Here is a 101,260-nt window from a genome sequence, read left to right as displayed (position 1 = left end):
GGTTGCCCACCCTCCTCTGGGACAGCTCTGGGTGGGAGCAAGCATTTCATGATATCATGATCATAGTCCTGAATGTGACTTGTCAACCCCACCCTCCCCAGTCCCATTCCTCTTAGATCTGTCTTCTGGAGGCTACTCACTCAGGGTGGGAGCAAAGGGGGCTGATGGGCTATGGTCTTAGTAACCAAGGCAGGCTGCTGGGAGGCCAGGAGCTATCCTTGACCTGCATTGGTGACATTGAAGACATTTTCAATTGGGTCATAGAGCAAGGTCAATCCTGCTTTTATGCCAAAGCCCTTTAGACCCTGGAGGGGCCTCTCTCCTGCTCTCTGCTCCAGGCAGACCCTCTCCCCATCTTTTCAGCCCCCTTTTAATGGTTCCTCCCTAGATAGTCACCTGGCTCCCCCTCTGCTACTTTCCCCAAGGTTTCTGTCATGACTCAGTCACCAAATTCAGTGACCTTTGCTGAATGGTCCAGGCTTGGGACTTTTCCTGCAGGTTTTAACAGTGCTGCCCGCCTGCTCCTGCCCTTCCCCTCCCCTCCCCTCTCTAGACTTCCTTGACTTGGTGCCTTCCAGACTGGTTCCTGATGGTTCTGGGTGTGAGTCACCTGAGCTATTGCTCCTGTCCCCACGGACCTAGAGGCTGAGGGTGCTTGGAAGCAGACAGGTCAGGGCTTGCCATCACCCAGGGACATGGGCGGGGTGGGTGGGGGGGAGGTGGTGTTGGGGAAGTCTCTCAAGGTTGAGCAGGTGGATGACCTGGGGGGTGGGGTTGGCGTGGAAGTGGGTAGCAGCTGCTGATCACCTGTGGCTGCTTCCCCTCTTCTCACTACAGCCAGCCGGGGGATGTTGTCTGTCCCTCCTGCCCAGAGGGCCAACCTCACACCTTCCTCCCAGCAGCCCCCTGGTGGACAGTCCTTCTCTTGAGAGAAGCCAAGCACAAACCGAACAGAAAAGACCTCAGGACCAGGAAAGACCTCAGAACAGAACCGTTTACTTGGGAGGAGGTAGAGTGTGCAGTCAGAGAACTGAGACCCAGAAGGGCCTGGGTTCAAATCCAGCCTCAGACATCTACTACCTGGGTGACCCTGGGCAAATCACTTGACCCTGTTTGCCTCAGTTTCCTCATCAGTAAAATGAGCTGGAGTAGGAAATGGCAAACACTCCAGTATCTTTGCCAAGAGGGGTGGCTAATAGGCATAGTGGATAGAGCTCTGGTCCTGGAGTCAGGAGGACCTGAGTTCAAATGTGACCTGATAATACTTAGCTGTGTGACCTTGGGCAAGTCACCTAACCCCGTTGCCTTGCAAAAACCAAAATAAATAGATAATCTTTGCCAAAAAAAATCCCAAATGATTTGCTCTTAGCAGTTCAGTAATCCAAGACAATTCTAAAGGAGTTGTGATAGAAAATATCATCTACATTCAGAGAAGGAACTATGGAGTCTGAATGAAGAACGAAGCTTACTTTTTTCAATTTTTAAAATTTGTTTTATTATGGGGTTTCCCCCTCTCTCTTTTTTCTCCTTTTTGATTTGATTCATTATTCACAACATAATTAATATGATAGTATTAATTTTAAATAAATATAATTGAAATAAAAATTAATATTAAAAATATTAATACTTTAACATAGTTACATGGGTATAATCTGTATTAGACTGTTTTCTATCGGGGCTGAAGGAAAAAGAAGGGAGAAAAATGTGCAACCTTACTAAAAATGACTGTTGAAAACTATTTTTGTATTTTAATACAAAATACCAACTCTAAATTCCTAGGTCCCTTATCATATTGCCAACTATGCCCAGCTAAGCCTCAATTTAGGATCACTCTCACAATAATTTAATTATTAATTATTAATGTTTAATTAAAATAAAAAAAAAAAGAAAACCCCAAATGGGGTTAAGGGAAATTGGACAGGTGCCACACTAAGTGGGCTCATAGTTAAGGGGAGGAAATAACATGCAAACAGCTTCACACAAACAACCTATATACAGGACAAACAGAGAAATAATCTAATATTAAGGGGACTGCAGAAGGCAGTATTCTAGCTGGGATTCAGTGGAAGGACTTCAAATGCTGAGCAAGGATTTTCTATTTGATCCTGGAGGCAAGAGAGAGCTGGTGGTTTATGGAGTGAGGGAGGTGATGTTGTCAGAGCTGACTTGTAGTTTGATGGAAGATGGATTGGAGGGAGAGGAAGGGAGACCTGACAGGCCAACCCACCAGCAGCTACTGCGATGATGCAGTCATAAGGGTAAAGATGAGGGTGAAGATGGCAGCATCAAAGTAGTTCAGTAGGCCTAGTCCAGAGACGGTTAAATCTGTAGGCCTTGGCAACAGATGGGATGGGGGAGGAGGAGCTGAAGGGAGGAGAGAGGGAGAGAGAGAGAGAGAGAGAGAGAGAGAGAGAGAGAGAGAGAGAGAGAGAGAGAGAGAGAGAGAGAGCAGTTGAAGGTAACGTCTAGGTTGTGAGCCTGAGGGATGCTAAAGGGGTGCCCTTGAAGCCAAAAGAGACATTTGATAATAGTGGAGGGTTTGGGAAAAAGATGGCGAGTTCAGTTTGAGACATGTTGAACTTAAAAAGTCTACTGGACATCCATTTCAAGATTTCTGAAAGGCAATTGGAGATATGCAACTGGAGGTCAGCAAAGGGGTTGGGGCAGGATAGGAAGATTTGAGAATCATCAACATAGAGATGGCCATTAATCCTTAGGGGCTGAGATCACCAAATGAAAGGGTTCAGAGGGAGGGAAGAGGACCCAGGATGGACCTGAGGGACATCTCTGTGAGAAGGCATGATCTAGGGGAGAATCCAGCAAAGGAAATAGAAGGAGCAGCCAGAGAGGTAGGAGAACTAAGAAAGAGAAAGGGCATTCATTAAGAGGTGATGGATTATGTCAAAAATTGCAGTGAACATTGGGAAAAGATCATTGGATCTGGAAACTAAAAGATCATTGATGACTTATAGAGAGACCAAGTCAGAAACCAATTTTAAGAAAGTGAAAGGTGAGAAAGCATAGGCATCAACAGGGCCTTAATAAAGCCCTCTCTTTAAGATGGGGCAAAGGAGACAGTGGCAGAGAGCACCTGAGTGATGGGAGAAGAGGAAGAAGGGATTTTCTGCCAATGGCCTCATATTTTATTTAAGTAAAATATGAGAGTAAGTTCTCAGCTGTGAGAAAAGGGGAGGGGAGGGGGGCCAAGGTAAGTTTGAGAAGGCATGCAAAGAGTGGGAAGGAGAGGGGGAATGGGAATTGATAAGGGAGGCAGAGGAAGATTGCCAAGCATTGATGGTCCAATGAGGATTCTGTCACATATATTTAAGTGCCCCTAGTCAGAGTGGTTGTGTGATTTTCTCCAGTTTTGTTACACCAGTATATGTGAGGGAGTGAGGCAGTGGATGGTGAGAGTGATCCTAAGTTGAGGCTTAGCTGGGCACAGTTGGCAATATGATAAGGGACCCAGGAATTTAGAGTTGGTAAGTAGAGTTGAACTGATTAACCAAGGGGTTGAGATGGGGAGGAGGGAATAGCTGGTGAAGGGGTGATGACCCGGGAGAGAAGTGAGGGGGTGAGAGATTGGAGGTTATACTGCGGACACAAAGAAGTAGAAAGTCAATAGAATATGGCTTTTGGATAAGGGATTTCAGAATTATTGAACATGGAGGTGGTGCTTTTGTGGGCAATGGTATGACCATGTTTGTGTGTGGCTGAGGTGGGGTGGAGGAAGTAGGTCATGGGAAATGAGTAGGTTAAGGAAGTGAGTGGTGAAGGTGTTTGAGATAGGGTCAGTATGGAGGCTGAGCACCCCAAATATGAAGGCAGGAGTTGGAGTGAAAAATTGTGATCCAGGTACTGAACTGGCTGAGAAAGGGGAGTGGCAGTGAGGTGGTGCTCTATCACTGCCCTGGAGGCAGAGTTCAAATATGACCTCAGACACTTACTAGCTGTGTGACCTTGGGTAAGTCATTTAACTCAGATGGCCTCCCCAAAAAGACAGGGGTGTATCCTAGAGGTGTGTGATCAGTACACTCAAAGAGAAAGTTACTGAGGAGTGATGGAGTTAGCAATGGGGGGGGGGGGGCAAGGAGCACAGTTAGCCCTACAAAAGGAGCTGGGGAAGCCATAATACAGGAGTAAGAGGGATTAGAGCTCAGGAGTGGGACAGGAAAAGATTTAAGATGAAAGCAAGTTTAGAGAGGATGAAAAACCAGAATCCTTAGACATGGTTTACAAGAAACATTTGAAGCAGAGAGATGCACATAGGGTAAAGGTAAAAGGCTGGAGCAGAATATATGATGCTTCAGAGAAGTAAAAAAAAAAAAGCAGGGCTAACAATTCTGATCTCAGACAAAGCAAAAGCAAAAATTAATTAAAAAGGACAAGAGAGGAGACATTGTAAAGCTATGGATAACCACTAGACATATTTGGGAAATTACGTGAAATACTCTAAAATATCCATCAACTGGGGAATGATTGAACAAGTTATGGTATATGGAGGTTAGGGAGTACTATTAATCTGTAAGAAATCATGAATGAATGACTGGACTTTAGAGAAGCATGGAAACTTGAATGAACTGATGCTGAGCAAAGGGAGCAGAACCAAGAGAACAGTGTACCCGTCAACAGCAACACTGTGAGATGCTCACCTATAATGGTTGCAGCTCCTCCCAGCAGTTCAGACAGCTAACATCCCTGAGAGGCCGGTTATGGACAATGCCATCCACATCCAGAGATGAAACTAAGGAGTCCAAATGCAGCAAAGCCCACTATTGTTCACTTTTAAAAACTTGTTTTGTTTTTCTTTCTCATGAACTTTTCCCCTCAGTTTTAGTCTTTTTCCCAACATGACTAATAAGGAATATGTTCAACACAATTGTATGTGTACAACTTTTACTAGCTGGTTTGTTGCCATGGGGAGGGAGGAGGGAAAGGAAGATGGGAGAAAAATGTGGAACTCAAAAGCTTGCAAAAGAATGAATGTTGAAAACTCTTTGCATGTAACTGAAAAATAAATAAAAATAGCAAAAATAAAATAAAATAAAATAAAATAAAATAAAATAAAATAAAATAAAATAAAAGCAAGTTTGTTGCCCCTGGAGCATATGTTCCTGTGGGCACAGTGGAAGAAGCTGGTTGGGACTTTGGGTGGATGGGGTTGAAGGGCACAGGAATAAGGAACTGGGTGGTGGGGGATGGGCAGTGGGGTTCAAAATCACCCAGTGGGAGTTTGTTCCTTGCTAAGTGAAAGGCCCCCCGATTGTTGAGCTCAGGAAGGTCTCCACTCCCCTCAGCTGTTTATATTGTAGCTCAGTGGTTAAAGCTGGATTGGGACCCTAGGTTGAAGTTTTGGTTCCATAATACTCTTTGACTCAGTTTCTTCACTTGAAAAAGGAGGGGACTGAACCAAGTGAGCCCCTGAGGTCCCTTGCACTGCCTATGATCCCATTAACAGATGGTGTCAGGCTTCAGATGCCCACAGGAGCCCATTTAGGCAGCTCTTTTCTCGGTGAGAAACTGGTCATTCACCTCCTTTCCATGGCTCCCAGCCAAGCAGACACACAAAGGGGATGCACACACATACACACACAGCTGTTTTCTTCTTTTTTAATCAATCAATGATCAGTTTATCCAACTGGACACCAGGCTTGTGGCCCCAGAGCAGAGGCTATCTGTATCCATTCAGGGAGGTCAGTTCCTGAGTATGAGCCGAGAGCTAAGGACCTCTCCACCCTCAGCAGAGGGTAGCAACCTGCCCAGACACAAGTCTCACAGGGATAAGCAGAATCCCCCCCATTCTTTCCTTCACTGCTGCCTCAGTTTCCCCAACAGCCTCAGCTGGGGAAAGGGAAGAAAGAAAGGAGGATGTATCCTGGGACATTCAATAAATAAGTTAAGACTCTGCACCCCACACACCTCCCATAAGGCCTAGCCCTGGCTCCAATTCCATGGCCCCAAGTGGGAGGGCACAGCTGTGGAAGGAAGTTTCCTCTGCTGCATGACATCTTAACCCCCCAGAGCCACCTCCTTGGAGAACCCCCAGGAAGTAAATAAATAACAACCCACCCTCCAGCTAGGGGTGGGACTTGGGGCCAGGACTACTGGAGCATTTCCTCGCTTCCCCCTCCCTGGGGAGTTAGTAAACAGTCTTGGGTTAGAAGCAGATGGGGTTCCAGTCCTCAGGAGAGGCTTCCAGGAGGGTGAGCCTAGCAGGGAGCCCCTCACGTCTGCTCCATGGCTCCTGCAGGTCCCCCACCCTCCTCCTTTGCTGGTGGCTCCAGGAAGATGGGGGTCACTGATGGTGGCTTCTTCACCCTTAGGGAAGAGAGGAGATAGACAGGACTCAGAGAGGCCTCATAACTGAATCTAGATCCAAGCCATGTGGTAATAAAATTCCCTTCTCCCATCAAGCCTCTGCCTTGAGATAAAGATAGGGAACTCATCATGGCAGGTAGGGCAGGCCATACTGGGGCAACTCCCAAGTCCTGCTGTTAGGGTGCTCTTCTGGAAGTCCCAGACTCCATCTACCTTTGCACCTATCCCTCTGTGCTCCTGGGCCTCTCCTCAACCTAGACCCTCCTCCTGACCCTTCTAATATTTAAGGCAGATACTATGACAACCTGTGCTCCTGACTGATGAACCTTCTCTGGACTGAAGACTCTAAGGTGTCAGGGTATAGGGTCAAGAACTACTCACGAGTACGGGGAGGCCGGGACACCAACCACCAGAAAGTGATTCTTCTTTCGGAAGAGTCTCCATAGGCCCCGGTGGTTGCCTCGGACATCCAGGTCCCAGATGTGCAGGCACTGGAGGGGGGGTGCAGGGAAGGAGGGTAGAGAGAGTTTGGATGAGAGGCTACTGCACCCCTGCCCACATGAACCCTAGCCCTGTCTTCTTCCAGCCTGGGAGGGAATGTCTTAGGAAACTAATCTGGGGGAGACAGGAAGGTCCAAGGGACAGCTGGGGAGGCCACATGAGTGGGCACCTTGGCAAGCTGGGTCCACGTGGTGAAGTCATTGTCCTGTTCCATGCGAATGAAGGCCACATATGTGCGGCCCTCGGTATCTGGCACGAACGAGTCCTCACAAGGATCCTTGCTGTGGTCTAGGACCTCAGCCTCACTGGGGAGCAGAGTGAAGATCAGGGCCGAGTCCTGGCCCCTCCTCCTCCCCCTCCCAGTTCATACCCCCCTTCCCTTCCCACCCCCAAACCCCCAGGGGTCATACCTGAGCAGTCGAAGGACCTCTACCTCATAAGCATCCTTCTTTAGGCTAGAGGGTGGGAGACAACATGGTGAGGGACCACACTGGACTATTTAGAGGATCAGGAGGCTTAGACAAGAGTGAGGGAAAACCCAATTCCCAGGAACAGAAGGATGAACTCCCCCCTCCCCCACCACATCCCAGTCCCCACCTGTCCACATTCCGGAGCTGGACGCTGGGGACGGTATTGAATTTGTGCTTCTTAAAGTAGGCCTCCTGTGGGACAAAGGTCAGGAATAGAATGAACTGTCCCCCACTGGTGGGTTTCCAAGCAACTTTTCCCTTCCCCCTGAAAGAGCCACCTTGGGGACCTTGAGGTAATGGAAGAATCACTGGATGTGTACCCAACTCTACTCAAAGACAGCTGAGAAAGTGAGTAGTGGGGGACAGCCACATTGGATAATGCTTCCCCCATCAGGGGAAGGGGAGATGGAACCAGCCAGCAGAGCTACCTAGGAGGCTAGCAAAGGAGGGAGGATCTTGCTTCCAGCAGGGATCTGGGACAGAGAAGACTTCTTAGAAAGAGCACATTCTATAACTGTTTCTGCTGGTGACAAATCACAATGATGCTTGAGCGGTTTGGTCCCTATCCCAGAGGAAAAGAATTTCTCTCTATTCTCTTGGTTACCAGAGGGAATGGAGAAAGGAAGAATTCCTTGATAAAACAGAAACAGTCTCTCAAATAAAGGGGTCTTATAAAAAGCAGAGGAGGAAGGCAGGCAAGTCCATGTCAGGAGGCCAGAGTCTAGAAGAATGGGACTCAGAGAACACCCAGGGCTGATCAAGAAGGAAGCCTGAGGTTCTTCCTAGAGGGAGGAGGAAGGAAGGGCTTAGACTATCTTGGGAGGAAGCTGCTTCTTGCACTCCAAGGAAGGAGCATTTGGATCAACTAGAAGTGGCCAGGAAGGGTTAGAAGCAGAAGAAACAGGTGTGGGGGGAGGGATTTTAGGAAGGAGGGCAGGGTGATCCTAAACAAGTTCAAGGCTCCTCCCCTCACCCCCTCACCCATAGACCTTAAGGCCTGTGAAAATTTCACTATTCCAGATTCACATGGGAACCATGGAGGACCTAAACCCTCACTACTGCCCACAAAGACTTCCAACTTTATGAACAGCTAGTTGCCCCAAAATATGATGTCTGAGAATGGCATTGGGATTTCTGGGTCACAGCTTAAAGTCCTGAATTTCTGGGTCCTGGCCCAGGGACAGAGTTCACCTACCCAAGGCTAGTAAAAGTAGATCTGTCTGGGTCAAAGATGGTCTCAAAGAGAAGAGGGAGGGGAATGAAAGAGGGAGCATTTCTCAAACTTTTACCATATACTAAGAACCAGGAAACAAATATAGTCATGTACCACACCACCAGATCATCCTGTTTACCCTGCACCTGAACTCTCCTGTGTTCTTTTCAAATTAAAGGTGAGAGCAGAGAAAAATGTGTGGAAGTCAGGGAGCCAAGAAAACAATGTGGGCAATGACAACAGCCACAGAACAATCCTGGCTCCAAAGACACCCTCACCTCATACCTCTCTGCAGAGGCAGAAGGTTCATGGTCACAGGATGTCCATATGTATAGACTTTTTAATGTACAATCATTGCTAAAAGATAGCACAGACAATGAAGAAATATCAATGGCAAATCATCCAAGTTCCTAAAAGTTAAAAGAATTATAGGAAGAAATAGACAGTAAAACTATCCTTGTGGGAAACCTCAACTCTCCCCTCTCAGAATTAAATAAATCTAATCATAAAATAAGATAAATCAAGGAGTTGAAGAAATTAAGGAGAATTTTAGAAAATTCAGACATTATAGACCTTTGGAGAAAACTGAATGGAGATAAAAAAAGGAGCATATCAGTGCCATGAAAATTGATCATGTATTAAAATATTAAAAAACTTCACAATCTATGTGATCAGTTTTGCTGGCTCTTTTTTCTTCCTCTTCTTTAAAAATATTATTTGCTCTATGGGATGGCTCTCTGAGAAGAAGAGGGAAGGAAGTAGGAATACTGAGGGAAAGCTTAATATATATATATATATATATATATATATATATATATATATATATATATATACATATATATGTATATATACATATATATATATATGTTTAGGTTTTTGCAAGGCAAATGGGGTTAAGTAGCTTGCCCAAGGCCACACAGCTAGGTGATTATTAAGTGTCTGAGACCAGATTTGAACCCAGGTACTCCTGACTCCAGGGCTGGTGCTTTATCCACTGCACCACCTAGCCTCCCCGAGATGATATATTTTTAAAAAACAAAGATAAATCTTGTTTTAATTTAAGAAAAAATAAAAAGAAAGGCCGGGTGATCCTTGGAATGCAGTAGCTAGGTGAGGAGTAAGACCCTGAGGTCTGGAGGGTTCAGAAGCAAGGCATAGAGCCAGGTGCTGGGGGAGCAGCAACAGGGCCAATGGACAGCCAGTGCATCCCTTTGCCCATCACAGAGTGGACATCATTCAGCTCTTCCCTGAAAAGGACTATGAAACACTCACTCTTCTTAAGCCTTTTCACCCACAAACTGTAGAAGGCTCTTGTGTAGGACCACTGTCATGGTCAGTCTGCTGAGCAGCCACCAGTGACCCAGGGGCAGCAGTTGCAGCTACTGAGGAGGAAGTGGGGCAGCTGTTTCACCACTAGAGCCACACCCCACCAAGGGTGTATGTGATGAGAGGCCAAGATATTCAGACCAGCTGCTGTTTGAAACATCCTCTGTGAAGGGTAACTGCCTATTGTCCAATGGAGCCCTGATCAGCTGCTATAACTCAAGCCCTGGTTGTGGCTAGTTCATGGTCCCATGGGTAGGATGGGGCAGTCACTGACTCTGCTAGCCACTACCCAACCACCCCTTGTTACATGACAATTGCCCTGGCATCTGTCGTAGCTTCGACCAGCTGCTGAGAAGCACCACAAAGTTTCCTTGGAGGCCCAAGCCATGGATGGCCCTCTGCTGCTGCATTGGCGGCCATTCCCCTCACACCAGGAGCCAGTTTGTTAAGAGGGGAAGGGTGGAAACAGTGGCTCTCCCTACTCCTAATAGATCTGCCAAATCTGGGACTCTATGGAAAAAAGGTTGGCAGAAACAAGGTCCGGCAATTCCTAGGAGACAATCCCAAGAAGAAAGCTAGTGATAAAGCAGTTTTGGATGTCTCTGTACAAACCCAGTTGATTTGAGATGTGTCTTCCAAAAGATGGAAGAAATGTGGGTGGGAGTCCCTGCTCTGGATCTGATCACAGCCAAAAGAAGAAACAAGGGAAAATGAGAGGAAAACCCAGTAGAGTCTGACAAAGGCCTGAGATTGTGGGGGAGATGGTTTAAAAGCATGTCCAGACAAACAAAGATTGTATAAGATCTCACACCCTAAAATTAGCTCAAGAGAGAAGAGGCAAAATGATTGTGCCAAGAAAAGGTAAGAGCTAAGCTGACGGGAGCCTTAGGAAGGTGGGGGGGGGTGGCGGCTAGGTGGCACAGTGGATAAAAGCACTGGCCCTGGAGTCAGGAGTACCTGGGTTCAAATCTGGGCTCAGACACTTAATAATCACCTAGCTGTGTGGCCTTGGGCAAGCCACTTAACCCCATCTGCCTTGCAAAAATAAATAAATAAATAAATAAAAATAAAAATTTAAAGGAAGGCAGAGAGCACTCAATGACCAACTCATTTCTCTATGGAAGCTGGAAGGACAGAAGGTGGAGGACAAATAGAAAACTGAGGCCCAGTTGAGGTCAGGCTTGAATGGGGTGTGGAACCTTCTGTCTGGAAATGACTATTAGGTGAAAAACAAGGCTCAGTAAATCTGTAGAAAAAGAAAAAAGAACTGAATCTCACAGCATGAAAGCCCTCAGGAAGCTCAGGTTGAGGAAGGATGCCAAGGACTTCTTGAATGAGATGGGAAAAAGACTGAAGGCAAGGGATGCCTAACTGGGGTGGGTGGGACAAAAACCATGGAGGGTGGAAGGAAGACAGAGCTGGGGCATGCCCATGTCTCCCCCACACTGAAAACCCTCCCTTGATCCTTCCATCTCTTCGAAAAGGCATCCACCACTGAGTCCTCCTCTTTCTCTCATTTTCCTTTCAGCCCCTAACAAAGAGACAGGTCATCACTGTGCAAGGCCACAGCACTCCCAGCCCAGGTTGACTCGGGGTTGTGAGGACAAGTGCACGTTTCACTCACATGGAAATAGCCATTCATGTTGAGGCCCACGATTCCAAAGTGGTAAGATCGGGAAACATCAGGGATGATGCACTCGCGGCCTCGGCGTTGCTCGGGCATCCGCATCCACATGTCCCAGTCCCAGAGCTGGCAGGGAAAGCACCAAGTCATAACTCATCCTTGCCCCTTCCTAGCACCCAGCCCATCCCTGCCCAGAGAGGTGTTGTAGAGAAACTGAGGTACAGTGAGGAAGCTGAGGCACAATGGGGAAAGCACCAAGGCAGGGGGCATGGCGATAGATGTGGCCATCTGAGTGGCAGGGAAGAGAGCTGGGCAGCAACAGGCTGGAGGACCAGATTACTCAGAGCAGGGAGCTCACCTTCTCTGGTGTAGGCCAGCGTGGCTCTAGTTCATCCTTGTAGAGGGATTTCCTGAGCACCCAGCCCAGGCCGGGCATGGTCTCTACCCGATACAGCAGAGCTGGGTCTTCGGCCGTGTGCTCATAGCCCTGGGGGCCAGGCCAGACTGTCAGTCCCTCCCCAAGATATCAAGTCTTCCCCTGGTGCCCCCTTTTCCCCCCAATCCTCTACCTAGGCTGGGCCCCACCTGATCATTCCAAGCAGAGATACAGTAGACAGACTCATCTTCCTCCAGCAGGTGGATGGACTGACTGAGGAAGCTGTAGGGGATGGAGGGAAGGAGGTCTGAGCCTCAGAGGTTCTGCCCTGTCTCCAGCCTAGCCTCTTTCCCCACCTGAGATGCCCTCATCTGGGAGGCCTGGGCTCTGGGCAGGAGATGGACCAGTATGGCCTAGCCCAGCCCCTAGCTTGGACCAATACAGAAGGGAGAGAGAGGAATGGAGGGCTGGCTGGGCACACTTCCAGGGGGCAGCTCAGGTCCTCTCCTCCCTCCTGGGGCCCAGGAAGCCTTCCTTCCTTGCCCACCACAGCTTGCTCTCCTCCCTCCTAAAGCAGTTGGAACTATGCCCAAGACTTCATCCTGTCCTGGCCCTATCCTAAGGCTCCACGCTAACCTGAGGAGGCAGGTTCCATGCCAGGTCAGTCCATCAGGGCCATGTCCAGAAACCCCTAAGCCCTTACCTGAAGAAATCAACAGCAATGTCCAAGTCTTCTTCAAGAACCACAGCAAACTTTGCCTCCTGAAGACAAGAAAGGAGATGCAATGAGCCATTCCCTTGCCCTACTCACCAGGTGTTAGGGGCCCCATCCTGGCCCCAGGCAACAAGCAGCCCCATTGTCTCTAGTTCCCCAGCACCCTCAGGTCTGATGAACCAGGAATCCAGGGGGATCCTCCCCTCCCTTCCTGGGAACTGCCCATACTCACAGGGTAGAGGTTGAAGGTGGCGGTGAGACTGGCCTTGTAGTGCTGGAGAAAGAGGAAGGGGAGAAGTATATGAGGGAAAACCTGGACTCCTCTACCCCTGCCCCCCACTACACTCCTTTCTCAAGTCATACCTGGGATACTCGGGCATTCTTGATACTGATGGGGGTATGCTGGATCCCCTTCAAACCAAACAGGGCAACCACATCCATGGGCTCCTGGTGGGGGAGAGACCACAGGCACTCTGCTGAGAAGACTTCCCATCCCTGGACCCTTGCCTCTAATCTAACTTCAATCATCCCAGACCCAAGGACTCTAAACTGACAGAAACTGGAGCTCTCCAAAGGGATGGACATCCATTCCTCTGACATCTCCAACCTCCAATACAGCCTCAGGAGCATCTTCCCTCCCTTCTCCCTTGGGTCCCACACAATATCAAGTCTTACTCATTTAACATCCACATTTCCCATTTTCAATAGGAGGTCCCCACACCCACAGACACTTCCTCTCATTAACACTCATTCACACAGCTGCAAAGGATTCCTAATTGAGTCTCCCCTCTCCTCCACCTCCTACCCTGTTCTCTACCCAAAAGTCAAAAATAATCTTCCTATAGCAACCTTCTGCCCAGGTCACTCCTGTACTCAAGAAACTTTGCAGTTCCCTACTGAGAAAAGTTGACTGAAATTAGATTCATTTGGAACCGACTACACCCCTAGGAGTGGTCACAGGGCGGGGGGGGGGGGGGGGGGGTGTTCTATGTCAGTTGAGGTGGATTCTCTAAGGTTGGTGCTGGGCCCTGTGGCTCAATGATCTATCGATGACTTGGTTACAAGTGCAAGGAGCTCTGATCTGATTCTCAAACTTAAAGATGACCCAGGCTGGGAGGGACAGGGGAGATGCTCCAGGCATCAGAATCAGGATCCAAAAGGACCTTAACAGGCTAGAGCACGGGTTCTTAATCTAGGGGTCATGAGCTTTTTAAAAAAAACGCTATTGTGAAAACTATATTCCAATAGAATTGGTTTCCTTTCTAAGGGTATGCAGTTATCTCATGTATTTAACAACATGGATCTGACAATAAGGTCTAGAGGTTTTGCTTCAGACTGCGCACCCCCCCACCCCAGGATCATGGCACCAAACAGGTAGGAACCCGTCACACTCTAGAACATTGCACTGAACTGAACAGGATGAAATTCACTGGGGATAAATGTCAAATCTTATACTTGATTCAAAATAAAAATTAGCTTCATAAGTACAAGGGAAGGCTTAGACAGATAGCCTCTTGTTTTGTTTTTGTGAGGCAATGGGGTTAAGTGACTTGCCCAATGACCCACAGCTAGGTAATTATTAATTGTCTGAGGCTGGATTTGAACTCAGGTCCTCCTGACTCCAGGGCTGGTGCTCTAACCACTGCACCACCTAGCTGCCCCCAGCCTCTGTTTCGAGATGGATCTGGGGGTCTGAGTGGACCAGAAGCTCCCAATGAATCACTTGGGTGATGAGGCTTCCAAGCAAGCAAATGTGGGGCTAATTCCAAATTCCTCTCCTCTTCACAATGTCCCTCTTACTGCCCAGGGCACCACCCTCCTCTTAGTCCTCCAGGGCCTAAACCTTGGTGTCATCCTTGACATTCCCAACATCTCCAATATGCCTCCACTCTGGTGCTAATCAACCTTACAATTGGACCATTGTCCAGCTACTGAGGAGATCTTCCTGCTCTCCCAATCTGGTCCATCCTCCACTCTGCCATCAAAGTGATTTTTCTGAAGCAAAGGGTCGCCTGCCCCCCCCTTAGTAAATTCGAGTAGCTCCCTATGGCCTCTGGGATCAAACAACAATGCCCTTTCCTGAGTCTGGCCACTTATTACTCCCTTCTTCCCAATCAGCAGTCCAGTCAAACTGGCCTTCTCATTATTCCTCATACAAGGTACCCCATCTCCCATCTCGTGGTCTTTGCCCTGTCTGAAATGCCCCTTCCTCTCTGAATCCCTGGTTTCCATGGCTCTGAGCTCTTCCTCCTGCAGGAGCTGCCACTGCCTCCTTCTAAGACAATCTGGCCTCTACATATATGTGCATGCTTGCTGTCTCCCCTGCCTTCCCTGCCTCATGTTCTTTGAGGGTAGGCACTGTGTCGCCAGTGCCAAGCCAAAGGCAGCTGTGGACCTGTCAGCTGTATAGGTGTCTGGGTCCATCTTCTCAGGGGGATGAGGACAATGCAACTCCAGGACCCAGCTCCTGCCTCTCATGAATTCCAGGGCTCTCCAATAGTGCCAGGAGAGAAAATGCCCATTTTATAGACAGAGAACCTGAATCTGAAAGCTGGGATTCTAAGCTTCCACACCTAGCATCTTTCTACAAGGTAAGGAAAGAGGGTTGGACTGTTTCTGGTGCCGGCGACATGGCCAGTCCAGTCTCCAGAAGAGAAGGGGTCAGGGCTGAGCTGCAAGGTCCCAGATGCCTATGGGAAGGACCACTGAAGAGAAGCTATTCTCTTTTACCATTGGGAATATGACTTGTCCAAGGTCACACAGCTAATAAAGAGCAGCCTCTCTGACCAGGACAGGCTGCTGGGGGGGGGGGGCAGGGTGGTGGTGTCAGATAATTGGCTCCACCCTAGGACCTACCTCATAGTAGCCGTCGATGAAGACCGTTATCATGTGGGGGTTCACACCCTGAGCAGAAAGGAGAGACCGCAGCATCCTAGGGGAACCAGGTATATGGGAAGCAGATATCAAGGCTCCACCCAACATATTTCTAGATCACCTGTACTAATAGATAGGCCTGATCCCTCCCAGGATTCACCTGTACAATAATGTGAGCAATCTCCCTCCCTCTAGGCTCCCCTTTATAGACAGGTGGGCCTCATCTCCCTTCCCTAGGCTCATCTATACAGGTAAACGGACTCATCTTCCTAAGGTTTTATTTATATAGGTAAAGTGAGCCATGACCTCACCCTGAGCTGTCTCCCTTCCCTAGGCTTAACCTGTACTGGTAAAGCAGGACATTCCTTCACTCTGCTCTCAAGTATACAGATAGGTGGGCCAATTTCCCTTCCAGGAGTCACCTGTATAGTTAAGGAGAGTCATCGCCTCAATCTGAGCTCAGCTGTATAGGTAGGTAAGTCTAGCTTCTTTCCTAAGACTCACTTGTACAGGCAGCAGGTGAGTCTCATCTCCCTTCCTAGGCTTAACCTATCCAGGTAAGATAGGTCATTCTCTCACTCTGGGCTTAGGTATACAGGTAGGTGGGCCCATTCCCCTCCCAGAATTCACCTATATAGTTAAGAAGGGCCATAACATCACCCTGGGCTTTCCTGTATCAGGGTGAGGTTAATGGTGGACCCATCTCCTTACCCAGGGCTCACCTGTACAGGTAGTTAGGCCGGTTCCCTGCAATGACTGCCACAGGCACATCAGCAACCTTGTTGTTGGGAAGCTGGGGGGTTGGGAGCAAAGAAAGGATAGAATTCGACTCCCACTGAGTCTCTCCTTCCTGAGGGAAAGGCCTCAGGGAGTCTCATGTGAACCTTGGATGTGTCTCAGGTCCTAGGGTGAACTAGTCTTATCTCAGAGGTGAGGGGAAACACAGTTAACACTTTTCGAAAGTCAGAGTATGGTCTAGCAGCTACAATGTAGGACCCGGAGTCTAGAAGACCTGATTTTAAACCCCGACTCTGGCTATGTGACCCCTGACAAGTCACTTTGCCCTTATAGGCCTCAGTTTCCATTTCTGTAAGATGGGCATAATTATAATACCCATAATTCCAAGTCACTGGGCTTCTTGTGACTCTCTAGAACCAATTCCCTACTTCTTCACCCGTGGTCACCATAGCGGACTCTACAAGTATCACACAAAGGGATAGCTAGCCAACACAGAAGTGATGACAGTGCCCAAACCAGGTGGGAGTATGTAGAAACTGGAGAAATCAAGGCGGATCTCCTTGTGAAGAGGCCCCTGGAAGGCTCTGGGGAGGGCCTGGGCAAGAGCAGCCTAGGTTGGGCAGGCATAAACAGGGTGAGATCTGCAGTGTCGAAGGGGAAGTCCACAGCAGGAAGGGCCCAGACCCACACTCAAATCTCCATAGACCCCATGTCTGGCACTTGTTTTCCTCTGGCCTTGTTGGACTTGGTGTGTTTCTCTGGCCCTGGCCTATCTGTGTTCCCCCACTCCACCCCCAACTTCCTCCCTGAACAGCAAGATTTGGTTCAGACTCCATCTCCTGAGATACTCCCCCCAGCCCTTGCTCCTGTCACAAGGCTCAGCCCAGTCCAAATTCTCTGCTCACTCACCGGGTCAGGGTTGAACTCAATGGGGGTGGGGTCCCCACAGCTGCACACGCTCCCATAACCCTCCACTTTGCTGCAGAAGCGCTTTCGACGACGGTTCAGCTCAGTGTCTGCCCAGTGACACTCTGCCTCTGGGAGGGGGTACACAGAAGGGATTTAGCCTGGACCCTCCCCACCTCCTCTTCCCATTCCTCAGGTCAGAGCCTCTCTCTACCTCCAGGTCCCAACCCCCTTCCCAGTCCTACTACCCCTTGGGGTTCATGTCCAAAATGTCGTGGACACGGGTAACGCTCCTGACCCTCAGGCCCCCAACAGCCCTCTAGACAAAATCATTCCCCATCATCCTCTTCCATCTCCTAGGCCCCAGCTTCCAACACCCCACTCTTGGCCCAAGCCCAGCTGGCCCCCTTAGGTCCCACCTTCAGCAGAGCTCAATGGGACATCTGTCTTCAGTAGGATGGGCTCCCCCCAAGAAGACAAAGTAGGTGATTTGGAGTGTTTCTCGCCAAGGACAGCACCTGGTGGGAGCAAGGAATGTGGCCTGGGGCCCAGCTCTTGGACCCAGACATCCTGGACCCTCCTTCCTGGTTGGTCCCCCTACCCCTGGTCCCTTGCCCTGTTTCAGGCCACCCCAATGCTTCTCATAGCCTTAATTGCCCCAGCTCTCAGCTAAGGCCCCAGCTGGTCCTTTGGGTGGGTGGGTGAGGTATAGTAGGAGCTGCTGCCTTACCTCCTTTCCGGCCAACAAAGGCCCAAGTGTCCCGCCAGCCCAGCACTGGCCCTGCTTGGCTGCCCAGGCTTCGAAGGAGGGCCTTGGCGGTATCCTTGAGGTGGAACGAGCCCTCGTCCTAGGGGTCAGATTGGGTCAGCCAGGAATTCCGAACCTTCAGAGTTAACCTGATCCTGACCCCTTCCCTGCTCCCAGCCTAGCAGAGGTCTGGGACCACGAGGACCAAGGGCAGGGTCATCACACTGACCTTGACAGTACAGATGATCACCCGGCCAGGGGCCACCATGTTGAGGAAGAGAACCATGGCCTCATCTTCATGGGGGGAGTAGGTATCAAATACTCGCTTTGCCATCACGTGGCCCTGAGGGATTAGAGGATAAGAGAGTAGAGCACCCAGCTCCAGGGCCTCCCACCCCCCCAGCGGGACCCAGGACTCACCGTGGCCTGGTTGAGAACAATGACATGGATGCCTCTTCCCTGCTCCCGAGCCTCATCTTCCAGGACCTGGGGGTAGAAACCAATGAGAAGAACCAGGCAGAGGTGGCTGAGGCTGAAGGACCTCAGGGGTCATCCAGTCTGCCTTCCTTACTTTACAAAGGGAGAAACTAAGTCCAAAAAGACTGAAGCAAGCTGCATAAGAGTCAGGATCTGAATCCAGTTCTTCTGCCCCCAGGTCTATGCCCTTTATTACTTCACCACCTTGCCGGGCATCACTGTCCTCTGAAGCCAGGGAGCTCCACAAGGACCCTCTGCTGACTAAGCATTAGAAGTATCTAGACAGGGAGTCCTGCTGCTGCTGAATGCCAAGGCCCCAAGGGCCAGTGAAGATGAAGAGCAAGACTTGGCCAGGGTCACACAGCTAAGAAGGAGCAGAGTCACAACTGGAACCCAGACTCTGAGCAGCTGAGCTCACTATCTGCTCCCACCTTGCCTTGGCAGATAAATGTAACAAAAAAAGCAAAGATGGATGCAGAGAAGCGTGAGGTGACTCATTGGGACTGATGCAGAGTGGGTCTGCAGGACCCCTCAAACGTAATCAGGTAAATTGAACACCAGGCGGGGCCAGTTAGGACAGCCAGGCTGGGACAAAGCACCTGCCTCCCCCTTCCCTCCCTTCCAGAGGTGGGGGATCATGGGTGAGGAGCACTACAGATACCACCAGACTTCTCTAAAGTTTGCTTAGCTGGGCCAGACAGTGGGGTTGCTCCCATTTCCCTCCTGAGGGTTCTCAATCTCAGAGACAGCCCCAGGCAGGACACAGTGGCTCAATAGTTCCATCTGTGAAGCCCCCCTCCCCTCTGTGCCCTCTTCTCCAATCTTGCTGCCCCCTTCCCTGGACTACTGCAACAGCCTCCTCATTGTCTGCCAGCTTCTGCTGTCTCCCCCCAACGCTGATCATTTCCATCCTCCCAGCTACCAAAGCAATCTTCTCCCTGGAGAGTCCGTGGCCACCTCACTCTCTTGCTCAAGAAGCTTCTGTGGCTCCCTGCTGCCTGAAGTTCCTGTTGCTGAGATCTCGGCTCCGGACCACCTTCGCAGACCTGGCCCAGTACTACTCTCCCCCTCCAGCCCCCCCCCCCCAAGACTCCAAGTTCCCTCCAAAGAGGCTTCTCGGCTGCCCCCAGATGGGACACTCCACTCCCCTGCCTGGGTCTTTGCCAGGCCACGTTCTATTCCTGGAATAAGCTTCCTTCTCTTCCTTCTGTCTCAGTCCTTGGTAATGACCATAGCACCACCTCTTGTTCAACCTTCCCTCCTTAGAGGAAGAAACTGAGGTTCCCAGCAGGAAAGGCCTTGCTTGGAGTTATGAAGCCAGTGGTCAGAACTGACTCCCAGGCTTTCCTGGGGCTATCTTGTCCTCTTCTTCACTGGGCCTAGGACCTTCTCCCCATCTAGCCCCCCCCAAAGTGCTGCAGGAATGACCCCCTGGCCCTTCATTCCTTGAGGCTACCAGCAGCCCCTGCCACCCAGCCCTCTGGGAAGGTCTGCCCCGAGGCTCCCCTTCCTCCTCCTGCAGCTGCTAACAAGGTGACTTCACTGGTTTTTAGAGGCTTCCTCAACCAGACTGGGGACACCCCCAGGACCCGGCCCTCTTGGACTCCCCAGGACCAGGGTCTGACCTGGATCTATTTCCCAGCAGCCAGGTGACCTTTCTGGGAAGGATCCGCTGGCCCCAGCCTAGGACCTGGAGGGGCACAAGAAGAGACCCCCACTCACCGTGGTGCCATCCACAGCTACGTACACTTTGCTCCGACTGGAGTAAACTTCAACGTCCAGCACCCTGTGGGGGCCGGAGGCGCCCCTCCTGGGGGGCTCCTGGTGCTGCAGGATCTCTTCTAGGGGACGAGACAAGGCTGGTCAGGCCCCTCTGGCCCAGGGCCCCCCATCCCCCCACCCGGCCGTCCCCTCAAACCGTAGTCCTGCTCTGCCTCCAGGTCCTCGCCATCCTCGCCGATCCCTCGCCGCGTGTCCAGGATCAGCTTGATGTTGACCAGGACGGTCACCAGCAGGAACAACACGGCCCCTGTCTGCGGAGAGGGCAGGCGGGGGCTGGCGTGGCCCGTGGGTGCTAGTCTTGCAGGGAGCCCCCCGGGGGCCACACGGAGACCTCCCAAGGTCTGGGGGCCGGGACTGGGCCTGGTAGACAGTCTCCCCCATATGGTTTTCCTGGGGAGCCCCCAGGGGCCGGGCATGGGGAGCCCCGTGAGCACCGGGTCCCCACTGGGCCCGTGTGGGGGCGGCAGCGGGGTCCCGAGGCGGGGGCTGGGGGGGCCCGTGAGGAGGGGGGCTGGGGGCCCCGTGAGGAGGGGGGCCGGGGGGCACGTGGGGGGGGCCCCCGTGAGGAGGGGGGCCGGGGGGCACGTGAGGAGGGGGGCTGGGGGGGGCCGAGGCGGGGGGGCTGGGGGCCCCGGGGCCGGGGCTGGGGGCGGCGGGGCCCCACCTGGCAGAGGCGCCGCAGCAGGCGCTGGTGGCTCAGCCGGTACTTCCAGGCCGGGCAGCGGCCCCGCTTCGCCCGGGCCCCGAAGGGCTTCCCGCCGGCCTGCCGCTCCTCCATGCCCGGCTCCTCACTGGGGCGGCCCGGGGGCCCCTGTCATGGCACCTGGGACACGGGGGGGGGGGCTGGACGGCGGCTGCGGCCGGGCCCCGCGAGCACCCCCGTCGGCGAGGCCCCCCAGTCCCTCCCGCCCCCCAGCGCCGCCCGGCCTCCGCCCCCCGCCCCGCGCACTCACGGCCGTCAGGGGGCGCCGCGGCGCCGCGGGCTCGGGGCCGGCATTAGCGGCGGCAGCGGCGGCCCGGCCCGGGCAGGCGCCTCCTCCATGCCGCCTCTCGGCGCCGCCCCGCCCCGCCCCGGCTCGTCGCTTCCGGTCTCCGCCGGGTCAGAGGGCGGGGGGGCGGGGCCTCGGGGCGGCCGGGCGGGGGAGGAGCCCCGGAGCAGGCCGGGAGGGCGGCGGCGCCGTTGGTCTCCATGGCAACCGAGCGGCCCGGGGGCGGGCCGGAGCTGGGGGCCGAGACTAGAGGGGGCGGGAGAGAAGGGAGCGGGTCCGAGGGGAAGGGCTTAGGAGTGCGGCGCGGCGCATAGAGCCGCGGCCCTGGAGGCGGGAGGACCCGAGTTCAAATGCGGCCTCAGACGCGGCTGTGTGGCCCTGGACGAGTGTCTCCGACTGTAAAATGGCGATCACAAGGTCACCCGGAAGCCGAGCCGCGGGCCCTCAAGCAGGAAGCCCAGAGGCCGGAGGCTCGAACCCGGGCTGCGGGGGTCGGGGCTGCGCAGGGGAGGCCTGAGCCCCGCCCCGCCCGCCGGCAGCCGGGGAGGCGGAGCTTCATCCGGCCCCGCCCCCAGGCTCCGCGGGTTGGGCTGCTGGGGGCGGGGAGGGGCGGGGTTCGTTGAGGCCCCGCCCCGGCCAGCAGCAGTAGCTGGGGGGCGGAGCTTCATCCGGCCCCGCCTCCACCCCGCCCCGCCCGGCAGCAGCTGGGGGCGGAGCTTCATCCGGCCCCGCCCTAGGCTCCGCGGGTTGGGCTGCTGGGGGCGGGGAGGGGCGGGGTTCGCTCAGGCCCCGCCCCGCCCGGCCCGGACGACCCGAGCTGCGCCGCGCGGCCTCCGGGGCCCAGGCAGGGTGGTCGCGGGGCGGCGGGCGGCCCGGCCCCGGGGGCAGGGGCCGGGCAGCGGGGCGTCCTCCCGCCCCCGCATGGAGGGGCCCCCGGAGTGCTGGGCGCCCGACCTGCGGGACGTGGAGGGCAAGGTGGGCCGCAAGACCCCCGCGGGGCTGCTGCGCAGCTGGCGGGGTGACGGAGGCTCCGCGGCCGCGCCGCCCCCTCCCCGGGGGCCGCCCGACGCCCGGGGCCCGGGCCTGGGAGACAAGGTCACGGCGCTCAAGGTGGAGCTGGTAAGCGGCCCCCGCCCCCGCCGGGGTCTCCCCGCGGAGGGGTGAAGGAAAGCGCCGGCCCCCCAGCCCGGGCAGGGTCGGGCTCAGCCCCTCCCCAGGGCCCCCCTTCCCGATCAAAGGTCACAGTGTCGGGGGCCTTGGCCACACCCCGGCCCCCCGCCCCGGGCCGCAGCGCCCACCCCCGACAGGACCTTCCGAGCCGGCCCGAGGGGCCAGCGGGGTGCTGGGGCGCCTCCCGCCGCCTCTTCTCACCCCGCGCCCCCTCCGCAGGCCCCCGCCCCTAGAAGCCCCCCCCCCCGTCTGTCGCACCCCACTCCGGTGCTGGCGGGGCCGGGGGGCTCGGGGGCAGCGGCCCGGGCCTGCTCCGTGACCTTGGACTTGTCCAGCCCTCCCGCCTCAGCCCCCCACTCTGGAGCTGGGGGAGCAGTGAGGTGACGGCTTCTGCTGCCCCCCGGTGGCTGTGGGTGCCCCGGGGGCCGCCTGACCCGATCTGGGGTGAGAGCGGGCAGCGGGCAGCGGGCACAGGCCACCCAGTCTCCTCTCCTCCCCTCCAGCCCATAGACCAGGGGGTCTGCTGCCCAAGGCCAAGGGCAGGAAGACTGGGTTCTCCACGGGGCTTTAATGAAAGCTCTAATCCCCATTTCTATCAAAAAGTTTGTGAAGCACTCCCCCGCTCAGCCCCCTAAGAGCCCGCTTTACAGATGGGCAAACCGAGGCCCAACGGTGGCAGGAATTGTCTGAAATGTGAGGCCTAGAAATGCGTGTCCTAAGCTCTTTCTTCACCATGAACACTTCTTCTTTCAGCTAAAACGGAGGGTTCAGATCCTCCAGAAGAGTACTGTTGGAGGAAGGAGTATGTTCTTTTTTCTCTTTTTTTAAGGAGTATTTTCGCAATTTGAATTTTCTTCTCCCATGAGGAAGCTGCTGGTCGGATGAGGAGTGCAGTGGGAAGCTGTTTCTCCTAGAGCTCTCCTTTAGTTTCTCCTAAAATTCCCAAACTAGCTTTTTAGGGCCCCAGCTGACAGTGAGACCCAGGCATCCTGATGTCCAGTCTCATATAATCATCTCCTTTCCCCTGGGGAATTAGTCTGCTATGCCGTAAACTGTGAAGTGGATGGCAGAGGGCCCACATTTTAATGCCTGCTCTGTCCCTGCCTGGCTGTGGGTATGGGCAGTTCCCCTCTCTCCAGGTCGCAGTTTCCTCCTGGCCAAGGAGCCTGGATGGTTTGACATACCGGCTTGGAGACTTTGTGATTTTGGGGCACTGGCCCTTTAAGGTTCCCTATTTACCTCTCCGAAATCTGTGTGTGGGAAGAGTCTGGCTCTGCCCTTCATGTCTCCATCTGCCAACCCAGCTGTCCCATGCAAGATGGGCTGGCACCGGGTCCTCCTCATGCCAAAGCCCCAGTCTTTTCCTGTCTTCCTGACCACCCCCAGATGAGTATGAGCATTGTTGCCTGAGTGGGCCCATGGTGGGCCGGAGCATTTCTCTCCCTTCCCCTTCCAGCAGTCCTCCCACTCGGGTTGCTGTCGCCTTGGTAACCAGAGCCCCTGGATCTATACTAGCCCAGGCAGCTGGCTGTCCTAGCTCTGCCCCTTCCAAGCTGAGTAACCTTTCCCTCCTCAGGGTCTCAATTTCCTTCTCTGTAAAATGATGGGATCAGCCTAGGTGATTTACAAGGTTCCTCTGAGCTTGGACATTCCAGGCTTCCACATTCTCTGAGAATCCCCAAATGCCTCTGGGTAGCGGATGAGGGAAAAAGAAAGGGGGAAGGCTGGGCGCCCGGAAGCATAGAGTTCCCTGCCTTTTCCTTTGGGGCCCGGACAGTGATGTCACTCTCACTCTCCATCCCCCACATCTATACAGATCATACCTATTCTCTGGTTCAGGTTCCTTCTTCTTGGGGCTGCAGGGGCTGTTGTTTGGTTCTTAGAAATCTATAGGGGCTGTGTTCTTTCTCTAGCAGTTGGGAACAGTGGAAAGGGAGCACTCATCTAATAGATGTGAGTTCAGATCTGACCTCAGGTACTTCCTAGTTGCATGACTCTGGGCAAGTAAGCTTATGTGCCTCAGTTTCCTCATCTGTAAAATGAGCTGGAGAAGGAAACAGCAAACTACTCCAGTATCTGCCAAGAAACCCCCCCAAAACAAGTGTTCTCTTTCACCTCACCTTTTCAGGCAGAACCTTGGCAGCTGGCTGGTCCAGAATTCAAGAAACATGGTTGTTGTAGGATCCCCTGTGGAGACTCAAGTCCAATGAAGTTCAATGAAGTATTGGTTTTTGCTGATTTTTTTTGCAAAGCAAAGTAATCAGAGTTAAGTGACTTGTCCAGGGTCACATAGCTAATAAATATCAAATTTCTGAGCAGGATTTGAACTCGAGTCCTCTTAACTCCAAGGCCAGTATTCTATCCACTGTGCCACTCTGTCCCTACACCAGAATTCCTTTTCTACTGGTCCTGTCAAGACTTGGAAACTCTGGTGAGGGGGAACTCATTTGTGTTCCTTGTCAGCCAGTTCCCCTTTGGGACCAAGGAAGTCCCTTCTAAGCTATCTGAAATCTTGTCAATATTGTCTTCATAGCTTGACCACCCTGGCTGCCCTTGCGAGTCTAGGGTTCCCAAATAGACAGGAAGGACTACTAGAGAAGTTGGTTCAATTGAATTGATCTTGAAACTGCCCTGACAGTCTCAGAGTCATGCCCAAGGCCCTTGGGGCATCACAAAGGTTACTTCTCTGTAGTCATTTCCTCCCCACTTAACCCTTGACAAAACCCTAGTCTTAGGGGTACCAGGAGAATGGTCACATCAAAGCACCTCCTCCTATCCAGCCCGCCTTGGGCATCACCCATCCTGTTGTGAATGACAGACTCTTCTGGGACCTCCTTGAAGCTTCTAACCCACAGGCCATCACTCTCCAGCTCTCCCTCAAAGATGCCCAGGCCCTGGCAGTATCTTCCGCAGGTGTCCAATATTCCTATCGCCCTACCCCTGATGAAACTTGAGGACCTCTCCCCACCTCTGTCCAGAGAGCTGAGATCCCACTCGGAGAACCACAGGCTCCTGGCCTTTGCCCCTCACACATATCCCAATCCTCTTCATGAGGTTATCATGACTTCTGGTGCCCAGGTCCATCTCTATCTTCCTCCCTCTGCCTTTCCCTGGCCACACATCCAACCTTTTTGTTTTTTAAAAATGTTTTTCCCAATTACATGCAAAGATAATTTTCAACATTTATCCTTTTGCAAGCTTTTGAGTTTCATGTTTTTCTACTAACACCTTCCGTCCCTATGGCAGTGAACAATCGGATTTGGTTGTACATGTATCACCATGCTTAACCTATTTCCATATTGGATATGTTGTGAACGAGGGAGTAAAACTAAGGGGGAAACAATCATAAGAAACAAAGGAAAAACATAAAAGAAGTCTTAAAAAGTGAACATAAGATTCTTTGATCTGCATTCAGACTCTGTAGTTTTTTCTCAAGATGTGGATGGCATTTTCCATAGCAGGTCTCTCAGGATTGTCCTTATCATTGAATTGCTGAGAGGAACTACATCCATCATAGCTGATCATCTCCCAATATTACTGTTACTGTATACAATGTTTTCCTGGTTCTACTCACTTCACTCAGCAAGTTCTTGCAAGTCTTTCCAGGTTTTTCTAAAGTCCAGTCACTCAAGATTTCTTACAGAATAATAGTACTCCATAAACTATTGCCCAATTGACAGACATTCCCTCAATTTCCAAGTCTTTGCCATCACAAAAATTGCTGCTGGGGCAGCTAGGTGGTGTAAATGGATAGAACATCTGCCTTGGAGACAGGAGGACCTGAGTTCAAATCTGGCCTTAGACACTTAAAATTGCCTAAGTGTGTGACCTTGGGCAAGTCATTTTACCCCATTGCTTTGCAAAAAAAACAAATAAAAAAATTGCTGCAATAAATATTTTGAACTCCCCACATCCAACCTTTACCTAGTGGATAGATACTAAAGCTTCCCTAGCTTCTCGGATGCACTGGCCTGATGCAGAGTGACCTGTTTTAGCTGCTGATATTGGCATTTGGAGGGTCTGCCAAGAGCAGGATGGGGCACTTCTTTATCCATCCTTTCAAACCAGCATTAGCCATTTGTGTGATATTGTTAGGAGAGCTGTCTTCAAATATATAGAGGGTTGTCCAATGAAACAAAGATCTACTTGACCCTGACTGACCCTAGATCCCATGGAGGAATGTCCCAAGTAGGCCATCTGAGGCAGGATGGTAGGAAGAACTGTCCCAAAGTGACTGATCTCGAGAATTCTCCCATAGTGGTTGCCTTTAGAAGTGGCTTTTGGTGGTGAGCTTCCCTAATGTAGGGGTGCCCAGGAAGAGCCTGGCTGACCACCTATAGGGGCTGATGTTTACATTGGACTCAGTGCCACATGCCTTCTCTCTCTCAGTGGCTGTGCTTCTATGATTAGATTCATGAAATGTCAGGTCGTAGGGAACTAGGACTATCTAGTTGGAGATGAGGAAACTGAGTCTTGGGTTGGGGGGGAGAACGGGGAAGTGACTTGTTCAAAGGTTGCACAACTAGCATATAGCTCAGACCTCTCAACTTGTGATTCTGACTCCAGACCTGCCCTATGGGGTAGCTTTCACTACATTTTTTTTTTTTTTTTTTTGGTTTTTGCAAGGCAATGGGGTTAAGTGATTTATCCAAGGCCACACAGCTAGGTAATAAGTGTCTGAGGTCAAATTTGAACTCAGGTCCTCCTGACTCCAGGACCACTGCACCACCTAGCTGCCTGGACTCAGTCTACAGCCCTCTTCCTCTCTTTCCCTCCCTCTCCAGGCTTACCTGCGAGCCATCGATGTGAAGATCCTGCAGCAGCTTGTCACGGTGAATGAGGGCATTGAGGCGGTCCGCTGGCTGCTGGAGGAACGAGGAGCCTTGGCTAGCCGCTGCAGCAGCCTCACCAGCAGCCAGTACAGCTTGACAGGTGGCAGCCCAGGAGTCTGCTCCCACAGGGGTAGCTGGGAGAGCCTACCGGATCCCACCCCTACCACCACCACAGGTGCAGCAGTGGACCGGCTGGACAGCGTCTCCATCGGCAGCTACCTGGACACCCTGGCCTCGGGGGCTGAGCCTGATGATGAGGGGCTCTCTGAGGCTAGCACCCAGCATCCTTTGCCAGGCATGACCTGGGCAAAGTCTCCTCCCTTAGAGGAGAAGCCCTGGACAGAGGCCTATGTGGCGACAGGGGCCAGATCTGGGCAAAAGGCTCCTGGAGAAGAGGTCTCTGATGATGCCACGTCTGGCCTCGGCTATGGGGCCCACTGGTACTGGGGACAGTGTCAGGATGATGTGACATTCTTGTAGCAGCCCCAGGCCTCTCATCTCCTCCAGTCTCTCCCCTTTCTTTCATCCTCTGAAATAAGGAGACAGCCTGGTCTCAAAGATCCCTTTTAACTTTAAATTTAAATTTAAGATCTGAAGGCTTGAGGAAAAGATTGGAAATTAGACCCCAAGGTGCTCTTCAGGCCAGCTTCCCACCTCCCCAACTCTTCCCTCACAAGAGGTCCTGTCTCCTATGTCCTGTGCCCCCCCTTCATGAAGTCAGCCAGATGGCAGCACTGGCCTAGTGAGGCCCCCTGATTTAGAGGAGGCTGGTGGGATGGGCACCAGAGATGGGTTGATGTTACCCCCCCTTCCACTTGTTGGGGGGAGGGGGGAGGAGGAGGCAGTGTGGAAGCTCCTCTCCATCCTCTGCAAAGTCACCTAGATTGCTGGATGGTGACTCACCCCTTCCCTGCATCAGGGATGGCATCATTGTCTATGGAGGAGGCGGGAGGCCACCTTCCAAACCCATCATCCGGGGCTACCTCTTCCCATTGACTGTAGGACTGGGGCACCTGACTGGGTCAACATCACTTCCTGGTGGTCAGGCTTCTCTTTGTCCCTCCCAAGGAGGGACCGGCCCCTACTTCCCAGAGCTTCCTTTTCTGGAACTTTCTGTCAGTGGGGGTTTCAGTTACTCTTGAGGTTAGAGGGGAACCTTGTGCTGGTGTTCCTCTCTTTGTGCTGATGGTGGGAGAAGGTGCAGGATTCTGTCTCAATGGCTGAGCCTGGCCGAACCCAACCCTCCTCTTCTCCTGCCGCCCTCCTCCCCCTACCCCATATATATGCCAATTCATGACCCTTGGTCTCTGTCCAGAGTCTGTGCCATGGATCTTGAGCCTTAGGGTGGGGGTAGGGAGGGGGAGGTTATCTGAGGAGAGTGGGGTGGGAGAAAGTCTGATAATACTCAGTTTCAATAAAGCCCATTGTTTCCTGAGTCCATTCTGCCCACATGCACCAGCTGACCACTGCCCAGTCTGTCTTCTGTGCGCCTCCAACTCTGTCTCCTTTGTCTTAGCTGCCAAGTTGAAGATTCTTTGCTTTGTCTCAGCCGAGGCTGATGGGGTGTCTTGATCTCTGTGATTCTGGTCCATTTCACACATGTCTCTTTTTTTATTCTCTGATTTGTGTGTGTCTCTGTCTCTGATTTGTGTGTCCATCTGTCTCCGTCTTTATAATGGGTGAGGGATGCAGAGTCCCCTCCTCAGGATAGTAGGGTGTCTGGGAGGGTACTGCAGACTGGAGAAAGAACCTCTGCTAGAGTGACCTGGTAAAAAGTAAATTAAGGCAGGGGGAAGAAGCCAAAGTCGCAGTGCCCAAGGGAGGATGGGAAACCAGTTCTCAAAGACCTAGATCCCCCTCCTCCTTTCCTTTTGTGGTCACAGATGGGGCTAATTCTGAGTAGAGCTGAGCTTGGTGCCCATGCGTAAGGTTGGCACTATGGAAAGGGGGAGTGACCCAGACAAATCAACTTGTCTGCACGATGGTGGGGAGAGAATAAAGGAGACTCCTCTGGCCATTGGGTCCAGTTCAGCTCCTGTAAAGCCCCAACTAGCAAGACCCAGACAAGAGCTTCATCTCATAGCAGAGACATCCTGGTGGCTCAGTGGCTACAGTGCTGCTCCTGGACTCTGTAAGACAAGTTCAAATCCAGCCTCAGACACTAGCTGTGGGACCCTAGGCAAGTCATTTCACTTCAACTGTAAAATGGGCATAAAATTTGCACCTGCTGCCCGGAGCTGTTATGACGATCCAATGAGAAAATAGCTATCGGAAGCATTCAGCGCCGTGTCCGATAAGCCCTAGCTGCCGCTCCTCTCCTGCCTACCTGCCACAGTAGCTCAGGGGAGTTTCCCTTTCCCAGATTTTGAATTCTACCCTCCACATGTCTCAGTCTGGCCACCAGGGGGCAGGCGCCATTTGCTATCTTTTCTGAGAAATAGCTCGGGGTCAGAGACTGGCAGACAGCTTGTGGTATGGGGCCACTCCCCACCCCCCAACAACTGGTCATCTCTCCCGACTCTTCCGCTGCCTGCCTTCCCCTCCTCCTTAAACTGCTCTCCAGTAGAGTCCAGCCTCCACATTTTAGGAAAGCCTTTGTTAAACCCAAGAGTAGCATGAGGCCGGTCAGGATGGTGAGGGACCTGGAGCCCAGGCCATGTGAGAGGAGGGGACTAGGGACATTCCGCCTCAAGGCCCTTCTGGGGACACACCAGATCATCAGCATCTTCCCGAAACTTTGTGGCACTCCAGCTGTGTTCTGAGCTTATAGGGTAGAACAGGAGAATTAGATTTGGGGGCACCTTGTCTGAGAGGGAAAGGAGGAGTTCTGCCTAAACCAGACCTCTGTCCACTCTCATGGAAGAGACAATGTCTTTTGAAATCACACACATACCCTATTTCTGCCACTTTGCACTCATGTGCTCCAATTTTTCCTCCAATATCCCCAGCGTCCCTGAACCTGATAACCATGTCTAAGAACCCTCTTGGGTGAGACCAGGATGGGGAAAGGGAACATGGAGTCCAAGCAGGGGGGAAGGGGCAGCCCTGAGTCTAGGAGCCAGCAGAGAAAAGAGGGACCTTAATCAGGGGGATTTCAGGGACCACTAGAAGCCTGGGAGTAGCATCTGGCTCCTTGGGTCATAGCTCCAGATATTGTTCCCGGGCCTGTCCCCACCCTCGTTCCTGGGCAGCTATGGTTGCTTACCCTTACATGACCCTCCAGCAGCTCTAGGGAAGGAGACCAGTCACTAGGGTCTGGGGAATCTCCCTCTGGGCTCCCTGAAGATCAAGCCCCCAGCATGAGACTGGTTACAATGGGGATCAATGATGGGAAAGATCTAGGGTGAGTGAGGGAAAGAAAGAAAGAGGGAAGGAGGAAAAGAAGTGGGATCTTGGGCTTCTGGATCAAGATATGGAAAGAATCTGAATGTAACTCATCTAACCCTTTATGAGTAAGCTAAGGCCCAGTAATTTGAAGTGACTTGGCCAAGGTCATACAGGCAGCAAGTGTCACAGGGTGTGATAGGTGAGGGACTCTCACCCTGAGCCAGTATGTCTCAGAGCGTATGCTGTGTGTAGCAGTGATTGATCAAGGGGTCCAATCCTTAGGAGCAGGTACAGTGTTCAGCTGTGTCTGATAAGAAATAAAGCCCTAAGGGCGGCTAGGTGGCGCAGTGGATAAAGCACCTGCCTAGGAGTCAGGAGTACCTGGGTTCAAATCCAGCCTCAGACAATAATTACCTAGCTGTGAGGCCTTGGGTAAGCCACTTAACCCCATTTGCCTTGCAAAAAAAAAACAACCCTAAAAAAAAGCAATAGAGCCCAGGGGCAGTCAGGAGGACCTGAGTTCAAATGCGACCTCAGACATATAATAATTACCTAGCTGTATGACTTTGGGCAACTCACTTAATCCCATTCTTTGTAAAAACAAAACAAAAAAGAAGTCCAGCCTCTACCTGAACAGGAATTTCAGTCTCTGTTGAAAGATCTTCATTGAGGGGAACCTATAACCTTTCATCATATTCTTCCATCAAGCTGAAACCTCTCTGTCTAGCCCCCTCATTCCTCCTAGTTCTGCTTTCTAGTAAGAAAAAGCCTAGTCTTTTATCTCCAAGGTAGTTTTTCTAATACAGCTGGCATTCTTCATCATTGCCCCTCTTCTGCAGCTAAACCTGGGGCATCAAACACAAGTAGAAACAGGAGTCACTAAATTGTACATAAGGAAATTACCTTTATATTCTTTTCTATTTTTAATTATTTTCTTAAATATTACTCAATTACTCACCCAATTGGAAGTGTTGTTCAATCTTTCCCTAATTTTTTCCCTTTTTTCAGTCATATACTTCTGTGACAAGGTCCTTTTCACTATCTCTTCATTCCAAATTTAGAATGTATTTCAGCCAGTTCATGCCCACTATGTGCCTCTCTGTTGCTCTTTGAGTGATTCTCAATTTTAGTACTTTGGAGACTGTAGCATTCCATGAATGGATAAATGAATGAATGACTGAAGAGTTTTCACGCTTACTTTGAATAAAGTATAAAGTTCTAATAGCTGAAGATATAAGTAGAAAAGTAGGCCAGGTCCTGTTCTCAGGGTACAGGTAGGGAGGTAAGGGAATTCTTATTCTTTTGGGGAAACAACACAAAAGTTAGATGGAAAGATCCCATGGTCCTTTGGAACAGAGTGACCAAGTAAATGGTCCTAATTTCCCTGGTAAAATCATATCAGTTTCTGTTGTGGAACCATTTGACAGGATCAAGGACACTGAAGATAGGAACTCTCATGTCTGAGTCTGAAGGAGCCAATGTCCACCTAGGTTTCATCTTCACAGGGGTTGCTTCCCAGGAGGGTGGCTGAGGGCATGGGCTGGAAGCAATGATCCTTCCAAGGCTCTTGGGTTTGAAGGTCCTGAGCTATCTCTGAGGGTCTGGGAGAGATGGTGATCACAGTGGTGGTGGGGGTTTGATTTCCTCTCCTTCATGGTGCTTTGCTGCTTCCTCCTTTTTGTATTGACATTGCCATCCATGACTCATAGCCATTAGAAATATAGGCACGAGGTCTCTCAATTCAGGCTCTAAGATTATGTTAGTATTTTTAATTGCTACTGTTAATTTTTGAGTTTCTAGTCCATGAAAATCATCAGGTTTTTTTTTTCAAGTAAACTTTGAGCTATGATTCTCTCATTTATTTGTGAAATTTTTTTTTTTGAACTTTGAATATGGGACTTTACATTAATAGCACCTGGGATGGATCTTCTAGAAAAGATGATCTCAGGTTCAGATATGGTGTCCATATTTACTCAGAACCATAGTTCTTGAGCTCCCAGTGATGCATTTACTCCTCTTTTCTCACCTGACTGTACTACTTTGGGACATCTAGGACTTCTCCCCCATGCCCTATTATTGGGGTAATCTCAACATCCTGGCAAGATTCCATCAGTTACACCCTCTTCCTCTCTGATTAAAGGTGGAACCATGAACTCCCCAAACTTCCTTTAAGGAGGGAACTCCACTCAGATGTCTCCTCTCTTCTCATCTGGTTGTCCTCCCCTAGGACTTCTCTGCCTTCTCTACCATATATCCGCCCCCCCCCCCCCTTAGTACTTCTCTCACCTTTTGCTTTTTTTAAATGTATCTTCCCTTATTAGACTGTAAGGTTTTTTTTTAGATTTTTGCAAGGCAATGGGGTTAAGTGGCTTGCCCAAGGTCACACAGCTAGGTAATTATTAAGTGTCTGAGGTTGGATTTGAACCCAGGTACTCCTGACTCTAAGGCCGGTGCTCTATCCACTGTGCTACCTAGGTGCCCCCAGACTGTAAGTTTCTTGTGAACAGGGACTGTCTTTTTCCCTCAATACCTAGCATAATGCCTGTCACATATTAGGTGCTTATTAAATATTCACTATTTTCTAGCATCTAGAGAACATGTAAGAAATGAAGGGGAAAGAAATAGATTCAGCAACTGATTGGCTAAGTGGAATGAGGAAGAGTGAGGCAATAATTCTGAGGGTCTGAAACTGGGAGATGGAAATGCCCTTGACAAAAACAAGGACAATCAACAAAAGGGTGAGTTTCAGGGGATGGGGAGACATAGTGATTTCTGTTTTCAATACAGTATTGAATTTGAGATCTCTCCAAGCTGTCCAGTATGAACTATTCGATAGGATAGGATGTTGATGATGTGGGACTAGAGCTTAGGAGAAAGACCGAAACTAGGTGCAGTTGGGGGTGGGGAGAGGGTTAGACTTTATGTTAGAAAGACCTAAGTTCAAATCCTGCCTCAGGTACTTCCTAGCTGTGTGAGCCTGGGCAAGTTATCTTCACCTCTATTTCAGTTTTCTCATTTCTAGAAAGAAATTAATGGCAGCACCTACGTCAGAAAATTCACAGAAGATCTAAATAAGATGGCATATTTATATACTTGGTAAACTTTAAAGTGCTCTGTAATTTCTAGCTTTTGTTATACATGGATGGCTTGGTGGTACCATAGTGCATAGATTCATCTTCCTGAGTTGAAATCTGATCTCAGAGTTACTAGCTGTGTGACCCTGGGTAAGTCACTTAACCTTGCTTGCCTTAGTTTTCTGTAAAATGAGATAGAGGAGGAAATGGCAAACCATTCCAGTATTTTTGCCAAGAAAACCCCAAATGGTGTTATAAAAAGTCAGATATAACTGAATGAATAACAATATCATACCTATTTATGAGACATCTGCATAGATTTGATAATTAAACTCATGTATCAGATGAGATAACTAAGAAAAAGAAAATATACAAAAGCACAGGGCCTATGACAGAGCCATGAAGTATATACAGACAGACAGTTGGGATATCATATGAAAGATGATCTAGCAAAAGAGACTTAGAAGGAGTCAGATAGGTAGGACAACCAAGAAAGAATGAAAATTACTATGAAAATTTAGAGAAAAGAAAGAGTTCCTAGGAGAAGAGACTGGTTAAGAATACAAATACAGCAGAGAGGAAAAGAAGGTTGAAGGTTGAGGGAAAAAACAACCATAAGATTTAATAACAATTTACTAATATTATTTAATGATAAGGTATTATTATATAATAAGGTAAAATTATTCAATAATAAGGTATTATTATATAATAAGGTAATATTATTTAATAATAAGGTATTATTGGTGCCCAATAGAGATACGCCAGAGGATATGAACAAACAGTTCTCAAAAGACAAAAATTTCAAATTGTCAAAAACTACAGCAGAAAATACTCCAGAAAGACTGCTCAAATAACTGAGAAATGAAAATCAAAACAGTCTTGAGGTTTCACTTCACATTCAGAAAACTGTGGAAAGATGCCAAAATGATCAGCATTGGAGAAATTGAAATGAGCAGCACAGAAATGCACAGTCAGTAGAGCAATGTGAGGAACATGGGGGTGTTATTGGTCTCCACAGGTTGAAGGATCCCCATGAAATCCACTACCAAGGGGGGAATGGCCCCAGACAATCACAAAACTGGGAGAGTTCTCCTAATCCTATTCCAAAAATGATAAACCCAAGATCAAAGTCAGGGGTGACTTTGCACAATTAGGTCCCACACACCCCCTGGGACAATTGAGGTTCATTAGCATAACATGCCTTGTATGATGGGGGGGATCACATTAGGGGTGTTATAGGATGGGTGAACCTCTTTAACTCAAATTCTTAGAGCCTATGAAAATCTGGGGGGGAGGGGAAAGGGTTTCTAGAGCTATATGGCAACAGATGGCATCGTACCCCGTTGTCCCCACACTGCAAGATCTGAGTAAAGTGTCCGATTCTTCTGCCTCCAGCAGACCTGTTTCTTTTATAGCTACAATTTCGTCCATTCCCTCTACAGAGCAAACTGAATCTATGCAGAGAAAGTTAACTTAAGGGGGCGGCTAGGTGGCGCAGTGGACAAAGCACCTGGAGTCAGGAGGACCTGGGTTCAAATCCGACCTCAGACACTTAATAATGACCTAGCTGTGTGGCCTTGGGCAAGTCACTTAACCCCATTGCCTTGCAAAAACCTAAAAAAAAAAAGTGAAGTAACTTTGACCTAAAGATTCCACTGCTAAGATGGCTGATTGATGCATGGGCCCAGGGCTGGCCTTGGGTTCAAATCCGACCTCAGGTATTTACTAGCTGGGTGACTCTGGGCCAGTCGCTTCACCCTGACCTCTGTCCACGGGTGGTGCGAACTGACAGGCCGGTCCGCTGGCCCAGCCGGCGACTGAGGCCATGGCAAGGCCTCCCTCCTGGCACAAACGCCAGGCTCCTGCTTGGGCCAGCGACCCGCGTCAGTTTCCATCTGCGCCTGCGCATGGCGGCTCCCGCAGCTCCACCCTCCGCCCCGCTCCTACCCGGCGCGCCTTTAGCTCCGCCCCCAGCTCCGCCCCCGGCCGGGGACGCTCGGCGGGGACGCGGCCAATGGGCAGCCGCGCTGAGTGCGCCGCGATCCGATTGGCCGAGCCCGGCGGGGCGGGCTCTCGGGCTCCCGGCGGGTGCTGCGAAGGGTGAGAAGCGGTGGCCGGGGGCTGCGCGGGCGCGGGGGCCGGAAGTGCGGGGCGTGGCGACCCCGGGACCGGAAGCGGGTCTGGAGCGGATCCTGCGCGGGAGCGGGGAGGGGGCGCGAGCGGGAGCGGGCGGGGAGCGGGCCGCGGCTGGGTGAGGGGAGGCGGGGGCTGCGGGAGGGAGCCCCACAGGTCGTGGAGACATCCTGACAGCTGGGTAAACTGAGGCCCGGAGAGGGGAGAGCCCGACGCCCGGCTGGTTAGTGGCGGAGGCAGGATTTGAACCCAGACCCCCCCCCCCACACCACCCACCCCCAGGGCCGGGCAGGACCCTCTTCCCAGCCCATGTGCATTGATTAGCCACCTACTGTATGCCCGCGGGACTCCAATGGAGACAACTTTCGAACACCTTTGTACCTATAGTGCAGGGAGGCACTAAAACTGGGGGGGGGGGGGTAGCCCAGACTGTGTGGACAGTGAGGGGGGTCCAGACTGCGAGCGCCCAAAATGCAGCCTTTCCCTACTTTGGAAGTGGTAGGGCACCCCCGGGCTCACTGAGTAGGGGGTGACATGAGCTGTAGGGAAATCACTGGTGGCAGAATGGAGGTTGGCGTGGATGGGGGAGGAGATGCAAGCCAGGGAGGGCCCCCCGGCCTCTTCCCTGCCCCCCCAGCAGCTATCACACAAGTCCTGGTGGGAGGTGAGGAGGGCTCGTACCAGGGTGGGGGCACTCAGAGGAAAGGAAGGGGCATCAAGAGATGCTGTAGAAGTGAAACGGAGGTGAGAGGAAGTGGAGGACCTGGATGACTCCTAGGTTGTTGGGAGGGATTTGGGGGCAACGATATTCAGGTGTTTGAGATGTCTTCAGGACACCCTGTCTGAGATTCTCAGGAGGCAGCTGGAGATGGGAGACATCGGAGTCATGAGAAAACTTAGGACTGGATAAGTAGACCCTAGAATCCTGTGCATAAATAAGGCAAATGATGGATCACCGAGTGATAGATAGTATAGAGGGAAGAAGCCCCAAGACAGAACTTTGGGGGCCACCCACTGGTAGTCACTGTGACTTGGAAACTCATCCCAGTATTTCCAGAGTCTGGGGTAGAGTGGGTGTGGAAGAGCATTGTATTGTAGTCAGAAAACTGGAGTTCAAGTGTTGCCTTCAAGACTGGTTGATCTTGAGGAAGTCCTTTAGTTGATCAACTAGCAAATATTAAATGTCTTTGATACCAAAATGCCAAGCAGTTTGCATTCTATCAGGTAACCTGTCTAGTTACTGTTTCCTTCTCTGTAAACTAAAGTAGGTCACTTCTGAGGTTTCTTTTAGCTCTGAATAGGTTAATAGTTGGGAGCCCCAATGCCTATTGGTTAAATGTTTGCTATTGGGTTTGCTAATCACTCAGCAGCCAGCTATTCTCATCTACATCTTTCTTTCCACTTCTCTTTGTCTGCTCTTGCCCGAATACACATCTCCTTGGTGGGACGTGCCCCTTGCCAACCACCGTTGTCATCCCTTTTTGTAGGCCCAGCTCTCCTAGCACCTAGACATCTCAAGGCTATCAGATCCATGGGGACCTAAGGGTCCCCCTCACCTGGAGTCAGGATGGTGAGTATTGATCAAGCAGGGGGCTGCTGAGTCTTCCTTGGGGCACCTGGAGTCACCCTGGTGAACTTGGGCAGATGTGCCAGCCCATCACAGACTGCTCTCCTTTTTCTCCTGCAGAGGAGGAGCCTGGCTCCAAGTCAGCTTGCCAAGAGGAAGTCGGAGGGCAGTACCTCGGATGAGGAAGACTGGCACCCAGAGTCGGAGGTAAGACTTGGCTCCTTTATACCACTCTCACATATTATGCCATGGGGACCTATGAACATTAACAGGCTGTGCCCCCTTGTGCTACAGACTCAGAAGATCCAATCATTCTTCCTTTCTGTCTGGTACCTTGTTCAGCCCTGGGTGGACAAAGGAAGCCTGAAGGCGGGCTGTGTCTTCAGGGAGCCCACAATCTAATATGTACAAACCCATATGACTTCTTAGATTGAAGGCCCTGAGATTAAGGAGGAATAAAGACGGCTCCTTGGAGATGGGAGGGAGGAGTTTAACTGAGAGGAAGCTGAGAAAGTGGGGAGGCAGTTGATGGAGCGGGGCATTCCAGGCATGGGCACTGCCAGAGAAAAAATTCCTGGAGTTGGGTGCTAGGAACAATGAGATTTTGTTTCTGAAAAGCCTTGTGGTGAGGTGAAAGAAGAACTGGACTTAAATCTTGGTTCTCAGTTGGTTAGCATTTACTTAGCACCTACTGTTTGCCAGGGAGGGTAAAACCATTCCCTCCTCTTGAGGAACCCTGCCCACTGCACAACAACCACCGCTTGGGTTGACTTGATTCTGGGCAGTTGGAGATTCTAGACCTTCTCCTCTGAAAAGATCCTGGCTCCTCAAGGCCTAGAGCCTTCTCTGGGTTGTGCAGGGAGAGGGGTGGCTTCTGGCACTCAAGAGAGGTGCATTAATGAGAAATCCTATGGGCAAGTATTCTTCCTGTACTTCCAGTGGTGGTGGCAGCCTCTGCAGAACTTCATAAAGGGGATAAACCAATAAAGGACCATGGGTCTGTTGTCTCCTCTTAAATCCAGGAGTCAGAGCCTTTTTGAAGGCTGAGGTCCCAATTAGGGACCTTGTGTTATGGCCATCGGGGATCAAGGCAGCCCTAAAAAGAGAAGTGTCTCCCCCCCCCCCAACCAGTTTAACCACTCAAGGCAGCTGAGTCCCATCGGCTCGAACAAAATGGCTATGTGTAGAGGATGACTAGAATCAAGGCCCTTTGCTCTTATTTTCCTAAATGAAGTCTCGTTCATCTTGATTGATGTCACTGCCCCAGCAGAGTTGACACTGACAGACAGGAAATCCCAGGGCACACCCCAACTCTTGTCCCCCATTCCAGATGGCTCTGACCCTTTGTCACCTTCCTGTCAGAAGCTCCACTTCCCCACTTGCTAGTTATTGAACATCACAATCATTCACTGGGCCCATTTGGGCCTGGATTCTCTCTTCTAGACTCCCAAGAGACGGAAACGGAGCAATGAGGAGAATAACCGGGACTGTTTCTTGTCACCTTTTCGGAAACCCCTGACTCAGCTGACAAATAGACCACAGTGCCTGGACAGTAACCAACATGTAAGCCCCCTCATTTGGGGAAGGAGAAGGAACAGGAGGATCTTGGTTATGGTTTTACTTGATTTTTCTGTGGTATGAGTGTGTATGGAGAGAGAGAGAGAGAGAGAGAGAGAGAGAATGTATGTGTGTGTGTATGCTTACATGCATACTATTGTTGTGGGATGGTTGTGGGGGTGTAGAGTGTATGATATAGCCTCCAGATATCCCAAACAGAAGTGTCTCTTTCAGGGTTAAGACAAAATGTTCAAATGAATGGCTGCTCATGTGCCTTAGTGATCCTGTTACAGGCCCCTGACTTTTGTCTAGCAGCCTGGCTGGCAGCTGGCAGGATCTAACATTGACTGGCATTTTCATGAGACTTGTGGCCCGTCATGGCTTTTGAGCCCTGGGGACTTGGCCTTCTCTGCTTTGACTCTGTGAAAAGGACAGCAAGCAAGACTGGAGATGCACATGGGGCATGTCAGGGTTAGATGGTATGTTCAGGTTCTCCATTGGGAGCTGGAGGAATGCTGATCTGGCTCCCACATAGCTTGATACAGCATCAAGCCTGAGAGAGGGGCTCTGTGGGAGTCCCAGAGCCACAAGAGCTGCACCTCCAGGACCCAGAGCTACTCCTTCATCCATCTCCATCTTCCATCTTTCCCAAAGCTATCCCCCTCATTAGTCCTAGCACCATGCCCTCCTTTTCTCCTGTTACTGTGCTGCTGAAGAAGGAAGAGTGTTGTTCTCCAGTTTCCCCTGGACACTCCTGCTATATGATGTGCCCTGAACTCCTCCCTGATCAATTCGCAATTGCGTTTCCCCCTCAGCAGTTCCAGCCCTTCTCCTGTTGTCATGGCTCAAGTATGATCAAACCCTCTTGGTCAGCCGACCTCCTCCCACTTGCCCCTCCCCATCCTTGATCCTCATCTTCCATGGAGCATCTCTAGGCAGATGGTTTCTACTCCTGGTTCTCATTCTTTTGATTGCCCGTGTTCCTGTCCTAGAAATTGCCTTGGATACTTCCCTCTCCCTTACTATCCCTCCAGAACCAAACTCTTCTTGTGTCTTCTCCTCAAACCATTCCCTTCTCTCCTACCATGATGATCCTACCTCAACCCCTCCTCTTGGGCCTCTCTCTGGCCCATCTTTCCTTTCTGCAGGCTGATCATGTCACCTCTCCTTTCAAGGCCCTCAGTCAGAGCTTGCCATCCTAGGTTAGGTGTATTCCCAAGGGGCACAGGAAAGATTAGGAAATAATTCTTTTATCTCACTGAAATCAATCTGTTTCTTTTGTGCATAGGTATGGTAAACTGAAGGGTTTTCTTCCTCTCACTGAACAGAGAGGAAGTTGGGGGGGGGAGTACTGAGAACCAAAGAGGGTTGGGATCCCCTGCCTTAAGATCAAGTGCAGGGGCAGCTAGGTGGCACAGTGGGTAGAACACCAGCCCTGGAGACAGAAGGACCTAAGTTCAAAACTCACCTCAGACCATTAATAATTACCTAGTTGTAGGACCTTGGGCAAGTCTTTTAGCCCTACTGCCTTGCATAACCAAAAAAATGAAACAAGACCAAATGCAAATTTCTGCTTGGTGTGTAAATCCCTTCTCTTTCTAGGCTGATGCTCCAGCCAGACTGACCTCTGCTGATATTCTCAGCACAGGACATCCTCTTTCCCACCTCTTTGCTTTTGCCTAGACTATTCCTCTTGCCTAGAATAATCTCCCTTTTCATTTTTGCCTTTTGGGATTCCTGCCTCCCTTTGAAACTCATCTCCTTTCTCCAGTCTCACCCTGGCAACTACATTTATTGTGTTTCCTCATCTGTAAATGCAGAACGTAGGCCTCTTCAGGGCAGGGTCTGCTTCACTCTTGCACCAAATGCACCTTGCTTGCATCGTTTACTGATGGCTTGCTGCTGGTGCTCAGGATCCCCAGTGGGACACCAAAGGCCTTCAGCACTGCCTGCCCCTCCCAGGTTGGTGAATTTGGGGATTAGGCCTTTTAAGAGCACCTAGAAGTGATAGAGGGCTCCAAATCTCTGTTGGGATGGGGGTGTAGGACAGGGGAGCCCCCTTCCCAGGCCTTGGCAGGCCTGCAGTCAGGAAAGTGAATATGCAGCTTCTGAACCAGAAGCGGGAACTGGGAATCCGGTGGTGACCAGACTGCAAGACTCTGCCCCCCCCAATTGCTATTCATACATAATCTTAGCAATCATGTTAATTTCCAGAGCCACGCTTCACGGCCCCCCCACTATGCTGCCATCTCTTTAGCGAAATATATTCATGACTTTGCAGCAACCGTTTAAAATGCATTAGCTTACTAGAAATTCATGAAAATCATTGCCTGTCTGCGGAAAGGAGGGCTGCAGTACAATGGCAGGAATTCCTCTGTGACATGGCTCACTTTGCTGTTCCTGAACTTCCCTCTAGCAGAGAGGAAGGTTTCCCCCCTATTACCACTCCCGACCATACTTCATTCTCCTTAAAAATCTCTCTCAGGGCTTCTGCTCCCCATTCTCCCATTACTGTCTGGCTTACAGGGCTCCGCTTCATTGAATATTGTAATTACCCCGGGGGGTCAGGGTGGGCCCAGAGCCAAGCACTCATTTGGAGCTGCTGCTCCTGGAGAGGCTCCGCCTAGTCCCAGTGAAAAATCTGTGTCTTGGGGCTAAAGGTAGTAATTGATGTGCCGAAGTCTGGCCCATCAGGAATGGAGTACTTTTAGATGGGGAGCCAGCAGGGGAATCCGTGTTAAACCAGCCATGCATGCTGTTTAAGAAGGTTTATGGGCCAACCCCTGCCTGGCTTGCTCTTCCCTCAGAGGGTCCTTGACTGGGAGCTGAGAACTTGGTGTGGGGGACAAGGGTGGGGTTTGAAGATGTGCCTTTCTCTTCCCAAACTACTGTTGTTCCCCTCTCCTGCAAATGGAGCAGGACGAGATGTCAGACAAAGACACATTCTATTTCCATTGTACACATGGGAAAAATGTGGCCTTGATCTTCATGGCTTTGGGTTTGGGTAGAGCCTTGAGGAATTGTGGAGGCAGGGTAGAGCTACAAGCTCTGAAATTGGATGAAATCATGCAGCCTGGGAAGGCACACTGTGGAAGTGAGCACTGAGGCCCAGCCCTTCTGAGGCCATATCAGATTATAGAGTCCAGCTTCTGTAGAGGTCCTCTACAGGAGGTTGACAATGGATGATTGCCCATTTCTTGCAGAAGAAGTTGGAGGTGTTGATGGATGGTTTCCTGCAGAAAAGTTTGGGTGTCTGATGGACAATGCCCATCTCATCCTGAAGAGGTTGGAAGTACTGATGAATGGTGCCCATTTCCTGCAAAAAAGGAAAGGCTGAGTGTACCAATGGATGGTACCCATCTTCTGCAGGAGAGGAAGAAGTGTCTGATGGACAGTGATCATCCAAAAGAGGTTGGGATGCTGATGAATGGTGATCATCTGCAGAAGAAGTTGGGATGCTGATGGACAGTTCTCATATCTTACAGAAGAAATTGGGGTGCTGATGGTCAGTTTTTCATCATCTGTAGAAGTTGGGTACTGATGGATGGTGTTCATCTCTTGCAGAAGAGGTTGGGGTGCTGATGGACAGTTCTCATCTCTGGCAGAAGAGGTCAGAGGTGCCAGTGGATGGTTCCTATCTCCTGCAGGAAAGGTCAGAGATGCCAGTGAATAGTGCCCATATCCTGCAGAAGAGATCAGGGTATTGATGGATGGTGCTCATCTCCTGCAGAAGAAGTTGGAGTGCTGATGGACGGTGCCCATTTCTTGTAGAAGAGGTTTCAACCAGGGTTGTGCCAGTTCAGGAATTCCTCAAGTATCTACTGGTGTGAGAGTCTGTGTAAAGGGCAGGCAACTCTTGTTACTTCCGGGTCCCAGGGCTGTGCTTTTGTAATCTCTTGAGAGGTGATGCCATCCAGATGTGGCTTGGAAAAGGGGACCCAGTTCAGCAGGATTGACTACCTCCCAGGAAAGAGCAGAGGCAAAGAAAAGCTGGCCTGGGCTCTGTGATGGCCCTCGTGCCGCCTGGGGGTCCTGGGCACATCACCTCCCCTCTATCAGAGGAGAGGACTGAGGTCACTTCTACTGTCACTTCTAGAGGGATACAGGGACAGTGACTGATAAGTCGAAGCAACCTCTGGAACATCCAGTTACTTGGTTGAGTATTATAAATAGGAACATGAGCTAGTGTTTACATGGCACTTCGTTGTTGTTGTTGTTGTTGTTTGTCCTTCTTGAAGAAGCCCGGGACATCAGGGAGCTGATGCCGTGATATGCAAGTGAGCTGGATTTAAGAGGGAAGGGCTGTGCTAAGTCATCAGCCTCACTCTCTCCTTTGGAGCTATCTGGGTCCAGTGGCCAGAAAAAGGAAGATGATGATTGTCCTTCATTCTTGAAGAAAACCAATGACATCAGGGAGATGATACCATGGCATGCAGGTGAAGTGGATTTGAGTGAGGTGGGGGCTATGCTAAGTCCCCAGCCTCACTTTCTCCTCTGGAACCATCTGGATCCTGTGATCAGATATGGATCAAGACAACTGGAGATGGCCCTGGATGACCTGGCCCTTTAAGGTTTTGCCAAATGTTTAACAAATCTCTCTTTCAAACTTTCAGCAACCCTTCGAGGGAGGTGTTGATATCTCCATTTTACAGATGAGGCAGACAGCGGTAAGGTGACTTGCCTAGGGTCATACTGCAAGTAAATGTCTGAGACTAATTGTGAGCTCAGGTTTTCCTGACTCCAAACTTCTTCCCCCCCTCCCCTGTCCCTTGCACCATCTAGCTGAAATATGTAATGCACTTGTCTACCTTTTCCTGATGTGCTTGGAAGGCAGTGGCTCTGGTCAAATGTGCCTGACCTTATGCCCTTCCCTGCCCCCTTTTAGGAGATAGTTGTGACCGACTGCTCACATGTTGTCCGCTCCTCTTCCCCTTTCAGGAGGCGTTTATTCGGAGTATCTTGTCGAAGCCCTTCAAAGTCCCGATCCCCAACTACCAAGGTAAACTAGAGAGTGTGTCGTGTGTGTGGTGTCCTCCATGTGTGGCTATCACAGACACAGAGGTGTGGGGACTCTGCCTTCATGGGAGGGTTTTAGTAAGGCTGCTCACTGGTGGTGCAGCTGCCTTTACATGTGCATCCCCCAGCTTCTATCTATGCTCTAATCTGCTGGGAGCTTTACTCCCTCCTCCCCATTGAAGGCAAGATTTTGTAGGAAAGGGCTTGGGCTCACAAAGACCTGGGTTCAGATCCTGCCCCAGATACTTGCTAACCATGTGACCCTAGGCAGATGGTAGTGTTGGCATGGGAGAACAATGGGACCATCCTCCTGTGGCCCTTGGGTTTGTCCTCTCCCACTCTGGGGTACATCCCTAACTCAGACCTCATTTTGTTGCCACATTTTGTGGTAACAGGAGGCAGGAAATGGAGGAGGACCAGTCAATGGACAATGGCAGACTGAGGTATGATAGGGGCTGTGGGAGCATGCTCCTGTTAGAAGATGGTGAATACTGAGAGTAACTTGGGAAGGGAAACCTTGGGAAACCAGAAAAAGGGAGATGTTTATTGTCCTTCATTCTTGAAGAAAACCAATGACATCAGGGAGATGATGCCATGACATGCAGGTGAGCTGAATATGAGTGAGGTGGGAAAACACCAAGAACATAAATACAAGCATCATGAAAGCATAGCTAATCCCTACTGTTTGTGCTGACCAGGGAGGTCACACACTTCTTCTCTCTGTTGAGTGGTTGGGACTGTGGCTGCTGAATGTTGCATACACTTTAGGTCTTATGTGGATTTGTTGGTTATAATTATTAAAAGGAACAAGGACAACTTGATGAGGGGAAGGGTGTGTGCAAAATTGCAGAAGTAACTGATCCTAAAGCAAAAGGCACCCATGAAATGTTGAAGGAGAGTGCTGGCCCTGAAGCCTGTGAGAAGTCCCTAAAAGGTGACTATGATCTGTGATTGCTTGCAGGTCCTTTGGGCCTCCGGGCCTTGGGCATCAAGCGGGTGGGGTTCCGTCATGCCCTTCATGACCCATTGGAGGAAGGAGCCCTGGTTCTTTATGAGCCACCACCTCTGAGTGCCCATGACCAGCTGAAGCTTGACCGGTGAGTGACCAGGTGGAGTGGGGTGCGGGTGGGGAGGGGGAGGGGAGGAGCTCATGGCCAGAGTCATGGTATGGGTTGACCATACAGAGGAGGCCAGGGCATTGATGCTTGAGGTCTTTGGGTGACTTCAGGGTTTTCCTGTTCCAGGATCTGTCAATTCCTTTTCTGTCATCTTAGTCAATGACTGGCTTAAGAGCTGATCCAGAACCCTCCTTGGGGGTCTTATGCCCACTCCAGTGTGTGCTGTCCTTGACTGGACTGCAGGGTCTTTGTGTTGATACTTCATTGCTGACTGGGAGCTCCAGCAGTGTGGGGACCACAACCTCCCTCTGCTTTCCCCCAGCACTCAGCTCAGCCCACTGCTCTGTATGGAATAGGCAGAGACAGAATCAGGGGATGAATGATCTGGGTGGTGCCCAGGACTTGGGAGGACTTCTCTCCAGAGGCACCCCTGAGGGATCTTTGGGTTTGGTTCTGGGCAGCATATTTCAGAAATTCCATTGATGAGTTGGAGGGTGTCCAGAGGAGTTCCGGCTGCATGAGGATCACTGAGGGAACTGGGGATAGTTAGCCTTGGAGATAAGAAGGGGTGTGTCTGGAGGCCCATGCCTGTTTCTGCAGGTGTCAGGAAGGGCTTGGCTATGGAGGAGGACTCAGATTTGACCTCTGGTTGTCCTGACTCCAGGCCAGCTGTCCTACCCACTGGACCACCTAGTGGCCAAGTGGCATCAGCTCATCTAAATCCTAAGGTTTCTCTGAAGCCATCCCCTTCCTCATTTGTTACAGCACATTCATAGATCATCGTTGTTCAGTCATTTGAAGGGCAGCCCCTCAGTTTTTAACCTTTTGACTACCATGAAAAGAGCTACTGTCAATATTTTTATGCATTTGGATCCTTTTCCTCTTTAATCTTTTTGGGCCTAGATGATATCCATTAAACACTTTCCACAACAACTGGACCACTTTCCACTTTCCAGCAGTGTGTCAGTGTGCCTGTTTGCCCATAGGCCCTCCAGCATTTTCCTTGTCTGTCCTCTTAGCCAACCTAATGGATGAGAGATGGTACCTCTGAGTTGCTTTAATGTGTATTTCTATAAATATTAGTGATTTAGAGCATTTTTTTTCACATGGTCATGTATAGCTTGGATTTTAAGAAAGCTTTGTTAGAGATAGGGTATTAGATGATGCCAGTGTCAAGTACAGAAGAGAAAGTATTAATTGGGCTTAGGTGGGGAGACCTGACATGGATAAGGAGGAGAGAACCAAGAATTTTATTTTTTATTTTTTCAATATTTTATTTTTTCGAATACATGTTATGAAAGTTTTTTCAACTTTCATCCATATGTATATGTATATTTTTCAGTTACAAAATTTCCTTCCACCCTTCCTTCTGACCCCCTCTCCCCTCAGCAGCGAACAGTCAGGTTAATATTGTCCATACACATTTGTGTTAAACATGTTTACAGATTAGTCATTTTCAGTATGAGGAATTAGGATTAAGGGAAAGAAGTACATAAGAGATGATTTTTAAAAAGCAAATGAATGTAGGGGCGGCTAGGTGGGGCAGTGGGAGTCAAGACTACCGGAGTTAAAATCCAGCCTCAGACACTTAATAATTACCTAGCTGTGTGGCCTTGGGCAAGCCACTTAACCCCATTGCCTTGCAAAAACCTAAAAAAAAATAAAAGCAAATATAGTGTTCATCAGATTCTGAATGGTTTTTTTTGTTTTTTGTTTTTTGTTTTTCTTTCTCTGGATGGGAATAGCATTGTCCATAGCTGATCTTCTAAGGTTATCCTAGCTCTCTGAACTGCTTAGAGGATCTTCATCCACCAAGGTTGATTAACACTCAATGATATTAATGTGTAGAATGTTCTTTTGGTTCTGCTCCCTTCACTCAGCATCAGATCCTGTAATTCATTCCATGCTTCTTTGGAGTCTGACCATTCATGGTTTCTTATAGAACAGTAGTATTCCAGGGCAGCTAGGTGGCCCAGTGGATAGAGCACCAGCCCTGGAGTCAGGAGAATCTGAGTTCAAATTCCACCTCAGACAATAATAGCCTAGCAGTTGTGTTTGTGTGTGTGTGTGTGTGTGTGTGTGTGTGTGTGACCTTGGGCAAGTCAATAAATCCCAGCACCTTAAATAAAATTAAAAGAACAATAGCATTCCATAATATTTATGTGCCATAACTTGTCCAACCACTCCCCAGTTGGTGGACACCCCTTCAGTTTCCAATTTTTTGCCACTACAAAAAGAACTGCAATGAATATTTTGGAACATGTGGGACTTTTCCAGGTTTTTTTATGATTTCTTCTGGATTTAGGCCTAGTATTGGAATTGCTGACTCAAAGGGTATGATCAGTTTTGTTGCTCTTTGGGCATAGTTCCATGTTGCTCTCCAGAATGGGAGAGTCAGGAGTTTTAGTGAGAGAAAGATTTTTCCTTGTTAGAAGGGTATTTGAAAACACAGGTATGTATTAAGGAAGGAGGAGATGAAGGGTGCTGATCATTTGAAAACAATGCCAGGAGACCACACCAAGAACAGGTTTTAGCAGAGTCATATAGAGAGTGTGTTTTAGGTGAGATGTGGCCAGGGGCTGACTGATCCCAGTCCATGGAGCCCTGGAGTCAAATTGAGAGAAGCCTTGATCACTGGGTCATGTCATCTGAAGTTTATTCTGCCTTATAGGCAGCAACCAAAAGCTTACTTAGTATTCAAGCAAGGGAGTGATGGTGGTCAGAGCCTGTCTGAGGGAAATGAATTTGCCAGCAGTGGGATCAACGACTAAGGGAGGTGGGAGGGAGGCTTTGGGGAAGCAGTGAAGGTCTTTAGCTCTGCGAGGGCATGGGAGGAAAGGGGAAAAATGAAAGGAAAGGGATGTGGGGGTATGGACAGTGGTGTGAGCTTGATCCCCCTTGTCTCCTGCAGAGGTAGTCACTGGGGAGGTTGACGGGTGCTGGGAAGAGGCAGTGGGTGGGTTAACATCAGAGCTTGTAAGTCTGCTCAATTTTCTGATACAACCTGTCATATGGTAGTGACCAGCCTTCCTCCATCCTGTGTGAGGGGACCTTGGATAGGCCATGGTCAGTGACCAGGGTATCAAGCAGCCTTGCTTGGGGCCGCTGGAGCAGCACCCATAAAAATTCATAGAGGCTCATGGCCCTGGTTGATTCTTTTCCTTCATTACTGAAGAAGACCCAAATGACATCACTGTGTTTGAAACAAATTATGATGTGTCTTACTTTGGCTGATAAGATTAATACCAATCGTAATGCTCTGCCACAGGTTGGGCACAAATAGTCCTTGTGATCATCTGGGGTGCTTACTTTAAACCTATTTCACCTTCGTTTTGAGCTGCTTCAATTCTGCCTTCCACATAGAGTTCAGAATGGCCCTACTCACATTCTCACTCTGTATTTCCTTTGACCTGTTTTCTCAGGGAGAAGCTCCCTGTCCATGTGGTGGTCGATCCCATTCTCAGTAAGATCTTACGGCCCCATCAGAGAGAGGTGAGTAAGGGGAGGCTGCCTGGGCCCAGGAGTGGTGCCAGGGAGGCTTGCTGGGATGCTTGGGGGGTGATGTCCCCATTGCAGTATTGTTTCTGGGCCCTGGCTCTCACTTTGAGCAGTCCTGGGACAGGGTGCCCTTCTTCTTCCTCAGGGTGTCAAGTTTCTCTGGGAATGTGTGACCAGCCGGCGCATCCCTGGCAGCCATGGCTGCATCATGGCGGATGAGATGGGCCTGGGCAAGACTCTGCAGTGCATCACGCTGATGTGGACGCTCTTGCGCCAAAGTCCCGAGGGCAAGCCTGAAATTGACAAGGTCGTGGTGGTCTCCCCCTCCAGTCTGGTCAGGAACTGGTCCAATGAAGTGCACAAGTGGCTGGGGGGCCGGGTCCAGCCCCTCGCCATTGATGGGGGCTCCAAGGAGGAGATCGACCAGAAATTGGGTACTGACTAAACACCTTCACAGCTTTCCACATATGCTCTTTGGCTGAATTTCCCATCCCTCTTGTTTGCAAAGTGGGGATAGCTGCATTGAAGGTGGGGAAGACAGTACATGGGAAATGGAAAGAAATTCTAGAAACAACATTCTCATCCTTAACGATCTTTAGATTAAACAGTTTGACATGAGGACAATGAATCTCCATGAATCTTCTAGAATTCATGATATGCTCATCCTCTAATTAATCTCTCTCTCACTCTCTCTTTTCCTTTTCCTCTCCTCTACCCCCAACTCCTACCCCCAGCCAGCTTTATGAACCAGCGGGGCTCCAGGGTCCCATCTCCCATCCTCATCATCTCCTATGAAACATTCCGCCTCCATGCTGAAGCTTTGCAGCGAGGAAGTGTGGGGCTGGTGATCTGTGATGAGGTAGGCAACTCTTCTGGGTGGTAGTGAACTTTCTAAGACATCAGCAAACTAGGGTCTAGGGCCAGGGATACCCTCAAAGAATTTTGGGAGATAGGGGCGGCTAGGTGGTGTAGTGGATAGAGCACCGGCCCTGGAGTCAGGAGTGTCTGGGTTCAAATCTGGTCTCAGACACTTAGTAATTACCTAGCTGTGTGGCCTTGGGCAAGCCACTTAACCCTGACCCTGTTTGCCTTGCAAAAACCTAAAAAAAAAACCCAAACAAAAAAAAAGAATTTTGGGAGAAGATGAGGGACAGAGTAGGAAAGTTCATTCTTAAGTAGACATGGCCATGCCTAAGGGACATCAGTTTGAGAGCTAGGTGGTTTGGAGGCAGGTGATGAGAGATATCGAGATGACAACTGGTTGGATCTGATCTCTAACCTGGGGGTGGCAGAAGCCAAAGCAGGCCAGACAGACAGAAATTTAATTTCAAAGGGAGAAAAATGATGACTCCCATTCCTAAGAAGGAGGGCTTAATGCTACTAAGGCCAGGACCTATATACGTGAAAGAGGTTGGCCTACAGCACAATCATTCTTTGATCTTGAGATAGTTCTCATGGTTAGTATTTCTTGAGAAAATATAGTCATTGTCTCAAGTCTTGGGGGATCATGGCCAACTTGTGGGGTGCAGATCCTGAGTTCTGTGATGGCAACAGGAGTGCAGTATCTTTCAGTGACAAGAAATAGGGATTGTGAACATGGGAAATAAGGGGTCGAGCAATATGTTTTTTTGTTATTTTTTTTTAGTTTTTTTTTTGCAAGGCAGTGGGGTTAAGTGGCTTGCACAAGGCTACACAACTAGGTAGTTGTTATTAAGTGTCTGAGGCTGGATTTGAACCCAGGTACTCCCTGACTCCAGGACTGATGCTCTATCCACTGTGCCACCTAGCTGCCCCCTCAAGCAATATGTTTTGCCAGAGGTTGAGTGCAAAGGATTATTGTTATGCCAAGTTCGGTTATGCCAAGCCTACCTGCTGCATCTTAGCTCTGGAAAGCAGGGTATCTCCACAATATTTTGATAAAGATGACTCCTGCCCAGGTTTGAACCTGGGTGATGGGGAAAATAGTGTCTTTGGAAGACTGGAGGATTGCAGAGAAAGCTGATAATACCTGCTTTGGATATCTATGTGCCAGCTGGGCAATGTGGGGATGGATTTGGGAGGCATTTGAGAGGTCAATGTGTAGATCTGGGAGTCTTCCTCAGAGCTGAGACTTGAATCCACAGGAGCTAAGGAGTCCCACCTTGGTGAGGAGAGGGCAGGGTAACACAGCTCCTGAAGACGGAACTGTGTCCATCTTGGTTTTCCTTCAGGCCCTGAAAAGCAGATTCATAAGAGACCCTGGCATGGGTCATTATCCTCCATTGTTTAGAATGTTTTTTCCCCTCAGTAAAAATCCTACCAGAATAACTTAGCAACTCCACTTTTCCAGTCTCATTCTCCCCAGACCTGGGATTTCTCTGTTTGCTCAACAATCTTGAAGGTGCAGGGGAGGAACCAGATTGAATTTGGTGGGGGGGGGGGGGTTAATGGGAGGTTCTTGAGGCAGTTATTGATTCCAGGGCTCCCTTCCGATTGTCTCACTGAGCTTGTGGACTTCTTGGGTCCTCCACTCTAATTTTCTATTGAATTAAAACTTCTCCCATCTCATGAAGCTGGGTTTTTTTTAAGACCCAATATAAGACTTTCCATTTGCCCCATTCCTTGTTTTTTCTTGGATCTGGCCCAGGTTGAGAGTCATCCACTTGTTTTTCAGGGCCACAGACTCAAGAACTCAGAGAACCAGACTTACCAGGCCCTGAACAGCTTAAACACCAGTCGGCGAGTGCTTATCTCAGGGACCCCGATTCAGAATGACCTGCTGGAGTACTTCAGTTTGGTGCATTTTGTGAATTCTGGCATCCTAGGTAAGAGACTTGAGCCCTCCCCTAGTTCCCAGCCAGCTCTTTGGTCCTTTCTGCCCCCCTCTAGGGACACCTTTGGCTTGGGTGGTGCCCCCCATCTTGCACTCAACTTGGGAGCAGATGGCTGGATTTTCATGGGCTTTGTCTCGAGGGCCTGGGCTATCACCATTGTCTTGGGCTCTCTGTGGCTGTTTCATCTCAGAGGAAGGCTGGCCGCCTCTAACTTGCTGGGTCCTAGGCCCCTGGGCTGACCTTGAAGCAGGAGGGGGATAGTGGCCTTCCCATAGTTGTGAAACCTGACCAGTTCACTGTGTGTTAGAAAGAAATGGCCTCAGAGGAGCTGAACTTGAATCCTGACCTGTAAAATGAGGGGTTGGGCAAGCTCTTGGGCTTCCGCTAGTCCTCTGGGCCTAAGACAAGGAAGGACACAAGTAAATTCCCAAAGGGTCATGGTGCTGTTTCAATGGGGTCCCAGAACTTGTGGCTGCTCTTCATGGGTCTCCTGGACTGTGCACTGATGGTGGGGAGGGAGGAAGGGGCTGGGGTCTTGGCCAGTCCCATCTGTCTATCTTCTCAGAAGCCTGGGGTGAGGTACTTGTCTAGAAGTCCCCTCGGGGTCGCTAGCCTACTGGGTTCATCCCACTCTCCCGTCATCAGGGACAGCCCAGGAATTCAAAAAGCACTTTGAGCTGCCGATTTTAAAGGGCAGAGACGCTGATGCGAATGAAGAGGCCAGGCAGAAGGGAGAGGAGCGCCTCCGTGAGCTCGTCAGCATCGTGAACAGGTAATGCCCCTGGGCCTGTCCCAGAAGGAGCCTCCACTTTGGAATGCTGAGACCTTCCCCACCCAGGCACACTCTCTTTCCTGGCCATATGTTTCCCCAGAGAAGTGGAGATTTTAGCTAGGTGACCCAGTGGATAGAGCACTGGTCTAAGAGTCAGGAGGACAGGAGTTCAAATTCAGCCTCAGACACTTGACTTACTAGCTGTGTGACCTTGGGCAAGTCACTTAATCCTGATTGCTTCGCATCCAGGACCATTTCCGGTCATCCTGATTCATATCTGGACCACTGGGCCCAGATGGTTCTGCAGGAGAAAGTGAGGCTGATGACTTAGAACAATGCCCCTCACTCAAATCCAGGTCACCTGTTTGTCATGGCACCTCTCTGATGTCATGGTCTTCAAAAATGAAAGACCACCATTCCCTCCCTGTCTGGAGGAAGCTGTTCTGGGTCTTTAACAAAGTGGTATAGTGGGGGTGTTTGGGGTGTTCAGGGAGGACCAGACCTTTTGCTATGAGGACTGCTGTCCATCTTTAGTGTCCACCTGGCACCCAATGCTTACCTGTGGCTCTAAGAAGCTATAGCTTGTGCAGCAGCCACCCCCTGATAAACCATCGTGGTGGACAGGCTAAGCCAGGTGAATTAAGGAGGTGTCCCCAAGCATGTGAAGAAAGGACCCCCCCCCCCCCCCCCCCGAATGGACAGATAACCACTTGGCCCAGGAAGGCAGCTATAGCAGGCTCTGTGGAGCACTGTGGAGTGGGGTTAGACCCCAAAGACTGGGTCCTGGGCCATTGCCAGTCTTTTGGACCTTTATCCTGGACTCTGAATGAATAACAGTGTTCTGTCTCAGGCCTCCTTGAAGGATGACCAGGGCAGTGGGAAGAAGGGTGGGTCTCATCTGCATCCTGCCTCTTCTCTGAATAAAATCGGAGGCCTGGGCCTTGGTTTTCTCCTCTGTGTCTCAACTGGCCTTGGATGGCTCTTCCAGCTCCAGGTCTGTGAGACCCATGAGGCCTCCCCTCACCCTGGTGGCATTAGGTTAGAGTTTTCATTGCAAACAGTCCAGGTCAGTGGCTCCTTTTTGGGCAACAGTGATGGCAATGCTTCCCACTAGAACTGTCTTAAGAACCTTGAAGGGAGGTGCCTTTTGGACCTGGGCATAGCAGGAGTAGATGCCCCTTGAGGGCTGGGCTGAGCCATGGCGCCATCCTCCCTGGGGAAGAGATGCTCCTAGAGCTGTCTGGGCCCTGACCCCTCCAGCCCCTACTGCCTTCACTGCCAAAGCACCATCTCAAGCTGGCCAGGCCCCCTCATTTTACAAGGAAGGAAACTGAGGCTCAGTCCACAGGATTTATTGAGTGTCTGCTACGTGCCAGACCAAACAGTCCCGGTCCAGTCTAGTGGGGAGACAACATGGAACTACCTGGTTGTGTCCAGGTGCATGCCTCAGAGGGCTAATCTCAGAGAGGAGTTACTGGAGCTCTAATGGGGCAGCTCCCCGGCCTGCAGATGAGGTTTTGGGGGAGCTTAGTTGGGGAGTGGGGGGAAGTGAGTAGTGCACTGAATCTCATATTGGGCCCCGCCTCAGTGACCTCAGAGCCTTGGGCTGTGATCTCTCTGAGCTTCTGCTTCCTCATGTATAAGCTGGGGAGATCAAGAACAGTCTCATCATCACCTCTGAGGCTGTAGGGAAGTCCTCCCCACCCTGCCTTTCTCTGAAGCTCCTGATGGCTTCACTGTAGGTGTCTGATCCGGAGAACCTCGGACATCCTCTCCAAGTACCTGCCTGTGAAGATTGAGCAGGTGGTCTGCTGCAGGTAAGCTACAAGTCAGGCCCCCAGTCCAGGCCTGCCCTTCTAGGGGGCTCCCTGAGAAGCTGCTGGGCCAGAATACTGACCATGGTGGACTGGGTGCCATCCTTGGCCTCTGCTCTCCATCCCATGGCCCAAGACTATCTCAGGGTCTAAACAGACACAAGGCTCAATGGGTGTGAGCAGTTCTCATACTGTGCTTCATCAGGACATCTTGGTGGCCCCTCCCGCTTGCCAACCCTGGTGTCAGGCCCATGGGCAAGAAAGTCCTCAACTGTCCCTGTTCGTTTGGGCTAGGCTGTCTTGGGGGGGGACCAGGACCCCACTTGGGGCCCTCCCCCACTGCAGGCTCTTGTGGACCTCAGGCTGACGCCACTGCAGACAGAGCTGTACAAGCGATTTCTCCAACAAGCCAAGCCTGTGGAGGAGCTGAGAGCGGGCAAGATGAGTGTGTCATCCTTATCCTCCATCACGTCCCTGAAGAAGCTGTGTAACCGTGAGTGGGCCTTCCTCCAGCTGCCCTTGCCTCTCTCCTACATTCCTGGGTCCTCGTGCTCACCCCCTATATCCACCTCCTCTCTGTCTACTATAACCCTTGACAAAGGCACCCCCAGTGAGGCAACCATATGACTCAAGGTCCCTTGAGGCAAGCAGGTAGGGCGGTGGTGGAGGTGAAGCCAAAGGGCTTGTGGAATGCCTGCCTTGTGCCAGCTCTGTGCTCAGACACTAGGGATGAGCCTATTTGGGGGCCACCCCCTACAAAGGGGATACTGAAAGCTCCTCATTCAGCCCCAGCATTTGTTCCTGGGCTCCTGGCCCGTGTCCTCCATTGCCTTTCCGGCATCTCAGACTGGATGGGGGGGACCCTGCCCTCAGCTTGTCCTTCCCTGAAGCCCTCCCCTCTGCTGGAGTCCACTGGCAGCCCACCAGCCTCCAGGCTCCCAAATCCTCCCCCATCAGAGTCAGATCACAGCTCTGGCTCCCATCACCTCCAGCCTCCGAGCTTCCTCTCCTCCAGACCATCCTGCACACAGCTGCCAGGTCTGACCATGGCCTTCCCCTGCCCCCTACTCAGTCAAAAAGTGCTCTTGGAGGAACTTCTGTATTGGGGAGACAAATTTGATCCACAGAAATTCCCTCTGGTGGTGCCAGCTAGGGTCTGGGCATTCTGATAGAGCTGGCACCTTCCTGTTAGACCTTCTCGAGGGGGCAGGGGGCTGTGCCTGGGGGCACCAGCTGAGGGGGTCGATTCCAAACCCTGAAATGGGGTCTGGCCTTTCAGACCCGGGTCTGATCTATGAGAAGTGTGTGGAGGAGGAAGAAGGCTTTGCAGGAGCCCTCGACTTGTTTCCCCCCGGCTACAGCTGCAAGTCAGTGGAGCCTCAGCTCTCAGGTAAGTGCTGCCCTTGTCCCATCCTCCTGGGGAGCCTGAGGAGGCAGGGAGGCCTGGCCTGGCCTGCTGAGCAGGAAACGAAGAGGGCTGAGGCCTGGAAACCATGTGGAGCCTAGATGGGGCGGCAGCTGGGCAGAGTCCCTGAGGATTCTGGGGACCTGGGTTCAATTTCCAGCTGTTCTCTGTATGGCCTTCCTCCGTTACATTGCCCTTGGAGTTCAGGTCCTTTTCTGTAAAATGGGAGGCTGGAGAGGATGACTTAGAGAAGGCTCAGCCAGCTCTGAGTCCAAGCCTATTTCTTGGCCTCCTCGGCCTTGCTTTTTTGTGAAAGCTTCTGAGTTTCTGAGTGAAAAGTCCCTGGATTTTGTAATGCTCATGTGGCATGAACCAAGGTCCCAGCAGAGCGGAGGCTGGTGCAGGCCCAGAGCCAAGGTGGAGGAGGACAGGATGGAGGTTGACTCTGGAGATTGCCCCAGGAGCTCGGAGCGGGGGTGAAGGGGTCCCTGAAGCAGCTCCTTCTGTGGGCAGCTGGTCTGAAGGTCCCCGACACACGACTGTGGCCTGACCCCTCTGGTTCAGACCTCCCTCCTCTCACACTGCTCTCCCAACCCCCATTCTCTCCCTCTCCAACTCAGCCTCTGCTTAGGCCCTTCAGCACAGCTCTGCCTCTACCAGCCCCCCAGAGCTCCTCTTCTGGATCAACTACAAGGTCCCCAGTTTAGCATCCAAGGCCCTTCCCAGCCTCCTTACAGCCTCTTCCCTCTCTGCCCCCTTGGCTTCTCCTGGAGGGAGGCCTGTCTTTTCCACTGTGGTTTCTTGAATGCAGTTATTTGGTAACCTTGGGTCTGGGGGCTGGGCTCCTCCACTCTGGGATTTGGCTGTGCTGGTGCCTTTGCAAGGTTCCCCCAGTTTGGGTCTTTCCCCAGGGAAGATGCTGGTCTTGGACTATATTCTGGCAGTGACACGAAGGACCAGCAGTGACAAGGTTGTCCTGGTGTCCAACTACACGCAGACTCTGGACCTGTTTGAGAAGCTTTGCCGGCTCAGGAGGTGTGTCCTGGAGCCCCGCTGGGCCCGACCTGTCCCGGGGGCCAAGCCTCATCCTAGTCAGCCTGGGTTGGGCACCTCCGACTTCTGGTCCTTCTGCTGGGCAGAGCCTGCTAGTGGCTGTCTCATAGAACCTGTGACTGGACAGAGTAACATCCCTGTGGTCCCCTTTTGCCTTGAGCTGGGCAGAGGGTCAGGGTCCTGTGATGCAAGGGCTCTGGGACCCTTCCCTGTCGGTGGTCAGGTGGGGTCTTGTGACTGGCCTGGAGCCAGGGCTGGAATCTCAGGACCTTGTGGATGTCAGAATCAGTGTCCAAGCCAAGAGGAACGTGTTATTCCATCTCCTTCCAGCCTCCCAAATTTAGGCCTGACTGTGTGAGCACGTTCCACCAGCATTTTGCTTGCTCTGTGCCTGCTTCAGAGGCTTCAGAACAGCCTTCATTTCCAATCTTCATCAGTGGCTGTTCCTATGGCCCCTCCCTGACATTACCACCCTCCTCTCCTTTGTTTTCCTTGTGTCCTCCCAGTGAAGAAATTGGGACCAGTGTTTGTTGTGACCTGGGAGAGCTGGGATTGTTTACACCCTTCCAGCATATGGGAAGGAACTGTCCACTACAACATGATCCCCACCTCACCCCCATGGGATTACTGCCGGGGAGAGCTTGCCAGCCCTGGGCCAAGACTCTGGCTTGGGCTGACCTTTGTCCTTTCCCCTGCCCTTGGCACAGGTATCTCTATGTCCGGCTCGATGGCACCATGTCCATCAAGAAACGAGCCAAGGTCGTGGAGCGATTCAACAACCCCTCGGTGAGTGGGCAGGCCAGGCCCCCGGTCAGATAAGGGTGGGGATGGGGGGTTGTGCTGCTTCCCCAGCAGGGTGCTAGAAGGGAGGACAGATGTATTCACTGGAGGCTCCTGAGCATGGAACCTAGGCTCAGGGACTGAGACATCTCGGGCCAGGCCCAGTCCCAATAATTCCAGGCTGGGGCCACCCTGAGAGGCCAGGACCGGGGTCATCTTGTGACTTTGTTAACAAGGCTGCAGGTGGTCTCCCCAGCTACTGGAACCTCTCCTCTAATCCCCTGGTCAGAAAAGGATGAAAACACTTGAGAAAAGGGAGGTGGGGGGCATGCACTGTCTTCCAAAGGGATGTCAAGGGGCAAGAGAAATTATACATGTTCTCCCTGTGAGGTTTTAGAGCACTGTTTTGTGAGGTAATGAGCTCCAGGTACTAAGGAGACTAGATGGGGTTCCTTCAAGCCAGGGTTTGGCATGAGCCCTTCCTGCCAGACTCAGTGGGGCCAAGACTACTGTGTTGGTTCTTCTGTGCCTTGGTCCTTTGGGGTGGGGGGCTTGCAGGCTGTCAGTACCCCTGCCTCCAGGCCTCTCTCCTCCTGTCTCTCCCAGAGTCCAGACTTCATCTTCATGCTGAGTAGCAAGGCTGGCGGCTGTGGTCTTAACCTTATTGGGGCCAACAGGCTTGTCATGTTTGACCCCGACTGGAATCCTGCTAATGATGAGCAGGCCATGGCCCGTGTATGGCGTGATGGCCAGAAGAAGACCTGCTACATCTACCGCTTACTCTCGGTAAGTTCTGCCTGGCCTTCAAGGCCTCGGTCCTAAAATGGGAAGAGCTCTGAGCTAGGAGTCTAGAGACCCCTTGGGTCAGTGTCTTCTTCCTCGGTGCCATCTATCATATTCTTTGCTGCTGACCTGTGGAGGTCACCCTTCAGCCTCCTGCTGCCCTGTGGCCCAGTCAGATGAGACCCCCACACGGGTGGGGATGGATGATAAGGCTGGACCTGGACTGGGGTCAGTCCTCCAGACTGAAGCTGATCCCCTGGTCCCCTCTCCTCCCAGGCTGGGACAATTGAGGAAAAGATCTTTCAGCGGCAGACTCACAAGAAGGCTCTGAGCAGTTGTGTGGTGGATGAAGAGCAGGATGTGGAGCGTCACTTCTCCCTGGGGGAGCTGCGGGAGCTGTTCACCCTCAATGAGGCGACTCCCAGTGACACCCATGACAAGTAAGGAGGAGAGGGGAGAGCCTACTGCCTCCTGGGCAGCAAGGTCAGAGTATGGAGTGGGCACACCCCCAGCTGGGCCTGAGCAGCAGGGATGTACTCCTGGGGGGTTCTCCATAGTTTGCCATAGGCCTGGACTCAGATCCAGGGTATCGTGAGCTTAGGGGCCAGAGCCCAGTTGGTTGCATTGTCTGCAGATTGCGCTGTCGCCGGTGCGTGAATGGGCGCCAGGTCCGGCCACCTGCTGAGGGCTCCGACTGCACCTCTGACTTAGCCCAGTGGCACCACAATGCAGACAAGAGGGGGCTCCCAGACGCCGTGTTGCTGGCAGCCTGGGATGCTGCTGTCACCTTTGCCTTCTATCAGCGCTCTCATGAGGAACAGCGTGGGGTCCTTTGAGGCCTGAGATTGGGCCTGGGCCAGACTGGCCTGGATTGGGGCTGGGTGGAGTGTGGGGAGATTGGGCCAGGCAGCTGGGGCTGAGGCCAGGGCCAAGCAGGGCCAGGCCATGGTCTGGGCAGAACTGTGCATGCTGCCCCAGGAGCCAGAGCTGCCCAGCCTGGACCACATTAAGTTAGAGAGATGCAGAATAGATTTTTTTTATTTTTAAAAATGTAAAAAAGGCACAGAGGAATAATAAAGGCGTTAAAAACTCTCTGGTGGCAGTCAAGAGCATGATGTGGGCTTTGGGTGGATCCAGGTCAGTCAGGTAGAGGGGAGGAAGGGGGTTTTGGGGGCTCCTTCTGCCCTTGATCCCTGAGGGCCTCTAGCCCTGAGTGCAGCAGGGCCAGCTGCAGCCCATCAGTTCAGGTGAGATGGGGAGCCAAGACCTGCCTGCTTTCTCTTTTCCTGCTGAGCACGAGGTCAATCTCCCGGGCCAGAACTTGGGCCTCTGGTGTCATACTCTACCCCATGAGCTCCGGTGTGAACAGGGTTGGAAGAAAGCAGTGCCAGAATCCTCCGGATCTCAGCCCAGGATAAAGGTCTTTGTAGCCCAGGAAGGCCCATCACATCATACTAACATAGTCGGCAAAGGCCTGGGAGGAATCCCATGTGTCACTGACCACACTGAATGTGGTCCGCAGCCGGTCGATGGCCTCCTGAGCCATGCTGGGGTCCTGGTCCAGCCAGTTCTGGAAGAGGCAGAGGTGGCCGAAAGTCCCGCGGCTTGGGTGACTCTGCTCCAGCTGCTTGGCAAATTCGAGAAGTCCATCTGGTTTGATGCAGTTGGAACTGGGATGGGAGAGAGGCCTGGAGTCAGGAAAGGGAGCCCTGAAGGAGGGGAAGGTGGGGCCTCCCCCCTCCCCCAACCATGTACCTGATGTCTAGCTGGCAGAGGGAGGAGGAGGAGTCGCTGGAGAAGATCTCAGCCAGGGCCACAAGGCCTGAGCTCCCTGCAGAAGAAGAAAGGTCAGGTCTCCCAGGAGGCTGAGCCGCCCGACCCTTCTCGGGTCAGCCCTGGCCAGCCCCCTGCCACTCACCAAGGCGGTTCCCTGGCAGCCGGAAGCTCTTCAGAGTAGAATTGCTCTTCATGGCTGTGACCAGCTTGGGCAGGAAGTGGGTCCGGCGCTTCTCCAGCAGGCGGCAGAAGGACAGGGTGAGCTCTGTGGGAGGCCCAGAAGGGAATTAGGGTAAGCCTGCTCCCAGGCCACAAATTGGCAGCTAGACAGGCCATCAGAGAGGCCAGGATCCAATCCACTCCTTTTCCAGATGGGTAAACTGAGTTAGGTGACTTGCCCACAGTCACACAGCCATAGGAAGCACTGGAGGTGGGATTTGAGCCCACAGCTTCTTGACTGGAGGCCCTATTCCCAGTTCTCACTCACCTCGGAGGGTGGGATCCTGGAGCAGCAAGAGCACCTCCTTCTGGCAGTCTGCAAGGTTCATGTCGTGAAAGCTCAGCTTCTGCAGGGTGGGGTTGCATTCTGGGGGTGGAAGGAAAGGGCAGGCAGCTCATGGGGCTGAGTGGGGTGACCCCCCCCCCAGGCCTCTCCACCCCTGCCTGTTCCCTCCCCCATACCTCGCAGCGTCTGGAGCACCAGCCCCAGCTCCTTGGGAGAGGTGAAGGTGGCACTGTCCAGGGCTAGCTGCTGCAAGGCAGGCGACGCCTCTAGGACACGACACAGACACTTGCTGGCCTGCGGCCTTCGCGGAAAGGCCAACTCCAGCTGCTGCAGGCAGTTCTCTGCCAGAGAGAGGAGGGGTGCCAGGCTGCTGTCATCTGCCTTGACTGTGGCCCAGGACCTCCTCACATGTATGATGTGCCCCCCCCATGGTCATGAAGCATGGGCCCTGCATAGTAGGGCAGAAATGATCACTGCATTGAGGCTGCTCCCCAGCCCCTGCCCCCTCACCACTGTCTCAGTTTTCTTATCTGCCAGGGGTCTTGCATGGACAGTCTTTGGGGTCCCATGAAGATCTCACTGTTTATCAAGGACTTGCCAGGCGCACCCAGCAGAGGACACAATGCCTCACCTTCCTTGTCCCAGGCAGCAGGGGTGCCCAGGGCCAGAGGCTCCCCCCATTCCACAGCCCTCTCACCTGGAATGTCCTCGTGCTCTGTCCCAGGACGAGAGGTCCCAGGAGTTCTGGGGCTGTCGTCCGGGCTCAGATGGTCAATCCGGATGGCCAGGGTATGCAGCCTGGGCAGGACCCTCAGGGTGCTGTGGGCCAGCTCCAGCACAGAGAGAGGGGAGAAGAGGTCAGTGAAGTGCAGGGAGCGGAGGCAGCATTCGGCCTGGGCTGAGAGGGATTGCAGCCCCTCCAGCAGGTGGAAGATATTGGAGCCCAACCCTGCAGTGGAAGGAAGCAAGTGTCAAGTAAGCAGCTCCCATGTGGGGTCAGGCCACATAGGACTTGACAAAGATCACCTTATTTAATCCTCTCAACCATCCTAGAAGTAGATCCTGTTATCACCAAGGCAGTGAAGTGATTTTCTCAGGGTCACTCGGCTCATTCCAGGCCCAAAGCTCTGGCTACTGCCCCACTAAGTTGCCCTAGAGAGAGGATTATAGTGCAGCCGGGCAGGGGTCCCCACAGGGTTTCTCTCCAGGTCCCTAGGGCTGCTATTTCCAGATCATTCCCCTTCACTCCCCCACCTGCAGCCTGATAAGCACAAATAAACAACTCAATTTATCTAGCACTTGGAAGTTTACCAAGTACTCTGCTCCAAACAGCCCTGTGAGGCAGGTGGTGCAATTGCCCCCATTGTACAGGTGAGGAAGCTTGAGACTCAGATCTTCCCAAAGTCCACATTCTGAAAGCTCCTCCCTCCAGATCCACAGAATAACCCCAAGAAGCTTTGCAGCCCTGCTTGAGCCCTTCCCAGGACCTCTCTCCAGATCAGTAAGTCACTGGCCCCCCAGCTCCCTGGGGGTCAGCATCCCCTCCCTCCTTCCTCAGTGATGCTGTGTGTCTGGGTTTTACCCACCCCAAGCAGAATGCAAACTCCCTGAAGACCGAGAAGTTTTTTCTTGTGGAGTTTTTTTTTTTTATGGGGGGGTATGCCCAAAGCCTATAGTGTTCTGTCCTCCTCTAGCCAGTTTGGAGAACCCCACACAAGAACCACAGGAACCTCCAAAGCTTTCCTGGCCTGCAGCTGGGTGCATGCAGGGAGACCATGAGGACCCACTGGAAGCTGGACCCTGGGAAGACTGGTACAAAATTCAGGCAACCTGGGAAACTTGCATTCTAGCAGGGGGAGGGGGCTGGCAGGTAGCCGTGACAGCTACCGGCCAGAAGTCCTAAGGTCTGAGCAGGAGGACGTGTTTGCCAAGGGGCTGCTGCCTGTGCATGAAGGGTAGGCCTACATTCCTACAAGAGAAGGGAAGGGCCTTGAGGAATGCCTCTCCCCACCCAGGGACTCAAGGACAATGAACAAAAGGGATGGAGGATGGGGCAGAGAAGCAGAGGCAGCTCAGCTCCCCAGCCAAAGTGTAGGGCTGAGATCATTAGACCAAGGGTGAACAAGAAAATCCAAGAATTAGTCACAAATCACCTTTCTCTGGGTCGGCAGTGGAAGGCCAGCCTATGGACTCCAGGGTCAGAGTCTGGCCAGAGTGGGCATCCAGTGTGTAAAAACTGAACAGGGGGAAACTTGAGTGGCTATAGGAACAGGGACCAACTGGTGGCTGTTGTATTTGCTCCTCAGTTCCAGGTCCAGACTCTAAGTGGACTGAGGGAGAAGGAGAGTGTCCCAGGGTGAGGAGGGGTCCTGGGCCATGCTAGGACCTGAGCTAGAAGCAAGTTCAGTAGCTGACTGGCCAGGGGCCTCCCAGCCTGCAGCTCAGACCCAGTGACCTGGCAGGGCTTTCTAATCAGCTGTAAGTGGTTGAATCCACCCAGGTCTAGTGGAAGTTCCAACGAGGGACAAGCCCACAGGAGGATGAGGATGAGGGGGAGGATGTGACTCGACTCCTAAAGTGACCACTGTTCTGAGAGCTCCCCAGCTTGAGCCAACCCTGAGACCCTGGAGCAATGGGAGACTCAGAATCCCAAGAAAGAAGTAGCAGAACGGTCTGGGGGGCAGAGCCCAGGCCAGACATGAGGAACAGGGTGAAGAGGGACTGTATATCACGTCTCACTCATCAAGGGATGAGATCCACAACCTGTATGGGGCTTTGGATGGGCAAATCTTAGTCCAAAGGCACCAAACAGGTAGTGGGGTCAGCCCTGGCCAGTCTCATTCATTTTCACAAACATTCATTAATCATCTATTGTGACCAGTAGCCATCATGTCAGGGGTCGTGTGGACTATTTGGTCAGTCATCCAGACCCCGACTGGGTGACCCTGCCTAGATCCCTTCAGCTCTCAGGTTCCTGGCAATCCAGTGAGGCTGTAAGTTTCAGATAAGGTGCAAATATGATTACTTAGTGGGGGGGGGGTGTCTCTTCCCTCAAAGTTCCCTAAGGTAGTGAAATAACAAGACAAGGAGGGGCTTGTTCTCAGGAACTCCTCCTGCTGGGAACTACAACCTGGACACAGATCAGCTTTATTTCCAGAGGTAGTGTGAAGGGGATTCTCCTTGAACCAAGAGAAGAAAACAAGTTTGCTTCTGAGAGGCAGCCTAGCCTGGTGCAGTTGGCAGCTCTGACACTCCTTCCCCTCCCCCACCACTTTCTTTCTCCAAGGAGGATGACTATCTGCTTCTCCCCCTCTCTAGCCTCAGGGCCACAGCCAGGGGAAAGTCAGCCCACTCAGGACCTGGAGGGAGTGGGGAAGGCAGGAGGTCAGAGCTGGTCCCCCAGCAGGTCCCAGAATCTGGCAGAAACAAGGTCTGAGGGACGGCTAGGTGGCACAGTGGACAGAGCACTGGTCCTGGAGTCAGGAGGACCTGAGTTCAAATATTGCCTCAGACACTTAATATAATTACCTAGTTGTGTGACCCTGGGCAAGTCACAATCCCACTGTCCCACAAAAAAAAAAGAAAGAAAGAAAAGAAGGTCCAGATCTGCATGTAGGGGATGTGGAGACTTGGGTCTAAGGAGGAGGCGCTTTGAGACCAAACAGGATGGAGTGGGTCACCTGGGGCTGACCCTAACCTCATCTGACCAAGTGTTCCTCTTCCTCACTGACTGGGGGTGGGGGTGGGGGAATGGGACAGGAGCCAAACTCTGGCCCTGGCCCTGTCATCCAACAACTCTTTCTGACCTGACTGTGAGCAAGTAAAGACAGGAAGGGGGATCCCAGGGAAAGAACTGGGTATTCCTGGGACCTGGGGAATGTGGGGGTCCTCAGTGTCCTTTCTGCCTGAGTTTGTGCCTGGGATGGGAACTGCCACGAGCGCTCTCTAGAGCACAGGCCGCTGGAGGACACCTTACCATTATAGGAGAGGGTGAGCTTCTCCAAGGACACCCAGGAGCGCAGCAGGTGGCAAAGGACAAGCGTTGACTCTGTGGACAGTGGGATGGTGAACAGCTCCAGAGTTGAGATGCTGCGGAACTGCCGGGCACCTTCTAGAAAAGAAAGGTTCCTGTAGTGGGGATGCCATATGCTGGAGGCCAGGCGGCTCTGCCTCTTCTCTTCTGGCTCCTCCTTTTCACTGGCAATGAGGAAGACAAAGTCAAAGAGGTCATCCGGCTCTGCACTGGGCCCTTGCCAGGGAGCGGGACAGGGACTTTCTCTGGTGGGAGATGCCTGAGGCTGCAGGGTCGAGCTGGCTGGTGTCTCTGGGTCCGAGGACGGGGCAGGACTACTCTCAGGGCCGGCTTCGGCCTCCAGCGTATGGCTCTCCTGCACAAGCATGGCCTGTTCTTGAGCCTCCCTGGCCTCAGTCTCCCACCGTGTGGTCATCAGGGCAGCCGCTGACCGCTCTGTGGTGTCCCGGCATGGCCAGCCAGGTCCGAGCAGGAAAGAAGGCTCACTGCGGACTGGGGCTCGCACTGGAGCTGGCATTGAGGCTTCCGCCCCACACAGACGGCAAATCCCATCACATGGGGCTGGCTGCCAGAGCCCCGCACTCATGGTGAGAATGAGGATGAACAGAGCAGTCTCGGGCACAGGCCAGGAATACATGGACACCTGCCGGATGACACCATGGTGAATGAGCCGGTGCAGCAGCTTCCGCAGACCACGGTGAGCCGCGCCATCTGAGAAGAGCAGATGCCGGAACTTGAGTGTATGCAGGGAGCCGGCCAAGGTGTCCAGCGCCTTGCGCTGCACCTCGGCCACCAGCTCCTCCACACCGTGCAGAGCATTACAGAGCGTGAGCTGGGTGACATAGGGTGCGCTGTGCTCCAGGGCCGAGAAGCGGCTGTCCTGGAGGCGCCAGTCACATGTTGGGTCTAGGGTCCCTCGCAGCACATGACAGAAGAAGGTCTCCATGAACTTGGAGCGCCAACAAGAAACATTCTAGAATCAGAGAAGAGACAGGCCGGTGAGGCCAAGCTCCTGGAGCCCGGGCTGTGCTAGTCACCTCCAGTCTGCCCATCCAGCCTGGGGCCTGTCTCTTCCATCCCACTCCCGGTTTCCAGGGTTGTGCACCCCAGTGACGTCCTAGGCCCTAGCCCTGGTCTGGACCCAGCTTTGAACCCTAGTCTAACATATGCTTTCTGGATGACCTGGGCCAGGGACCTCACTTCCTTGAGCCTTGGTTTCTTCATCTGTAAAATGAAGAAAACTACTTCAATACTGTCCCTAGGCACAGGATTTTTTGAGTTACTTTCACTGTCATCATCCCGTCCTTGGACTCTGCTGGTCTGTACAGTGGCTGTCAGTTAAAGGCCTTCCTCTGCCCAGATCAGCCCAAGCCCAGGAGTCCATCCTGATGCCATGAAGCAATGCCAACCTGAAGGGTTTGGAGTCGTTTGTCCTGGCCAGGGACTCCAGCAAGCTTCATCTTCCAGCCTGAACCTGCATTCTAAAAGATACCGTGGGCCCCTCAGGTCTTTCCTGGCCCCACCAAGTTCCCAGCCCTTTGAGCAGATGATTTGTGCAGGGGTGTATGAGGCCGGCATACCTTTGGGCATTGCCCCAGCAGGGCTGCTTTGCTCTCTCAGGGATGACTCCATCAGTGCCCAGGCCTGCAGCAAAAGTGTGTGGAGGAGGGGGTCTGTGCTCCCCCAGAAACTGCTTTTTGGATGCTTCCCTGCCCTGCCCTTGGCTGTCTCTTTCCCTTAACCACTGAATGAGTCGAGGGGCCCTGGCAGCCAGGCTCTGTACCACAGGAGGGGCTGGTGGAAGAGCCTCCCCTCACCTCAGAACGGGGTGGCCTTGTCCTCATCACCTCGTCCCAGAGCTGCTGCCAGATGGCCTGGGTGGAAAGGCCTGTGGGGAGCAGAAATGCAGCCTGTCATTCCTAGGGGCTCCTTGGGCTCAGGACAAGCAGTGACCCCTGTCATCCAGGGCTACTCTCTGCCCACCCCACAGCCCTGCTGTGATCTCCTGGGATACCTAGGCCTGCCCCATCTGAATCAGGCACCACCCAGGGGCAAACCCAGCCTCTGGATTCAGGCTGACGGGGACGACTCACCTTTCTTCTGGGCTACTTGCTCAGCCCTCTCCAGGTAATAGATATTGAGCAGAGGTAAGATGCCTTGAAGGATGGGAGCTGGAAGAGCTGGGGAAAAAACAGACAAAATGCTGGGCTTGGTGGCAGGGAGATGGAGATGAGGGAGGGGGGTCCTCCACACACTGTTTCCATAGTTGCCCTTTGGCCAGCAGTCACCTCTGTCCTAAGGAAGCACCTTCAGCAGCGTCAAAGGGAGATGCTGGGCCAGAGGCCCTGGCCCCTCTGAGGTGCTGCCAGAAAGAGACTCTGCTGAGCCCAGCCTCATCTGTGCCAGCATTTGGAGCACCTTCTGTGGGCCAGACCCTGCTGGTGCCAGGGACAGTGAGGCCAAAAGGAAAAGGGGCCTCAGCCTCAGCTCTCAAGGTGCTGCTCCTATGACACATAAACAGATGAGCCAAAACAGCCTTTCTGCTTTTTCTGAGCCTGGAATGTCCCAACTCTCAGAATTTCTGGTTTTCTTTAAAACTCAGCTCTAACCCACCTCCTCTATGAGGTCTCCCCGATCCTGCCAGTCCCAGATCCCCTCCTCCCCAAGACTGTTATGAAGAATTAGGGAAGAGCGCATCCAGAAGACGGGGAGCAGCAATGTCACAGGCCGCAGGCAGGTCAAGAAGGATGGGGAGGAGATCCTCGATTTTCAGATTTGTCACTTCATTAGTGACTTTGAGTGTTGAAGGAAGAAAACAGAAAGAAGACTGAAAGGAAAGAGTGAAAAGCAGTTGAGGATGATGGAGAGATACAGTGAGTGGGGATGGAAAAAAAGGAGTAGGGAAGTAGTCAGTAGACAGGGAGAGAGGGGATTAAAGAGGAGACAATCTGCTGGAGGAGATGGCCTCTTGTGCATGTGGGCTCGTCTTGGCCAGGAGAAGGGCCTAATTTATACCCCAAGGGCGATAAGATTGTGCCTACCCTTTGATCTGGCAACACCACTACTGGGTCTGTATACTGATGAGACCATGAAAAAGGGTATAAACCCCCCACTTACAAAAAGATTCATAGCAGCTTTGTCTGTGGTGACAAAGAACTGGAAATCGAGATGTCCATCAACTGGGGAATGGCTGAACAGTGGGATGTGGAATACTCTAGCTTTATTGGAAACCAAGAGGGATGGGATTTCAGAGAAGCCTGTATTAACTGATATTGAGTGAGATGAGCAGAACCAGAAGAACACTGTACACCTTAGTAGTAACATGGGGCGAGGATCCACTTTGATGGACATGCTCATTCCATCAGTGCAATAATCAGGGATAATTTTAGGGGATCTTTCATAAAAAAAATACCATCTGTAAGAGCTGTGGAGTTTAAACAAAGACCAGAGATTATTATCTTTAGTTTTCAAAAAAGTTGTCTCATGTACTATGTAATTTTGTTATCTCTAATATTTTCTTTCTTCCTTAAGGATATTTTTTTTTCCCCACGCATAGCATGGAAACAACAAATGTAAAGACTATCAGATTGCCTTCTGTTGGGGGGAGTGGAGAGGGAGGAAAAAAAATTGTAAAATTCAAAATCTTCCCAAAAGAGATTAGTAGAAACTACTATTATGTTATAATTGAAAAAGAAATATTTATATTTTAAAAGAAAAAGCCTTAATCTCTGAGATAGTAGTGAAGGAAGAATAGAAAGTGCCAGAAAGCATTTGAGGGGCCTAAGAAAAAGAGTGGGGGAAAATATGTCAAGGCTCTCAGGAGGATGAGGGGAAGGGGGAGTGCCAAAGGAGCTTGAGGAGGAATGATTGGGTTTGGAAGAGCTGCTGGGCAGCGGGGGAGAGGGAGTGATTAGGGACGTGTGAAAAGTTTGCTGAGCAGCCGTGAGGCTCAGCTGGGGTTCCAGAACAAGACTGTGCTGGGCCTAGTCACTTCAGTTTAATGATTTTCTCCAGCTTTGTGAAAAAAAAAACAAACCCCAAAACCATGTGAGCTGCAATAAAGGCAATGGATGGTGGGAATAACAGGTTTAGGATCTCCAAAAGAATAAAGGAGCAAGGAAGGAACCCAAAAGGCCGCTGAAGCGCCAAGGGGTCAGGAGAGGGCCAGGAGGCAAGCGCAACCAGTGCCAGGGGGTGGTTTGAGGAGGGCACGGTGAGGACAAGGCGCAGGGCTTGGCACGGGGGCACCGAGCGCGGCGCAGTCACACCCGCCTGGGGACACCCAGGCGGGCTTCTCCGCACTGCTGAGCCGGGGGCAGGGCAGGGGCAGGAGGGGGCAAGGCCAGAGGCTGGGGGCCGCGAGCCAGGCTCGGGGGGTGCTGGGGGGCAGGGCGGGCTCGGACTCGCAGGCGCCCCTTTGTCAGGGGTCCCCCGGGCGGCTCCCTTCCCGGGGATGACGTCACCCCGCCCCCCCCCCGCAGCTCCTCCCCTCCCCCTCCCGGATGGCGCCCTGCAAGGGCCGGGAGCCCGGGCTCCGTCGCCATGGCGACCGTGCCCGTCCTCGATCCGGATGCCAATTGGGCCGCCTCCGGTTTCCATGGGAGCCGCTTCCAGCCCCGCGGAGGTCCCCGGTTACCATGGCAACGGGCCGGCCGTTGCCCCTCCCCCCTGCCCGGTCCCCACTCACCCCACACCCCGCTCTCCAGGACCCCCATGTGGGCGCTCACGGCCCAGCCGCACAGCACGAACAGCGCCGGGGGCCCGCTGGGCTCCGGCTCCGCCGCCAGGCTCCTTTTCCTGAAAGAGGCCTCCATGACAGCCGCCGCAATGAAGTCACGCGGGGCCGGGCTGACGCAGACGTCGCGGAGCCCGGGGGGCCGCCATATTGGGCCGTGGCTCGCGCCTGCGCAGGTGCGGAGCTGCCGGCCGCCATCTTGGTGGAAGTCGGAGCGTACCACCGGGCGCGCCCCGCGGGGGGGAGCGGAGAGGTCGGTTCCGCCGTTCGGGCGGCCGCCAGCCTCGGGGCCCGCGCCTGGGCAGCCTGACCCCTTCGGCTCTCCGTTGGGCGTTAGGGCCACCCTCCTGCCGCGCGGGGACCCCCCAGAAGCAGCACCGGGAGCGCCGTCCCCCCCTTGAGCGGCGCCGTTGGGAAAGGCCGCTCGGCTTCCGGTGGAGGCGTGGATTTCCGGCCCGTGACCCTGGCCAGTCCTTCTCGGGCCGCAGGGAGGAGCCGCGCTCGCGGGAGCTAAGCGGACGGCAGACATGGTGTTCGGGGGCGCCAAGGGCTCGCACGACGGCGGGGACCCCAAGAAGGTGAGGGCACGCGGCGCCCCGGGCCCGCCGCCGAGGGCCCAGGATCGCAGCGGCGCCGGCGCGCTGGGAGGGCCCCCGGCTCCGCCGTCTGCCGCAGGAGGGACCGCCGAGGAGGGGCTCCGGGGGGCCCCTGCGGGGTGGGGGGGCGCGTGCTTGGGGCCCCCCGCGCCGGGAGGCCGCCCGAAGCGGCGCGCGTGGCAGCGGCGGGACGTGGATCCAGGGCCCGCGGAGGGGCAGGAGGGCGTCCGCCGGCCCGAAGAAGACTCGGGGGTCCCGGCAGACTGCAAGCTCAGCAGCGGGAGTGTGAGCCTTCACCTGTCCCTCCCCCTCTGCAGCTTTTGACCCTGCTGACCCCGCTCTCCTCGGGGCTCCCCGCGGACCTTCTCCAAGGATCGGCACCCGGGCCTCCCCCTGGAAGCGCCGCCGCTCCCGCAGCCCCTGCGCCATCCGGGCATTGGGACCCCGCCCGCAGCCCCTGCGCCATCCGGGCGCTGGGACCCCGCCCGCAGCCCCTGCGCCATCCGGGCACTGGGACCCCCGCCCGCAGCCCCTGCGCCATCCGGGCGCTGGGACCCCGCCCGCAGCCCCTGCGCCATCCGGGCGCTGGGACCCCCGCCCGCAGCCCCTGCGCCATCCGGGCGCTGGGACCCCGCCCGCAGCCCCTGCGCCATCCGGGCGCTGGGACCCGGCCCGCAGCCCCTGCGCCATCCGGGCACTGGGGCCCCGCCTGACCTTGGCCTCCCGCCACCCCTCCCCCAGCACTCTCCCACCTTTCATTTCTTTCCACCGCGGCTGGGTTTGGGATAATAGAAGTGATCATGCCGCTTCCCTGTAAGGCTGCAGATGGCTGGTGCCCAGCCCCCTAGCCCGGCCGCTGTCATTGATCCTCATTCCCACTCCACCCCTTCACGCTCCACTCAAAAATCCCAGAGTGATCATCCGGATCTCCTCTTCTCCACGTCATTTCCCATTCACCCCACGTTGAGGTGACCTTTCTTGTCCAGGTCACTCTCAAATCCCCCTTGAGTCCATCCCTTTCTTCTCCATGCTTCCACCCTCATCTATTCCTTTTCATTCCCTTAAGCTTCAGTTACATTGACTCGTTCTTTGCTGCCTATAAACATGCTTAATCCTTTCCAGATTCCATTGGAGATCCCTCAGAATGATTACCCTCAAAAAAGCTGCCTGGGCTTGCTGACCAACCCCTTGTGGTCTGTCTCTGATCTCTTCAGTGGACGGCTCTCTCCAAGGTTCACATTTTTTAAGTTAAGGATCTCTAAGGATCCTCAATTTGACTCAGTAGAGCACCAGCCCTGGAGTCAGGAGTACCTGAGTTCAACTCCCTCCTCCGACACTTACTAATTACTTAGCTGTGTAGCCTTGGGCAAGCTATTGAACTCCATTTGCCTTGCAACAAACTAAAAAAGAAAAATTTGACTCAGTATGGTTTATAGCAGGAAGTGCAATGGAGACAGTCTACAGGCACTGATTTAGGGCTCCCCTTCACCCCCACTCTCTGTGCTGGAGGCAGTGCTAAATGCTGGAGATACAACAGCTAGAAAAGGAAAGCCCTTGCTTTCAAGCTTACATCCTAATGGGAAGAAATCCTATGAAAAGGGATTAGTTGGGGAAGGTACCTGAGTAGCTCCCGCAGGAGGGTGTCACAGAATGAGAAGGTGGCACTAATCTGAGACAGTCAAAGCTGAGCTCCTATAAAGTGAGAGATTGGCTTATGGTATCCCTTTTAGGTCTAAGTCTGTGGCCCAGAAGTCACTGCCAAGATCGTGAGAGCTGTTTTAGGAAGCCTGAACTTGAGTGCCAGGGGCCTCTCAGTTGGACTGTGCACCAGGGCTTTGGGGAAGCTTGGGAAACTGGCCCCAGTGGGGTTGGGAAGTCCAAGATAAGGCACTGGAGTGAGAGCCCCACATGGAGAGATTGTAGCCATGTCAGGCACTGCTAGATGTGGGATGGAGGTTGTCCCATTTCTGAAATGTCAGCTGCACCTGGAAAGTTATTCTCAAGGGGTTGGTGCAGGTTCCAGTGTCTCCCCTCATGATATGTGTTCTGTATGCCACATGCCTGCCAACATCATTGTAAGACCTTCCAGCTGTTCAGGAAAATTTAGTGAGAAAAGACTTCCAAAAGGCTTGACTTTTTAAATTGGTGTCTTGTTTCTGCTTCACATTGATTTCTAAATATATCTCTCCCCTTCCCATAAGTCTTTCCTCATTAAAAAAAGGCAGGGAGGGAGTGGCAATCAACATCTGTCAGATTATTTTTGTAATATTTTCTAACTTTCCCTTTTCCAGTGAATGGGGAAGGAGGTTCATTTTCCCAGTTCTTTGGACTAGATTTAGCCTTAAAAACAATAGCACATGTAGTTCTTATCAGCATTTTGCCGTTTTTTGGTTTTTGCACAGCAGTGGGGTTAAGTAGCTTGCCCAAGGCCACACAGCTAGGTAATTATTAAGTGTCTGAGGCTGGATTTGAACTTGGGTCTTCCTGACTCCAGGGCTGGTGTTTTATCTACTGTGGCATCTAACCACCCCAATTTTGCCACTTTTAAATTTTTATTGATATCTTTTGTTTTGCTATCACTTTCCTATCTTTCCCCTCTCTCCCTAGCGAGCCATCCCTTGTAATTTAAAGGGAAACAAAGCAGTTCAGTGCAGCTAACGCACCTATCAGCCAAGTCTATATCATTTTCCCAGATTTGAAGGTAAGGCACTGTGGTCTGGTCCATCCCCCACCCCCTACACCCCATAGAAATAGCAGCAAACGCTGAGTTTCCAGGCCCTTCTCCATGACAGCCTCTAAGGAGAGCCCAGCTTACTTAGGAACATTTTTGCCTATTTGTTTGGAATTCCTCCCCTGGCTCCTGGTTCTGCCCTCTGGAGCCAAAGATCCTTCTCTATCTGATGGTCTTTCCCGTACTAGAAGATAGTTGTCATGGTTTCCGAAAGTGGTTTCTCCATTTCCTTCTGCTTGACCTCATGTGTCATAGGTCCTGGTTGTCTTGCAGGACTCTAGGTGAGATCTGACCAGGACAGGACTTCTCTGACCCTCCTCTCTTTGGTAGCTCAATCCCTCTTCTTGCAACTCAAGATACTTGCTCATCACAGTTACTTCATTGAGCTTTCAGTTCCCCCAGACCCCCAGCTTATTTTCAGAACTGCCATCTAAACATGCCTCCCCATCTTGTTTGAAATTGATTTTCATTTGTACCCAGGTGCAAGAATTTACTTTCATCTTACTAGATTTAAGCCTATACTGTGGCTTCTTATCTAGCTCTTCCAACTTTAGGTCATCTGCAAGTCTGAGGGGCACATCACGAAGGCCTTGATCCAAGTCACTGATGAAAGTGAACCTATAGCAGGGACAAATTGCTCTGGATTTGATCATATTGTCTAATCCTTTGTACTTCGTGTATTTGATGGATACTTTATAGAAAGCTTTGCTAAAATGTAGGCAAAGCATTCTCCTTATCTCCTTGTTCAGTAATATTGTCAAATGAGATAAGTCCTTTAGGACTCCTGGTGTCCCTTAGCCTCATTGGAAACAAGCTCATTTTTACAGAGTTCCCTTGGCTCCTCTTCTATTTTATGTTGTTGGAGGCACTACGTAGGCTTGTATTTGCTTCTCTCTGCCTTAGTTTAGGTCGCCTTGTGCTCTCTCATTTGATCATCACAACAGCCCTGGAAGGAAAGTGCTGTTATTTCTATTTTGCAGATGAGGCAACAGGGTGAAGTGACTGGCTCAGGGTCACACAGAGAGTACCTGAGGTCAGGTTTGAACTCAGGAAGATGTCTCTTCCTGATCTTGGGCCTGTATGTCAACCTTGTCATCCTGAACCCTTCTTTGTTCTGGCAGTCAGGGCCAGGGTCAGCTCTGCTTTGGGATCAGGGCTCCCTCATGACTTTCCTGCCCTCTCTCCTCCGTCTGACTTTGGGGCTGCACTTCTCTATTCTCCCACTGTCCTCAGGAGAGCCTCCGTGAAGGCTGGAATGGTTTCATTCTTGTCTATAGCCCCTCTGAAATATTCTGGACTTGGTGTCACTTCCACGAGCTCATCCATTCGTCCATTCATCAGTGTGGTTGTCTGTCTATCTCTTAGCCATCCTTTTTTCTACATTACCCATCTGTTTTCTCTTCACCTGACAGACCTGCTTGGTCTGGTTTTAGGAACATCTGACTTGAGATATTACTAAGAGTATTTGCCGGCTGTGTGACCCTGGGCTAGTCACTTCACCACCCCTGCTTGCTTCAGCTTCCTCATCTGTAAAATGTGGGTAACAACCACATCTGTCTTCCAGGATCAAATGAAATGATTAGGAAGCACACCACAGTGTCTGCACATAAGGGGCTATATGGAAATGGAGGCGGCAGCCAGGACTTTCTGCTCTTGCCTTGGGTGATGACTGGCTTTTGTAAATGAATGCTCACATTTCTGATTCTCTTAACTTCTGCCTTTTGGAACATTCATGTTCATGTCTGACATGGAAGCCATCATGGCATGTGGCATCATGCTTTGTGTAGGCAAAAACATGAGGTGGAGTGTCAGAATCTGAGGCTAGGAGCCCTTTTTTATCTCTGATTTGGTAACAAAGGATGGTGATCCATGGTTGTGGGGAGAGTGATTTGTAAATATTAGGGTGCTATTGGACCAGGAACTTGGATCTCTGTTGAACTGATTGTCACTGATGACTCTCTTTTCTTTTGTAGGAAGAAGAAGAAGAGGAGGAGGAAGAATTAGTGGTAAGAAACATTTTCCATTTGAAACCATCCCTGTAAAAGCTAAAGATTCAAGCTGTGATAAATACATTTTAGGGAGGGGATCCCTTCTGTCAATGGGGCTGTAGGGGAGATTACTGGGAAGAAACATGAGGCCTTGGGAGCTTCAAAAAGAAGAGATGGGGTACTTGGTGTGGGAGGAGGCACCCAGAGCTGGAGAATATTTGACCAGCTGGTCCAGGCCAAGGGGCATCGTCCCATGCTTGACAGCTGCTAGTGCAGCTGGCTGAGGCTCCACAGCCCACCCTGGTTAAAGAGAGCCAAGAATCCAGAATCTGGGAGGTAGCAGCAACTCCACTCCTTCTGTTAGTGCCAGTTCTGTACAACAGACTTTAGAAGTGGGCGCTGCTCAGATGGTGCTGCCCTGCTTTCGTGGGTCCCATTAAGCAAAGTCTCCCAACCCTGTCGTCCAGGTGAGACCTGGGAGTGAGGGGTGGTGAAGGGAGTTGGCCCTGGGTAGTAAGGGAATGTTTCCTAGACCCCTGACTCTGTCTCTTGTATCTCTCAAGGACCCCCTGAACACAGTGAGGGAGTACTGTGAGCAAATAGAGAAATGCGTGAAGGCTCGTGAACGGCTGGAGACGTGCACAGAACGTGTGTCTGGGCGTCCCAACACTGAGGAGGACTGTACTGAGGAGCTCTTTGACTTCCTGCATGCCCGTGACCACTGTGTGAGTCAGTGAGCCAGACCCTAGAATTTAGGACTTCCCTGCAATTTTGGGGTACCAGGAGCAGCTGGAATAAGTGGGAGCCTAGAACCCACCTACCCAGGGTTCACCTGGGGAGCAGAGGACTCAGATCACACCTAGGGAGGTGTTCTTAGATGCTAGGTTTGGTACTGCTCAGTGGTTAGAGCTCGGGATTTGGAGCCAGTTCAGCCTACCGAAGTTCAAATGTGACCTCAAGACACTTCTAATTGTGTGATCTTTGGCTGATTCCCTGCCCTCTCTGAGTTTTGGTGTTCTCACCCTTAAAATGGCAGCCCCTATCACAGGCACATGCTGAAGGTCAACCAGGCTTGCGTTAGCTGCCATTGTGTGTGTCACTGTGTCATTCTGCAGAGGGGCGCTACCTGTCTTTTCTCTAGAGCCATGTTCATCTTTCCCTTTTCCTTCCCCCAGGTGGCTCACTCACTCTTTGAGAGTGTGAAATAAACATCCGCAGTCTTACCAGCTGTCCAGGCTCTGCCCTGCTGGGGGAACGTCTCAGCGGCATCATTTCATGGCACGTCACCTTGGACCTCAGTGCACTGTTGTTCCCTATGTCCTTTTATTCTGCTATGAGGCCTTCTGGCCTTAGGCTTGGGCCTGGAGCCCCTGTGACCCCCGGCAGCTCCATTGGAATAAAACCCAATCATTTGTGGCAGTGTCTCCTGTTGTCTCTGAAAATGGTCACTCAGACCCAGGCAGAAGCTGTCTTTCCCAAAGAGTGTCCCACAGCCTCAGTGCCAGCAGAGGGGGGAGGGGACACAATTTCCCATAGAAATGAGAGGTCATAGAAGCATGAGGTGGCCAAGATCCCCAAATCCGGCCTCGGGGGCGGGGGGAGCAGCCACCCCAGGTCGCCAATCTTTGGCTTCTCTTGATTTTTCCTGTGGTTGGGCCAGCCTGCCCTGACTCATCTCTGGGGCTGCCAGCTCCTTCCTCCTCAGGGGCGCCCCTCGGCCTCTCGGCCCTCCTTTGGACTCTGATGTCCAGGTCTAGTCCCCCAAACGCAGCTTGGGCCTGTTTAGCCTCCTATTATGCAGGTTCACAAGTTCAGCCCTCCTTGACCCTCCCCTGTCTGCCCAGCCCCGTCCAAGGCCACTGGGAAGTCCGGCCGGACTGTAGAATGAGGGTGGTGAGGACCCGGTGACCAGTGGGAGCACTTGGGCATTCCTGTCAGCTGCACGCCGGCCCCCCAGAACCCTGCACTTGGGGGACAGCGGGAAGCCTGCCCGGGCTCAGGCACCCGGGGGTCCCCGCAGCCCTGCCCGCCGGCTCCCCACGTGCAGCCAGGCCGGAATCGGGACGAGGCGGCCCCGGGTGCCGGGTGCCAGGGCCACACAGCGGGCATCGAGGCCCGCGGCTGGGGGGACGCGCCCAGGCGGGGCCCGGGGAGGACAAAGAAGTCCCCCCGAGGCCTGACGTCATCGCCGAAAGCGCGCCCCTCCCACCACTGAGCGTCACGTGATCGTGGTCCCGCTCCCCATTAAGCCCTAACTTCCGGCGTGGCGGCCGCCATCTTGAGGAAAGCCCTTGGTTCCGGAAGCGGCCGCGCGCACGCGTAGCCGACATGGAGGCGTCCCGGCGCCTTGTGGCGGGGGCGCGCCGGCTGCTGCGGCGGCCCGGGCCTGCGCTGGTTCCGCGGAGGCTGCGGCACAAGACCAAGTGGGTGAGTGACGGGCCCCGCCGGAAGCGGCCCCCGCCCCGGAGCGCCGAGTGGGGCGGTGTGCGCGTGCCTGGGCGGGGTACGGGCTCCAGGGCCCCGAGGGAGCCGCCCCCCCCGCAGGGTCACGTGCTGCCCCTCACGTGACCGGCGCCCCGCCCTGTTGTTTTTCCAAGGTCACCTTGGCTGAAGTTGGGTCCCGTGCCGGGGCCCCCTCCTCTCCCTCCGCCCCGTGGGTTGTCCCCAGCTTTCTGCAGGGCTCCCCCTCAGCAGCCCCCCCAGGGGCACACAGGCAGCGTCTGAGCGCGGATTCGAACTCAGGACTGGCTGGGGCAGCCGCCTAGCTGCCTGAACCCCCGCAGAGCCCTGTGTGGGGCCCGAGACACCCCCAAGGGGCCTGTTCTGTCAGCGGAGCCCGGCAACATTCAGCAAGCAGTGGGGGGATGGGGAGGCATCTGCCGCAGCCAGCCTCCTTGTGTGTGCGAGCTCCCTGAGGCCCGGCCCGGTCCGTGAGGTCCGGCCCGGCTCCCTGAGGCCCCGGCCCGGCTCCCTGAGCCCCCGGCCCGTGAGGCCCCGCCCGGCTCCGTGAGGTCCGGCCCGCTCCCTGAGGCCCGGCCCGGTCCGTGAGGTCCGGCCCGCTCCCTGAGCCCCCTGCCCGGCTCCCTGAGCCCCCGGCCCGTGAGGCCCCGCCCGGCTCCGTGAGGTCCGGCCCGCTCCCTGAGCCCCCTGCCCGGCTCCCTGAGCCCCCGGCCCGTGAGGCCCCGCCCGGCTCCGTGAGCCCCCGGCCCGGCTCCGTGAGGCCCGGCCCGGCTCCCTGAGCCCCCGGCCCGGCTCCCTGAGCCCCCGGCCCGGCTCCCTGAGCCCCCGGCCCGTGAGGCCCCGCCCGGCTCCGTGAGGTCCGGCCCGCTCCCTGAGTCCCCGGCCCGTGAGGCCCAGCCCGGCTCCCTGAGCCCCCGGCCCGGCTCCGTGAGGCCCCGGCCCGGCTCCCTGAGCCCCCGGCCCGGCTCCCTGAGCCCCAGGCCCGGCTCCGTGAGCCCCCGGCCCGGCCCGTGAGGCCCCGCCCGGCTCCGTGAGGTCCGGCCCGCTCCCTGAGTCCCCGGCCCGTGAGGCCCGGCCCGGCTCCCTGAGCCCCCGGCCCGGCTCCGTGAGGCCCCGCCCGGCTCCGTGAGGTCCGGCCCGCTCCCTGAGTCCCCGGCCCGGTCCGTGAGGCCCGGCCCGGCTCCCTGAGCCCCCGGCCCGGCTCCCTGAGCCCCCGGCCCGGCTCCCTGAGCCCCCGGCCCGGCTCCGTGAGCCCCCGGCCCGGCTCCGTGAGGCCCGGCCCGGCTCCCTGAGCCCCCGGCCCGGCTCCCTGAGCCCCCGGCCCGCTCCCTGAGCCCCAGGCCCCTGCTGAATGCTAGCGGTGCCATCAGAAGGAAGCCAGCCGTCCCTGCTGCCCGTCACATCCCAACTGGGGGAGACACAAAAGAAGGGTGGGGAGAGGGAGCCCGGGGGCTCATGGCACAGGAGGCCAAGGGTAGGATCTGGGCTGGTTTTCATTGGGCTCACCCGTCTCTTAATCTTCCATCTGCTCTTAAGGGATTGCCCAGGGAGCTGTTACCCAGATTTTGACCGAGCCGCCTCTAACCTGGCCATGACCAGCAAGACAGAGCGCCCCTAAGTAATGATCAGTTCCTCAATTTCTTCCTTGGTGAGAACTGATTTGTAGGTCACTGGATTGCTCCACCTTGGAGGTCCACTTGCTGTTGTAGAACTGGCTATTCTGTACGTGCTCATACAAGTGGGCAGATGGATCACAGAACAGCCGGCTTTGGGGCTTGAGTTTCCTTCCCAGGACGAGCCCACCCTTAGGAAAGCACAAGGGTCACACACTTGTGGTGATCCCAGTAGGAGTCCAGTGAGAGCACCTGGGTTGACCGCATAGTTTGGGGTTATGGTTCAGCACGGGTTATGCTGATATACCCCACTTAATACAGGCAAGCCCAGACAGGACCTGTCAGGATAGTTCTTACTTTGTTTTTTCAGGCCCATATCCTGCCCCTGAATAGGATCTCTAGAAACCAAATTATCGTAAAATTTGTTATACATGTCATATTAGTCAGTATCAAAATCATGACTTTTTTTAGGATTTTGCAAGGCAAATGGGGTTAAGTGGCTTGCCCAAGGCCACACAGCTAGGTAATTATTAAGTGTCCAAGGCTGGATTTGAACTCAGGTATTCCTGACTCCAGGGCCTGTGCTCTATCCACTGCGCCACCTAGCGTCCCCTAAAATCACAACTTTTGATAGCACTAAGATTTTTTTTTTCAAGGTCACAAAGCTTGGACTGGGACCCAGGTTTTTCTGGCTTCATGCTTTAGTGAGTAAACAAAAATACTTGCCAAGTTGAATTAAACATCTCAGATTACTTTACTTACAGGATTAGGATTTAGCACAAAAGGCAAAATTCAACAGCTGTGACTACTGTGCATGGAAATTGTAAAGTGAGAATGGGCAGGCCCAGCATAGACCCAGTCCATCTGCAGGGAGAGTTTGAGGACCCTCTCTCATCTTTGCAGGCCTCCACGGAGCCAAAATTCTCTTCTATCAGGCTGGCCCTGCAGAATTTTGATATGAACTACAAAGTACAGTTTGGAGACCTGTGGCCCTCTATCCGGGTCAGCCTCCTCTCGGAACAGAAGTATGGGGCCCTGGTCAACACCTTCTCCACTTGGGACCAAACCACTCATGAGTTAGAGCAACTTGAAGCCAAAGATTTTGTGATGGAGGCACAGAGGAGGGGGCAGCAGAAGGTCTTCCCTGAAGAAGCTGTTACTCCAGTCCTTCCTCCAGAGCTTGAGACACACCCACACCTAGCAGCCCCCTGGCCCTGCAGCCCTAACCTCCGATGCTACACATTCACCAGAGGGGACATCAGCCGCTTCCATCCATCTAGGTAGGACATTTGTCCAGTGCCATGAGGGAGGGCAGGCATGAGGGCTTTAGAGTTGTAACTGGCCAGTAGATAGTGGTGGTGGGGGGGCATCATTGTCCCCATTTTCCAGTTCAGGAAACAGACTAGGAGGGGGAAGATGCCTTATGACTACTAAAGCCCCCTCCTCCGTGTACTATCATGGAGGGAAAATGGCGCCAGGTAAATGTTGTTTATGGAGCAATACAAGGGCTAGAGGAGGGACTCTGACTGAGAAACCAACAGGTAAATTCTCAAGGTTTCTGAAAGAGGGGAATATGTTGAGAACAAGGACATGGCCTTTGTTACTGCCAGATGGTGCATGGGACTCAGAGCTGGAAGAGATGTCAGCCTCCATCTAGTTCAGTCCCTCTCATTTCTTTTGTTTGGAAACCCAAGGCCAGATGGAGAATGACTTGCTTAAGACCCCACATATATTAGGTGACAGGACCTCTGATATCTAGACATCTCTTGTTCTCATCCCTGCCCTTTCAGGAGAACCCCTCCCTATATTCTCAGCTCAAGGCTCCACATCCCCCACCTTCCTGAGATTCCCACAACCCACCTGCTGGTCCTGATTTTGGTGGATCTGAGATTACACACCTGAAGATGCTTCAGGGTTTCCAAGTGCAGTCCATTCTAGCTGAACTGCAGACCTCCTGACACCATTCTCATCTCTTAATCTTAAAGGCATGACCTGCACGTGTGATGGGGACAGGCAAGTTTTCACAGATGATCAACCTCCCTGAAGCAGCAGACAGGGCATAGCACAGGCCAGACTACTGAAGACCCCCGACTACTAGAGCTGTTTACAGCTCTATTCCCTTTGGAGGGGAGAAGTCACTGTAGAGAAGGGACCTGACTCATCACCAGGAGCAGCAACAACCACTGACCTGCTGCCACCAACAGTCAGATGAGAACAGGAGCCTGGGGGAGTAGCAGCATCTCCCAGATCATTGTAATGTGGAAAGTAACTCACGAAGAAGGGGTCAGCCATAAAGACCGACTGCCCCCCAAATGCTTCAGAGCAGCCTGACTGAAGCAGGAAGCCTCTTCAGAGAGACACGGGGCAGCATAGGGTCAGGCAAGTCAGCTCACTGCCTACACCACCATCTTGATCCCAAGATTCAAGAGCCCAGGGAGTAGCCAGGCATCCAGCCCAGGGCTTTCTGCTACCCTCGTGGGGTGATGCAGTCTGGGGTGCTACTCCTGCAAGGGCTGTGGGCTTAGTTCCTGAAGACCTAGAATAAAACAAAGTCTTAATTCTGCCCAAAGGCTCTGGGATCATTTTCAGTGGAGGTCTGACTGTCTTCTACACTTCTGACCCTCAGGACCAGGGGACACTTTCATCTGTTGTGCAGCTGAAACCTTCTTCAGGGGCATCTCCCCATTAGTCTGTGAGCTCCTAGAGGGCAGGGTCTGTCTTCTCTGTATGTAACCCAGGTATTTTTCACTTAGGAAATACTGAAAAAATGCCCCTCTATGTTCCTTCCACATCTGTTATGTAACATGGAAAACAGGAGAAGTGTCAAACAAGGAGAAAACATTTGGTCCCCTGGATTATAACACTGCCCTGAAACCTTGGACATGTTGAATTGTCAAGGAGTCTTCCCCTTAATGTCCCAGCAGGCTCTTCTCAACGTTGTTTGCTCCTGTCATGGAGAAGACCCAGGCCAGAATGCTGGGCCTGTAGAAAGTGGGGTCTCCCAGGTCCCTGTTGGTAGAATGACAGTTTGATGGCATCACAGCCCATAAGCTTGCAGAGTCAGTGTCTCTTCAGGGAGGTTACCTGTGCTGGTGGTCCCCACCAGCAGGTGGGCAGCCTGGTAAGCAGGCCCATAGACTGGAGTGATGCTGCTGCAGGGCTGATGTCCAGGAGGCTAAGAAGAGGAGCAGCAGAGGGATCCCAGGCTAATCTCACCAAGGAAACCACATTTTTCCAGTCTGAGTGGTAGCTGCTTGCTTCTGGATTGTGGACCCCCATAGACTCTGAATAATCACTTGCCCCAAAGGTCCATGAAGATTGGCTTGGGGGGCAACCCAGAGGATACCAAAGGTTAGTTCAAGAGGAACTAACCCTAGAGAGCAGCTTTTGACGTTGCTATGAGCCCCCTGCCCAAGCCTTTATCTCTGTGTTAGTTCAAGGTCATTTGAATTTGAGACATTGGTGGCCCACCCTTTGGTGCTCTGAGCCTCTTGGCAGCCCAGGTCTGGTGGTCCCTGCTCCAGAAAGCTTGCCAACACCCAGTCATCACTCTAGTCCTGCAAGTGTCTGCAGAGAGAGAGCAGAGCTACCTGTCCCCCAAAGCAGGAAGGAGGCCTGAAATCCCAGGCTTGGTGTGTCTTGCTGGACCTCCGAGTCTCACTCTAGAAGCCAAGTACAGCTATCTGGCCCAGCCCAGAGGACTTCACCCACAAGTGCCAGATGATCCCAGGGGTGTCCACACTGCCCTGACCAGCTAGTCTGTGCTAGAAGACCTCAGGGAGGGGAGTTTTCCCACCAGCTGTCTTCACCTGTCTCAGGGTACTGCCTGTCTCTGGAGAGTGGAGCTGTGGCCTCTTGTCTTGGTCTTGGCCTCAGGCTCCCATTCCTACTCCTGAACCCTCGGCTCTGTTTTCCAGGGTAGGCAGCCTGGGTCTTCTCGACTATTACCTCATGGATGCCTCTTCCTTGCTGCCCGTGTTGGCTCTGGATGTGCAGCCAGGTGACAGCGTCTTGGACCTGTGTGCTGGGCCCGGTGGGAAGACGCTGGCACTGCTTCTGACCGGCTGTTGCCGTAAGTAGAGACACAGACAACTCGAGGGCTCCTTGGTTCCCACTTGCCTTGGGAGCATTGAGTCCCCTTGGGAAGGTGGGGAGCAGGTGCCTCCCCTCCTTGCCCTAGCAGTGATGCCCCATGGTCTCCCACCACCCCCACCACCACTATCTACTTTCCATGTCTCCTTTTCTCTTTCTGGACCAGACAAGATTGGGAAAGATTGGTGAGTGACAGCCCTTAAGCTTCAGATCAGTGGTACTGTACCCCCAAAGCAAGGAGCACTTCTTTCCTAGGGAACAGAGGAGATTCCAAAGGGCATGATGGACTACCTGAGGCCTCAGAGTTAACCAGAGGCAGTCTTTTGTGGTGGGGGGAGAGCTCTGGGAAGACCAGGTGCAAATGCTGCCCTGCCTCTGTAACTTGTACCACAGAACCTCAGTGTTCTTGTGTTGTGAAGATCCGTAGAGATCATGTGTAGGAAGTGCTTGGACAGTCTAAACTTGGAACGAATGCAGTGTGATTGAGGGGGACAGGGGCAGGGGTCCTGGTCTGACCACACCTGAATGCCTCGGTTTGGCTCTGGGCAGTTGAGCTAAAGGGCCTCAAGATTGTGAGGGAAGTGAAGAGGCACTTCAGGGGTTCACATGAGATCCTCTTTCTGCTTGGCCTCAGAGCAGGGATGGAGGAAATGGAGAGGATGGGGGCAACTAGGAGAGTCGTCCCAGAGTGGAGCAGACCACCTCAGGAGGTGGTTGCATCCCTCTCAGCTGCTCTTTAGGAATGATAGGGGATTCCAGTCAAGGGGTGCGCTAGGCCAGAGACTCTGGGATGCCCACTGATGTGAGGATTCTCTGATTTTGTGGTCAGGTTTGAAGCCCTTTTCTGCTGCTTATCTGCTGAAGTCTTGGAGAAGTCACCAGTCCTCCAGGAAGCTCAGTAGTCTCATTTTCACTACCTTTCCCCCCAGCCCCCCTGCCCTGGTGTGGGAGACAGTCACAACGAGGGAAGGAACTGGAGGGTTCTTAGAAACCTTTTGGAGTCACTTGGATGTCAGGGGTTTGAAGGGTGACCTTGGTGGGAGGAGGAGGGGGGAAGAAAAGGTAAGATCCCCTTCCCCTCTACACCCCACCATGAGATATGTTGATCTGAGATTAGGAAGCCCTTCCAAGATAAGGACTACTTTTCCCAGAGAACCTGGGACTGTGCTGACCCCATATAACAGGTGAAAACACAGGTTCCAAAAGTTTTTCCATGGCATATCATGTGACTCATAAGGACCAAGCCAGGCTCTTCCCTTGCTGTGTGTTCACGAGTCTAAATGGAACCCAGAATTTCTGCTTGATCTGGGGTGGAGGGGGTGGGGGGTCTTGGCTTTGCCTCAGTTATCTGTGTCTTTGGTGAGGCCCAGCCTAGCACCTTCTCCTCCGGCCCTCTTCAGTCCACTCTCCTTCCCCCAGGTCACCTGTCAGCTAATGACATCTCTGGTTCCCGAACCAGGAGACTGAAGCAGGTTCTGCATAGCTATGTCCCCCAGGACAGGAGCCAGGTGCGAGTCACATCCCAGGATGGTAGGAAGTGGGGAGACCTGGAGAGGAGTACCTATGACCGGGTGAGTGACTGGCTCCTGGGGTTGGGACACAGCTGTCCTGGGTGTTCCTCCAGACCCTAGAATCCCAGGATTCCCAGAGTAAGTGTAGGGGCCCATACTGGAGCTGGCCCAACTGAGCCCTGATGGAATAGCTTCCTCTGCTCCTCTGGGGTGTCTTGGTCAGAATCGGCTCAGAGCCCTGGACCTGCTCAGAGTCTGAACTCCTCTCCTGCAAGTCGTAGGTGGGAAGCACGTGCTGTATTAACTGGCTTAGCTCTCGAACCACAGGGGCCTTAGGAGCAGCCAGGCCAAGCCCCTGCCTGTCATAGAGGAGCAAGACGGGGGGGCCGTGAGGAGAGGAGGGAGAGAAATATCAAGTGACCTCACAGTTACTGTGTTATTCTTACAGAAGTGGGTGATGTGACTTGTCCGCCGTCACTCTCCACCGAGCCCTTAGGCTGCCTGTCTTTTTTTGTCATTGCTTCGTCCTTTGTCAGGGGGATGGGGGCGCTGCAGGTCCAACTGCTTTCTAAGGCCTTTTCTCCTTGGAGCAGGTGCTAGTGGATGTGCCCTGCACAACTGACCGGCATTCTGTTCTTGAAGAAGACAATAACATCTTCAAGCGTTCTCGGAAGACTGAACGTCAGATGCTGCCTATGCTGCAGATGCAGCTCCTGGTGTAAGTGGGGTGGGGTCGTGAGCCACCTGAGGGTGAGCTGGGTCTATTGGGAGGCAGAGAGATGATGGAGGCTGATGTCCAGCCAGGTCCAGAGGACTATGAGCAGGGAGTCCCCTGACGTGCTCCCATGTATTTGAATCTGCCCTCTGAAAGAATCGTTGTGTTCTACCCTTGGACATAGGCAGGACAAATTGGAATGATGTGACCACATCTGGGCCTTGGCTTATTCCCATTCCTCAGGCCCCAACTGTCTTATTAGGGGCTCCCTGGGCAGCGGATGAGGCAATCTGAAACCCACCAGATTTCCGCCATTGTGTGAACTCGTTTTTTCTGATCCCACAGTAGGAACTGGGTTCTCTGTAGTGGGGATGAGACTATCAGGTTTAGGGTCTGGAACAGAGCAGCCACTGCTCTTCCTGGGGAAAGAACAAAGAAGACAAGATCCCCTCTGAGGGTCCCTCTGAGCCTGCCTAGCCATCTTCCAGTTTGTCCTGATTGGGTAGAATGTGACTTGAGGTTGGAGCCAGACTGCAGAGGCCTTGATTGCTGATGTGGTCATCCTTAAGTCTTAGCACAATTCTTTTGGCAGAGCTGTAAAGAGCAGGGGCGTAGGGAGGTGGTTCAGTGGATAGAATCAGGAAGACCTAAGTTCATCTCTGGCCTCAGGCACTGACTGTTGTGTGATCTTGGACAAGTCACTTTCACCCTGTTTGCCTCAGTTTCCTTATCTGTTCCTTAGCTGCAGAAGGAAATGGCAAACCACTCCATTATCTCTGCCTGGAAAATCCCGCATGGGATCATAAAGAGTCAGGCATGTTTGAAACAAAGAGCATAGGAGGAAGCTGGGATTCGGGAGACTGATTAGAAGGGGGTACAGTAGAGTCAGGGAAGAGTTAGGCAAGAATTGTGTGATTGATATAGGCAGGAATGGCCTAGGTTGAGTCTCAGGTCTTTGCACTTACTGGATATGAGGGTGCACAGGCCTTAACTGTGGACAGGATCCTGCTCCTGACTGAGCTGCCACTTGAGCTCTCCACACTGGCCAGAGTCTAGGAGAGACTGAGGATGCCCCAGCCCTCCTTGGGAAGGGGGAAGCTGGCCGCTGGTCCTGAATCAGTGAGAACTATCAGGAGAGCTGCTTGGGACCCTCCCTGCCAGGACTGGCCCTTCATCCTTTCTTTCTTTGCTTTCAGGGCTGGCCTCCTTGCCACCAAACCTGGTGGGGTGGCTGTCTACTCCACCTGCACCCTCTCCCACCTACAAAACGAGTATGTTGTAGGTGGGGCCATTGACGTACTGGCCAATCAGTACCAAACTGATGTCCAGGTGGAAGACCTGAGCTGCTTCCGGCATCTCTTCCAGGACACCTTCTCCTTCTTCCCATCGTGCCGCATGGGGGAGCTGGTTCTCCCCGTCCTTTGGGCCAACTTTGGGCCCATGTACTTCTGCAGGCTACGTAGGCTAACTTAGCAGCAAAGTTTCCTTTGGAGTTCCAGCCCAGAGTCCCGGGTAGGACGTTGGGAGACTTCAGGAATTGGGAGAGCTTTGCCCCCACCCCAGGGACCCAGAGTGTGATTTGTTTTGTCCAGTAGCTGTGGGATCAGAGGACGGGAGGTCTCCCTGGGCAGAAGGAGCAGCTACAGGCCGAGTCCGGGACCTGTCTGCTTCTCAGTGCAGACTCCTTAACCTTCCTGGCCCACTGCAGAGGGTCGGGGTGGAGGCACCTTCAGAGCAAGGCTTCCCTAAAGTCCAGCAGAGTATCTAGCCTACAATAGGCACTTAATAAAACGATATTTCAATCGACTTGTTTGAGGTTTTTATTTTTTTACTTCATCTTCTTCAGCCTGTGGGTACTGAACAAACAGCATGGAGTATAGGAGCCCACTCCTCCAAAGACTTGGGGAGTGCTAGCCCTGTTATGATGTAGACAGGTGGGGGTGGGGTTCTACCTTTTCCTTCTTTTAGGTAAGGATGAGGGAGTCTAATCTCTACCCCTACCTGAATAAGAATCCCCCAGCAGCATCTGGGACAGTGGCTGTGCACCTGGACACTCCCAGGAATGGGAAACTTCATCTCAAAACTTTGGGGGAAATTTCCTTCTGCCCTCTGGGACCAGCCCAATCCCTCTTTCCTTGTTCACATTTCCACAAGAGAAACATTTTTGATTGTCCCTGGTAGAAAATATATATAGTTTGTTCTCACCAAAATATTATTAACAATGATATTTTTAGGAAGAGAAATGTGATTGAATAGGCTTCATTGTCAACTCAGAGGTGTGGTCCTAAGTTCCTTTTAGACCCGTCTTTGTTCTTCATGGCTCTTGGCTCCAAATGGAAGAAGTAAGACTGTACTAATGGCCCATGAAGCTTACTTTTCAATCCTGTTCTCTACTAGTTGGGTAAAGAGTTTTGTTGAATTGGGCCAGTAAGTTTCCAGCTTCCATGATGTCAATCAGGTGTTCCTGTAAACTAATTGGATATTTTCATATTTTTCACAAATGGGTTCCAAATGCACTGCAACTCTTTTTGGGAAACATTTTAAAAGGGGTCAGAGAACTTGGTTTCCAAATTTTCTAAGTATACGGGTGTGTTTTTAATTGCTGACACAGACTGTTTGCAGCACTCAGGACCGAGTGGGTCATGTGTCAGAGGTCAAGGATACAGGCTTAAAAAAATGGCAGCAATTCAGCTGCCTCAGAAAAGGACTCAACAATTAGAGATCACAATTTTGAACAGATCTAAGGAGTCGAGGATGATGAGGAAGTTGTGAACCTAGCAGACTGGAAAGGTGATGTGAACTCTAATGTAGACTACAACCCATGCTTGCACATCCCATGCTATGCTACTACTGAGAAAAAAAAGTGTTGGGTGGGGGTCTTAGTCTCTCTCCCTTCCCTCCCCTTGGGATTACACAGAGCTCATTGATTGATGGATTCTCCAATCTTTAACATAGTACCTTTCCCTTGTTTTTTACCTATAGCCACTCTTCCTGTTGATGCTTTGTGTATTCATGGGGGAATGACCCTGGTCTTTTTACTTTTTTTCATTTTGCTGTTTTTTTCCCCCATTTTTAAATTTAATATTTATTCTCATTTTGTATAATTTTTTTTATACATTAATAAAATATTCTTGTAAATGAGTAAACAAGGGCTGGCTAGGTGGCATAGTGGATAAAGCACCGGTTTTGGAGTCAGGAGTACCTGGGTTCAAATCCAGTCTCAGACACTTAATAATTACCTAGCTGTGTGGCCTTGGGCAAGCCGCTTAACCCCGTTTGCCTTGCAAAAAACCCCCCAAAAACCTAAGAGTAAACAAAATGCCCCCTCCCCCCATAAATATAGACTTGCTTGAGCGATAAAGGGGAGAGAAAAAATTAAAAGAAAAAAATAAAAGTAATAATTGTAGGTATGGCCAGGTGTCGCAATGGACGGAGCACCAGCCCTGGAGCCACAAGCACCAGAGCCCATATCCAGCCTAGTAAACCCAACAATCACCCAGCCATGTGACATGCAAGCTCCCCGATCCCCACTGCCCTGCAGAAACCAAAAAGAAGGGAAAAAAAAAAGACCCAAAATAAAATAAAATAGTAATAATAGTAGGGGTGGCTGGGTGGCAGACAGAGCATTGGCCCTTGAGCCAGGAGCACCCAGGTCAAAATGTGGCCTCAGACACCCAACGATCACCCTGCTATGCGGCCCCAGGCAGGCCCCCCAGCCCCACTTGCCCTGCACCCCCAAAACAACAACAAACAACAACAACAACAATAATAATAATAATAATAAACGTGCTTCAGTCTGTGTTCCAACACCACCAGCTCTGTCGCGGGTGGATCACATTCTTTATGGTAAGTCCATCACAGAAGTTACTTCCATATTTTTCCAACGTTGCCATTGCTGATCGCAACTCCCTCTTTTTGTATTTCTCCACTACCATGTAGTATATTTTCTCTCTCCTTTCACCCTGACTCTGCTGTAGGGTAGTTGAGTGGCGCAGCAGACAGATCCCGGGCCCTGGGGCCAAGAGGCCCTGAGTCCCCATACCACCCCTTAGGCCCAGAATCCACCTGGCCCTATGGTCCTGGACAGGTCTTCCAATCCCAGCCCCTTGCAAGAAGTAAAAAAGAAAATGTGTTATATCTGACCACTCTCCCCCCATGGTCCATCCTCTCCTCCATCACTCACATCACCCCTTGTCTCCCCCCTTCTTACTCCAGATACCTATACTCTATTGAGTATATATGCTGTTTCCTCTCCTAGCTACCTCTGATGAGAGTGAAAATTCCCTCATTCCCCCTTGCCTTCCCCCCCTTCCATATCATTGCAATAGCTCATTGTAATAAAGAAAAATCTTATTATATGAAATATCTTGGCCTATTCCCCTTCTCCTTTTTCTTTCTCCCATCACATTTCCCTTTTTTCTATTGACTCCATTTTTACCCCATATTTTATCTTCAAATTCAGCTTTCTCCTGTGCTTCAACTATAAAAGCTCCCTCTACCTGCTCTATTAACTGAGAAGGTTCATATGAGTATTATCAGTGTCATTTTTCTATGCAGGAATACATGCAGTTCATCATCAAGTCCCTCATATTCACCCTTCTCCACTCTCTATGCTTCACCCGAGTCCTGTATCTGAAGATCAAACCTTCTGTTCAGCTCTGGCTGTTCCAGCAGGAACATCTGAAATTCCCCTGGTTCATTGAAAGTCCATCTTTTTTCCCTGGAAGAGGACATTCAGCCTTGCTGGGTAGTTGATTCTCAGTTGCATTCTAAGCTCTTTTGCCTTCTGGTATATTATATTCCAAGCCCTACGAGCTTCCAATGTAGTTGCTTCTAAGTCCTGTGTGATTCTGACTGCAGCTCCATGATATTTGAACTGTGTCCTTCTGGCTGCTTGTAATATTTTCTCTTTGACTTGGGAGTTCTGGAACTTAGCTATATATTCCTAGGGGCTAGTTTTTGGGATCTCTTTCTTGGGGGGATCGGTGGATTCTCTCCATTTCTATTTTGCCCTCTGCTTCTAGAATATCAGGGCAATTTTCCTGTAGTAATTCTTTGAAAATGATGTCAAGGCTCTTTTCCTGATCATGACTTTCAGGTATTCCAATAATTTTTAAATTATCTTTCCTAAGTCTGTTTTCCATATCAGTTGTTTTTTTCAATGAGATGTTTCACATTTTCTTCTAATTTTTCATTTTTTTGGTTTTGAAGTATTGAGTCCTGGTTTCTTGTAAATTCCTCAGTCTCCCTGAGTTCTATTCTTTGAAGGATTTGTTTTCCTCAGAGAGTTTTCTTATCTCTTTTTCCATCTGGCCAATTTTGCTTTTTTAAAGCATTCTTCTCCTCAATAACTTTTTTTTAACAGTTTTATCCATTTGACCTAAACTAGTTTTTATCATGCTATTTTCTTCAGCATTTTTTTGGATTTCCTTGACTAGGCTACTGACTTCATTTTCATGTTTTTCCTGCATCTCTCTCATTTCTTTTCCCAGTTTTTTCTTCTAACTCCCTCATTTGCTTTTCAAAGTCTTTTTTTGAGTTCTGTCATAGCCTGAGCCCAATTTCTGTTTTTCTTGGAGTCTTTAGATGCAGCGCTTTTGCTTCCTCATCTTCAGACTGAGTATTTTGATCCTTCTTGGGCTCACAGGCAAAATATTTCTCAATAGTCTTCCTCTTGTTTCTCTGCTTGCTCGTTTTCCCAGCCTGAGCCTGGTTTTGGGGTGCTTCCTGAGCTTTTGGGACACTCCCACAAGGGTCTCAGTGTGTGAGGCTCTGTCCTCCCTCCTGGTCTGTGAATGAACATAAGTGCCCCCCTCTGCCACGGGGCTGAGGTGGGGGGGGCCTGCTGTTCTTGGGGGGCCTAGACTGCGATCAGGATCTGAATGTGGTCAGAGCCCTAGAATCCTGTTCCAGGGGCAGAGGTCTGCAGTCTCTCTTCACTCCCCTCCCTAGGTTCAATGGGCTCATGCCCTGGGGGCTCCTGCTTAAGGACTCTCTGCCTGCTTCTGTTCCTGGATCTGGGCTGCCAAAAGACCACATTGCTCTGGCAGAGGTTCCCCCCCCCCCCCGTTCCCCCAATTTGTGCCTGGTGCTCCCCGGGGCATAGCTCAGGAAACTCCTCTGCTGCTGTGAGCCGTGTCTCCCAGTGCTCTGGGACTGCCTCCAGGAGGCTGAAATTCTTTTGCTCTGGTGCGCCACCCCTCTGGCAGACCGCTCTTCCAACCCAGGGGGAGCAGAGCCTTTCTGCTCTTTTCCAGGTTACCTTGAGTAGGAACACTGCTTCACTGGGTCCCTCTGTGGATTCTGTCTCTGGAAAATTTAGTTAGAGTCCTTAGCTTATAAGTTTTATGAGAGAGCACCTAAGACATGATCGGTTCTTGTTGCCATCTTGGCTCTGCCCCCGGCTCAGGTCTTTTGAAGGAATGTTTGGTTGTGACTTTGCTTACTATACCATTTCTTCAAATGGCCCTATTTTGTACAAATTCTGTCCTGTCTAACTATTAAAGATAAATGCATCTGATAAATCAACAAACATTGAGGTGACTTGGTGCTCAGCCTTGAGTATTCAAATGCAAAGAAGGACTCATTGTCTATAAGGAGTTTACTCTCCAATGGGGGAGACTGACCAGGACATATATATGATAATTCTAAGAGTGCCTCCCATCTGGGACAGCCAGGCAACCAACCTGCCCTGGAATAGGGAGGACCTCAAGTGCTATGAGATTGACCAACCAGATTCTAACATCCTTGTTTAAGGGGAGATAGAGACTTCTAGCAAAGGCAACCTGCAAGTCAAGTGTGCCCAAGCCACCTCAGGGATTAGCATCAGTGAGAACCTCCTCATCCAGAGGAGCTAGGATACAATAGAGAACTTTTCAGTATTTCTATGGTGAAAAACTAGACTTGGGGAGAATCTTTGAAATTCAAGCTCAGGATATGAGAAGGCCAAATAAGCATATATTAGCTCTTTGAAGGGGTTAAATAATCAATTGCTTTCTAACAGAGAAAGAAGAGACCATTGTTCCTTCAGAATCCAACTGTTTCCAAGGAAGAAGGGAAGGGAATGGAAGGGGAAGGGAATAAGGATTTATATAAGGATGATATATCCACTGTGTGCCTGATTTTCATGTTGGAGGTCTGGACTGCACCAGAGAAAGGCCCAGTTCATTGTGACCTATAATCCTGGAGCTATGCTCAGAGAAAAGCCTTGGCAAGCACAACTTCCATCTTATAAGCAATAGGGGAGCCAGAAGCAGGACCTTGTCCTCGAACCACAGCAAGGCAGTGGCATCCAGCCTGAAGGGGAGTAGTGCCAAACTCGGGATCATGGCAGCAAGTGTCTCCCTCTGGAGCTGCAGAAAGGGATGGAGTCTTGGTCTAGCTACTTACCAGTTAAGCAACAAAGGCAGAATGAATGAATAAATATATTATCAGTGGCTTGTAATTATAAATACTTAGTCCAGAGTAATTAAAATGGCTTTTATTAAGACATCTTTTTTTGTTGCTGGGTTTTTTTTTTTGGCAAGGCAATAGGGTTAAGTGACTTGCCCAAGACCACACAGCTAAGGTGATTATTAAGTGTCTGAGCCCAGATTTCAACTCAGGTACTCCTGACTCCAGGCCGTTGTTCTATCCACTGTGCCACCTAGCTGCCCCTTGTTAAGACACCTTTTATTATTATTATTTTTTATTATTTTTATGCAAGGCAATGGGGTTAAGTGACTTAACCAAGGCCACACAGCTAGGTAATTATGAAGTGTCTGAGGCTGGATTTGAACTCAGGCACATCTAACTCCAGTGCCAGTGCTCTAGCCACTGTACCACTTAGCCACCCCCACTGCACCACCTAGCTGCCCCAAGACATCTTAAAAAAAGGACCACCTCTTTCTAGGAAAGGGGCTTTGAATCACAGCAAAACTGGGCCTTATATTCAGTTTGAAAGGCTTGTTCCTCCCTTTTCATGCCAATCTTTGGCCAGGTTCACAATCTAATTGAAACAAAAAGCTCCATACTTTTCCCCACCCTGCTCATTATACTACTGAACATAGGGGAGTGAACAGCAACCTCCAGGAGCAGGTGCAAAGGACAATTAACACAGACCCTCATTCAACCTCTGCCTAGTTGCAGGGTTATTTCTTACTTCACCTTTCCTTTTGTCTAACTCTTCCCCTTTTCCACAAAGACCAGACATCCTGGCTTTTGTAATGTATTATTCTCACAGACATCTGTGAGATTCTAGCAATACCCTTTCTCATCTTTGTGAAAACACTACTTGATTCTTTCCCACAAACAGAAGAAAACTCAAACTGGAGAAATAAAATGAGCCAAGGGAATCACAGGATGAAATTCCAGAAGCTTATTCTGTACTAAAAACATAGGATCCCAGAAAAATGAATGGATTGGCTACAAGGACTCAATAGTGGAGTTTGAATGCTGACCAAAGCATACTATTTTCACTTTTTAAAACTTGCTATGGGGGAGGCTAGCACAGACCCTGAAGTCAGGAGTACCTGAGTTCAGATCCAGCCTCAGACACTTAGCGATTGCCTGGCTGTGTGGCCTTGGGCAAGCCACTTAACCCCATTGCCTTGCAAAAAAATCTAAAAAAATTTTTTTTTAATTTAAAAAGACTTGCTATAGGCTTTTTTCTTTCTCACAGTTCCCCCCCCCTTTTATTCTGATTCTTCTTTCCCAACATAACTAATATTGAAATCTGTTAAGCATGATTGTACAGCCTGTATCAGATTACTCACTGTCATAGGAAGGGGGTGGGAAAGGAGAGTGATAGGAAAATGTGGAACTCAATATAAAGATGAATGTTGAAAACTATCTCTGCATGTAATTGGAAAAAATAAAATAATGTAAAAAACAAAACAAGGACTCAATAGTGCACTGAAGAAATAAGGAAAAAATTTAAGTGAGAAAAGGAATGATGTAAACACTGGAAAGAAGGAAAAAAACGGTGAAAAACCTTAGATACTTTGAAAACTATAATATAGAAAATAGAAGTTCATTAATAAAACAAGAATATTAGAACAAAGCAAAACACTAAACATTTAGAATACATGAGCTATCTACTATCATAGACAACTAATCTGGGAAAGAACTAGAAAAAATAATTTAATAATCACTGAACACCCTGAAAACCACCACAGCAAAACATGGATATCATATTTCAAAAACATCATAAAAGGGAACTTCCCAGAGGTATTAGAAGGTAAAGTGAAAAATAGAAAGAATGCACAGATCACCACTTGAAATTCCCAGTTCAGCAGCCCCAGGAACACTATAATCAAAGTCGAGAACTTCCAACTTAAAAAACAAATGCAACACCAGAAAGAAATAAAAGACTGGGGCGGGGGGGGGGGGGGGGACTAGGTGGCGCAGTGGATAAAGCACTGGCCCTGGAGTCAGGAGTACCTGGGTTCAAATCCAAGCTCAGACACTTAATAATTACCTAGCTGTTTGGCCTTGGGCAAGTCACTTAACCCCAATTGCCTTGCAAAAACCTAAAGAAAAAAAAAGAAATAAAAGACCAAGAAACTATCATCAGGTCATCCAAGATTATGTAACAATGAAGAAAAAAGAAACAAATAGCCAAGTGGAAAAAATGTATAACTATGATTGTGGTTGTTCAATTGTATCTGTGATCCTATGGAGTTTTCTTGGGAAAGGTACTGGAGTGAGTTACCATTTCCTTCTCCAGCTCATTTTACATATGTGGGAACTAAGGCAAATGGGGTGAAGTGACTTGCCCAGGGTCAAACATCTAATAAGAGTCAGAGGTCAGATTTGAATTCACAAAGATGAGTCTCCCTGACTCCAGGCCTGACACTATCCACTGTACTACAGAGCTTCCCTAATAACCAAGATTAACTTCCAGTAAAATTGAGTATGATCCTATGGGGGGCGGAATAGACTATTTATATTAGAATAGCTAACTTTCAAGCATTTCTATTGTGAAAATTATAATTTAATAGACTCATTGAAATACAAAGGAATGAGAAAACAAGAAAGTTAAATAAATTTATTTGTGCTTTTTGAAGGGGTTAATATATATGTATATAAAATATATAACATTATATTTATGTATAATAGTAATAATAATTGCTGGCTTCCTAACAGGGAAAGAAGACTTTTCCCTTCAGAATTCAACTGTTTCCCAGGGAAAAGGAATGGGAATAAGCATTTATATATCATTCCCTGAGACAATGTTTTACACATTATTTCATTTAGTCCTTACAACAAATCTTCAAGCTATTATCCTCATTTTACAGTGATTTAGGGTCATACAGTGAGCAAGAGTCTGAGGTCAAATTTGAACTCGGCTCCTCCTGACTCCTAGACCAGTACTTTATCCACTACAAACACGTAACTGCCCAGAGGTCTAAGGGAGACCAAAGAAGAATGCACCTAAGACCTGAAAAAGATTTTGTTCTTTTTTCCTACAAGAATAAAAAATAAAAGGAGGAACAGAATGCAATAGAGAATAAACAAGGAAGAATGACAAAGTTGCTATTTCTCACAACTGAGGCAGAAGACGACAAGGATTATACAGACAGGAAGGTGCTGGGATCATGGGGAGCAGCATTGTGGAGCCTTATTCTTTTTTTTAAATGATATTTTATTTTTCCGATTACAGGTTATGAAAGTTTTTCAACATTCATTACATGCATATGCATACTTTTTAAATTCCATAATTTCCTTCCATCTTCCCTTACCACCCCCCCCCAATGGCAAACAATCTGGTAGACATTGCAATTACACATTTGTGTTTAACATATTTACAGCTGAGTAATTTTCTGTATGGAGAATTAGGAATAAGGGGAAGAAAAGAAAGAAAACTTTGAGATAGGAAAGAAAAGCAAGACAAATTTTTAAGAAGTGAATGCAGTGTTCATTCTAATTCTGAAGGATGTTTTCCTTGTGTTCTGTTCTGTTCTGTTTTGTTTTTTCTTCCTCCAGATGGGGATCACATTGTCCCTAGCCAGTCTCCTAGGGCTGTTGGAGCCTTACTCTTATCCAAACTTGGAAAAGGAAGGCTGAGCAAACATACTAAAGACGTGTGTGTTGAATCCATTAAATAGGTAGGGAGAGAGAAGACGGAGGTTTCAGAAAAGATAGAGCTGGAAAAGGAGTAGTCACAAGCAAAATATTTTCAATTACAAAAGACTGATTATATTGTTTCATCATCATTTTCTTTAACATAGTTATTCGTTGTTTCTGATTTGGTCTGGCTCACTCATTATTTAAGATTTAGAAGACTGATGATAAAGTGCTAAGCTTTAAAAGGGGAGAGAGAAAGGGTAATAACTATTGATCTGTGTGTGCTTGGTGAAATAAGGAAAAGCAGAATACTGCTAGATCACTCAATTATAGATTACCAATATTGATCTCATTTCCTTTCTTTCCATATCTTTTTCCTTGTGAAGAGAGGAGAGGAAGGGCAAAGAGAGGAAATGTACTATGTTATAATAGAGGAAAGCGCTGACTACCTCTGTGAGTTTGACCCTAAAAAATAATTAAAGTTAATTTAATTATTGTGTGAACCTTCAGACTTGGGTCTCAAGAAAGAATAAAACAGAATTAGATGAATATACACATTTATTGATATTTCTCTAAGCTTGTTGATTATGAAGGCCTGTATGGGGACCTGGGTAGAAAACCAGACCCCAAAATGGAGTTCTGGAGAAGGATTCTTATACCTTTCCACTTTCAGAAGACAGGATCTGAAAAGCTGCTTTTTGACTTTGTCCATCAAGGGAGCAGCCCTCAACTCAGGCAACTTAGGATGGGACAAGGGATCTGGATATCAGATATTCCATTAAAAGGAATGCCTTGAGGGAAGCTAGGTGATACAGTCCTGGAGTTCAAATGCAGCTTCTGGCATTTAACAATTACCTAGCTGTGTGACCTTGGGCAAGTCACTTAACCCCATTGTCTTAAGTAAGTAAATTTTTTTTAAAAAAAGTGCCTTACCAGTTATGCTAAACACCTACACAAAGCAATGTAAGTCTCCCCACTCCCAGATGTCAACTGTTATCAACAATACTCAATCATAACCATGGATGCTAATGATGTAATTCATTCATAAAAGGTAGAGATTTGCCCAAATCTGTTAGAAAGCATCCATCTCTCTACTCCAATCCATCTTCCATTCAGTATCAGAGATTTTCCTAAAGTGGAGGTCACTCACAGACACATTCAGTGTCAGTGGCACCCTATTATTTCCAGGATCTAATTATAAAGTCTTCTGATGGACATTTCAAGCTTTTTTTTTTTTTTGCAAGTCTTCCTGACTCCAGGGCCAGTGCTCTATCTACTGCACCACTTAGCTGCCCCATTTCAAGCTTTTAACCTGGTCCCTTTCTGCCTTCTCAGACTTCATAATCCCTTCTCCCAGGTACTCTGATCCAGCTTTATTGACCTTCCTGTTCCTCTCCTGCAACACACTGGCTTTGTGCAGCTGGCCTCCATCCTGAGAATGCTCTCCCTCCTCATCTCCAACTGCTAACTTCAAGTTCTCCCTCCTGCCCGAGGCCTCTCCTGTTCCCCTTCCTCTGCCTTGCTCTGGAGGTGTCTTCTAGATAACATTTATTTACACGTTGTCTCCCCCATTAGAATCAAGCTTCACGAGGGCAAGGCTGTTTTACTTCAATGTCAGAAACATTAGTAAGTGCTTAATAGGTGTTTTTTGAATGATTAAGATACAAACTACAAACAACCATAGGAAAGAATGTTCCGAATCACTAATAACTAGAGAAATGGAAGCTAAAATAGATTTAAAGTTCCCCCTCATGACAATCAGATTTGCAAAGATGGCAAAAGATGAAAGTGACCATTGTGAGAAACAGTGACTCTAAATAAAAGCAAAGAAAAAGACAGTCCCCAGATCTGTGGAAAGGGAAGCAGTTTATGACCAAGGAAAAGATGGAGAACATCACTAAAAACAAACTAGATGATTTTGATTACATTAAATCAAAAAGACAAAACCACTGTAACCAAGATTAAAAGAAATGTAGTAAATTGGGAAACAATTTTTACAACTAGTATTTCTGACAAAGGACTCATTTCTAAAATATACAGAGAACTGAGTCAAATTTATTAAAAAAAAACAACAAACCATTTCCCAATTGACAAATGGTCACAGCATATGCAAAGGCAATTTACAGATGAGGAAATCAAAGGAATCCATCGTCATAAGAAAAATTGCTCTAAATAACTACTTATTAGAGAAATACAAATTAAAGCATCTCTGAGGTACCACCTCACACCTCTCAGACTGGCCAATATGACCAGAAAGGACAATGATCAATGTTGGAAGGGATGCAGGAAATCTGGGACACTAATACATTGTTGGTGGAGCTGTGAACTCATCCAACTGTTCTGGAAAGCAATTTGGGATTGTGCCCAAAGTGCAACAAAAATGTGCATACCCTTTGACTCAGCAATACCACTACTGGGTCTATACCCTGAAGAGATGATGAAAAATGGTAAAAACATCACTTGTACAAAAATATTTATAGCAGCCCTGTTTGTGGTGGCAAAGAATTGGAAATCCAGTAAATGTCCTTCAATTGGGGAATGGCTTAGCAAACTGTGGTATACATATGCCATGGAACACTATTGTTCTATTAGAAACCAGGAGGGACCAGATTTCAGGGAAACCTGGAGGGTTTTGCATGAACTGATGCTGAACGAGATGAGCAGAACCAGAAGAACATTATTCATCCTAACAGCAACATGGGGGTGATGTTCAGCCTTGATGGACCTGCTCATGCCATCAGTGCAGCAATCAGGGACAATTTTAGGGGATCCATGACAGAGAATACCATCTGTATCCAAAGAAAGAATTGTAGACAAAGAATTGTGAACAAAGACCAAGGACTATTACCTTCAATTTAAAAAAAAAATTATCTTATTTTGTAATTTTGCTATCTCTTATTACTTTATTTTTTTCCTTGAGGATATGATTTCTCTCTCATCATATTCAACGTAGATCAATGCATACCATGGAAACAATGTAAAGACTAACAGAATGCCTTCTGTGGGGGTGAGGGAGGGAAGCAAGGTTAGGGGGAAAATTGTAAAATTCAAAATAAATAAAATCTTTCTTTTATTTAAAAAAAAGAAAAAGACGTCCCTACTCTTACATCCCAATGGGGGAAGACTTACACACAAAAGGAAAATGAAAATTTGGGGTGGGGCTTATGTCCCACTGGTCCAGGGGACACAGTGTTGAAGTACAGTCTGAAGCACATCCAGAAATGAAGTGAATTGACTGGTTTGGGACCCTCCCCCAAATTGGAAGCTCCTGAAGGAAACATCAATGGGAGAAGGGGGCCAACATAGCAGAGGGGTGTTCCAGAGTGACAATGCCACAATGGAAGATAAATGAGAGGAAGGTGAGGGTGAAAAGGACCAATTGCTGAGGGAAGTCCCAGGGTAAGTAAGGCATGGTGTTGAAATCCAGAAAGAAGCACAGCTAGCAGGGGAATAAAGCTTGGCAGGCCAAAAATGGAGACTCCAGGACTGGCATTCTAATAGACTATTGGTGTCAGCAGAGGAATTTGGAACTACTCCCCAAAACTCATTAAACTGTGAATTCTTTAATTCTGTGATGCTACTCAAAGACAGAAGGAAATGACCTTTAAGCATAAAAAATTTGGCAACATTTTTCTTAGGGCTGTTGATCTCTAATGATTAATCTCACTGGATCAAAGGTCATTGATTGTGTTGACATCCTGGAGGAGAGAGTTGGCATATTGATGAGGCACAAAGATCCTGGGTTTTGAGAGCAGCCATCCCTCCTGGCATGTCCCCCTGTATTAGAATGACAAGCCCGAAATAACTTTTCAGATCCTGCCTTCTGATAACAGAAAGTAACCCCCCCCCAACATCTTTCAAAGTTGTATCTTTGGGAGTTTGGCACTCTAGTCAGACAGACGCACCCCCCTCCCCCTGCTTAACTGCATCAACAAGCATAGAAAAATATTAATGAATGTGTGTGTTAATCTAATTCTGTTTTACTCTCGCTTAAGGTCAAACCCTGGCGGTTAACATTCAGCCCTTCTGAGGACAAATTCTGAAGGTTAATACTTATTTAAGCTAATTATTATTTTTAAGGCCAAAGTTTTTCCTCTGAGCAAAGAACTGGATACTAAGGGACTGTATATCAGTTGGAGAATGGAGAAACAAATTGTGATAAAGAAATCCAGAACTCAAGTGACCTCTCCCGACAATACGGATTTTTTTGATTGGGGGTTGTCCTTAAGGTCTCTTCCAGAATTGGTGAAGATGAGTTTTCTCCCCTGCTGACATCACAGGACAGGACCGACATACACAAAAAGAGTAAGAGGGAGGTATTCTTGCACAGCAAAACCTTGTTCAGTTCTCTGGACACCTGAATGAGTCTGAATAGCGGAGGGTTAACTGGAGGGAGGCCTACAGCCAAGAGGGACACATACTGCATTAGAAGTCAGGAGTCAGGAGTTTTGGCTTTGGAAAGCAGCTGTGGGTCACTGGTCATCTCCAAGCTTCTGCTTCTTCCTCTATTCAAGAAAAATAATGACAGTTATACTCCTCAGTGTGGCATTGGGAGGAAAGTTCATGAAACTGGATTCTCCTCAGCTCTGCCCCCTGAGGTTATCTCTGAGGAATGCTGTCTTTATCTTATTTTACCAAAGTTATTTGCCCCCCCCCCCATTAGACTGTGAGCTCTTTGAAGCCAGGGTATCTCTTTTTACCTTTCTTTTTATCCCTAGTTCCAAATGTAGACACTATCTAGTGCCAGACAGACAATAGACTCTTCTCTTTTTCTTTCTTTTCTTTTTTTTTTCAGTTTTTGCAAGGCAGTGGGGTTGTCACACAGGTAATTATTAAGTGTTTGAGGTCACATTTGAACTCAGGTCCTCCTGACTCTAGGGCCGGTGCTCTATCCACTGCACCACCTAGCTGCTCTGACAAGAGGCTTTTAATAAATGCTGGTTAGGGGGCAGCTAGGTGGCACAGTGGATAAAGCACCAGCCTTGGAGTCAGGAGTACCTGGGTTCAAATCCAGTCTCAGACACTTAATAATGACCTAGCTGTGTGGCCTTGGGTGAGCCACTTAACCCCATTTGCCTTGCAGGAAAAAAAACCCTAAAAACCCCCCAAACAAACATAATATTCCACTTAATCATTATAACATGACACTGTCTTCTTTGCCTGGGTCTCTCGTCCTGCCCACGCTCAATCACTAATCCAATTCATTGGCATGCCATGACATCACCTTTCTGATGTCGTGGTCCTCTTTGAGAATGAAGGACAAATAACAGCTGTCCTGCCTTCATTTGCTCACGACTTGTCACATTCCAACCTTGATTTATTCTCCCCACCTCCATCCCAGCTGCCTTTTTTGCACTCCATGTGCCATTGAATGAGCAAGGCAATCCTTTTCCTCATCCTAAATTAATTCTTTATCCCCCTCCTCCTCTACCCAGTGGCTGCTCCAGATCTTTTCTCTTCAACCCTCCCACACCAATCCTTCCTAGCCTTCTTGGCAGAAGACTTCCACTTGACTGAGAAAATAGAGGTCATTTATTATATAGTTCTTATTTTATATCTTAGAACCCTTCCTTTGTTCCAATCATCCCAACACAGCTGTCAAAATGATACTCTAAAGCCCACATCGCCCCCTACTCAGTAAGTGCTTGGGGCTACCTATTGTCAGTGTTGGGTAATTCCTCAACTTTTAT

General features: G+C 51.0%; 6 protein-coding genes across 16 annotated transcripts; 4 read left to right on the top strand and 2 right to left on the bottom strand.

Annotated features, from left to right (window-relative positions):
* Positions 1–6,140: 6,140 nt before the first annotated feature.
* Positions 6,141–21,653, bottom strand: POMGNT1 (protein O-linked mannose N-acetylglucosaminyltransferase 1 (beta 1,2-)). Its single transcript, XM_074221536.1, has 22 exons — positions 21,022–21,653; positions 20,733–20,891; positions 20,205–20,319; positions 20,009–20,127; positions 18,230–18,295; positions 18,039–18,152; positions 17,792–17,909; positions 17,481–17,579; positions 17,065–17,192; positions 16,140–16,210; positions 15,400–15,475; positions 12,907–12,990; positions 12,776–12,817; positions 12,532–12,590; positions 12,038–12,110; positions 11,811–11,939; positions 11,453–11,578; positions 7,417–7,481; positions 7,230–7,274; positions 6,989–7,124; positions 6,700–6,809; positions 6,141–6,318 (listed from the first exon to the last, which is right to left on the bottom strand). Exons 2-22 carry the CDS (start codon positions 20,844–20,846, stop codon positions 6,225–6,227), a joined length of 1,983 nt encoding a protein of 660 aa, XP_074077637.1. The 5' UTR covers positions 20,847–20,891; positions 21,022–21,653; the 3' UTR covers positions 6,141–6,224.
* LURAP1 (leucine rich adaptor protein 1) lies at positions 21,176–28,681 on the top strand. Its single transcript, XM_074221537.1, has 2 exons — positions 21,176–22,176; positions 27,012–28,681. The coding sequence occupies exons 1-2, from the start codon at positions 21,979–21,981 to the stop codon at positions 27,537–27,539; spliced, it is 726 nt and encodes a 241-aa protein (XP_074077638.1). The 5' UTR covers positions 21,176–21,978; the 3' UTR covers positions 27,540–28,681.
* A 6,843-nt stretch (positions 28,682–35,524) lies between these two features.
* On the top strand, positions 35,525–58,883 carry RAD54L (RAD54 like). Of its 4 annotated transcripts, none has more exons than XM_074221527.1 (20): positions 35,525–35,560; positions 37,081–37,163; positions 37,281–37,367; positions 38,604–38,723; positions 43,331–43,384; positions 43,656–43,716; positions 44,695–44,830; positions 48,274–48,343; positions 48,495–48,783; positions 49,084–49,208; positions 51,003–51,153; positions 51,808–51,934; positions 53,677–53,751; positions 54,111–54,241; positions 55,028–55,138; positions 56,065–56,188; positions 56,914–56,992; positions 57,593–57,772; positions 58,046–58,209; positions 58,404–58,883. In XM_074221527.1, exons 2-20 carry the CDS (start codon positions 37,161–37,163, stop codon positions 58,603–58,605), a joined length of 2,289 nt encoding a protein of 762 aa, XP_074077628.1. In that variant the 5' UTR covers positions 35,525–35,560; positions 37,081–37,160; the 3' UTR covers positions 58,606–58,883. The 4 variants fall into 4 exon arrangements, with proteins under 4 accessions (XP_074077628.1, XP_074077629.1, XP_074077627.1 ...); XM_074221528.1 differs by lacking the exon at positions 35,525–35,560 and adding an exon at positions 35,595–35,638; XM_074221526.1 differs by lacking the exon at positions 35,525–35,560 and adding an exon at positions 35,731–35,816.
* Positions 52,638–68,973, bottom strand: LRRC41 (leucine rich repeat containing 41). 4 transcript variants are annotated; one of them, XM_074221531.1, is made up of 10 exons: positions 68,771–68,973; positions 66,177–66,263; positions 65,901–65,971; positions 64,027–65,056; positions 60,748–60,999; positions 60,227–60,391; positions 60,033–60,131; positions 59,688–59,810; positions 59,525–59,600; positions 52,638–59,439 (listed from the first exon to the last, which is right to left on the bottom strand). In XM_074221531.1, exons 1-10 carry the CDS (start codon positions 68,895–68,897, stop codon positions 59,214–59,216), a joined length of 2,256 nt encoding a protein of 751 aa, XP_074077632.1. In that variant the 5' UTR covers positions 68,898–68,973; the 3' UTR covers positions 52,638–59,213. The 4 variants fall into 4 exon arrangements, with proteins under 4 accessions (XP_074077632.1, XP_074077633.1, XP_074077635.1 ...); XM_074221532.1 differs by lacking the exons at positions 65,901–65,971; positions 66,177–66,263; positions 68,771–68,973 and adding exons at positions 65,493–65,564; positions 65,664–65,894; XM_074221534.1 differs by lacking the exons at positions 65,901–65,971; positions 66,177–66,263; positions 68,771–68,973 and adding an exon at positions 65,664–65,894.
* A 309-nt stretch (positions 68,974–69,282) lies between these two features.
* Positions 69,283–75,549, top strand: UQCRH (ubiquinol-cytochrome c reductase hinge protein). The gene is made up of 4 exons (XM_074221535.1): positions 69,283–69,396; positions 74,119–74,151; positions 74,697–74,858; positions 75,309–75,549. The coding sequence occupies exons 1-4, from the start codon at positions 69,346–69,348 to the stop codon at positions 75,339–75,341; spliced, it is 279 nt and encodes a 92-aa protein (XP_074077636.1). The 5' UTR covers positions 69,283–69,345; the 3' UTR covers positions 75,342–75,549.
* A 909-nt stretch (positions 75,550–76,458) lies between these two features.
* Positions 76,459–86,330, top strand: NSUN4 (NOP2/Sun RNA methyltransferase 4). 5 transcript variants are annotated; one of them, XM_074221521.1, is made up of 6 exons: positions 76,469–76,560; positions 79,110–79,486; positions 82,124–82,278; positions 83,718–83,869; positions 84,403–84,527; positions 85,721–86,330. In XM_074221521.1, exons 2-6 carry the CDS (start codon positions 79,164–79,166, stop codon positions 85,995–85,997), a joined length of 1,032 nt encoding a protein of 343 aa, XP_074077622.1. In that variant the 5' UTR covers positions 76,469–76,560; positions 79,110–79,163; the 3' UTR covers positions 85,998–86,330. The 5 variants fall into 5 exon arrangements, with proteins under 5 accessions (XP_074077626.1, XP_074077622.1, XP_074077625.1 ...); XM_074221524.1 differs by lacking the exon at positions 76,469–76,560 and adding an exon at positions 77,916–78,241; XM_074221522.1 differs by lacking the exon at positions 76,469–76,560 and adding an exon at positions 77,916–78,241 and having other exon boundaries at positions 78,971–79,486.
* The last annotated feature ends 14,930 nt before the right edge of the window (positions 86,331–101,260 follow it).

Source organism: Macrotis lagotis, chromosome 2 (genome assembly GCF_037893015.1).
Source record: "Macrotis lagotis isolate mMagLag1 chromosome 2, bilby.v1.9.chrom.fasta, whole genome shotgun sequence".
Taxonomy (NCBI): domain Eukaryota; kingdom Metazoa; phylum Chordata; class Mammalia; order Peramelemorphia; family Peramelidae; genus Macrotis; species Macrotis lagotis.
The sequence above is the reverse complement of the archived record's forward strand: the minus strand, read 5'-3'. Positions and strand labels throughout refer to the sequence as shown.

Excerpts from the sequence above, each read along its gene's own strand:
- POMGNT1 (XM_074221536.1), bottom strand. The coding sequence starts at position 20,846 with ATGGAGGAGCGGCAGGCCGGCGGGAAGCCCTTCGGGGCCCGGGCGAAG. Across the intron at positions 11,579-11,810 it reads GCTGGCCTACACCAGAGAAG|CTCTGGGACTGGGACATGTG; the intron begins GTGAGCTCCCTG and ends TTTCCCTGCCAG. Across the intron at positions 7,125-7,229 it reads GAGGTCCTTCGACTGCTCAG|TGAGGCTGAGGTCCTAGACC; the intron begins GTATGACCCCTG and ends TCTGCTCCCCAG.
- LURAP1 (XM_074221537.1), top strand. The coding sequence starts at position 21,979 with ATGGAGGGGCCCCCGGAGTGCTGGGCGCCCGACCTGCGGGACGTGGAG. Across the intron at positions 22,177-27,011 it reads CGGCGCTCAAGGTGGAGCTG|GCTTACCTGCGAGCCATCGA; the intron begins GTAAGCGGCCCC and ends CTCCCTCTCCAG.
- RAD54L (XM_074221527.1), top strand. Across the intron at positions 43,385-43,655 it reads TACAGATGAGGCAGACAGCG|GAGGCGTTTATTCGGAGTAT; the intron begins GTAAGGTGACTT and ends TTCCCCTTTCAG. Across the intron at positions 48,344-48,494 it reads TACGGCCCCATCAGAGAGAG|GGTGTCAAGTTTCTCTGGGA; the intron begins GTGAGTAAGGGG and ends CTTCTTCCTCAG.
- LRRC41 (XM_074221531.1), bottom strand. The coding sequence starts at position 68,897 with ATGGAGGCCTCTTTCAGGAAAAGGAGCCTGGCGGCGGAGCCGGAGCCC. Across the intron at positions 66,264-68,770 it reads CCTGGAGAGCGGGGTGTGGG|CTCTTCCAGCTCCCATCCTT; the intron begins GTGAGTGGGGAC and ends TTTTTTCCCCAG. Across the intron at positions 59,440-59,524 it reads CTCTGCCAGCTAGACATCAG|TTCCAACTGCATCAAACCAG; the intron begins GTACATGGTTGG and ends CTCCCATCCCAG.
- UQCRH (XM_074221535.1), top strand. The coding sequence starts at position 69,346 with ATGGTGTTCGGGGGCGCCAAGGGCTCGCACGACGGCGGGGACCCCAAG. Across the intron at positions 69,397-74,118 it reads ACGGCGGGGACCCCAAGAAG|GAAGAAGAAGAAGAGGAGGA; the intron begins GTGAGGGCACGC and ends TTTCTTTTGTAG. Across the intron at positions 74,859-75,308 it reads TGCATGCCCGTGACCACTGT|GTGGCTCACTCACTCTTTGA; the intron begins GTGAGTCAGTGA and ends TCCTTCCCCCAG.
- NSUN4 (XM_074221522.1), top strand. The coding sequence starts at position 79,041 with ATGGGCAGGCCCAGCATAGACCCAGTCCATCTGCAGGGAGAGTTTGAG. Across the intron at positions 79,487-82,123 it reads AGCCGCTTCCATCCATCTAG|GGTAGGCAGCCTGGGTCTTC; the intron begins GTAGGACATTTG and ends TCTGTTTTCCAG. Across the intron at positions 83,870-84,402 it reads AGAGGAGTACCTATGACCGG|GTGCTAGTGGATGTGCCCTG; the intron begins GTGAGTGACTGG and ends TCCTTGGAGCAG.